This window comes from Amblyomma mixtum, chromosome 3, assembly GCF_055824585.1.
Source record: "Amblyomma mixtum isolate Tamu chromosome 3, ASM5582458v1, whole genome shotgun sequence".
Lineage (NCBI taxonomy): Eukaryota > Metazoa > Arthropoda > Arachnida > Ixodida > Ixodidae > Amblyomma > Amblyomma mixtum.
The window spans coordinates 277,962,404-278,106,582 of NC_143014.1; the positions used below are offsets into that span (position 1 = coordinate 277,962,404).

Sequence of the window (144,179 nt, forward strand, 5' to 3'; positions counted from 1 at the left end):
TAATCTGTGAAGAATGAGCGTGCGTGCGTGCGTGTGTGTGTGTGTGTGTGTGTGTGTGTGTGTGTGTGTGTGTGTGTGTGTGTGTGTGTGTGTGTGTGTGTGTGTGTGTGTGTGTGTGTGTGTGTGTGTGTGTGTGTGTGTGTGTGTGTGTGTGTGTGTGTGTGTGTGTGTGTGTGTGTGTGTGTGTGTGTGTGTGTGTGTGTGTGTGTGTGTGTGTGTGTGTGTGTGTGTGTGTGTGTGTGTGTGTGTGTGTGTGTGTGTGTGTGTGTGTGTGTGTGTGTGTGTGTGTGTGTGTGTGTGTGTGTGTGTGTGTGTGTGTGTGTGTGTGTGTGTGTGTGTGTGTGTGTGTGTGTGTGTGTGTGTGTGTGTGTGTGTGTGTGTGTGTGTGTGTGTGTGTGTGTGTGTGTGTGTGTGTGTGTGTGTGTGTGTGTGTGTGTGTGTGTGTGTGTGTGTGTGTGTGTGTGTGTGTGTGTGTGTGTGTGTGTGTGTGTGTGTGTGTGTGTGTGTGTGTGTGTGTGTGTGTGTGTGTGTGTGTGTGTGTGTGTGTGTGTGTGTGTGTGTGTGTGTGTGTGTGTGTGTGTGTGTGTGTGTGTGTGTGTGTGTGTGTGTGTGTGTGTGTGTGTGTGTGTGTGTGTGTGTGTGTGTGTGTGTGTGTGTGTGTGTGTGTGTGTGTGTGTGTGTGTGTGTGTGTGTGTGTGTGTGTGTGTGTGTGTGTGTGTGTGTGTGTGTGTGTGTGTGTGTGTGTGTGTGTGTGTGTGTGTGTGTGTGTGTGTGTGTGTGTGTGTGTGTGTGTGTGTGTGTGTGTGTGTGTGTGTGTGTGTGTGTGTGTGTGTGTGTGTGTGTGTGTGTGTGTGTGTGTGTGTGTGTGTGTGTGTGTGTGTGTGTGTGTGTGTGTGTGTGTGTGTGTGTGTGTGTGTGTGTGTGTGTGTGTGTGTGTGTGTGTGTGTGTGTGTGTGTGTGTGTGTGTGTGTGTGTGTGTGTGTGTGTGTGTGTGTGTGTGTGTGTGTGTGTGTGTGTGTGTGTGTGTGTGTGTGTGTGTGTGTGTGTGTGTGTGTGTGTGTGTGTGTGTGTGTGTGTGTGTGTGTGTGTGTGTGTGTGTGTGTGTGTGTGTGTGTGTGTGTGTGTGTGTGTGTGTGTGTGTGTGTGTGTGTGTGTGTGTGTGTGTGTGTGTGTGTGTGTGTGTGTGTGTGTGTGTGTGTGTGTGTGTGTGTGTGTGTGTGTGTGTGTGTGTGTGTGTGTGTGTGTGTGTGTGTGTGTGTGTGTGTGTGTGTGTGTGTGTGTGTGTGTGTGTGTGTGTGTGTGTGTGTGTGTGTGTGTGTGTGTGTGTGTGTGTGTGTGTGTGTGTGTGTGTGTGTGTGTGTGTGTGTGTGTGTGTGTGTGTGTGTGTGTGTGTGTGTGTGTGTGTGTGTGTGTGTGTGTGTGTGTGTGTGTGTGTGTGTGTGTGTGTGTGTGTGTGTGTGTGTGTGTGTGTGTGTGTGTGTGTGTGTGTGTGTGTGTGTGTGTGTGTGTGTGTGTGTGTGTGTGTGTGTGTGTGTGTGTGTGTGTGTGTGTGTGTGTGTGTGTGTGTGTGTGTGTGTGTGTGTGTGTGTGTGTGTGTGTGTGTGTGTGTGTGTGTGTGTGTGTGTGTGTGTGTGTGTGTGTGTGTGTGTGTGTGTGTGTGTGTGTGTGTGTGTGTGTGTGTGTGTGTGTGTGTGTGTGTGTGTGTGTGTGTGTGTGTGTGTGTGTGTGTGTGTGTGTGTGTGTGTGTGTGTGTGTGTGTGTGTGTGTGTGTGTGTGTGTGTGTGTGTGTGTGTGTGTGTGTGTGTGTGTGTGTTCAAGACGAAGAAAAACATTCTGGCATTGCCATCGCTGCGCGTGCTGTGCGCTCGCCCTCACTGACCCCGGACCGTTGCCGCCCCTACTCCTGAGGTCCCTGTGCCCTCAATAAACCACAATCTTACATTTAGTGGATTAGCCGGGTAACGATATCGGCTCTGGAGCTGACATTTGTGCCGGCTTAACTCGCCAGCGGGACCCGACTATCTTCAGCTGAACAGATGACATGACGCAGAAGATTGGCTCGCATGTTACGGACAGGTGAACCTGCACAACAAATTGGATGTTGAGACAAAGCTGTACAATGACATTTTTTTATCTCACCGGTGTCGACAACTTATAGTACCGCAACCACGAAGGGGACGTTGGAACTTGGTTCGCCTTGAAGACGAAGATCTCCCAACTCTTTCGTCGCGCGACTGTCAGACAACTCCGCGCCGAACAGCGCTTGCGTGAACTGACGCAGCACGTCGGTGAAAGCTTTACTAGCTATATCGAAGCAGTCATCGCCCTCTGCAAACGAGTGAACGTCAGCATGCCGGAAGCTGACAAGATAAAACACACCTAGAAAGGTACTCACGCCGACGCCTTTCAAATGCTGCTAGTGCGGGATTTGCGCACCGTTTCGGAAGTCCAGAAGAGGGCAAATACGGGCCGGTTGGTACATGTTTTACGAATTGGAAAAAAAGCGCAATCAAAGACGAGACACAAGAGAGCGCTGGTGTTTTGTCCCTCTCTTGTGTCTCGTCTTTGATTGCGCTGTTTTTCCAATTCGTTTCGGAAGTCATCACGCTGTGCTACAATCTCGAGGAGCTGCGCAAGGAGAGGGTTCTGACTCGTCAGCACCCAGCTCAGGCAGAGTCACTTGCCATACTGACACCTGCAGCTGATTACTCCTCTCTGCTGCAGCAAATTAAAGACTTTGTACGAGAGGAGGTGGCGTGTTAGTTTTCGCTTTTGCCTGGCCCTCAAGGGTCGCCACATTATTTGGCTTCGGCCCTTCGACATGCTATTCGAGAGCACGTTCGTCACCACGTTGTTCTGGCGCTTCCGTCCGCCCATTCACCATCACCTGTCGCCAATCCACTGAATTATGCCGACATCGTCCCAAGACCTGTAGCCAGTCCACTGACTTACGCCGAACTCGTCGCACGAACTCGGCCGCCTACGTACCTTACAATGTCAGTGCCCGTACAAGCAACAGCACCTGATCTCCGACTCTCTTCAAGAGCCCGAGATCCGTGGCACACAACGGATAATCGGCCTATTTGCTACACTTGCGGATTGCCTGGTCACAGAGCCCGCCATTGTCGTCGCCGTCTCCCAGTGTTGGCGCCGTCTGTTGGGTACTGGCCTCTAGAGCGTCAGTACCCCGCGTCTGCTGAGCCTCGCACGTCGACTCGCCCTTTGACGCCTGACCATTTAAAGCTTTCCGACCATCGTCCCCTTCACCGCGACGCCGCTGTATTTCTCCAATGCATCGCTGCCCTGATTATTCTCGCGAGTAAAAGCAGATGCCGCAGTTCCTATGGCATGAACCGCGCCCCCGATGAACTACCAAAGAGAACAGCTCTCACCTACGTACCTTATTGAGGTTTCGATGGAGGGAATTTATGTCATGGCCCTTGTCTACACTGGTGCCGCAATTTCAATATTAGACGCAAAAGTTTGTCGCCGCTTGGAGAAAGTTAAGAAGCCAATTGTCGATATCTCGTTGCGCACGTCTAGCGGTCGGCACACCAAGCCGTCAGGAGCTTGCACCGCCCGTGTCGTGAATCAGGACGTCCTCTATACGATCGAATTCGTCGTCCTGCCGTTTTGTTCCCACGCTGTTATTTTAGCCTTAGTTATTTTAGTCTTATCATGCGGCTGTAATCGATTGCGCTCGTGCTGAAGTCGGGTTCTCTGCCCTGCCTCAACGCTATGTGTTAAACCCCTCGTCGCTGAAGACACCGACCCGCCCCCATGCTCTTCCGTCGTTGTGCGCCTCTCTTGTGACTTTCTCTCTGATGACACTGTCGTCTTTACGCCAGCCCATACTTTTCTCCGGGTCTTGTTACGCTTGGGTATCCCACCGCTGCCACCACTGTTAGGCTTGCAACCCACCGCTGCCACACTGTTGGGACTGAAACATCTCAGCCTGCTGGCGCTCTTGCGCAGAGCTGAGTGAAGAAACGGTCGAGGCGACGGTGAGTAAACGGACGTTTATGTACAGTATGCACAGTCGCGAGTAAAAAAGATTAGCACACATCACGGAACACCGAAGCGCCGGAATGACAACGCGTAGCGCTGCGGGTGACGAAGAGGCTGATAACGAGAGTGCCGGGCCGTTCCCATTCTACAGTATTAGGGAGGTTCAGCAGACTGTTACGGACCGGCAGAGCTACTGGCTAAAAGCAGCGCTATCATCTATTGTTCCCGCGAGTTCCTTTTGACAAACCATCGTGGACATAAAAAAAAACAGTAATAAAAAGAAGCCATCAATAAAAAGAAGCCGAGCCAAAACAAATGCCGCATGTACAGTCACGTAGGGTCGGCACTTTAACGCTCGGGCGGTGTACGCTTGATAAAGCTTACTTCCTGCCGTACCCCCCTCCCCTAGGCTGCAAACAAGCATACGGCCCGATAGGCAGGGCTGCGAACTGCAGCGCCGCGTGGTGAGATATCCCAATTCTTATCGCCAGTGTTCTGTGCTAATATTTTTTGCTCGCGACTGTACAAAGGCTTTACATAATGGGCAGAAGGGCCGAGAGCACAACGGGCTAGCACAAAGGAGTAGGGCGATGCCCCGGGAGAGCGTCTCTCTGGCGTGATGTCTTGTCTGCTACCCGTCTGCGGCTCCGGCTCAGCGCGGCTCTGTTTTTATAGCCTCCGGTGACGGTTGCAGCAGCTAGCCGTTCGAACCCTCTAATCAGGTCACACCACTTGCCACCGTTCAAATTGGTCGAACGGACGAGAGGTGTTCGGCCGTTGAAAGTTTGCAGCCTGGAAAGGGCTGCCGACGAAGCGTCGGTTGAGTCTCGAGTCGACGCTAGTGAGTAGAGGGGGAAGGGACTGCGCCGGGCGAGCTAGGATGAATCATCCTGCAAGCGGTTACACGTCGGAGAGCCCGTGCTTCCTTAGCGCAATGGCGGCCGCACGGCGCTGGTTTCCACGGATACCAGCGGAATGTGTGCTCGCGAGCACAAGTCTGTAATCCGTTTTCCTGCCCTAGTGCTTTCCGCCATGGCAAATGTGTCGGCCGTGTCCAACCCATCGCGTCTACTCTAACCCGTGAGGAGGCTGCCGAAGCATCGCACATCAATCTGACTGCGCTCAGTCCACAATCTTCTGCGCCCACTCCTTCCTGTAGAGACCTGTTTCTCCGCTCCATCGACGCAGATCATCCGCCGCAGCACACGCCGCTTCTCCACTTGCTCCACCAGTTACGCGCTTCCTTCGACTGTCATCGCATGCCACTTAGCCAAACAACCAGCAGTCACACATCGCATCGACACAGGTACCGACGCTCCACTACGGCAGCGCCCCTATATTGTGTTGGCAAACGAGCGCCAAGTTACTGAAGATCAAGTCGACCAAATATTCAAAAACAGCATCATTTAGTCCTCAAGCAGTCCTTGGGCCTCCCCGGTTGCACTCATCAAAAAGAAAGACGGCTCCATCCGTTTTTGTGTAGACTACTACCGGTTAAACAAGATTACGCGCAAGGCCACCTATCCCATGCCACGCGTCGATGACGCGCTTAACTGCTTGCAAGGTGCCCAACTATTTCTTCTTTAGATTTACGTTCGGGGTACTGGCAGGTACCCATGGAAAATGTCAATCGCCCCAAAACCGCATTTGTAACCCCTGAAGAGCTATACGGATTTACTGTGATTCCTTTCCGCCTTTGTAATGCATGCTCCTGCCACCTTCTAGAGGATGATGGATACCATTCCGTGGTCTAAAGTGGAAGAGCTGCGTCGGTTACCTCGACGACATCCTTTTTTTTTGCCTGACCTTAACTCTCCCCTCTACCCCCTGAAGCACGTTTTGACCTGCTTTTTGACGCCGGCATACAGCTCATCTTAAAGTAGTCTCATTTTGCCGCACGCCATCTTACCATTTTAGGCCACATTGTCTCAGAGGACGGTGTCCGTCCGATCCCGCCCAAACTTTTTCCTATGGCTGCGTTTCCTCGACCTACTTCTATCGAGGAACTGAGCAGCTTCCTAGGTCAGTGCTCCTACTTCCGTAGGTTTATACGCAATTTTGCCTCAATTGCTGCGCCTTTGACACAACTTCTGTCGGGCCGTTCCGATCTTTCGCACTGGTCCCGAGTGTGTAAAGACGCCTTCGATTCCTTGCGCCGTATCCTCACCGCCCCGCCGATACTGCGCCATTTCGACCCGATCGCACCTACCGAGGCCCTACTGCAGCCAGTTGGGTAGGCCTCCGCGCCTACTCGCCCAAAGCAAATCGAGCTTCGTTGAATACGTTGTTGCCTATGCCAGTTGCACGATCACAAAGGCTTAATCTAATTACTCTGTCCCTGAAAACAGTTTCTGGCGATAGTTTGGGCCCTTACCAATTTCCGCCTTACCTCTACGGCCACCCGTTTAAAGTCGTAACCAACCACCATGCAATAAGCTGGCTTGCCTCTCAGAAACACCCCTCCGGCCGCTTGCAAGGTGGTACGTTCGCTTACAGGAATATGATATCCACGTCGTGTATCCCACTGGCCGCACACATCAAGACGCCGATGCTGTAACCCGCTGCCCACTTCTAGCCATTATTTCTTGCCTTTCCACCTCTGACGCCTCCTCGCCGGCGCTTCACATCAGCGACAAGCCTTTGGCGTAGCGTGCCGACCCAAGGATCTCTTGTATCGCTGCAATTACAGCTCAGATGGCGGCAAGTGGTAGCTAATTTTTCCCAGTCACCTTCATTCGGAAGTCTGCGACCATTTTCACGCTGCCCCGGAGTTCAGTACAGTTCAGTTTATTTCCTTAAAGACCCCTATTCAGGGGTATTACATAAGGGGTGGGGCTACAGATATAACATGAGGTTTGGTTTAATCTAACATCAGCTGCGTTAACTCTTGGTGGAATCTTGATGGACAGGTAATGGATGCGACTTGATGGGAAAGGCCGTTCCAGTCGGTTGTTGCTCGGGCAAAAAACGAGGCCGATGTTGCTCGGGCAAAAAACGGATGTTGCTCGGGCAAAAAACGAGGTCATGTTCTAGTGTTCAAGGCATAGGTTCGCAGCTTGCTGCAATATTATTGGCATGGCATGTACAGCCGCCCACAGACCTAACACGAATTACGGAACGCGTGCCCTGGACTGTCGTCGGCGCCGCGAAGCTATAGTCATCGGGTGTGAGATTAAGCTCTCGGAATGTTTACGGTGGCTGACGATAGCTGGTGCGAACCGCGGCAGCTTAGCGCGCAGGTTTTGGTTGCCTGGACCAGAGAGAGAGAGAGAAAAGGACGGAAAGGCAGCTGCATAGAGCGTTGCGGGAGCCGTGGAGGCCGCATCGGCGAGAAAAAAGCGCAGAAACGCCCCCGTGACGAGCGCGCCGTTCACGCCGCGATCAGGCATCAGCGGAAAAGCAGTGAAAGCGAGCTGCGCAAGAGCTGTCGTCAGCCACCGTAAACATACCGAGAGCATTATCTTCCATTCTTCCATCCTAATCAACATGGATTCCTTAAAGGCCGCTCATGTGAGACACAGCTTGCCCTTTTCCTACACAATTTACACTCGTACCTAGACCGTAATATTCATTGTGACGCTGTGTTCCTTGATTTCGAAAAGGCGTTCGATAAAGTTTCTCATGGTCGCTTAATACACAAACTCTCCCGTCTGAATCTGCACCCCTTCATCGTTATTTGGATTCGTGCCTTTTTAACTGACCGTCATCAGTTCGTCTATGCTAATAGTCACTCATCATCTCTTTCACTTGTGAAGTCTGGCGTCCCACAGGGAAGTGTACTATTTCCCCTTCTTATATATTAATGATCTTCCACTTAGTCTTTCTTCCAACGTCCGACTGTTTGCTGATGATTGTGTCATATATCGCCCCATAACAAATTCTTCAGATATCGTCGCTCTTCAAGAAGACCTTTCACAAGTGCAACATTGGTGTAACACGTGGCTCATGTCTCTTAATATTTCAAAGACCTCACTGATTTCTTTTCACTGTCGCCCCAACTTCATCGCGCCAGTGTACACTATTAATAACTGCCCAATTTCTTCGGTCAATCATTACAAATACTTAGGCGTCCATATCTCTCGTGATCTAACTTGGACTCTCCATATCACCAACATAACTAACTCCGCAAACAGTGTCCTTGGGTATCTTCGGCGCAACCTTGCTTTAGCACCAAGTTCTCCCAAATCGCTCGCTTACAAGACTTTCGTCAGACCTAAACTTGAATATGCTAACTCTGTCTGGGATCCCCATCAGACTAACCTAATTAATACCATTGAGTCTGTTCAGAATCGTGCCGCGAGGTTAATCTCATCTGACTACTCCTATCATACCAGCATCTCAGGTCTGAAATCACGATTGCAATTGCCTACGCTAGTCACCCGTCGGAACACAGCACGTCTCTGCTTATTTCACAAATTCTTCCACAACTTTACAGAAGCCAACCAATTAATTCCACGTGTCCATCGCATTTCCCGCCATAACCACCCGAACGCTGTTTACCCTGAACGTGCCCATACCACCACATTCCAGCAATCATTTTTTTTAAAGACTGCCCGTGACTGGAATAACCTCCCTGCTGAAGTGGCCACCATCATGATTCACCGACTTTTCAAGACCACCATCGAGGAAGCCCATTCATCAATGTAATTTTTGTCCATTTTCTTATTAATGTATATTTTTTTTGCCGTGTTATCCCCACCCCTCATGTAATGTCCCGAAAGGGACCTTTGAGGAATAATAAATAAATAAATAAATCACTATCGTTTCGTGGCGCTGAGAGCAGTACAGGCCACACGTTCCTTCATTCGTGTTAAGTCTGTGGGAGGCTGTGCAACTTCATCCTCCAATACGTGTGTTCATACCTTGCCTGTAACCGCCTCAAGACACCTCCTCATTGTTCTGCTGGGGAATTGCAGCCGCTACCTTGCCCGCCACGCTCATTTGCTCGCGTCGGCATTGATTTATACGGCCCCCTTCCGTACACTTCAGCTGGAAACGATTGGGCTATCGTCGCGGTTAACCATTTGACAAGGTATGCAGAAACCGCCGCCCTTCCGGCTGGCACAGCCTCGGAAGTTGCCTTGTTTATTTCGAACAGATTTATCCTTCGTCACGGCGCCCCTCGCGAATTGATGAGCGACAGAAGCCGTGCCTTCTTGTCAGATGTTGTGTAAGCACTGCTCACCCAGCGCAATATAATTCATCGCACCACCTGCGCATAACGTCCACAAACCAACGGCATCGCCGAGCGTTTTAACCGTACCCTCGGAGACATGTTGTCTATGTACCACTCTAACTGGGATCTTGTCCTTCCGTATTTAACTTATGCGTACAATACCACAGCGTAGTCCACTACTGGCTTCTCTCCTTTCTTTCTCATTTATGGCCGTCATCCTTCTGCTACCATCGATCCCATTCTGCCGTACTAACCAGATATTCCGAGTATACACCACTTTTTGAATCCGCACAGCACGCCGAAGACTGTCGCCGCCTCGCCAGCGCTCTCACGATTGACACCCAGTCGAGAGAAATCTCGCGACGACCTCAGTCAAACGACGCAACACTTCCCAATGGCACCCTTGTGCGGCTCTGGATTCCGACAAACACTACGGGCGTGTCCTCAAAATTTCTTGGAAAATACCATTGCCCCTTGCGTCTCCTAGAGCGCACATGACCTGTTAATTAAACAGCCGAACCTCTCGTCCCGTTTGCGATGTCTGCCGACGTGGACGCGAGTTTGTTGACGCCTAGCGCCTCAAGCCCTTCTACGGCCGTGCCACCCTGCCTGCGCCCTAAGCCACCAGGGCGACTCCTCTTCTCTTCTCCGTGGGGGGCGCTAAGGCAAAGACGAGCATTCTGTTTAGCGGCGGCATTGCCATCGATCCGCGTGCTGCTCGCCTTGATTGACCAAGGACTGTTGCCGTCCCTGCTCGTGAGGTCCCAGTGCCTTCAGTAAACCCCTGTCATATATATATATATATATATAAGAGAAGAAGGGAAGGGGAAGGAGGGGCTCGTTATAAATATGAGAGAAGCCAACAGCTACAGAAACCAAGGGACACAGGGGATTTTTAATTAATTTATTTATTTTGTGCTGTTGTTCGATTTAGAATATGACTGAATATGTGATCGCTTAAAGCTATTTTATTAGAAAAGCAGAAGAAAAAACAACCACATGCCGCCGGTGTGATCCGAACCTACGACCTCCGAATTACGCGTCCGGTGCTCTACCGCTAAGCTATGGCGACGGCTGTCAAATCTGCTTTCGGGGGCATTTATCTTATATATATATATATATATATATATATATATATGCCTTTATCACCTGACTGGTAGTGTGAATAAGGTCTAATGGCGATTAGCCTTTAACAAATCCTGCCTGATCATTTGGTTGCGCTGTTTCTATTCGCGATTACCTTAAGAAATAAATACCTGGCATGCCACGGAACGTAAGGAAGTACTGTTCAAGCAAGGCAAGGAGAAACAGTCATTACCAGGACTGATGTACAGTATTGTGCGTTTTTATCGCGAATATTTTCAAAAATTTTCCCGTCTCAACTGCTAGCGCGTTTGCAATGAAACTACACACAGCTTGCGTATTATTTTAACTTTGGATCGTAGCAACTTTTACAACAGTACTTAGTTGAGCCGTGAATGATGGGAAAACGTAATCGTCTGCGTAGAGATCGGTGAACGAAAGCGCGCAAGCGCAGTATTTTGGATGATGGGCGACAGTGGCGCCATCTGTTTTCTGCAGTGGAAAGCGTGACGACAAGGCGCCGAGGCGAGCGTTGCAAGATGCGCGGACCCTTTGAATATGCCGTTGAGACATTTGCGTCCGTTTCAACTGCAGCGCTTCCAACATTTTCGGCTAACTGAGCAGAAAAAAAATCATAACTGGTTTAACGAGTCTTTACCATTCAAAGGATATTGTTTGCAACGCTCACCTCGGCGCCTTGTCGTGACGCTTTCCACTGCAGAAAACACATGGCTACACTGTTGCCCTTTAGCGAAAAGTGCGTTTGCGGGTTTTGGTTCACCGATCTCTACGCAGACGATTACGTTTTCGCATCATGCACGGCTCAACTAAGTAAGTGCTGTTGTAAAACTTGCTACGATACAAAAGTTACCATAATACGCAAGCTCTGTGTGCAGTTTCACAGCAAACGAGCGAGCGGTTGAGGCGGGAAAAGTTTTGAAAATATTCATGATAAAAACGCACCATACTGTACATAGATGATATGTTGCTAATGGCTGATAACAAGGAATATTAGCAGGGATTAATAGAAGGATGGTTTGGTTGCGTTTCGTTAACCTGCACTAACATCGTACAGTACACGCGCCTCTAAAATTTCGCCTTCATCGAATTCGACCGCCGCGGCCGGGATCGCACCCGGTTTTTTCGGGTCAGCAACCGAGGGCCATAAGCACTCAGCCACTGCGGCGGTGGACGGGCGGATGGATGGATGGATAGATGGAAAGAAAGGAAAGAGAGGAAGGAAGAAAGAAAGAAACAAAGAAAGGAAGAAAGGAAGGAAGGAAGGAAGAAAGAAAGAAAGAAAGGGAGGAAGAAAGGAAGAAAGGAAGGAAAGAAAGAAAGAAAGAAAGGAAAGAAGAAAGAAAGAAAGGAAGGAAGGAAGAAACAAAGAAAGAAAGAAAGAAAGAAAGAAAGAGAGAAAGAAAGGAAGAAAGAAAGAAAGAAATAAAGAAAGACGGAAGGAAGGAAGGAAGGAAGGAAGGAAGGAAGGAAGGAAGGAAGGAAGGAAGGAAGGAAGGAAGGAAGGAAGGAAGGAAGGAAGGAAGGAAGGAAGGAAGGAAGGAAGGAAGGAAGGAAGGAAGGAAGGAAGGAAGGAAGGAAGGAAGGAAGGAAGGAAGGAAGGAAGGAAGGAAGGAAGGAAGGAAGGAAGGAAGGAAGGAAGGAAGGAAGGAAGGAAGGAAGGAAGGAAGGAAGGAAGGAAGGAAGGAAGGAAGGAAGGAAGGAAGGAAGGAAGGAAGGAAGGAAGGAAGGAAGGAAGGAAGGAAGGAAGGAAGGAAGGAAGGAAGGAAGGAAGGAAGGAAGGAAGGAAGGAAGGAAGGAAGGAAGGAAGGAAGGAAGGAAGGAAGGAAGGAAGGAAGGAAGGAAGGAAGGAAGGAAGGAAGGAAGGAAGGAAGGAAGGAAGGAAGGAAGGAAGGAAGGAAGGAAGGAAGGAAGGAAGGAAGGAAGGAAGGAAGGAAGGAAGGAAGGAAGGAAGGAAGGAAGGAAGGAAGGAAGGAAGGAAGGAAGGAAGGAAGGAAGGAAGGAAGGAAGGAAGGAAGGAAGGAAGGAAGGAAGGAAGGAAGGAAGGAAGGAAGGAAGGAAGGAAGGAAGGAAGGAAGGAAGGAAGGAAGGAAGGAAGGAAGGAAGGAAGGAAGGAAGGAAGGAAGGAAGGAAGGAAGGAAGGAAGGAAGGAAGGAAGGAAGGAAGGAAGGAAGGAAGGAAGGAAGGAAGGAAGGAAGGAAGGAAGGAAGGAAGGAAGGAAGGAAGGAAGGAAGGAAGGAAGGAAGGAAGGAAGGTTTCCAGAATCAATCAAAGGCTGGTTTATTTCCTCACCCACAAAATGACCTGCAACAAAAAGCAAAAACGTTCCACTGAAGGTGTCCAACCAGAAAAAACACTTCACAAAAGCCCTTGGAAAACATTTCTGAAATATACTTCAAACACACTTTCAAACGACGCTTGGAACAAAGCTGTCGTTCGGTGCCGCGGCACTTCTCGCTTCCTGCTCGTCTCTCCTGCTTTTGTGTTGCCCCCTGCTGGCATGCTAGGCATTGTACTTGTGCACCTGACACATAGACGGCACTGGTCAAGCACGTTCCGATGCCGAGTTTGAACTGTTCGTCAAGAGAGCACGGTTATGGCAGCGGGTGGCCCTGCAACGTATAGTGTATCTTTCCTCTCGAATAGGTTAGGAATACTTTCGGTAAAAACCGAATCCAATAATCGTACCACTATTCGCTACTTTGGGCGAGCGAACACATCAATGCGATAGCAGTGACGTATCAATCTGGTGTTATAATCCATGGAGTCACGGTATAGCTTTGGAAAGATGCTACACTGATCTCTATTAGGGAGACGCAACAGTAAATTTATTTTCGGGTATGGACTAGCATTTTATCTCGACAGCTGAGAAGGGCGCGTGCTATGAGCCATGGGTGTCCGAGACTAGGAATCGCGGCAGGGATTGCAAAAAATGACTAAACACTGCCGCGTCGTGCAGTCTTGGCGACCACGTAAGAATATTATGAACACTGCCACATGAGTGACCAAGTCGTAGCGCTGAACCATCTTTCCCGTGTAGACCAACGTTTGCAACATAATGTGCAGCTTCGGAGAGCGGTCTCTTTTCGAATGGTGTAAAAACAAATAGACTTTGGTGTTATTCTGCGCCAATTATTCTCAGACTGTTCGATAACGCCAGAACATATTCGATTAATTTCGAGAAATTTTGAACATCCACTATTTGAACTCTTCACCGTATCGTATAGGCGGAAGTCTTTTCGATATTCAAAAATTTCGGTAGATTATTTGGCGCTGAATGGTCACATTTAGGCAAAAGACTGAAACGGCTTTGCAGCTGTATGAAGAGAAATGGCGCGGGGGAGATGCTGTTGGCCACCCATTACGAGTCAGAGGTAATTAATGTCGCTATGGTTAATTACATTCAGATGCAGGCTACGACATAGCCCACTGTATATAAACTTCGTCTTCGCCGCAACCAGAGTGGCTGCTGAGGTATCTACGTTTGATTTGCAAGCTGGAAGGGAAATGCAATAAAAAAAATTAGCCCTATGCTTCTAGGTAATGCAGTTTTTACCGCAGCTGCTGCGGTACTCGAACTGTAGGCGACCGCATACGGAACACGCAGTGCCGAACAGAAGCGGCTCTAGGTTTCCACTTGGGCAGCGCGTACTACATCGTTATGCAGTTGATGAGCCTCGACTCGGGCGAATGACCCAGCGTGCTCTTCTTCTTTACTCTTCGTGCTGCAGCCAGTCCCTCATTCTCCTCCTTCCTGCTCGCGCTCTGTTCCATTACAAAAATGAATTTTGAGCTTCAGTTGACGCCTTGTTGAGTTCTTGTTGAATCAACTGGAAACCAACGTGAACCCAATGTACGCAGATCCTACTCAACATCTGCTGAACAAAAATTTTTTTAACGTAGTCAACACATTAATTGTTGAGTGATTTCGGTTGACATCGAGTCTCGAGGCGGCCGTTTCTAAGCCTAACTAAAGGAAATCAGTTCCACATGCGACGTGTAAACAGAACCTTATCACATTATAGATTTTAAGAACGCATGCAGCACTTTTTTGCAGTGGTGCAATATACTCTTTCAGGCATACCTACTTCGGAGGATTCGTATGTGCGCTCATTAAAAGAGGTGCTTTATTAGTGCTTTATTTCTGTTGTTTATGAATGAATCAAGGTCTTCGACTACCAGAACGTTGCATTTGAACTTCATTACTCTGCTGCACATAAAATAACTAAATAGTAATAATTATAACTGGCACAACATTGCTGATCCGCAAGCCACTACCTGCGCAGATCTGGACACCCATGTGTAGGGGTATATAATGGTGAAGCTGAGATTGCGCTTAAGAGGGAATAGTATGAACTATTAAAGAGGTCATGTTGTAGCCTCATGTGCAATTTTGTCCCATGTTCTTTATCTTATGGTTGCATAGGCGATGGTGTGTGTATTTATATATATATATATATATATATATATATATATTCCCGAAAGACGCGGGTTCGATCCCGGCCGCGGCGGTTGAATTTCTTTGGAGGAGAAATTCGAGGCCCGTGTACTGTGCGATGTCAGTGCACGTAAAAGAACCCCAGGTGGTCGAAATTTCCGGAGCCCTCCACTACGGCGTCTTTAAAGCCTTAGTCGCTTTGGGACGTTAAACCCCATAAAACCATAAAACCAATATATATATATATATATATATATATATATATATATATATATATATATATATATATTTATGTTTATGTTCACACATGTGTGTTTGTGCGTATGTGTGGAGCACTACACGGCTGGGGATGTCAGCGTGAATTTAACGAGCAATTGTAGCAGTAAATGTGAATATACTGCCGTAAATTGTATCGCTGCATCTGACGTAATATAAATGTATTCCAAGGAATTTTTTTTTTGCCACAACAGAGATTCATAATGATGTGTTCAATCACCCCAGTAATTTCAACATGAATTCAACATAAAAGCAATGCAGAAATTCTGTTGAGACTGCTCAACTCTATCACAGTGGCCACTTTTCCGTAGACTTTCAACTCATTAAGCGTAGAAAGCTGGGCTAGTTGGTTGCTAGTACAATTGTGAGGCATTCCATCATCATCATCATCAGCCTGACTACACCCACTGCAGGGCAAAGGCCTCTCCCATGTCTCTCCAATTAACCCGGTCCTTTGTCAGTTGCCGCCACTGTATTCCCGCAAACTTCTTAATCTCATCCGCCCACCTAACTTTCTGCCGTCCCCTGCTACGTTTGCTTTCTCTTGGAATCCACTCCGTCACCCTTAAGGACCAGCGGTTCTCTTGCCTTCGCATTACATGCCCTGCCCAAGCCCATTTCTTGGGCAGGGCCTATTCCAGCGGCTAAAAAAGACACGGACGAAGGTAGAGGAGACAGGACGAACGCCGGACTTCAACTGAGGTTTATTTTCAACTCAACTTCCGACTTTAAACTCCGCCTCAGTAATTCACCAAGGCGAGGCCATCCTGGTCCCAACACAAATTCTACATGGCACGTTCAGTCTGCTCATGAGAAGTCCAACACTGTCTCAAGAAGCATTTTTTTAAGGGTTCGCTATCGCCGTATTTCGTCCTCCGCTGCACTATGCTTTCGCTCTCTTATCCTCTCATGCGCTAGTTGGCTCGGTTACGCCGAGACCGACGCCGAGAGACACCGCTCAACGAAGGAACGGGGGCCTAAGAGCTAGCAGTACCAACTAGCAGCAATTTAGGCCCACAGTAGCAGTGCGAAATAATATTTTTGAACCCCACGCACTCAACGCGTGTTGTTGCACGCCACCACGCAGGCACTCCGAGCACCCTGGAAGTGAGCCTGGACGTTGCGGCGCTGGTAACGCGAGCACAGGTCCACCGGGCGTTGTTTCAGAGATTGTCCACGTACTTTGGGTACCTCGCCCTCATCGCGGGAGTGCAGGCGGACAGAGCGCTCCTCCGGGAGGCGCTTGAACTGCAAACCAACATGCAGAAAGCAGCGGCCGCCGCCGTCGACGCGGCGCAGCGCAACACCGGCACGGTGGGACATGGAACAAACGGGTCGCTCTATACGTCACGCAGGCGCGCGCGAATGCTGAACAGCCAGAGCTGCAGGAGAAAGCACTGGTTTCTTTGTTCTTCCAGCAGGTTGCGTATACCAGGTTTTTATACTGCATGTTGCGTTGTCCTATTTGCTGGCGCTGTGGGAAATGTCCTGGCCTAAAATTGTACTCCGTTATTGGAGCATTTAACGCGAATGTTGCGTCATGATTTGGACCTTCACCAGCGATCCCCCCTTCTTTCGTTCGGTAATATCAAAAGGTTTACATTTTTCGCTGCGTTTAATGCTACGACCTCAGCTAGGAGGTACGCCGTGGTGGAGGCCTCCCAATTAGCTTCCAGCCCCCAGCGTCTTTCAACGCCTACGTAAGTCCTGGCATATCAAGCACAAGCATGGGAAGTCTAACCGCACTCTCGGAACACTCGCACCGGCTTACCTCATTGGTTGATATTAGTAGTGACACTGTCTCTAGAATGCTGCCGCGCACGCAGACACATCAATAATAAAAACTGGAGCTTATGTCCCCTCGTGAGATGCCGACATACCCAACAATTCTGGACAAAAGCATTTTGGCACTGGAAATACTTTATGAACCCAATTTTTTCATAGATTGTTAGATTTCTCTATGTCAATCAATATATCCGCATATCTCCCGCCGGCAGGCTTGCATTTTTTTGCTATTAACGTTTTCGCTATCCTCAAGAACGTTCCCCATTGGTTTTCTATGGCAGCCTTAACTGCTCGATGCGAGCAATGGAGCCGCTACGGAAAAAAAAATTTGCTACACATCATAGGAATGGGCCATTGCTATAAAAATTTCTGTATCACCACCTTACAGTTTTTCAATATTTAAATTTTTGTCCAAAACTGTTGGCCATGACTCGGTTGGCGTTTCATCTGTTTCATTAGATTCACAGTTCAAATTGATTCGAGGCGAAAACAAAGGAACAGGGACACGCATCAATGCATAATGAAATCATTGGCCATGCTCATTTTTCGGATGTAGTATTCGTAACATACCTTTTCTTTCTCATGGGTTCATGTTACCATGTCTTGCCTGATAATCCCGTGGTGTATGTGTAAAACCGGTGTGTTTCACCGGCGCCCGTCGTGTCCTGTTCGTTCATTTCTTTTTTCTCGTGCCCTTTAGTGCCGTTTTAACTTTAATCATGAACAAAGTGACCTTCCCAAGATTGATTGACTGAAAACATCTTAATTTAGAGAATATTCGTAGAACATAAGGGAGTAATTACTCAATGACGTCCACCCGAGCGCAGCCATACGGCCACGAAGGAAAGCTATACAGCTTTCACAGAAACTTCGTAGTTAAAGAAAAATTCGTCCTGGTCCGGGGTTCGAACCCGGGACCACCGCTACACCGGAGCAGTCGCTCTACCAATTGAGCTAACCGGGACGGCAAGCTTATGGTAGGGCGAGAGCGAATTGATCAATAACTCGAAGTGGGAACAGTGTTGACCAAATATTTAGGGGAATCCCCCAAGGTGGAGTAGATTTGTAATAAGGGAGTAATTACTCAATGACGTCCACCCGAGCGCAGCCATACGGCCACGAAGGAAAGCTATACAGCTTTCACAGAAACTTCGTAGTTAAAAAAAAATTCGTCCTGGTCCGGGGTTCGAACCCGGGACCACCGCTACACCGGAGCAGTCGCTCTACCAATTGAGCTAACCGGGACGGCAAGCTTATGGTAGGGCGAGAGCGAATTGATCAATAACTCGAAGTGGGAACAGTGTTGACCAAATATTTAGGGGAATCCCCCAAGGTGGAGTAGATTTGTAATAAGGGAGTAATTACTCAATGACGTCCACCCGAGCGCAGCCATACGGCCACGAAGGAAAGCTATACAGCTTTCACAGAAACTTCGTAGTTAAAGAAAAATTCGTCCTGGTCCGGGGTTCGAACCCGGGACCACCGCTACACCGGAGCAGTCGCTCTACCAATTGAGCTAACCGGGACGGCAAGCTTATGGTAGGGCGAGAGCGAATTGATCAATAACTCGAAGTGGGAACAGTGTTGACCAAATATTTAGGGGAATCCCCCAAGGTGGAGTAGATTTGTAATAAGGGAGTAATTACTCAATGACGTCCACCCGAGCGCAGCCATACGGCCACGAAGGAAAGCTATACAGCTTTCACAGAAACTTCGTAGTTAAAGAAAAATTCGTCCTGGTCCGGGGTTCGAACCCGGGACCACCGCTACACCGGAGCAGTCGCTCTACCAATTGAGCTAACCGGGACGGCAAGCTTATGGTAGGGCGAGAGCGAATTGATCAATAACTCGAAGTGGGAACAGTGTTGACCAAATATTTAGGGGAATCCCCCAAGGTGGAGTAGATTTGTAATAAGGGAGTAATTACTCAATGACGTCCACCCGAGCGCAGCCATACGGCCACGAAGGAAAGCTATACAGCTTTCACAGAAACTTCGTAGTTAAAGAAAAATTCGTCCTGGTCCGGGGTTCGAACCCGGGACCACCGCTACACCGGAGCAGTCGCTCTACCAATTGAGCTAACCGGGACGGCAAGCTTATGGTAGGGCGAGAGCGAATTGATCAATAACTCGAAGTGGGAACAGTGTTGACCAAATATTTAGGGGAATCCCCCAAGGTGGAGTAGATTTGTAATAAGGGAGTAATTACTCAATGACGTCCACCCGAGCGCAGCCATACGGCCACGAAGGAAAGCTATACAGCTTTCACAGAAACTTCGTAGTTAAAGAAAAATTCGTCCTGGTCCGGGGTTCGAACCCGGGACCACCGCTACACCGGAGCAGTCGCTCTACCAATTGAGCTAACCGGGACGGCAAGCTTATGGTAGGGCGAGAGCGAATTGATCAATAACTCGAAGTGGGAACAGTGTTGACCAAATATTTAGGGGAATCCCCCAAGGTGGAGTAGATTTGTAATAAGGGAGTAATTACTCAATGACGTCCACCCGAGCGCAGCCATACGGCCACGAAGGAAAGCTATACAGCTTTCACAGAAACTTCGTAGTTAAAGAAAAATTCGTCCTGGTCCGGGGTTCGAACCCGGGACCACCGCTACACCGGAGCAGTCGCTCTACCAATTGAGCTAACCGGGACGGCAAGCTTATGGTAGGGCGAGAGCGAATTGATCAATAACTCGAAGTGGGAACAGTGTTGACCAAATATTTAGGGGAATCCCCCAAGGCGCAGAGCGCCCGCCTCGGCTTCGGGAGGTGATGGGTTCGACTCCCGCCACCGGCCGGGTACCCACCGGTTTTCTCCAAATGGGTACAAGCTATGGCCCGGCCTGGTGCTCGGCTTACTAGGGCTACATTGCTTGGGAAAGGAGCCTGCGCCTTCAAATCCCGTCACTGTGGGCAGAGAGTCGTGTAGACAAAGCGAAAAAGGGCCACAAATTGGGCTTATGCCGCACGAGGCGGACTTATGGTTGCTTGGCGGGGGAACTTATCACTCATCCGTCAAGGCAACTGTTTGGTCTAAGACCCTTTTCCCAAGCATCTCGCCCTAGAAGAGCCGAGCACCAGGCCAGGGGAAATCTTGTACCCATTAAAGAAACCGGTGGGTACCCGGCGGCACTGGGGATCGAACCCAGCACCTCCCGAATGCGAGGCGGACGCTCTACCACAAGGCCACGCTTCGGTTTTTAAAGAAGTTTTCGGCCTGCCAAAATAGCTTCCCCCGGCCATACACAGACTAGGCCAGGGCCAGGCCACTTCCCAAGTGCAAGTCTCTTGCACAAAGTGCTTGGTGCGCCCCCTCACCAGAGACTGCTCTTGTACCAATTTAGGTTTGGTCTTCCTCGGGCTCGAAAGCCCTCCCATCGAGCGTGGCGGACTGGCGTACTACTGCCACCCCGATGGTCGTGTGTGGGTCCAACCCACGAGCTTCGGACAGGCGGGGTCGCTACTCCCCGTGGTGCACCTCTGTGATGTGCACCCCTGCCAGACGCCGAAGGGCCACGACTTCGGGTAATCCCTTCGCGCCGCACTGCAAGCGGGAGCCCGATTCTACCAACTTTTATTAAGCGTCTTGGATTTGACGCCGGCCCTGCAAGCAGGACCTACCGCCTACGTACCCGCAGTGCGAGTGTGGGCTTCATCCCACACCCGTCCGGTCTCACGACGGTACTACTCACAGACTCTCAAGGGACGCAAGCGCCAGTTCTGCTTTCGCTTTGCCCTCGCTCTCTTAGCCTACTGAGACGCCCGAAGGCCTCAGCGTTTCCCAGAGATGGCCCTGGTTTCCCGGAGGGGGAACGAGGGCAGACCCCAGCAGCGCTCCCGAGTGGTCTTCGGACACGGGTTACACAGGGATGCCCCTACCCCTGATGACTTTAGTCAGCGGGGATTTCCCTGCAGCGAATCTGCTGGAGACTTAGCCACAGCAGCCTATCCCTAGACTGCCGCAGCGTATGAACTCTCTCGCTTTAGTACTGGGATAGGATCACCACAGACCCTTCCCAGGATCAAGGTCCTGGGATGCATTAGCATCGCCTCCTATTTCACTGGATTACAGGAGTACGCAACCACTCCCAGCGTTTCGCCTCAGGACCTTCATCGCCAGTGCCATCACACCCCGCTAGCTAACAGGAGGACGCTATCCCTCCCAGTGTTAGCCGGCCTGGGAGCAACCCTAGTACACCACAGCCCCAGTCACAGCTTTTCAACTGCAGCCAGGTAGCCAACCCTCCGGTTGGCAGCCGACAGCAGGCGGTGGTGTTGTGATAGACACAACACCCCAGTCAATCCAGCCCTGACACGAGGCTGCTAACGTTTTGGGTGGGGCTGCGGCTCACCACACACCGAGCACCGCCAGCCCCGAGGCGCCGTACACCCTTTAGGGAGCACAGATTAGCCCTATTTTAATAGGGCCGCCTCGGGTGAGAGTTCACCCATGCGCTTAGGAACCCAACCTCAGCCAGCCTTTGGCTTGCTTTACAGGCTCACGCCAACCGAGCCCGGCTGAAGAGACAGAGATCTTATGCAGCACAATACTCCATCTCCGAAGGAAGGGTGCCTTATCCTCACGTTTGGGGAAAGGTCGTTGCGCTTGAAGCACACTGCGAGGGCGTTCGAAACTGGGTTTGGCCCGCAAGGGGCACAGCGGGGTTTTACGGAGCTTCTTCCAAACGTACACCCCTAAAGGAGCCGAGCGCCAGGCTGGGGGACGTTTGTACCCATTTTACCGGTGGGTGTCCGGCGGTGGGTTTCGAACCAACCATTGAGTAATTACTCCCTTATTACAAATCTACTCCACCTTGGGGGATTCCCCTAAATATTTGGTCAACACTGTTCCCACTTCGAGTTATTGATCAATTCGCTCTCGCCCTACCATAAGCTTGCCGTCCCGGTTAGCTCAATTGGTAGAGCGACTGCTCCGGTGTAGCGGTGGTCCCGGGTTCGAACCCCGGACCAGGACGAATTTTTCTTTAACTACGAAGTTTCTGTGAAAGCTGTATAGCTTTCCTTCGTGGCCGTATGGCTGCGCTCGGGTGGACGTCATTGAGTAATTACTCCCTTATTACAAATCTACTCCACCTTGGGGGATTCCCCTAAATATTTGGTCAACACTGTTCCCACTTCGAGTTATTGATCAATTCGCTCTCGCCCTACCATAAGCTTGCCGTCCCGGTTAGCTCAATTGGTAGAGCGACTGCTCCGGTGTAGCGGTGGTCCCGGGTTCGAACCCCGGACCAGGACGAATTTTTCTTTAACTACGAAGTTTCTGTGAAAGCTGTATAGCTTTCCTTCGTGGCCGTATGGCTGCGCTCGGGTGGACGTCATTGAGTAATTACTCCCTTATTACAAATCTACTCCACCTTGGGGGATTCCCCTAAATATTTGGTCAACACTGTTCCCACTTCGAGTTATTGATCAATTCGCTCTCGCCCTACCATAAGCTTGCCGTCCCGGTTAGCTCAATTGGTAGAGCGACTGCTCCGGTGTAGCGGTGGTCCCGGGTTCGAACCCCGGACCAGGACGAATTTTTCTTTAACTACGAAGTTTCTGTGAAAGCTGTATAGCTTTCCTTCGTGGCCGTATGGCTGCGCTCGGGTGGACGTCATTGAGTAATTACTCCCTTATTACAAATCTACTCCACCTTGGGGGATTCCCCTAAATATTTGGTCAACACTGTTCCCACTTCGAGTTATTGATCAATTCGCTCTCGCCCTACCATAAGCTTGCCGTCCCGGTTAGCTCAATTGGTAGAGCGACTGCTCCGGTGTAGCGGTGGTCCCGGGTTCGAACCCCGGACCAGGACGAATTTTTCTTTAACTACGAAGTTTCTGTGAAAGCTGTATAGCTTTCCTTCGTGGCCGTATGGCTGCGCTCGGGTGGACGTCATTGAGTAATTACTCCCTTATTACAAATCTACTCCACCTTGGGGGATTCCCCTAAATATTTGGTCAACACTGTTCCCACTTCGAGTTATTGATCAATTCGCTCTCGCCCTACCATAAGCTTGCCGTCCCGGTTAGCTCAATTGGTAGAGCGACTGCTCCGGTGTAGCGGTGGTCCCGGGTTCGAACCCCGGACCAGGACGAATTTTTCTTTAACTACGAAGTTTCTGTGAAAGCTGTATAGCTTTCCTTCGTGGCCGTATGGCTGCGCTCGGGTGGACGTCATTGAGTAATTACTCCCTTATTACAAATCTACTCCACCTTGGGGGATTCCCCTAAATATTTGGTCAACACTGTTCCCACTTCGAGTTATTGATCAATTCGCTCTCGCCCTACCATAAGCTTGCCGTCCCGGTTAGCTCAATTGGTAGAGCGACTGCTCCGGTGTAGCGGTGGTCCCGGGTTCGAACCCCGGACCAGGACGAATTTTTCTTTAACTACGAAGTTTCTGTGAAAGCTGTATAGCTTTCCTTCGTGGCCGTATGGCTGCGCTCGGGTGGACGTCATTGAGTAATTACTCCCTTATTACAAATCTACTCCACCTTGGGGGATTCCCCTAAATATTTGGTCAACACTGTTCCCACTTCGAGTTATTGATCAATTCGCTCTCGCCCTACCATAAGCTTGCCGTCCCGGTTAGCTCAATTGGTAGAGCGACTGCTCCGGTGTAGCGGTGGTCCCGGGTTCGAACCCCGGACCAGGACGAATTTTTCTTTAACTACGAAGTTTCTGTGAAAGCTGTATAGCTTTCCTTCGTGGCCGTATGGCTGCGCTCGGGTGGACGTCATTGAGTAATTACTCCCTTATTACAAATCTACTCCACCTTGGGGGATTCCCCTAAATATTTGGTCAACACTGTTCCCACTTCGAGTTATTGATCAATTCGCTCTCGCCCTACCATAAGCTTGCCGTCCCGGTTAGCTCAATTGGTAGAGCGACTGCTCCGGTGTAGCGGTGGTCCCGGGTTCGAACCCCGGACCAGGACGAATTTTTCTTTAACTACGAAGTTTCTGTGAAAGCTGTATAGCTTTCCTTCGTGGCCGTATGGCTGCGCTCGGGTGGACGTCATTGAGTAATTACTCCCTTATTACAAATCTACTCCACCTTGGGGGATTCCCCTAAATATTTGGTCATTCGTAGAACATGTGGGTGGGCCGCCTAATCCGGTAGTCCACTGGTTATTGCTGCTGCGCTGGCTCTCCTCACCGCCATTGCTGACGGTCAGGATCATCGCTGAGCAGAATAGCCTCCCACTGCTCCTCTGAGGGGTTTGGAATGGGGTCAACTATGGGATTAAATTGGCATGCTCACACTATGTGGTAGAGGTTAGCTACCTCTCCACAGTGTGGGCACTGCGGAGAGTATAGTGTAGGGTACCACTGGTTCCCAAGCAACTTCTACAGGGTCGCAGTCGCGGCCATAGAAATACGGAGCACACTTTCGTAAACCAATCAATCCCTCTAAAGGCTTTCCTTCCCAAAGTTAGGGTGGTACTTAATACATAATGCAGCAAACACCCCTGATGCGCTTAAGCATAACCCCAAGAGACCATAATATTTTCTCTACGGAACGCGCGAGCAAAGTCCCAACGCAGAAGCCTGCTATCTATTATTTTAACTTCATGCGCAGAACCCGCAGGACTAATTAGTGTGGTTATTGAATAGAAAATTGCTCGCCCCGCCCCTCCACCCCCTCTTAGATCCAACCATGCACACACTCTTACGAGCCTTCCACAGTGTGGAACTACAACAACCGCACACTTGTATTGTCTTGAAATGTGTATGTGCGCATTAAAGTTACCTTTTTATTGAGTACACCGTTAATCAAAACACTAAGAAAAGCAAGGATCTGAAAATAATACCTTCAGCAGCGTGGTGTCCGTAAATCTCCAAATTGTTAAAATTATGCTCGTGGCCTCGAGCTTTAGTCGAAGTATAGATGTCTGTTGACGATGTCTTAATTCATACTGGGATGTTGAAGTGGATTTTGCATGCAGTGCTATGAACAGATATTTTGGTTTCACTTCGAATGACTCAGTGAATATCAAGGTTGCATCAGTCAGCTGTCATTTGAATGGATTGCCATCGAAAACAGCCGTGTAACATGGTAAAAGAAGAATGCAGCCGAGAGTGGCAGAGACTCAAGTGGAGTGATAAGCGTAGTTTGCTAGAATTGACAGGCCATGACGGCCACGAGAGTGTTTTGATGAGATATTGGTTAAAAAGTGTGAACACTTTGTCAAACATGCTTCCTCGTGAGATGGCGCAGCTCAAAATCGTACGGAAATTCAGACAACACCCACGAAAGCGCTTCATCTGTGTCGCCTTCATGTCTATGTCGTTTTCAGTTGAGCCATCTGTCGTTGGAGACATGCATAGTCCGGGAACTTGTCTTCTACAGAAGTTATCCTAGCTGGTTATGATTTCCTGATGGGGATGGAACTACCGAACCTTACTCATAGGCACGTAACCGTTGGTTTCTTTATCCTGGTAGCAACCTATCGTGGTGGATACTACGGCGGACCGGGTGACCATCACAGGGCTGCCCGCGCAAGCGTTCGCCGACGCCGTGGAGTTCGCCACTCCGTATGAGCGTTCAGCTGCCGTCGACATGCACCCGCTAGTGCCGCCGGTGCTCGCAGCCGTCTGGAACGCTCTGAGCGCTGGCGACAACCTCTACGTGTGGACCAGCTGGAGCGTTCTTGAAGAGCTGGCGCGTTACGTTGACAAGACTGTGGCCAATACTTTGAAGCAGGACATTTTCGTCGGGGGATGCTTCAACCGGGTGAAACATAGCATGGCTGTGCCGCTCGCCGCTCTCACTGTGATGCCCGCGTAAGCATCACGTCGTAGACTGTCATCGCACAGCGCTTGCGCGCTTGCTAGCTGATACCGATGCCGAAAGCGAACCCAATGGCCTCTTACTAGCAAAGGCACCTCGGCTGTTTCTAGTGTCCGGATTTCGACCACACGGTATCAACATTAGGTGCTATTTCACGGCTCAGGGGCTGGCGACGGGCGACTGAAGTGCCGCACCAGAATGAGCAAGCTGATTTGCGAATGTTCCGGGCGTATTTCGAGCAATTGAGTCATTATCTACCCCAGAGAAGAAACTGCGAATCGGAGTTTAAGATAGGAATCAGAGACAGTCTTTAATATATATTAAACAAAGCTTGAGGAGACACTTTAGCGTGGGATTATCACGCGATAGCGTTAACGGGTCCCTTCAGCAGCATGCCATCACCTTAGCGTATCACTTCGCAGGCACGCTACACCTGCATATACTCCTTTTTTGTCGCCTTGCTTCTGCTTACATGCCCAGATAAGAGGAGTTGGTCCTCCTCTACTTAGCATTCATAGATCGCGGAGAGTCCTCATACCACTCCTAGCGCAGTGGTACAGCGGTTAAGCGATGCGCCACTGGCCCGGCAGCTGGCTGTTTGAAATACAGCCACCAGAGCGGCTTGTGTGACCAAGGTTGCTCTGCCCGAGCAACCTATGGCGACGGATCATTATTTTAACGGCACCTGCCACGGTGGGCAGTTTGCTCGGCGGTCAGGTTGGCAGGCAGATTGCAAAGACGTCACTCCGTAACGTGACCTAGGTGGCAGGTGGGCCATCTGCTTTTTCGCTCATGACGGCGCATTTTCTGCAGAATGGGAGCTTCAACTCTATCGCATGAAAACAGAACTAATGAATAGAGCACAGGACAAAAATATGTAACGCAAAAAAACCTAAATACATGCGGTCAAAACACTCGCATCTACAGCGCGTTGCTGACGAGAAACTATATCTATTTGCAAGACAAAACTACAATTGTGTTGCTAATGCAGGCGGTGCTATTAGTGGGCTGCGAATATTCGAAATTTTCCAATTGCGAATAGAATATCTTCTTATTAGATTAGATGAACGAATAAAATAGTGCATTTTCAAAAATATGCTAAACGACACGAATATGCTCTCAAGTTTTCGAATAGCTTTAGAAGAGTTGGCAAGAATTTAGAATGAGGCATGCCATAGTTTTTTTGGGAGGCGGTGGTACAAAAAAAAGGCGCAAGCCGACGCCGAGCAGCATGCTGCCGCAATCGGTCTGACCAGGACGGGGGGGATTCCGCGCCGCGACACAGTCCATTCATGCGGCAGCGTTCGTAATGCTCATACACAGCCTTTAAGACTGCCACAAGCTGCAAGCAACCGTGTTTTGATGCCCGGTCTCACAGGCCATGGCTCATACGCATCTCTCGCCTCTCTCATCGAATAATATGTGGCCCAGTTAATTCGCTCTGTCTGATAAGCGGCAAACGAAAGGCATAAATATCATCTATTAAAATACTGACGTGGTGTTTCGTATCCCCTAGTGGAAATAAGTGTTGTGTATTTCGACAGCTATAGCTATACCCACACAGTACAGCACCACGCCACAGCGTCCTTGCTAGCGTTTCATTGTTTCGTACGATGAATTGCTTTGCACAATTATTCGCAGAAGTAGCGAAGATTCGCAGATATATTCGATTCGTATTCGATTCGTTGTTTAGCGACAATATTCGTATTCTATTTAATTTTGTAAAAATAATGACTCCCCCAGACGCTATGATTCCGAATGTCGAAAGCAGGAATTATTAAACAGGTGAGCTCTTTTTGTGAGCAAAAAGAACGATTGTGTTTGGAGCTATGTTGGAGAAGGGGTCGATTGCGTGGGTCCTGTCGCGTTCTCTAAGCTGAGTTTTTTCGCATCTTCCAGCTTAGCTGTAATACATCACGTCACATGTGTATGGAATCTTGCAGGCCGTGCCTGGAGCACACAGAATGAGTAGGGAACGTGTTGCACCTCGAAGCCGACCTTTTCCCACCATCGTGCGCTTTAAAATTATAGCAGCTCTCAGTACCTATATATACCAGACTCACCGATAAAAGTGTTGTTCTTGACTGCGTTGAACGCGTCACTATTCTATTGAAAGGTCACTTACACTAATGCGGGACGTACACCCCTTCAGCGTATATCTTAATCAAATCGCTCCGACAGCCATATCGTTACAGACAGGGTTGCTGCCATGAGTGGGCGCATATTGTCCACAGGACGTCGAGGAGATGCTCTCGCAGCATCCAAGAGCAGCACGCCTGCTCAACTCACTCATTCCGAATAACCGACGCGCTTCGCGTGATATTTGACGGCGTTCTTGTTGTCTTGAATGGCTTCGATCTGTTTTGTTTTAAAACATGTTCCACAAGAAAACATCGCTGTCCTCCCAGCGAGTCTCTTCGCTACGCCTTTTGCCATTCGTTTGCGGAGCGAGCACCGGGCCATTCAGACGCCCTTCACAACTGATAACGCGTAGCGGTGGGTCCATTGAGACACAATATTACAGAATAAATATTAACTTTGGGCTGTATTGTAAGCAAATCAAGTACTCCATGCTTTACAAAGTATTTTTTGCAGTTTTACCGCTCTGTAGCGAGCAACCCTTTAATTCTCCTCGCTTCACAAGCATCATGCAGTGCTGTGGAAGTTACGAGGGCGCGGGTCTAGCAGCTATAGGGAAGTGGTTGTGCAGCCCTAGCGAAACTGATCTTAAACTGAATTCGAAAACGCGAATGAACCTATGCTTGTGTCCTCCGCTACTGTTGAGTATAAGGCCCAACAGCTCCTCTCTTTCAAAGCTCATTCCCAGTGAGCTGAAACTACGCCGACAAGTCGACGCCTTCTGGAGCTCTACGGGTGGTTTGTTTAAGAGCAACACAACTGTGGAAGTCGTCGTACGGAACACAGACAGAGTCGCAAAGAGAGACATATAATGGATTCGACGTTGTGCTTGTGTGCAATGTGGCAGGTATAACCTGAGCATGCTGTACACCCTGCTGCTTCTGTCATGAGCCTCAGATCATTACCACGGCGCTTGGGGAAAGAAAGCAACCAGTGGACAAACCTTTGCGCGATGGTAGAGGATCTGCATGCGCAACACATTCCCATGCATCTAAAGCAACGGTGTCTGCTTTTAGATTTACTGTATATGTTCCCAGAGTTGCGCATTTTGCTGTCCCAAACTTCCAAGTTATAAGAAAGAGCCACAGCTTTTACATGCAGAAGGCAAAATTTTGTGCAGCGATTAGAACGAGCGCAGGTGTAATGTGCCTTTTTTTTCGCTGTTTACATTGCTTAAGCCTAAATGCCGTAGCAGTAAATGGTAAAGCTTGCAAGTAATTCGTCAGCTCTACCAAGACTTACTCAGTTACGAACGAAATACAAGCCATGTGGATGGGTGGCGCCATCTGCTGTAAATGCCACAAGTCTACAGTTAAAGAAAAAGGTCGGATATGGCCGGTTGGTCTGATCATACGCTCGTCCGGCGACACGTTGCCGGTTGGGGCAGCAACTCCAAACTTCTTGACCACAAAACTGATTTATTGAAGACGGGACCGAATACAAGAACTTGGAGAAAAAGGCGGGCTAAAAAAAGGCTGTTAAAAAAAAGGCTGCAGAAAAGCGGCCGAGACTGGGACTCGGCGCGCTCGTCCCGCTCTTTGTTTGCAGCGGTTTTTATCCCCTCGATAATTGGGCGGAGCTTTAATAAACCGGATCTCGCCCAATTCCAACCAATACTGCTGCAGTGGCACTGCCCATACAAGTAGGCGGAGCCCAGTGCTCGCCAGAGCCCGACTCTAGAGGCGCCACTGCTTAGCTAGACAGTCGGGGGTTTAAGGAGTCGCCGACCTTATTGTCCCCCACCCCCACTTCTATGTTTGTCAAGGGATCCTTTCAAGGGGTCGTCGGCCCCTTGGTCCCCGTTTCCCGCAGCCTTGAACAGCGTCCGAAGCGCGCGACCCGCTGTCGCCATTCCTAACCCCTCCAGACAGACACGGTAGGGGGAAATTAGCTACTGGCGCCATAGGCCTCTACCTTAACACCTCCCCACCAATAATGTTGGGTGAACGCTCGCCGTACACCCAACATACAAAAGCGCGCACAGGTACAAAAGACCCGGCCGTGAACAAAAAAAAAGCGCCACAGCACAAGGGACAGGACCGTCAACCGAACGCTGCACCAAAAACATAAAAAAAGGAGCGCTTCTGCGTCCTGCTAACAATTCCAAGAGAAAACCTGCTCAGGACGCTGTCTGCATGCAGATGCAAACCCAATGCTCAATTAACACATTTCAATTCCAAGCAGAGAAGCACAAATAGAACCCTCTGGTAAACTCCTGACAAAAATCATACATGGAACAACATGTCAATAAACACAAGATGAAGAAAACATAATGCTACAGAGTTTTCATTAAGTTGCATATACACCGCAACATGATCCCGACGAGGGCAAGACAGATAACACGGCACCCTTCAGGATTAATGTCATCAAAAGAGAAAACAGTCTACACAAGACAAAACAGCATGGCCTTGTCCAATTTTCAGTCTCCTGGCTGTAAACTGTTCATGTTTCCCCACTCTCACCCACTACCCATTGTGTGCTCGAGCCATACTTTACTCTTGTTGCAACGAACCTGACAGTGGCAGAGTGGATTAATGCTAGGGACATTAGGCGTTCGTCGCTAGCCACCAGGATCAAACACCTGATCTGGTCTAGTGAACATTACGTGCTGCAGCTTGCACCACCCTCTCGTTAGAGCTGCTTTCCGCCTGTGTCGCTCCGCTTCTGCCGCGGTGGAGCCGCCACGTGTGCGCGCGTATGGGGCGCAAGCCTCGACGGACGGCCCTAAGTGCTCGTACCTAGAGGGCCTCCTAGAATGTGGCATGGCCAGCGCAACCAATTCCTCACCAGCCACCTCTAGGTTTGCGATTAGCCTGTTGGGCAGACCCGCAAGGAGATCGCAGCGTAGGTCGCTGGTCGCCCCTTTCAGTGGCAGTGTAACTTCGCTCCTCACAGGGGATCGAGCGAATTCGCCGTCGCCACTGCTGAGATTCCGCTCGCCTACCGCCAAACTTATCGAGGCGACACACGGGCCTGATTTTTCTAGCTCGGAACAGCCTCGGCTACCCAGCTCTGCTGCTGGCTGCTCTGACACCGCTGTGAGCGCTGCGCATGGCGTTTGAACGCACATGCCGCTTTCACCAAACCCTGTCGGGCATACCGACGCTTCACTTGGCAACAAAAAATCGCACTGGGCAACCTGCTCGGCTGAGCAATTCCTGTCGCGCTCATTAGTGCCATTAGCCTCGCTACTAACGGGCTCGGCTGCCTCGCAGCGCTCGACCTGCCCCTTCTCATCACTGGTCGAATGTTTATCAGGCACGTCCGTGGAGCTCACCTCCACCCTGGCAATACAAAACTGCCTGTCGGTTTCGACAATACTGGCTGCCTCCCCAACTTCAGGCTACTCGACGCTAACGATACCTGCACTGTCTGTAGGAACTCGGGGTTCCTCCTGACCGTTCTCGAAAGGAACCGACTGAATGCCGCTGTCCCCATCGTCTTTATTCATTGCCTCTATCAGCGTTTCACCAGCGTCCCATACTATACGGTACGACGGCAACTCTGCCGTTTCCCGCAATACACTCACCGCTCTCCGTGAGCGTTCCTCCTCTTCAATCCATTTCCTCTCCTGCCGTAGCTTCTCTTCGGCTACCGCTAGCTGACGCTTCAGGGCTTCAATATAGGCGTCACTTCTTTCCTTTTCTCTGGCTCTCTCGGCCTCGGACATTTGTGCTCGCTCATGGCCATCCCAATACCAAGAGCCATATCCACTCCGCCAGCTAACTGCAGCCATTGTGCCTTGGCTACTTCTAACACTGCGGCTCAAGCACTCCCGAGGCAAGTAGAGTGAGAATGGGGAAACTCACTGTGTTGACGGGCACCGATCATGGCACTTGATCCGTGGCGGCAGCACATCGCGTCCTGGGGTTCAGAACTGTGTCCGGGATCCAGACCTCGCAGCAGGCCCAGCACTTCCTCCCGGCAGACGAAGTCGGCAACCACAGGTGCCGCGCCGAAGTCGCGGCGCTTCGCCCCGTCGGTCTCGCTTCGCTCGCTCCTTGGCGCTGTCGTGGAGTCTTGGCTCCGGGCCCCTCGCAAGGGTATCGGCTCACTTGGACCTTGGTCCCCGGGACTCTTCACCAAGGTATTTCCCCGTTAGGCTTCCGGAAGGTAGTGCCTCCAACCGCTCGCAGAAAGCCGCTCGGACTATCCTGGTCACGGCACCAGTTAAAAGGAAAAAAAGGTCGGATATGGCCGGTTGGTCTGATCGTACGCTCGTCCGGCGACACGTTGCCGGTTGGGGCAGCAACTCCAAACTTCTTGGCCACAAAACTGATTTATTGAAGACGGGACCGAATACAAGAACTTGGAGAAAAAGGCGGGCTAAAAAAAGGCTGTTAAAAAAAAGGCTGCAGAAAAGCGGCCGAGACTGGGACTCGGCGCGCTCGTCCCGCTCTTTGTTTGCAGCGGTTTTTATCCCCTCGATAATTGGGCGGAGCTTTAATAAACCGGATCTCGCCCAATTCCAACCAATACTGCTGCAGTGGCACTGCCCATACAAGTAGGCGGAGCCCAGTGCTCGCCAGAGCCCGACTCTAGAGGCGCCACTGCTTAGCTAGACAGTCGGGGGTTTAAGGAGTCGCCGACCTTATTGTCCCCCACCCCCACTTCTATGTTTGTCAAGGGATCCTTTCAAGGGGTCGTCGGCCCCTTGGTCCCCGTTTCCCGCAGCCTTGGACAGCGTCCGAAGCGTCCGAAGCGCGCGACCCGCTTTCGCCATTCCTAACCCCTCCAGACAGACACGGTAGGGGGAAATTAGCTACTGGCGCCATAGGCCTCTACCTTAACATCTACTATTGTTTTTTATTAACAACTGGCGATAACTTGTCACTAAATTGCCTGTTTTTGATAAAAAAACATTGTTTTCAATGAGCATATGTACAAGGACAAAATGAAATGCCGCAAAGCGTATGTCTACCACTAAACTGTCAGCGGCAGTCTAGTGCTAACAATACGGAGGAGTCGGCTTCTCCGCAATGCATGGATACTTTTTCAACCATGTGATCTTGCTTGGCCAATGGAGGCGTGAGCGGCGCTGGGAAGGCAAACGCGAAACTCTGGAAACCTATACAGTAACTCCTTACGAAATTTACTGCGGCGGCTCCAGTGATTCCGCCATGAGCACATCATGCTCCTGGTCTCGCTCGACTACCTACAAAGACCTGTAACTTTCTCTTCCTTTATTCAACCTCTTGCCTCCCATGCTGCTTCCAGCGCCCACAGGCTTCCCCATTTCTCTTCTTTTTCTCTCGTTTAATCTCGGTCCAGCGAAGGCTACCGCGGAGCGCTGAACAATGTGAAGGCGTTGGTCCGTGACGTCCGCGCCTGCCTAGCCAGGAATGCTTCGCGATGGCTGCGTACGGCGTCTGTGGAAGCCTCTGACGTGGTCGTCGGCTTTCCGCCCGACGAAGATAGCGTGGACAAGCTGAACGCACGCTACAGCCATTACCCAGAGGTGCAAGGTGCGCATACGCTGCCTCATGTCGTCCTTGGCATCTGCAAGGTGGTGCAGTTTCGTTGCTTCTGCTGTCGACATTGACAGCATGCTGGTATGCACAGAGGCGGTCCAGTGAGGCACGGGAGATGCCCACAATAGTCGGGAAATAAGAGATTGATGTGCCGTTCAGATTTATCTTTCTTTTTTTTTTTGCATACGCTCTTAAAAGCACAGTGGCCTTTCTGCATGTACCGGGAAACTGGGCAGTGATGACATTTCATTTATAGTGTTAGTTCAAAGGTTTAGAGTCATCTTTGAAAATGGCGTGAAATTCAAAGAAAAGTATATTTTAAATTGCGCTCCCCTCATGGGCGGACGTACTGGCGCACAGAAAAGCTATACAGCTTTCTTAAACTTTCGTACCTTCAAATAAGGCTCTTCCAGGCCCGAATCTCGACCAGCGGCGGACACAGGCAATGGCTCTATATAAACTAAGCCAACCAGAGCAACTGGCGGACGGCAGTGCGAGGCAGGGTGACGTAACAGGCGTAGTAGAACCTCCAGTGGCTCAGTTCAGCCCAGAAACGATGACAAGCATTTCCAAAAAAGCTAAGAATCGTCCCATCAAGGATGGATCCGCATACAGTCTACTCTGAAGGCCAACTTGCGTGCTGTGCCAAAAACAAGCCAGTAGCAAGTAATCCTCCAAGAGTGCTCACTCATGCAAGTCATTGTGAGAACACCGTGAAATCCATAGTTGCATGGTCCTACACCGAGGACTGGCAGATGAGGCTCACTCCAACACCAAGGCCCGAATCATCCTTTGCTTAAGGTGATTTCAGACTAGCGAACCACCTACCACGTGACTAAAACGTCACTGCTCTGAGTGACCTTAAGCGGGCTGCGCTCATCGTCACTCAGAGTAGTGACATTTGCGTCACGTGGTAGTAAGTCCGATCCGCTCGGTCCACTCATCTGAACCCCCCTTTTAGTTACCTATGCTCAGGGGGTTTCCTTGCAATGCAAAACCGTTACTAGGCACAGCTGTCCACGGTGCCCGTCGGACAACAATTTTGCGCTCAACGCGCACTGTCACTATCACGCGTAATGTTATTTCCCGCTCTTCGTGCTCAGGTGTGTTCCTGAGCGATTGGTTGCAGGCTGTGGAAGCGAGAAACAGTACCGCCAGCTCGTCCGACCTGCATTTCGACCCGGTCAACGTGGACGTTGTGGTGTCTCGGGACGGGCTGGTGGTCGTGCCAGCGGCTGTGCTGGCCACTATACTTTACGGGCACGACAGCATTCCCGCCATGAATCTGGCTGGCCTCGGCCATTTGGTCGCCAGGCGCCTTGTACAGAGGTATGCAACGGCTTTTCTTACAGGCGGCCTAGAGAGCAACATGCTACGCAATGGCAGGGAAATCTGGCCTGAATCGAATTCTCAATGCACTCACAGCAACAAAAGATCCGCATGTTATATTCTCTTCGGGCCGGATTCGGGCCACAAATGTACAGCTTCTTAAAATATTAATGAGCCCAGGAAACAAAGCATATTCTGAGGTCGTATGCTCCACAGCATGCACTGAACTAATCGTTTGCAAGGATACCGCCATCTTGGTCTTGTGATTTGGTCAACGTTCATTGTGTTAGGTTGGGCCGTGGCATCTCTCTACTGCCGCGGCATGCACGGCTGTAATACTGTTGCGCGGTCGCGAAGAATTTCATTGGAGGAATCAGGCGGCAGGTTGCTCACGACTGTCATCCAAAGCAATCGAGGAATTGTATGCCCTAGATTGCCTCTGCATGTATTGTCGCCAATGTCGCTCCACTTGTTTGGAGCCTCAAACCTTGGTTAAAGTGGGCGTTACAGCGTCTTTTTGATAAACTTCTGTGCTCATGTGTCCTCTCTTAGTGCGCAGTCCCTCGTTCTCCTGACGAACTGTTAGCTGCTTCAGAATAGGTCGGCTTTTATAAAACCCCCGACAAGGCCAACTAAATGCATTATTTTGTCTTTGTGCCCAGTTACTTTTGTTGTTGTCCATTAGAACAACACAACCATTTTGCTCGCCTCTTTAATATCTTTTGGTATGTGTGCGCGCGCGTGCTTGCCTTTGTTTGTGTGCCTGTGCGTTTGTTTGTATAACACTTTTTGCGCACTAAATGCTCAGGATTTTCAAAAATAATACCTGCCGTAACCATTTCCTGAAAGAAAGGGTCTTAAACTGGATATTCTTTTTTATGCGAATAAAAGTGGGGTGGAAGTTCTGCCTTCGTTCAAATATGCGGAAAGGTGCAAATCGGAGGCTACCAGCATCACGAGCCACGGCGGCCTCTGCAGAGACGGGCATGGCAAAGAAAGCATTAAAACTGTGTTCATGGGTAAACTTGAGTAGGAAGAAAGCACCTGTTTCTCAATTGAACCACTTTCTAGGGTACGGAGCTTTAATTACATTGGTTGTTGCTGTTGTCCTACAACCTCTAAAATTTCTTTAATCTTCCTTTTTGGACATATTATTACTTATGTTTCTTTTTCTGCTGCATGGTTCAGCGCAGCCCATTCCAAAGAGAATAAGGACGCTGCTTCTTAAATTATTTGATTATAATTCTTCTTTTTCTTTACCATTGGCCTCTCAGAATAATTAGTTCAGATTATATGAAGAAAATCACTACTCCGTCAAAGTCGTCATTTATTCTCTTCATAAAATAAGGCGGAAGCGAGCTTCACAAGCCAGCAAGAAGGCATCACTAATCATGCGCCTCGTCTTCGTCTCAGCTCGCGTTTTTTGACGCATCACAATTTGACTACTTTGTGTGCCGAAAGATGGTCGTCGTCCTCTGATAATTTCTCTGAGGTATTCTCTGCTCGCCAGATAGCGGACCATTTATTTGCTACGAGCTGGGGACGGTGGTTGAAAACGAACGTTTTTAAATATACTTAAAAACATGGTGGCTCTTCACGCGCGAGGCGCTCTATATCTAGCACAGCCCCATCGATAGTCTCACAATTACAGCAACCTCGCGGTGTATTCAGGTACATACAGAAACCAGCGTCAAACCCTGCGCTACTTCAATTGTTTGCTTAACTTGGAGATGACCATGCTTTCGCTTCCGCTTTCTGCCCCTTGCTGGCTGCAGGCTGCTGCTGCCCGGGGCACGGCCCGAGCCGCAGTGCCAGAGCACATCATCGGCGGCCGGCTCTGGGGCGGCAGACGTCTTCGAGAACCTTCTCGCATTGGAGTGCGCTCGGCACGTTCTGAACGTGGCGACCCAGAACAACGCCAGCTCCGCGCAGTGGTTGCCCATGCATGTGGACCTCACACCGGTCAGACAGCTCTTCACTGCCGTATGCTTCAAGGTGACGTCGCGCGACCGCAACGTGCTGATGAGCGTGAAGAAATGAGATCAGGCGATGGTCACTGCTAGGCATGCTGAGTAAAAGGGGCAACACACTTTGAGCATTCGGATTCTTTATTTAAAAGCTGTAGCTCTCGTCAATGTTCACGATTAGCTTCAGGGATGCAGACAGAATCAATATGAAGGTGATCCTATCAGTTGATATTTCAAGAAAGCAGAACAAAGTGCATGAGCATAGCTGGCGCTTTGGTCCCTCTGACCAAGAAAAAATTATCTAGCTCGGCCTAAACGAAACCGATCACCTCAGCGATTTCAACGGCACTTCAGCATTTTACCTGCCTTACTTGGTCACGCGGACGTTAGGCAGAGGAATAATTGTCAAAAGAACCTTTTTTTCAGCTCAAAAACATTCATATCCCTCTGAAATGCTTGCTGCAAGAGCGGTATTTTTATTCTGGAGAATCGCTGGCAGCGCGTGCCTAGGACTTACCTATTTTGCGCTCCTCTTGTGCGATTCTTTGCGAACCCAAGCTACCAGATAATAATTGTCTCAGCTGCCATCTCAATCCGAGTTTAAAATCGCACGGACCCTTTCAATGAGTCTTCTATCTTCGATAGCGTTCCAGACCGGTCGCGCTGGTTTGTTATGCCACCATACTCAAACCACTCAATGCAGAATTTTCCAGAATGAATGGATACTTTGGAACAAGAGATTCGGAGAAAAATTCTGCAAATCAAATTTGTCTCACAAATTAAGATTTGCGTAAAGTTTGTGGCAAAAATACTTGCCCTGATTCCAAGACGTGGGCAACATCAATAAACTTTAGTTAATTATTTACTTCGAGACTGCAGTCATTAGCGCACAAGGTGGCGCCTACAAAAAGAACGTTCGCGTGTAGCTCTTTAAAATTCGAAGGTAATTCTGAAAGCTCATTCAGTATTCTGAATGCTCATCATACGGAAGGGTATGAAAGGGAGCCTGCACAGCATGAAAATTGTTATAAACTTTCGGCGGATTTTTTTTCAACAATGTCGGGTGTGACCCTGGCAAGCGTTGTTGACCGCGTCACAGCGAATTGTGTACACGGTATTCAAACCGTATTTCACGAGCATTTCGTATGCAATTCTCGTAACGCAACGGTAACACGTACAATTTCGAATAAATATCCCCGCTTAAGGTTTATAACTGTTCTCTTGCTTCCCAGGACTGCCGTGTGCGGGGCAGCGGGATGGAGGGCAGCTGCGACGGGGGCGCTCTTCGCCGACTGCGCGCATTCGCCGATGCCTTCGGATGTCAGCACGTGCAGCCAACGTGTGAGCTGCCCTAGCCGCGCACCGATGGATGCGCCGGACAAAAGGAATCGTACCTGAGATTCTGCGCAATAGGCTGCTCTGGAACGCGGCTTGAACCCTTTCGTCATCGCCCTTTCAAAGGGTTCACGAATGTTGCTCGCCCAATGTTTGCTGTTTGCACGAATTTGCTTGTCGATACTGTTACGTTTATTGCGTCAAGTTCCTCACTTCGCCACTTAAGTGCGCTTGCTGACTTTCCACCTGACAATATAATGCGTCTAGAGAACAGCACCGCTCACGTTTTCGTCACTCTTCGCTGTTTGCAGCAGGTAAGGCACTTTAATTTTACTTAAATTTCGACGATGTCTCCAATAAAAGTCGTCTCTTCTGCAGCGAAGAACTCAAAGTGAATTTTACTGCTTTCCGAAGCTTTGTGAAAAAGTGTTTTTTAAACTGAATTCAATGGCCTTTGCGGCTTGCACTCATCGCGGTCGCTTAGTAGCAGTGGCTTTGACAGCCGAGACCAATGTCAGCGAAATGCAAAAACGCATGTGGGCGGTGCGATATCAGCGCGCGATAAAGAATATCAAGTGCTCGAAATTAATTCTAATCTCTTCATGACGGCGTCTCTCATAGCCTACTTACTTTGCTTATCTTACTTAGCTTTGGGAACTAACCCCCCATATCATACCATTTTTTTAAAGAAATAACTGCTCAGAAATACATGTACACTCACGAAAAGGTCGGTAAAGACAATGACACGCGCTCCTTGTCTTTCTCGGCCGTTTCGTAGGTGTGTCTATCTGTTATTTCTTATTCCTTTCCAAAAAAGTTATGCACCATCTAGTACATCTACAAGTTTTGCTAAAATATTACCATATATCGTGCCATATCGTACGATACTATACCTTCGCGACCTGCGCATTATCTTGTAAACGTTTAAAGAACAGACAACTTACTTATGCTTCGCCACCGTCCAAAGGTGGAAGTCGAAGGTACTCAGCTTTGCAAGAGACCGGATGAAGAGGCTTTACTATAATGCGACGGCCGGAAAAACGACGTGGTTTCTAATTGCGGAGAGTGCACCGCCGTATTACAGCAGTAAACTGAAGACCACCGCAGCTAAGGGATGTAATTAACAAATCTGTTCGTATCACATCTAATTTGGTATTGGCTGTTGCCTGGTGGGCCTTCAGGATTCATCCGCGCAGTTTCGCGCGGTATTTCATGCCCCGATGTCTGCACATCGAGCCACGTGGAGACTTTGTAAACACTGCCTTTAAGGCTTCTGTCGCACCTAATACTGCGTTCATAGGTGTCACAACAGTGTAAAGAAATCAGCTGATAGCGGTCTTGCCACTGGGGAAGAAATCACTGCGCAAAGTATGACTTGAGCAGGAAACTTAGCATTAGTAGTGCTTTTGACATCCCTGACTTTCTCCTCTAGAGCAAGTGAACTTTTTGACTGCACAGATTTCTCTTTCGTCTCCGGGTCGTACCCTCAACCCTTGACGCTGCGGGATCAGGGGCGGAAGATGTTCAGCGGAATTTGTTAATAATGGTAGTTAAAAGCATTTCATGCTGAAAAAATAACGCCTCGCTCGGCACCCGGCGGCCGCTCGTGCTAAAGGCCGTTCGTGCTGTTTCGCCCAGCTTCGTCTTTCCCAGTAGAGCACACAGCTTTCGCCATCATGCTCTGGGGGGCTTCTTTGCTGGCTGCGTATTGTTTCCTCCCTCAGGATGCGATAACAGACCTTGATGATGCATGAGCGCAACGAAGTGCTTCAGAACAGTAAAAAATCTAGCGAGCCTGTTGAGACCCCGTACTTGGTGCAGCCGAAACAAGGCGAATACGCGTCGGCGTGTTGACCGCGCAGTGCGTGCCATCGAAGCCTGTGCCATCCAAGCACAGGTGAGGTGGCTTCATCGTCACAGCCATGCAGCGCGCTCCGCATAAGCACAAAGAAGGAGGCGGCGGAAGCAAGCGAAAGCCGAAGGGGCCACGAAGGCGTTTCACAAGTAATTGCTTCGGTTAGAGTTATTATGTGTTACTCACCAAAGGACGACCTAAGGAAGGCCAAAGGACGAACAACTTTGGCCAAAGAATGCATAAAGAAACATAAAATTCCGTTTGTAGAATGCAAGGTAGGCGTGGTGTACCAGATACCGCTCATGTGTACGACAGCATGTCGGTCATACTGGTCGCTGCCTGAATGACCGCCTCCGTGAGCATAATCGCAATGTAAGTAACAAGAACAAAATGATGGAGAACTTATGAAACATTGCAACGCATGTGTAAAGTGCAACCCGTTACAAGAAGAGTGTTTTTTAGTTGGGAAAAGTAAGGACAAGCGCACTCGTGAAATTATCGAAGCAGAAAAGATAGCCAGATTGGGAAGTGCCTGTGTAAGCACTCCTTCTGTCAGACTCTCAAAAAAAAGAAACAGCTTACCTACGCTCGCATTGAATTCGCGCATGCTTTGGGATGACACGGCAAAAATGCATTTATAAATTCCTGTGCTTTTGTTTCTAATAAATTTGTTGGAAGTTAGCGCTCTGTGTGTCTACTCGTTCTTGGTCCCTTGTCCTGTTTGCGCTATTGCTCCGAAGCATACCCAACTAGTGCGATAAAGTGCTCATACAACTAAATAATAATGAATGTAAAATCATGGATATACCACGCCGCGCTAACATTAATGGAAGCACGCGCACTTGAATTCTTCGCGACATTCCACTTCAATTCGTAAATTTGTATAAACACCTCGGTATTCATATTTCGCGCAACTTATCATAGCATATGCATGTTCAGCACATCACTAATAACAATAAACGGGTTCTTTGGATAGTTGCGCCCAAACATTTCTGCTGCGCCTCTTCCGATAAAGCTGTAACCTTGTAAAAAAAATTGGTGCGGCCCTGCAAGCTTGATTACGAATTCACTATCAGGGATCCCTGTCAAATCACATTGATCTCCACACTCAAATTTATTCAAAACCGTGCAGACCGTTTTATTCCATCTAACTATTCACGGTACGCCAGCATTACTTCCGTGCAAAACAGCTTCGTGCTGCAGAACCTTTCTTTGCGCAGTAAATGTTTTCCGCTGTGTCTTTTCCCCAGAATTTATCACCATAATCCTCTTCTAGGTGATCATATTTTTGCTGGCTCTTCCTACATTTCATCCCATTCTGAACACATTTTTTAAAGTTGGTGTACCATCTTCGGAACTAAAGTGTATCACTATTTTTTTTATTCCGAGAATCAGCCGTATGTAGAACTACCTTTCTTCCTCCATCGCTCCCATCTTCGATGTTACAAACTTCGTCTGTATGATGTGCCGGTTTGTAAGCTTTTTTTGGTACAATCTTTATTTTTGTGATTTACCACTATTTACACTAATGCCTCCGGGCCTGGAAAGTATGTGAAATAAAATGAAAATAATATAAAGGTGAAAACTTAGGAGCGTAATAAACTTAACAATACTGCTGCAGATACCAGAAAGCGGGATACTACACTCCTAACAAGAAAACATGCGCGTCGGCCTCGCTCTCCAATGCCGGCTTCTTGCTTTAGTACTACGCGATAGGAATTAAGCTATTTTTCCAGCAACTGCACTGACGACGACGACATCCTCCAATTATGCCTGTGTAAACGTCCCGTCACTTTTTTTTTAATACGATAGCATATTTCACCTGAGGGAGCACGAGTACGGCAAAGGACGCGACAGGAGGTTGGAAAGGAATGAAGAAATGACGCTACGGGGGTAATAGTTTCATTTTTTCGTCTTTCTTCGGTGCATTTTTCCTTCCCTTGACATAAGCCAACTAGGCAAAAGAACGTGTTATAGAAATTTGTAACATCTTTTCCAGGCTTCATGTCCGTCTGTCGGCGCCGGCTCGACTGACAGGAACAGACTGATATTTTTATTTATTTATACTAAGAAGATAGCACCGCGAACGTAATGCACAAACAGCCGTACTTCAAATTACACCTTACCAATTATATCCCTGCTCAGCACGCGCTCTTTAAGATTCCGTGTGTCGTGAATTCGATATTTAGGGGGTGCGTTTCAAGTCTAGTTGTAATACTAACGAAGGGTAACTATGCATCCTACAAAGAAACCACCGAAAAAAAAAGAACCCGAAGCAGTGAATTGCGGCCGAAATACCGAGCTATTTACGCATGAAACCTGGGCCCGCATTCTAACTTCAGGTAGTTTTCGGCGACGCGGTATGTGCTGAAACGGCGAAGTCAATCCGTTGCACTCGCCGCAGCAAAAGGACATGCGGCCCTTTTGTCCTTTGCCTTCAAATGAAACGCCACCAAACACTTCAGCCAACTTGAAAAATTTAGCGCGACACACAAGGACAGAAAGAAGTAGACGACACGAGCGCTGTCCTACTTCTTTCTGTCCTTGTGTGTCGCGCTAAATTTTTCAAGATGTATGTTAACCAACTCGCCCAATCTGCAGTATTGTTAAATTACTTCAGCCAAACCTTTACTTGCGTATCCGAGGCCACAGTAAAGAGCCAATACGAAGCTGTTTGTTCGCTAAGTGGACCTGAACAAATACAAACAATATTTGAGATACTCTTTTTTTTTGTACATCTAAGTCCTGAAAAAAAAAGTAATTTGCGCAACTACCTACCGCCTTACAGTGACAAATGGCGAGCGCTAAGGCGCCGATCGCTGATGGCAAATTATAAGCCGCTGCTGATCGCCGATGGTAAATTATAAGCTACAGCGAGAGAAGAAACGGGTTGCAGTCATACCTTACCTCCACAAGATGTCCCAGAACGCAAGAAAGGTAGCAGGGCGGTACAACGTCCAGGTCGTCTCTTCCGCACTGTGCAAGCTTTCTAAGATACGTGTCTTAAACAACAGAGCAAGAGAGGCGGCCTGCACCACGAGTCATGGGGAACGGTACACACCTTGCCGGACGGGGGTTGTCTATCAGATAACCCTTACGTGCGGTAGTGTGTATATGGGCCAGACGGGAAGATGCTTTAATAAGGGCCAGGGAGGGCTTCCTCAGCGTAGATAGAGGGTCTGGAGGTAGGAGGTAATCTCGCAGACCCCTGGAACCAGCCTCGAGACAAGTGTAAACCTTTATTACAGAAGAAGGATGGATAGCTGGGCGAGTTTGTAATAACTCATCGTGGGGGGTACAGCGCGAACAAGACGAAGGACGAAGCAAGAAGACTACACAGACGAGCGCTGACTCGAAACTGTATTAGTGAATACAAGGTCAATAGCAACGTCAAAAAACAAAACAGCAAGGGAGGTCATTGAGGCCTAGTTTATTGCTAAGGCAGGAGACATTTACGCAAGCACGCCCTCAATTTCACTGCACGAAAAAGAAATGCGCTTCCTTCACCGTGCCTAAGAATTCCTGTTTTTGCATGCTCGCCTGCCACTTCTCGTCTACTCGTGAAGTTTTCTTATGTTTGCCGGTGCGCGTACTTCTCCTCAGGCCTTTGACGCGGCTTATAAGCTGTAATCGTCGAAAATGTGTTTTACGTGTGGACTGTAAGTTTTCTGTCATTGTTTACCTCTTTGCCTTCCTGGCATTGAGAATTTTTTTGCTCCTTCTTTATGTTGTGTTCGTTGGTTTTTAGCCACTTTTTGTGGCTTTTGTAGGATTGTATGATGTTTTATCTTTTTTAGTTTCCGATTCTGCTTTTGCATCGCTTCCTTGGGCCCTTTTAGGCTCGCTAGTTGTTTCTGTTCCTTGTGTTTTTTATGCTGGTTAAGCCGGATCCGCATGCAGCGTTTTTCGCGAGCGAAAAACGTGATGCGCGGCGGACGGCCGCGTTGCCGTCAATGCGCGAGCACCCGCACGAGAAAAATGGAGCGGCGCCGGCGCGCCGCGTCTGCCGAGAAAGCAACAAAGTTCCGCGAAATAGACTCCGCCGAGATGCGCGGACAGCAGAGCCATCTGTTGGCAATCCAAAAAACCAAAATGACACGTGACTGCACACTGATTGGTGGATGCCGGCCGTGAGGTCAGTGGACGCGCCGCGAGATGCCTTTTTTCTACTTCGCGTAGAACCACGCGGCGGCGCTATTTCCTGATGAATTACGCTGGGTACGCGTCAGCATGACGCGCCCTACGCGCCCGTCCCACCATCCGCGCGGCAATCGCACGCGAAATCGCGCCATGCGGTACCAGCTTTATAGTGCTTTTTGAAGTAATCATTTCGTAAAGTCTCCCCTCCCCCTCTATTTCATATTTGGTTTTTTTCCGGTTCATGCTCGTGTCGGCCGCCCTTTGACTGTGCTTTAAGCTGCAACCGCATGGAGCGTTATTCGCGAGCGAAAAAATGGCTGAGGCTTAACTTGGTTCAGCCTGGAGAATGCGAAGCATCATCGTGTCGCGTAATTTGGAGGCGCACAACCACAGAGACGGCGCGAGGTGGGCCCCCGTTTCTCCACTGTCGTGACGTCATCGTGTCACGTGGTGTGACGTCATGTATCACGTGATTTGGAGGCGCACAACCACAGCGACGGCGGGAGGTGGGCCCCCGTTTCTCCACTGTCGTGACGTCATCGCGTCACGTGGTGTGACGTCATGTATCACGTGATTTGGAGGCGCATAACCACAGCGAGGGCGCGAAGTGGGCCCCCGTTTCTCCACTGTCGTGACGTCATCGTGTCACGTGGTGTGACGTCATGTATCACGTGATTTGGAGGCGCATAACCACGGTGAAGGGCTGAAGTGGTAGCTAAAGTAGTATGCTTCGCATAAAACGCGACGCGCGGCGAACGGCCCCGTTGCCGCCGACGCGCGAGGACCCGCACGAGAAAAATGGAGCGTTTTTCTGGTTGCGAGACCACATAACTACCAACGTGATGAATTATCTCTGTTACCGCATGTATAATATGCCCTTTAAATCACAGGACACTACAATAAAAGCAATCTTCATATAATTATACCTCGTTAAAGGTTGTCTTGTACATTTTGGACGAACAATACGCGCGAACGAACACGATGCGGGAATGCACGGGCTCCTTGGACACGCGCAGCAGTAAAGCTGGAACCGCATGGCGCGATTTCGGGCGGGATTGCCGCGCGGATGGTCGTACGCGCGCGTCATTCTGACGCGTGCCCAGCATATGGATCAACAAAATCGCGCCGCCGCGTGGTCCTACGCTTGTAGAAAAAAAAATTGCTGAGGCTCAGCTTGGCTAAGCCTGGGGAATGCGAAGCATATTAGTGGCTAGGCTTGGCAATACATGGCTTTCCTTGGTTGAATACTTGGCCATTTTAATACAACCACTAGAAGCCTTCGTCGTGGGGGAAGACAACGGCATGGCTACAGCGGAACGCCGACTAACCCCGGGACGCGCGTTGGGAGAGCGCCTGGATTGCCACGGAAGCCGCGTCTGCCTGCCCGGTGGAGCGAGCGTTTCACCTACACCGTGTGTGAACGCGCGTTCGAAATGCGCGGGTGTGACGGCTAGGGGTCCCACGGCGACGGCGCGAGGTGGAGGCCGGCTCTCTCATCCGATGTCACGTGGTGTGACGTCACGGTGTCACGTGGCGTGACGGCTAGGGGTCCCACGGCGACGGCGCGAGGTGGAGGCCGGCTCTCTCATCCAATGTCACGTGGTTTGACGTCACGGTGTCACGTGAGTGGTAGCTCTAGCAATATGCTTCGCATAAAACGCCTCGCCCTGCGCGTCCACTGACGTCACGGCTGGCGTCCACCAATCAGCATGCAGTCACGTGTCATTTTGGTTTCTTGGTTTGCCAACAGATGCCTCTGCTCTCCGCGCATCTCGGCGGAACCTTTTGGGCAGAACTTTGTGGTTTCCTCGGAGTAGCTGGTTTACTCGTGCGCAGGCCCAAGGAGCCACGTAGTGTTCGACCAAAATGGACAAGGCCTCCTTTAACGAGGCCTTAATCAGCGAAGTTGAAAAGCGTCGCGTCTTGTGGGACTTACGCGACGCAAACTACAAAAACAACGTGACCACGCTTGGAGAACCATTGCAGATAGCCTCAACGCCGACGGTATGTACCAAATTTGTGCATGCGTGGTGTGGTTATCTTATTTCCCTCTTTGGTCAATGTATGTACAGTCTTTTTCAAAAGTAACCAGGCTGCATGGTTTGCTTCTAGCTCGTACAGTGGAGCCCTTAGAGCTTGCCTGAAGCTGAAAGGGTTGTTAAAGGTAAGGACTGGGCGTTTTTTTACCTTCCAACACCTTTTGTTCTTTAGGAAAGCCACAAGGGCTCCACTATACAAGCAAGAAATAAACCATGCAGCCTGGTTACTTTTGACAAAGACGGTACGTACTATCGGGGACAAAAGTGGTATACTCCACGCGATCGGAGCCGGAGCAACGGAAAACTGCGTTGCAACGCCATCTGCAGGCGGCATCTCGGACGCAGACAGTCAATCTGTGACCTTTATTATCAGCAGGCATGTAGCTTGGCTCATTTCAATGTTTCGTTCTTTTGGTCGCCAAAATGCCCAGCAACGCCGCAGCAGCAGCACTCTGGCAGCCCTTTTTTCATTTTGTGTCTTTTTTTCAACGCGCGTTCGAGATATGGCTTGAGAGCCGGCGCTCACACCGTCATGATGCGATCAAATGCCCGCGCGCGCGTGGCTAACTTGTCGTGGAAGCAGCGAATTTTTGAAACATTGAAACGAGCCAAGCGACATGCCTGCTGATAATAAAGGGCGCAGATTTGTTATCTGGGTCTGAGATTGCGCCTGTAGATAGCGTTGCAACGCAGTTTTCAGTTGCTCGGGCTCCCGCCGCGTGGACTGTACCACTTTTGTCCCCGATAGTACCTACATTCGCTTCGACTAGCGTGTGAGCGTGGCATGTTGACGCGCTGTTTTCCTACATTTCGTTTTCGTGCGCTGGCTGGCACAGAGCGTGCTGCCGCGCTTTTTTCGTTTATTTGCGATGGAAGAAATTTCATCATTGCAAGCTGTGTTTCGTGGACTCTGATTGACATGGATTTGCCCGTAAGAAAATACCAACAACAAAAAGCTAGCGCGGACTAATGCAGACTTCCCGAGTTTCTTTTTTTCTTTTCCGCGGAAAATAAATTTGCGCAGTACATTTCAGTAGTTGCATTACCTTCCTGCGTGCGCATCTGTGTAATTGCATCCAGTAACACTTTACTCCTTTGTAGTGACACAAGTGATGAAGTGGTGGAAGTCTCTGCGAGACACCTTCATAAAAAAACGGAAAGAAGCGACAGCTTCGAAAAGTGACGCCGGTGCGGACACTGCCGTCACCGTGCGGTGGCCACATTAATATAATCAACTGCATTTTCTGTTCGACACGCTGGAATACCCCGAGTATGCACTTCTTTCGAATCATGCACATTAAACAGTCATATATGCGAAAAAGTACTTTTGAAGTGTACTGTGTACAGTGAAATTAATCCTGCTTTTAATAGTGTCGAAGTGTTGGCAGTAGCTCGCGGTTCATTTCTCTGCATGTTTCATTTTTATTCATAATAATCAGGTTCAAGCAAGTTGCGAGATTTCCGCACTACAAGTTGTGTTGCTGTTACAAAAATTTTGAAATATTGTGTTTTTGCAATTTTTATCATTCATGCAGAACGAACGGGAACCTCGTATGTAACCAAGGTGTGGACCTGTTCACCGAAACGAGCACTGCGTGTCTCCAGAGTAAAAGGCCCGGTACTCGTGACACTGAAGCCGATCTGTGTGCTTCCGACTTTTCTACCACCCCTACACAGGAGAATGGGAGTGGATGTTCTAGCCCCACACCATCACCAGCCAGCAGCACATCATGTCTGCCACAAAAAAAGAGAAGGGGCCAAGAAAAGGCTTTTGAAAAAGAAATAGGAATATAAGGAGAATTGGCTTCGAAACGAGCCGACGCTTCTGAGTTGTACGGGCTTTTTATAGAGGACAAGCACAGACGGTGCCCACAGCGTCTTCGAGGACAGTTCGAGATGGAACTTCTCCAAGTCGCAGCTCACTATATGGACAACGAATAATGCCGAGTTGTCAGTTCATTTCGAAGAAGAAATTAAATAATCCTATATTACAATTTTTCTTCTGATGCCTTGCATCTTTTTCCAAGAATTAGTTCCACAAAATTGAGGCACTATTCTTGCACTTCCTCACAAGTGGGTTCGTCAATGCCAGGGAACTTTTCCTTCGTTCACGAAGTATGGAGCATACTGTTTGCACACCTGCACTGCTGGTTGAGCACTCTTCCTTGCATGCGTTGCCTGCAGGCCAAATGTGGCCGAATATGTATCAAGTGATGCTCTCCACGCACCGTCAATCATATTGCCATATACATCTTCGTGGTCGCCAAATCCAACTGGGCTGTATGAAGAGCGTCCACTGGACTCCATACACAAGAAATTGCGCAACACGCATGCCGCCTTCACAGCCCGTTTGGCATTTTCAGGACTAAGGTTGATGGGGCCACGAAAGATTCTGAATCGTGCCCGCAGGATGCCAAAGCATTCTCTACGCATTTCCTGCAAAAACTAAAAAAGGAAAATGCATTCACAACAAGGCGATTCCTTCAAACGACAAAAATCGGGCTTTCATGTGGCAATCATTTTTTAGTTGTGGCAAGTTAATGACTAGGGAAATAATTTTGGAGTTTTGCAGCAGGGGTAGAAAACTTGAGCTCAGATTTAGAGTAGAAATTTATGGCGGCAATAACAAATCGGAAAATCGTGTCTTAAACCGCTCATTAGAGACAAAGGGAAATACGGTAATTCGTTGTACCGAGGACATGAGTGGTACAGTGTAATGTAGAAACCACAGCTTTTTAACTTTTTCTGTATCAGCTTTTGCTGAAGTACTTGCTGCAAGGCTTCTCAACCGCTTGGCTATTCGGTGTTCTCATACTGAATAAAAATGGGAAAGGAGGGGGAGCAACGCACAGAAAAAGAACAGACAGCCCAAACATTCCATCTGTGTGGTCTGTTCTCCTGTAGATGTTTCGGCCCCCTGCTCCCCTCTTATTTAGTGCGTATGAACACGCAACTAGCCCAGTTATGTACCAAAGTTTTCAATTCGTTACACTCATACCAAGGAACCTGCTGTGCATGAGAGCATAATTATGACGTCAAAATAAACACTAGCTGAAAACGATGTACTTTCCCTTTCAAGAGGAAATGGGAAATACAGACACACCGTGCACGGCTCAGACGGTAGTTGAATATTCGTTCAGCTGGGTCTTCCCTAGATCCAGGGAATGGTTTCATAAAGCCTTCTCTCAAGTGGAAGGCGTCGTCCCCGATAAAGGCATACGGGAGTGTTTTGTTGGAGCCAGGCAGCTGTGAATGTGAAGGCAGCTGCAGCAGACCAGCATGCAGTTGTCGGCCAATCGGAGAGCGCTTGAAGACGCCTCCATCACTTATGGGGCCAGGAGCCCCAACGTCGATGAGGCGAAACAGATATCTACTGCCTCATACAGCCACAAGCACGATCGAAAATGTGCCCTGTAACAAATAAGCACGAAAAGGTACTTTTGGTCAATAGACATGGCCACAAGAAATGTAAAAAAGAAATTGGATATGAGGCAGCACTAAGCCGTACAAAATATCAATGCCTAAAAACAGTATATATTCAAGCAAGTGAATCTGTCAGTGCTTGAGCACGGGCAATCATGCGCTTATATGTACAGGGTGAAACATCGCAATTTTTCCGTCTACATCAAACCATGGGAACGTTCATTACTACTGTGCCATTTCCCTTATGATTGTAGTAGATACTGCCAGAGTTTGCTGGTGCCACAATCTGAACGTGCTTGCCATCCACAGATCCGAGGCAGTTGGGGAACTGCCACCGCTTCCAGAAGCCATCAGCAATGCTGCACCACATCTGCTCGTTTGGAGGCTGCAAGGGTGCAAACCACAGAAGTAATGCCAATTGCATGAAATAGTTAAAACACAGTTTTGGCAACAGTTGTGCCTCAGGAAAAAGCCACCACAGGATTTAAGCAAGTGTAAATAACATCACAGACTCTTAAAAAAGATAGCCTGGGTCTTGGAAGAGGCAGACTGTCATTGCACAACAGCATGCATTCATTATAAATGACGCACCTTCATGTACTGAGGAGCGAGATCATCCCACAGCACTTGGAGAGTCAAGTGGATCGCTTCTTGTGCAGTCTCCAGACTGACGCGGAAGTCCTTGGCAACGTCAACAATGGCATTACCTGAACATAGATACCTGTCGTGTGCCCAAAATTGCAGAAAGTATCAATAAACGTCCATATATTGCAGAGGTGTCTTTTCAGAAGAGTAAATACGCCCAAGGCCAAGCACCACAAGTTTATAGGTCATTCAATCATTATTATTAACGCAATTCTTAAGCCGTGCTTTTAACCAGGTTCTTTACCTGCAGAATGGCGTTATTTCATTCAAGAACGAAAGACCATACGCATCAATATCACACCAATGTGTTGCGTATATCTGATTTATACCTGTATATTACATGCATATGCATTTGGCTGGGCAACCTCGCTGTACGAAATGTGCGGGCTCCAAAAAATCAAGCACACATACAAAGTCCACAGTACACTCGTCCATATATATATTCATGCAATTAAGTTACCTTAATGTCATAGCCAGACGCTCGCCGGATGAGATGGGCTCCTGAACGACGTGCATCTTTGTGATCTTTCCCGCACATGGCCATGAATTAAGTCAAAGAGTTCGGGGGTCATTCGATAATATTTGAAGAACAGCTCCGGATCCTGTTCCCTCATAACCTGAAACTGCACATAACAAACACATAAGTTTCAGGGCTTCATTTCTCATCGCTAATGCTGGCAAGACAATTTGAAATAATATTACCAGTGTGTGGTACCCGCTCTCTTGTTTTTTACTCAGCCACGCAGGTCGCTCCCACATCAACCTCCTGATCCGCTTTTTTTCTTGCTTCAGTATCAGCCTTCCCCTTAATAGCAGCAATCGCCTCCGCTGCTCGATATAAAGCGGCCAAACTCCATTTTCTACGTGCACTGGTAAACAAGCAGCGGCCGCTCAGCATGCGGAAGGTACATATACGCAGTTTCGCACGTAATCTTGCTGTTCTAAATAAAGCCAACAGCCACAGAAGCCAAGGGGCACAGGGGATTTTTTTTTAAGTTATTTATTTTGTGGTGTTGATCAATTTAGAATATTACTGAATATGTTATCGTTTTAAAGATAACTGATTAGAAAAGCAGAAGAAAAAACAACCACCTGCCGCCGGTGGGATCCGAACCCACGACCTCCGAATTACGCGTCCGGTGCTCTACCTCTGAGCTACGGCGACGGCTGTCAATTCTTCTGCTTTCGGGGGTATTTATGTTTACAAGTAACCTAACCTTGAGAGTGTTCATCAGCGCCACCCACGTTCATAAGCGGCGGACGTAGAACGTCCTGAGTTACCGCAGGTGTGACGTAGAACGTCATCGAACGGAGAGGGTGGAAGCTGCGTGAGAACCCTCTTATGCTTCCTAAGGCGTCAAAGCTGCCAGAATCGAGGCCCTCGCTAAGCAATTAAGCAAACAAGGGAAGGGGATGAGGGGCTCGTTATAAATATGACAGAAGCCAACAGCCACAGAAACCAAGGGGCACAGGGGATTTTTTTTAAGTTATTTATTTTGTGGTGTTGATCAATTTAGAATATTACTGAATATGTTATCGTTTTAAAGATAACTGATTAGAAAAGCAGAAGAATAAACAACCACCTGCCGCCGGTGGGAACGTGGGTGGCGCTGATGAACACTCTCAAGGTTAGGTTACTTGTAAACATAAATACCCCCGAAAGCAGAAGAATTGACAGCCGTCGCCGTAACTCAGAGGTAGAGCACCGGACGCGTAATTCGGAGGTCGTGGGTTCGGATCCCACCGGCGGCAGGTGGTTGTTTTTTCTTCTGCTTTTCTAATCAGTTATCTTTAAAACGATAACATATTCAGTAATATTCTAAATTGATCAACACCACAAAATAAATAACTTAAAAAAAAATCCCCTGTGCCCCTTGGTTTCTGTGGCTGTTGGCTTTTGTCATATTTATAACGAGCCCCTCATCCCCTTCCCTTGTTCTAAATAAAGTTTGATAAATACACTTTGGAGCAAATGTCGCTGTATAATTACATGCAGATTGTTTTTATTGTAGTGTCCTGTAATTTAAAAGGCATATTATATATGCGGTAACAGAGATAATTTGTCGCATTGGGAGTTGTGTGGTCTGGCAACCTGGAAAACGCGGCGCCACAGCGCCGCTTCATTTTTCTCGTGCGGGTGCTCGCGCGTCGGCGGCAACGCGCTCGTTCGCCGCGCGTGGCGTTTTTCGCTCCCGAAAAACGCTCCATGCGGTTCCGGCTTTGCCTATGAAAAAACCAAGTTCGGCCAAAAAGTTTCAACCGAGATGAGCGGAGAGCAGAGCCATCTGTTGGCAAACCAAAATGACACGTGACTGCACGCTGATTGGAGGACGCTGGCCTCCAATCAGCGCGGCGCGTCATCGCGCGGCGCGTCAGTGGACTTTTTTTCTACTTCGCGCAGAACCACGCCGCAGCACGATTTCGTGATGGATTATGCTGGGCACGCGTGAAGCTGGAACCGCATGGCGCGATTTCGTGCGCGAATGCCGCGCGGATGGTGGGACGCGTGCCCAGCATAATCCGTCACGAAATCGCGCCGCCGCGTGGTTCTACGCGGAGTAGAAAACGCCTCGCGCGGCGCGTCCACCGACGTCACGGTCGGCGTCCACCAATCAGCGTGCAGCACGTCTCATTTTGTTTTTTGGTTTGCCAACAGATGGCTCTGCTCTCGGCGGAACCTTTTTGGCGGAACTTTGTGGTTTCCTCGACAAAGCAGGCTGTACTGGTGAGCGCGTACAAGGAGTCACGTGCATTCAAGCATCGTGTTCGTTCGCGCGTAGTGTTCGGCCAGTATGGACAAGACAACCTTTAACGAGGCCCTAATCACCGAAGTGGGAAAAACGTATTGTCTTGTGTGACGTACACGACCAGAACTATAAAAACAACATAAAACGTGACCACGCTTGGAGAACGATAGCAGATCGGAAAACGCGGCGCGACGGCGCCGCTCCATTTTTCTCTGTAGAAGAATTGCAGATTGGGCTAGTTGATGTAGATCCGTAATGGTGGTTCAACAGCGCAAACACACACAGACCAAGACGGAGACAAGCCGCACACACAGCGCTGAACTTACAACTGATTTTTTATTAAGAAGAAGCACGTCATGATATACACACGAAAAAACAGTGCACATGCGCAATGTCAACAATCTCCTAGAACTGATAAAAGGTAAAAGCGCTATAAAAGCACGTGTGCATACGCAGAACCGCTGTCCACTATGTAGCATATTCATTTCTCGGAGAGATAATGTTACAGATGGCGTTCTCACGCACCCTTTATGTTTCCGGATAATATGAAAGGCTTTAGCAATTTATCTAGTGCGCTGGTCAGAATGAAAAAAACAACACATCAGTGTCACCAAAAAACGGCGTGCATTTGCATGTGGAACAATGCTTCGCTAGGTTAGTTTCTTCTTTAAAGAATTAGCGTGCTGCATGAGCCGCACGTTAATACGGCTCATTTTTCTCGTGCTGGTGCTCACGCGTCGGCGGCAACGCGGCCGTCCGGCGCTCGTCACGTTTTTCGATCGCGAAAAACGCTCCATGTGGTTCCGGCTTCAGAATGACGCGCCCGTCCCATGATCGGCGCGGCAATCGCGTCCGAAATCGCGCTCGAAATCGCGCCATGCGGTTCAAGCTTTAGGTTGTAATCTTTGGCCCCCTCACTGTCACTTGGTTTTTGGCATATATTGTGCTAGGTTTTCCTCGAAAATAAACAGTTGTTAGTCAGCGCCCGTCCTGTCGTCAGTGTTTCTCCTCTTGCCTCCCTCTGTTTCTTGCGCTGGTCATTTCGAATCATGTCCCACCAACTTGCCCAATTGGCAATTTTGATAAGCTGCTAGGTTGTTGACAGAGAATGGCGCATTATATTTAGATCCAGGGGAAAAAGTAACGGAGAGGAATCTTCTTGGCGTGCACTCGCACGCTACATAAGGGATGCACGCGCCCTCCCGCGCTGAACCTGAAAGACGCTGTGACGACCTCCATACAGCAGGAACCTATAGGCACCCTGTGCACGTAACCCCGCCGCGACGTGCGCGCCACTGGCGGCGGCATGCGTTTCCTGTCAGGAAGACGGGAGCAGTCCGACCGCTCCGGTAGCGTGTTGAACGTCGTGACAAAGTTGCTGTACTCCTTCTTCTTGGGCATCTATCGCGCACAGAAATAGCTGGACGCATTACTCTGTTAAGGGTTGCAACCATACCTTCTTAAATTCGCCAAGAAGCATAAGTTTTTGCGGCCAACTAACGCGAGCAACTAGGAGAATTCACACGCGAGTGCTGGGCTCTGCTCAGTCGTCCTCAGAAACAATTTTGCGCTCTAGTTTATCCATCATACAATTTTAACGAAGTAGATGCCTGCTAGACCTATAAGATTGCAATAAGCTAGCCCCCTGGATAACATTTTGTGGAGGGGGGAGGAGGAAGGGTTAAGAGCGCGCACCGTCAGTTTTCAACTGTGTGCAGACAGCTCACGCTCGATCCATTTATCAATGCTAACATAGATCCCGTAGGGCAGCATGAACCCTTTTCTAAATTCCAAAAGACGGCCTTCTGCGCATAGTGAAAAAGCCGCTTGGTACAGTTGGCTATCTGTCCGGCTTAGCGACTGCCATGCGCGGCTTGCCCCCGTATTCACTTAGCTTTCGTCTCCACCTACTTTAAAGCGCATTAAGCAGTTTCATAAACTGTACTTAACAAATCTATCCTTTCCTTACGCTATAGCATAACCCCTCTAATAGACAATACACGTCACGAATGTGCAGAGAATATATCAATAAATATTGCGACTCCAGAAGGCTTAAGCAGTTGAGCCGTAATTTTCTCCTCCAAAACAGGCGGAGTCGCCACAGGGAAGGATTTTTTGATCTTTACAGGAAACGCGAAAAAAACTTGCTAGCACAGTTTGAGAGCGCTATAATTTTGAGCTTCGAAGCACTGGAAGACACGAGAATAATGGTGCGACTTGAGAACCGAGCCAAATTTGCCTCTGGGCCTGAGACAAATTAGTTTTATCATTTCCTCACGGGATGTATTTGCTCTTGGGAACGCCGAATAAATTAGACTGTGTTTCATCATACAAGTTCTTGCATTCGAGAGAAAGGTAACCATATGCGACGCAACACGCGAGGTATAAACACAAATCAGGTACACACTCCTCAAACCCGAGGGCTTGTGCCGCTTGCAGTAATTTCGGTGCACAGCAAGAACTTGAGCGTTGGAGCATATCTCTAGAAACTGTGCGGGCTTGTGCGCGGCTGGTTTGGGAAAGCAAGTCACTGTCTTCCAAGTTGGAAACAGAGGTTATGTACTGGCGCAACGCGATACCCGTATTTCCGTTGCTCTTGGTACAATTAAAATGCCTGCAGAGGAGTAGCTGCAGTGACAAAATATAAATATAAGATATGAGCGAACAAACGCTGGCTTTGAGATGTTTTTAGTTCCGTCAACTCAGTCTTTGACGGTACACTGTTGCGTGTTTTCGCAGCACATCAGTTCCAATCGCTCAATATATACCCTCTTTCAACTCGCGAATGTGGTTCAAATAAAAAGCATTCAGCCTCTGGTAATGCTTCACCACCCTGGGAAACCTTGGACATTATTTATGGACTTATACCTTCCGGCCATGAGCAACCGAACGCCAGTGATTGATGCCTTCCCTTCCTGCTCACAAGCGCAGCGGTGGGGGAGCTTTCCTGACGGGGACGCGGAACTGGTCGCGCGGTAATGCTTGCCGCAAAGTCGGCGGTGGAGCTGCCTAGCTGGTGCAGTATGCTTATACTTGCCGTCTGCAACATCGTTCAAAGTAAGTTCCTGCACTGATAGGACCTCTTTGCCGACAGTAATCTCTTTTGCATGCATTTTATGCACGCACTGCAAGGGCCGACAGATACCGTTGTTACGCACTTCTTTTTTCCGAAATCAATATATAAAATGGATGATATGTAAAAGTTCTTGCTGTTTCCCGTCACGTATGCGTTAGCAGACTCTGCAGACCAAGTTTTGAGAGGTTTACCACTGCGCGAAGCGCACGAGCTGCCATTGATGCCTGAAATCTAACTCGCGAGCGAACTGACTAGCTCAACGCAGTGCCACTGCACAAAGATTTTCGACAGCCATAAGCCACGCCGAAAAACATCCTTTGGCATGTCAAACGTGCCGGTGTAATAAAGCTTCGCTAACGACTGGCCATCGACATGATGAACACGTTCATGCTGCTATACACTGCACACGTTCATATATGCGATAAACGGAGAGTTGAGCTAGTTGGTACATTGTTTCACTCCATTCACAGCACCGCGTCAAGAGATAAAGAAGGAAGGACAAGTGATGCGAGACGCTCCGAGAGAAAATAGACACCTAAAATTGCATCTGCACGTTCTTGTTAACTGAACAAGCATTTTGCTGGACGTTACGCTATTTGTCACATCGCCACTTTTTCGTTCTACGTACGCAGACTTAAGTCATAGGAGCGTTATCTCGTTTTCAAACAGTCAACCATCTGTGTCACAAAATCGATAATTCCAGTTAGGCCTAGGGTTTGCCTAGCAGTCGAACGACTTAAAAGTAGGAAAGATTTCTAGCCCATCGTTTGGTTACAAGCAAGATGAGGCGAAACGAAAGCCCTGCGCTCGATTTTGCAGCCAGCTGAGGAGCTGAAAAACGTAGTAACATTGGACACCTTTAGCATACCATGTACCGTGCTACCGTTACCGTGACTGGAGTAGCGGGAGCCCGCGCCCACCACCAGTGCGCACGCGATGATTGGTCCCGATGCGGCAGCACAGCTGCCGGGTACCTAGCGTCACCAGGCGCCCTCAAGGTGGTCTGCGCATGCGCACTGACGGCGCTTGAGTTCTCGGTACTCTGGTAACGGTAGCAGGGTACACCATATGCTAAAAGTGTATACAAACACATTCCGAAGAGGGAAGCTCCGCTTCGGAGCACACCGTCGAGTTCGGTGTTTTTCTTCAGGCCCCTGAGCATCCGCTATAAGATAGTACGCGATCTGCGAGACGCAACCGCCCAGTTATTTGACACTTCTCACTGTTTCCGAACCGCTTCATCCAATTTCGTTGTTTCGGTCGATCAGACGTCTCCGAAAATGGCGCTTTCAGAAACAACCGAAAGTTATAATACGGGCCCTGATATCGTTTCCGAGCGTTAGTAGCAAGTGTGAGTGAAAGTTTGAAGGAAAACTCCCCGAATGCCGCAAAGTAAACACTAGAGAGTTTTAGTATTGCGGGCTTTGCGTAATTGCGTGCATAGCGGAATAGCGGGTCCAGAGTGCGCATGCGCAGAACGGTAACGGGGATATAGCGTTAGCGTACGCACGCAATTTTCAGAATTTAGCGTTGCGGCAGTTGCGGCTTTTGCGCCTTTAGCGTGGAAACATGGCGGCGTCCTTTCAAGCGACAGCCGCCCGCTTCAGCCGATTCAGCAGCTCTTGCGATTCCGGTCGGCACGTTTACCGGCAACTACTGGTGTTTTTGCTTTTCGTTATGACTTACCTTGCTTCGACGATAAAGTCTAAGCTGCAATTCAGCCCAGTTTTTGAGATACGCTCTCGATTCTGGAGCGCGCAAGCCTAATGGAACCTCAAGCTGCACTACTACCGTCTGCAACGGCCCGAAACGCAGCAGAAACCTAGCAAAAACGTCTGGAACGAGACAAAAATATATTTGGAGGTTTTTCGTGGTGTTTTATGGACTTAAATTATGTAAAGAAAGTTTATATTAAATTTACACAAGTTTTTTGAACATTAGACGTCATGTGATGGCAAATATTCTTGCTCCAACGGCTTGTAGTTAACATTGCCTTTACTAGATGGCGCCACTGTTTTACGTTTTTATTTCATTTTATTTCAATTTCGAGGCCATTTTGCAAACGAAAATGAACGCTGCACTAATAATGCGTTTAAAAAACTCGGAAATATTACACTCTGGCAAGTTAGCGGCAATGTCGACCATTTTAAAAGGACCGTTGGCATCCATGTCAAGCAGATGGCGGTTAGCGTTCAAAACGCTACACTAAAACTGTCTGTGGGGATAAGTTGCTTGCGGCACGCTAACGTAATTTCCCTTAGGTCCGCTATCACGCTAACGCTATACTAAAACTCTCTAATGTTAAAAAGCGAGGAAGAAATCCTCAAGGGCACCTATCGATAAATATGATACGTCAAGTCACCGAGAAAATGACCAGTAATTTTGGTGACATTTTTACAAGCACAGCATTTTCCGACATATTTTTCCATGCCAAGCCGTCGTACTTACTCCACATGGATACTGAAGGTATGGTGAAAAACTGCCTGCTTTCAATACCATCTCTCGAAGCGCATCTAGATTCAGTTTCGACGACCATGCCTGCAAATGAAGCAGCAATAAAGTGACAGCAGTTTCGTATTAATTTTTAATGGATTTCAGTGCAGTTTAGACATCCTAAAACATTCAGAAATCGAAACTAATTCACTCTTTTTTCACGTCACTGCGCTCCTAAACGATGGGGACGAGGCAGCAGCGTTGGCTTGATCTGGCGCTGTGGCCGGGATCTCTCGCTGAGTACGCTTGTACCGCGTAGTGAGCAGCTGGGAGCGATACTCTGCGTGAATGCACAGCCCTGATGTCAGGGTAGATCATAAGGTGTTGCCGCTGCTGCGATGCCGTCACACCGGGGGTCACAGCCGAACCAAAGGACTGGGGCCGATTGTTTGCCGTCAGTCTGCAAATGCACACAAAATGGAGGCTTTCCCTCATATTTCGCGGCGGGTGCAAATTTATGCTCGGAACATTGCCCAAAGCAAATGCGCCGGAACTGCTTTGGTTGCAGTTGCTCACCTGTCAAGTACTAGCTGATGTAATTAAATATAGTGAGCGCCGCCGGGGTGGCTCAGTAGTTGTGGTGCCCGGCTGCTGACCCGAAAGACGCGGGTTCGATCCCGGCCGCGGCGGTCGAATTTCTTTGGAGGCGAAATTCTAGAGGCCCGTGTACTGTGCGATGTCAGTGCACGTTAAAGAACCCCAGGTGGTCGAAATTTACGGAGCCCTTCACTACGGCGTCCCCCGTAGCCTGAGTCGCTTTGGGACGTTAAACTCCTCCAAAACCAAACCAGACCGAAATCTATTGAGACCGACGAGTGGACACAAGGACCTCAGCATCAGTAGACTTCATTAATTGTGCAAACCTCCACCTGTTAATACAATCAGTACGATTTTATTGCTTCAGCCAATTACAGTAGTAAGCAACTTTATATAGGGCATTCAGTAACAAGGTTTTGAAAAATGCCCGTCTTTCTGTTAGAGTCATGCATTCTATTAAATAAAATTCAGGATTTCTGATATCTTTCGGTCGGAATAGTAGCTATAAGCTCGTTTCAGAGGCTTTTGTGCCGTATATTCCTGGAAGTCCCAAGACAGCATTCCCTGGGCGATCGGAACGTGCAACAGCTTCTTGATATCGTGGATGGAGGTGTCATTCTTCGGTGCTAGCCAGGGCCGGATTAACAAAAATGGGGGCCCATGGCTAATCCGCATGTAGGCACCTCTCCTTTTACTGATCACCCCCCCCCCCCCCCCGCCCCCTGCTGCACTAGTGGAATATATGCCATGTTTCGTTTCAATTGCACTAAATTTAAAAGAGCGCAGTGCGGTCAATGAGATTCATGCAGCATAACGCATCAGCAGTAGTTTTACAGCGCTCAAAACACAACGCGACTCTTGGAACGCGCCACACGTGTCCGTCCGTGGCCGAGTCCCGAACGCCAGGAGAGCCTCGTGGGCCGACCGTCAACTTGCGGGGCTGCATGGTAGCTCGCGCCGCCTCCTCTCCTCTTTCAGGGCCGCCGTACACAAGCCGACCGATGGGTTTTCGTTCGCAGCACTGTTTTAATGCTTTTCTTTAATGCTAACGAATTAAAGAAAAGCAGGCTGAGCTAGCTTCCTACAGTTGAGCTGAGTACTCCGGCAGCGACTACGAAATAGAATCACACGTTAGTATATTACGTTAGAATATTAAAAGTTATTAAAATTACTTTAATTACACGATCAACTTTCACTACTGCCCTCGTGAGGCGCATTTGAATAGCAGAATTTATGCCCTGGCTCAGTGGTTAGCGTGCTCGGCTGCTGAGCAGAGTACCCGGGTTCAAACGCAGTCACACGGCGGCCGCGTTTTGGTGGCGGCGAAATGTAAAAAAGCGCCCGTGTGCTGTGCAATGTCAAAGCTCGTTAAAGATCCCAGGCGATCGAAATTATTCCCGAGCCCTCCACAACATCGCCTCTTTCCTCTTTTCATTCACACCTTCCTCCCTACCCTCAAGACGCGGTTGAGTTTTACACCTGCAAGGGAGGCAGTTACTGAACCTTGTATTTCCTCAAAACATAAAATTTTTCACTTGTCTCTACGAAACCAATCCCAAGAAAAAAGACCCAACAAAATAAATTGACCCAGCCGCGGCGGTCGCATTTCGCCGGCGGCGAAATGCTAGAGGCCCGTGTACTATGCGATATGAGGCGTGGTTCGGGTATCCACCGAGATATCTGACACAATTACAGCGCCATTTCAATTAAAATTAATTAAAGAACTCGAGGTGGTCGAAATTATCCAGAGCCTTCCACTACGGCGTCCCGCATAGCCGGGCTTGATATGCGACGTTTAAGCCTATAAACCTAAACATAAACCCACAAACGAGTGTTTCGCTTTCTTAGTAGCCGCCGGAGCGCTAAGTGAAACTGTGGGATTTCCAAGAAGCTAGCACAGCCTGACTTGTTTTAGAGCGCAGCTCTTTGGCACCCGTTTCTGCGTTTCGCGGCGTCACCGTCGCCATTGTCCCTCGTGACGAGCAGTACACACACTAGTCGTGCTTTAAGCTGCGAAACCAATGTAGCGGGAGCTTGGAAAGCAGAGGGAAGGCGCATAACAGCCCTCTTGGAGCAGTGCACACCTCAATCGGGCTTTAAGCTGCGTTGCGGTAGTGACAGGTGTGCGCTGCACGCGTTGGCACTGACAACGTTGTGCCAGAAACGCGGCGCTGAAGCCTCAGGCCGTCGGTGTTCATTGTGTTCATTAGCGTTGGCGTCGAGGTTTTACACTCCGATCACCTTAAAAAAAAGGAAGTAAATAAGATAGTTTTTGAGGAAAGGAAATGGCGCAGTATCTGTCTCACATATCTCGGTGGACACCTGAACTGCGCCGTATGAGAAAGGAGGAAGGAGGAAGTGTGCATAGCTGCCTCCCTGGGTCAGTGGACGCCTGAATCCCGCTTATGGGCACGTGGGGTGATGATAAAGATATGTGGGCTGCATGCGTTAGCACTGACAACGGTGAGCGAACTCTTGCGATCAACCATTAATTGCCACCTGCCAGGGTGGCGGGAAGGATGGGGACTTTAATGTAGATATAAAGACAAACAGGAAATTTTACCACTTATGCAGGGGAACATCCCGTTGCTCTCGCTCGTAACGCCTCCCACGGCTGTGACAAAATCACGAAATACTTGCATAGACCTCGTCTTTGAGAGCCAGGCATTGGTGCAGTAAGTCTAGCATATATCCATCTATTTCTCCGACCACAAAGCTTCCTTCACAACAATCAAGAACTGTTAGTGGAGTGTTTCTTGAAGAAGGAATATGTGTGAAAAAAAAGCAAGTTCACTGTAATTGTAGATACATGTCTTGCTCGAATTCCTTGCCTAAATCTATCGAAAAGCTAAAACAGCTAATGAGCTGCGCTCAAATTTTGCTGTAGGAAGTATCGTAATTGTCGGCATTTTTTCAACTGGGCAAAGCTAAAGAAAAGAAAACCGATAAAACAGTTATGACAACCAAATGCCATATCTGCGCGAAATTAGAACTCGAATAATCCACCCGTGTAGCTGAGAGAAGGATTCTATACAGCGCACGTTTATTTCAACTGTCTGTATACGATACTCGCACAAGTAGACGCCGCTTCAAACGCCGCTGCGCATTATAATGTCGTTTTGCCTACCCTGCTGTGACGCTAAAGCTTTGACTATCATTACATGTGTACGCCATGCAAAGGGCGCAATGCAAGTATTTTTCGCATCGAGCACCGCATTGTAGTTTTGGTTTTTGTGGTTTTAAGCATTACATGATTTTGAGCGGATAAAAAAAGCAGCTCCAGCGGAATGCTTGGCGCTGAGGCGGGAGTCCTGCCTAGCCGCTCTGTAAAAGCGGGTGCTATGCCGACGTCAGGATTCTAAAACACACTATATCTTCCGACACCACTGGACGGGGGGATTGATAGGAAACCACGAAAACCCTTCCGCAATCCGCAAGCAAACGCACATCGCTTTGTAAGGAAGGGGACCCGCTGGGGTGGCGGAGGATTCCTGTTTTTGCAGCTCGACAAGCTCTCCACAACTGATTCGGCTAAACGACGATATATTATATGGGGGCCCGTCTCCTCGTTATAGTTTTCTCTCTTCATACGTGTCGCTCGAAGCTCTATTGCTCGTGGTTCCATATACCAAGCAGGTTAGAATAATTGGCCCCCCTTCTCCTGCTATTGCAGGTGAGGCCCTGGGCTGCTGCCACCTTAGCCCCCCCCCCCCCCCCCCCCCCTTAATTCATTGCTGGTGATAGCGGACTTTGCAGCGCTTTCGCTCCAAGACTGCCAAGTTATACCCTGACGCAAGGTGTGACAATGAAGCACCCCCCCCCCCCCCCGCCCCCCAAGGACCTAAAGGTCTCGAAAGATCAGAAAAATGGTTCTTACCTCATAAAAGATTTAGCCTTTAAGGGGCGCCAGAAGTCCTCCACTACACGGATAAAAAACAAACTCCCGCTTCCTGGCTAGTTGGCAAAGACGGTACGTGTAAGTGTTCTTTCGATAACGGTGTGTGATATTCAAAAGGGATTGAATGGCTACGGTATGAGTTGAGCTATCGATTTGTTGTGTCCTTTCCTTCACGTGTGTGTAGTGTTGCTCTGCAAGGTCCATTCAGATACACGACATTTTGAAGTATTGGAAATATTGTGGCTCAGCCAGACAGAAGGTCCTGTTTAAACTAACAGCAGGTAAGCTGCGTCTTTTTTTTACGAAAACCAATACTGCCCTCTCTCTCTCTATCTCTCAGGAAGGCAAGCAATTAGTCTACCTCCCTCCCTTCGACCTCACCTTGGCGGTGCTGTCCCACCAGGAGCCTCGGGTGACGATGTGGGCAATGCTTCTGGGGACGGGGTCCAAGCGCCGCACACGACACCATTCAAGGCGGTGGCCCCTCAGTGCGAGATTGGGTGCCACGTCCTCCGGGAATCCTTCCTCGAGATGTAACGGGTCACTGCAGAGCGTGAGCGCAGTATATCAAGCCGTGATATTGGGAAACAGCGATGTTAGAATGGCACCGCGATTATTTCGTTCAACTGGCATGGATCTTAGTTTTGAAGGAGATGAGAAGGCAGCCGCGGCGACGGAAGGCCTGCGAATGCCATTTTTGAGCGCTTGTTAAGTTCGCGTGGTCTACGCAGCCATGTTGTTTGACGCAGTTCAGAAGGCCACGTGCTGCTGCGATCTTATTTCGTTGTAACACTTGACATCCCGTTCAAATAATTCATCAAAACGATAGAAGAAAATTAGGCACTGCGATATAGAAGCTCCATAGCTCGCGCCGCGGCATTTCACGGGGGAGAGTTTTAAAAACCGTACAAACAAAACATCGCTTCTGTCTTCCTGTAGAGTGGGTATAACTGAGCCGCTGACAGCGTGACAGTTTTTAGCGCTGCCACACTGATTATAGCGATGTTGTGTTCTCGCTGTAAAAAGGAAGAACGACGGTGTCTATAATAAATACCACGGTATAAATAACAAATACTGTTCGAAGCAAATATTTGGGGCAAATAGCATCAATCTGCTGAACGGTAAAGGGTGAAAGTACCCCCCAATGAAACTATCTGTTGAGCCCTTTCGGATAGATTTTATACTACGCCCGTTGAGTCACTTCGCTGACCTTAAAGGTAAAAAAAAACAACGCTGTTATATATTTGTAGGTTCGAGACTTCAGTCTCAGCCAATTTTAAGACCTGAAAAGGTTTATCTAGTTTGCACAGCACTTCTCTCAAAAGAACTTTAGCAAAGCTGTTGCCGAAACCTTCCAAAGAAACACTTGTAGAAGGGTTGAAATGCGTGTCACTTCGTACATTGTAAATTGAAAAAAAAAACAGTCACAAAAGACAAGGGACAAGAGAAGGAGATCGTTGTGGCGTGAACACTTCTTCTCTTGTCCCTTGAATTTTGTTTGGTTTTAGGTTTTATGGGGTTTAACGTCCCAAAGCGACTAAAGCTATGAGAGACGCCGTAGTGGAGGGCTGCGGAAATTTCGACCACCTGGGGTTCTTTAACGTGCACTGACATCGCACAGTACACGGGCCTCTAGAATTTCTCCTCCAAAGAAATTCTAGCCGTCGCGGCCGGGATCGAACCCGCGTCTTTCGGGTCAGCAGCCGAGCACCATAACCGCTGAGCCACCGCGGCGGCCCTTGACTTTTGTGACTGTTTCTTTAAGACACTTTTAGCCAGTGAGACAGGCCGGGAGTAGCTGCAGCTGATTGTGATTCCGATGTGTAAAAATTGTTTTAGCATTAGTGGATGCAGTTAACTGTATTATAAACCCTAAAAACAGATTTTAGACTACTTCAAACCAAACTATACACAGCGTGTGGGGCAACCAAGTGTGCGCAGAAGGGATGGCACTCTAAGGACGTGTCAAGTCTGGGGTTCGACACGAGAAAAATAGAGGGGCGCGCCGACGAGGAGCAGTGACCCCTTACATCGATTTCAACTGTAGCCACCATTAGAAAAGAAACCTATAGCCTGACATCGTAAGTACTTCGCCAAATTAGAACGCATGACTCACCTCCTTCAAAAGTTTCCTCATTAAAGTGAAGTTGCCCACGGCACTGAGTAAATGCAACCACCGACGTGACGTCTGTTTGTCAGCTACACCTCCAACAAAAAAATACATGGTCATCATAGTTTACTTCCCGAAGGAGTGCGATTCGGGACGAGCCCAGGAGCTAAGGACTTGTAGGTCAAGAGAAAGGAAAAGGATCCCTGTAGTGCTTCCAAGTTTTTGGGAACTCGTAGAAAAGAGAGCAATTTCCTGCGCATAGTGAACCGTGGTATATTCGTATCCGGTGTACTGTAGGTGATTATGAGCCTGACCATTCCTCTCGCTGCCAGTAAAAGTAAATGTAATCAGTGGTTTTTCTGAACAGTTCCGAAAGAAACGTGCTCCAAATCGTAGCTGTGACGCCGACTGGCCTGGTGCCCCTCTCAGTGCGCGTCTACATGTTGCGCACTCACTCCACTCGCAGGGTTCTGCCGGCGCCGATGTAGAGCCTGGGAGCGTCGAGTGCTGCTTGTGGGTCGAGTCCCCGTTCGGCCATTGCCAGGAATATTTGCAGGTCCACCTGGGGTTGCGTATAACCGCCCATTGTGCCTAGGGCGGCCAACCAGTCGCCGCTCGCAGCGTCCGTAACCAGCACGGGCATAAGAGTGTGGTATGGCTTCTTGCAAGGGCCCGCGCAGTTTGGATGGCCTTCAAGGGCGTTGAAGCCTCGGCCGCGGCACTGCGGTACACCATGGAAAACATAACTCGGCAGTTCCGGGAAGAAAGCTGCATGTTATGGCCCTCCAGATGACCAGGAAGCAGCGTGCTACCGTTCTGTTCACACGGAAATGCAAGCCGCACAGCCTGGCGCTTGCGAGAGGGCGAGAAAAGCACCAATATATTCACAGGCGTTACACTGCTCTCTGAATATTCTCAAAGAAGCTTGTCGACCAGCATGACACTCGGTGCTTCTAAAAGGGCCGCTCGAAAAAGAAGATTTCAAGTTCACGAGGATACTGTAAACCGATGCGCGTAATTTTCAGTGCACAACATAGGAAAAAAATTACCGACGATTACGTTACTTCCTAATGCGAAATTTGAGCGCAGCAAATAAGCTGTTTCACCTTTTCGATAGATTAAGGCAAAGAAATCGAGCAACACATGTATGCGCTATCACAGAAGTTTTTTTTTAGCAGACGGAGGACTTCCATCGGTCGTCTCGCTCATGGCTCAGAAAGAACTAGCAGATAATTTCGCAGTGGCGAACGGCAGCGGCAATTTCGGCTCGGGCGGTGCACATATACAGATCCGCCGCCAGCGATCTGGCTCTCTGATTGCCACCGCACAGGGCGAACGGCAGCGGCAATTTCGGCTCGGGCGGTGCACATATACAGATCCGCCGCCACCGATCTGGCTCTCTGGTTGCCACCGCACAGGGGTTGCATTGGAGGAGGAGCGAAGAAAGGAATTAAGTTCGAGCCGGCACTTTGACAACCGGAGACTCGCAGGAAGAGGGGGGAGGGGGGCGGCGTGTACACCCAGCGGCAAACGATGGGGGCAGCAGCGCGCGCAGCAAGCGGACAACACGATAAAGGGAGGAGGGAAGAGATAGCAGCGACTGACTGATGCCGCTGACGCCGATAGTGAGTCAACCCCAGCTGCGGATGGAAGGGGGGCGGAGCTGGTTACGAGGCCGACGCCGACGAGAACGCCGACGACGACGCGAAACCCAGGAACGGACGCCAAAGAGCTGCGCTCTAAAAGAGATCCTCTAATTACCATCGTCACTCTGCTGTATAAGATATAGTGATTATTCAAATAATCGATCAAACCTAGCTGCTGCGGTGGGTCAGCGAAGGCGTTCTCCTACAAACATGAGTTCGCGTGGCCTCGATTACCGTGGCCACGCCACAACAGGAGATGAAAGGAAGAAAGACCCGTGTACGGAGTGCACAATTAGTAAAGCCAGCTGGACGAAAAAATCCAAAACACTGATCTCTGGCATGCCAACATCGGTGTGACGTGACCCATAAAACTCTTAATTTTCTTACCGTCACAAAACGCACGCGATAAAACAGCACACAGCAGAAGAGCAAGACGACTGCTGCAGCATAAAAGTAGCATGACGTCAAAACAGCAAACGAAGAAAACGCCATATATTGCAAAATGCAAAAGAATTGCTGGAACCAAATACATTAAATAGTTCTGGGTTTATGGTTAACAAAGGGTACAAGCACAAACGCAGCAGGCGTGGAAATGAAAGAATACAATACACAACTGATTCATAACAGATGTAACTTAAGCAACAGAATGAGTATACAGTTGCAATTTTCTTTTATACATCAAAAAGTACTTTTTTTATAGCTGAGCTAAAGTTAAGGACTAGCTTTTATGAACTGGCAAATAATTCCAAACAAGTGCTCCGTTAAATTTCATGAGCCTTTTCCCATGGAGATTATGAGACGAAGGTAGGTTAAAATTATAGTTAATTGCAGCTCTTGTATTTCATGACGGAAACTGAAAAAAGTAATTGGTAGTGGTTCATTCCTCACCCTGATTCTATGATTTATCTGAGCTATCTTCAATTCATAAAATGCATTTATTAGCAGCACATGGACAGAGCTAAACAGATATCTACTGGAATGAGTGCTCGCTGAAAATACGTAATGCACGCTTTTGCAGTCAGATTAGAGCTTCCAGATAAGTCATAAAAGTGTTCCCCCAATACAGTAAGAGAGGTGACTCTGCATAAAAGAAAAGTAAAGAATGTGTAAAATGGGACTTTATTGTCGCAACGGAGTGCCCACCTCACTTTGCAAACAACGGGACTAAAAAGCAGACGTATACAGTAGGGATGTGTCTTCTCCATCTCCTCCATTCCATCAGCTCTGCACTGTAAAACACGTTTCTAATAGCGCAACGCGAATTACTATAGACCATGAAGGACGGAACCGGTAGCATCACCATTTGTTCTTTTACTGCGAATGTCAGTTGCAGGGACTTGACTAGGAGCGGACAGGTCCGTTGTTGCCCGAAGCCGGCACGGGCACGCGTACGCGGCACTGTCTCTTGCTCTGCGCAAGTAAATTATCAGCGCAAGACTGTACCCGAAAATATTATAATTTTCTGCACGTGTAGCAGGAAGTCAGCATACATGACACCTCTGGTGAAGCATGTCCACTCACTGGACAATGGACTCAAGTTTAGCTGCAAGCGGTCCAGAGCACGAACGCTGCCGTCCGTCGTCGCACACGAAAAGATTGTTACGTTAGCCATGCAGGATGCGCTCTCATTGAGCGTCATGTCAGGCACTAACGATCACTTCTGTTCTCAATCTGTTGGAATGTTAGAAACGAGAATAATAACCAGCTATCTCCACATTGTTTGTTTGATGCAGAAGAATACTAGTGTCCCTATCTCTCCGGTATCGGATGACGCCACCAGTTGTAGTTTTCTGAATCGGTACACCGACAGAATCCGCTCGTCACCTGATCTGATTCTTCAGCGGTGATACATTTCGCTGGCAAGAATGAGGCCGCAGGTTTGATCCCGGCTGCGGCGGCACCATTTAGAACGGTGCAAATGCTTACCGACTTGGTTTTTTATGCATGCTAAAGAACCTCAAGCGGCCAAAATTAACCCGCGTTAGCTAAACGCGAGTGCAGCAGCACAGGAGCAAAGTCGCTTCCAGGAAAACGATGGTGGGGTAAGGGGGGGGGGGGGGGGGGAGGGGGTGCATGTACGACTTACGTGGATTGCAAATCCATGATTTTCGACAACAGCGCATCCAAAGCCAAAAAAGTTGCTGTTAATAAAGGCGCAAGCGTTGCCGCTGCCGTCGGCTGTCACCAGAAAAACCGTATGGGACTGCTCCGGAGCTGTCGGTAGCCGCATTCCTCTGACGTCCCGGGCTCTGTGTGTAATGACAAGAAGCGCGTGTCATGAAAACCCTTAAATAAAACATGTTTAAACCCAGCGCTTTTGAAATTTTAGTGTGCGATGCTTGCCTCTCATAAAATTCGCTAGATTTGTGTACTCCCATTTCGCGAACAGCAATTGTAGCTGCGGAATGGAAAAGGTTCCCACCCACCGCATAGATAGTAGGACTGCGGCTACGAAAGCCAACCACAAGACGGCGGAAAGCTTTGACAAACAGGTTTTGAAGCTGCAGTTGATCGGCTTTTCTCCCATTCTAGGGGCTGATGCCTAGGCTTCTCTGAACACTGTGAACAGCAAAAAAATCAGCGCGCGCGGTGAAAACGCAGAAATGAAGTGATACCGGAGGCTATGCCTTACATGCGCGAAGTAGTACACATACGTAAATTTAATACTGTAGCTGTGACCAACATGGTTCCTACAGTTTTTTGGAGACTTTGGAAATTCGTATCGCTATCTCACAAATATGACTCTTTAATCCAAATTGATCAGATGAAGAAGGCAAACCCGCTTGTGAAACGTGTGGGGTGGGGTGGTATATGTAGTTTCGTTAACGTGCGGAAAGGCATAAATTTTCCAAACCATCCTGTCTATCAGTGAACGGCTTCGTAAACATGAAGTCTCGCTGCGAAAAAATGAAACAGGTTCACACCCACTAGTTCCCTGCTACGACAGCGGCTATGAAACAAATGTTCCGGATAGATGTATCTTGTGGAGAAGCAATAAAATTATCCTGGGTTTAACTCCGCCTGAGCCGACGTGTGACGTGCAGTGACGTAAACGGTGACTACTCAAGCGACATCATAGTAACGTGATGGCGCAAATCTCGAACTGTGGAGGTCGCCTTCGTGTCACGCACGGTCAGTTATGGTTGGACATCGAATCCGGTCCGAATCAGCCGAGGTGAAATTTCGGAGTGGCCCGGGAAAAATTCTTGCCTCTTGGTGTCACATTTGGTATGGCAAAGAGCAATGCACAAGCAAGAAGCACAGCCAAGATGCAAGAGCTACAGGCAAGATGAAAGACGCACAGGAAGGATATTTGCTCGGCTCTGACGATCGTATGAGTGCTTCCGCACCAAAAATATCCGCGCGGTAATGAATAGGGCGCTTTCATTTCGGTAATGACGGGTCTGCTGGGTGTGTGAAAGTCCGCCGTCGATGAAATTGCTATACAAGCATCGTTCTTTTCGAACAATAGACAGCTGCAATTGGCAAGTTCAACTTTCCTGGACATTACATTTAATTGCTCAAATGTTTAGGGGAATCCCCCAAGGTGAAGTAGATTTGTAATAAGGGAATAATTACTCATTGGCATCCACCCGAGCGCAGCCATACGGCTACAAAGGAAAGCTATACAGCTTTCTCAGAAACTTCGTAGTTAAAGAAAAATTCGTCCTGGTCCGGGGTTCGAACCCGGGACCACCGCTTCACCGGAGCAGTCGCTCTACCAATTGAGCTAACCAGGACGGCAAGCTTATGGTAAGGCGAGAGCGAATTGATCAATAACTCGAAGTGGGAACTGTGTTGGTCAAATGTTTAGGGGAATCCCCCAAGGCGGAGTAGATTTGTAATAAGGGAATAATTACTCATTGGCATCCACCCGAGCGCAGCCATACGGCTACAAAGGAAAGCTATACAGCTTTCTCAGAAACTTCGTAGTTAAAGAAAAATTCGTCCTGGTCCGGGGTTCGAACCCAGGACCACCGCTTCACCAGAGCAGTCGCTCTACCAATTGAGCTAACCAGGACGGCAAGCTTATGGTAGGGCGAGAGCGAAATGATCAATAACTCGAAGTGGGAATTGTGTTGGTCAAATGTTTAGGGGAATCCCCCAAGGTGGAGTGGAGGACCCGCATCCGTATGGCTGCGCTCGGGTGGATGCCAATGAGTAATTATTCCCTTAATACTTTTAATTGTGAACCAAGTGTGGATTATTGTAAGAGACTATTATGAACATTCGAGGTGTTCCAGAGAAGAGTAAGTAATTTTCAGAAATAGGCTTCTTGGGTTCAAAATACTGCTTCCGCGGCATAGTATTACCATTGTTGCTAACCCCGGAAAGCCGGGGAATTATCTTTAGTGAGCTCGTTAACTAAATTCCGATAATTAACTATTTATCTATCGCAGCTTGGCAACTGGTTGCAATTAGAGATTTGTATCCCGTCGTTAGTTATAGCCAAAATAGTTTTTAGAATTTCGAAAACTCGATCATCCTCGGCGCTGTGGCTCAAAAAAATTTCGCTACATTGTGCCAAAATACATGGAGTTTCGAAAGGCACGCAATCAAAGCAACCTTTCCAGTACACGTAACTAGTCAAAAAAGGCAAAATTTCACACAACTATACGCACTCATTAAGGCCACTCCAAACAACACCCCCACCTCTCATTGGACCTCATCTCATCTCCCCTTTTTTAACCTTTCGAAAGACTATCGTTTGGCTCTGTTCTTTTGGCAGGCATGAAGCGCATCCCTAAACTTACACCGCATCGTACAGAAACCTAGTACTTGAGAGCTCTCAGTAATTAATTTACCATTCACTGAACAACAAGACGTAATCGCACACTTTACAACCTTGTTCGCGATTAATTACCGTTCAGTAGAAAGCGAAGGATGTGCATCAGTGGGTGTGCAGCAACTTATGAGTGTCCACATGTTCTATCGGCACAAAGGCTGAAACAAAAACACTGCGGGAATTGCCGATGAAGCAGGTTTCGTGAACTTGCATATCCTCACCGCACGGGATCCACGATCCTGGTCCTCGCATGTTCTTTGGAGGTCATCCTGCCGTCCTGGGCGGGTCCCCCGTGGGCCACCCACCCGAGGCCGTCCTCGAGCGCCAGCCGCAGTGCTTCCACGATCAGGTGCTCATAGTCAGCCCTGTCCAATTGGCGCAGCTCGAAACGCTCGAGGATGTTGAGTGCTTCTAGGAGCACGCTGCCGTGACTGGGCAGCGGCGTGGTGTGCACTCGAGTACCCCGGTACGTGGTGCTGACCGGCTCCACCAACCCATCGCCGCTCGTTGCCAGGTGCAGGCGAAGGTCGTCAGAGGTGAGCACACCGCCAGCGCGCTGCACGGCTGTCGCCACTGCCTCAGCCACGGGTCCCTCGTAGAAGGCGCCCGCGCCGTCACGGCCCAGGCGCTGCGTCATTCGAAGTTAAATAGATCACTCGCCCTAGATGCTCGCGACTGAAGTATTTACACATCTCAGTGACAGCGTACATTCTAGCACTCGACATTTCCAGTAGCCCCGTCAGGGCTTCTTGTAAGCCTGTGCTTGTAACCGTAAGCTCTAGTCAACCCATTACAAACTCTGGTCTTCAGACTATGGTACAACCTTAGGCGACTTCCTAAGGTTGTGCAGCGCTGAAGAACGGTAAGCTGCCCACCGCAGGCATACCAGGTGCTTACGCAATGTGTGTTGGCAGAACTACTCATGCGTTACGTCAAAACGGTGTTAATCTCGGTTCCAAGATATTTCCTGGGTACGATTCCTGATTTATAAAGGGCTAGCTACCAACAGTGGTCGAGCGAGTGTCGGAGTGAACAAAAATCAGTAATATTGTCATGACATTCTTCTGCTGGTTTTCATCATATGAACCAAGCTTGTCATTTGTCAGTTTTATGCCATTCCATGTGTGATTCGGAGTGCGGCGACGCATAGATCAGGACCCATTTCTGGTACACGGAAGAGCAATTCTGTTCTCGATCCGTTTCTGTGGAGTGAAACCGAGTCACCACTCTTTCCAGCCTTAGCCTGTAATTGCCGCTTCTTTTCCAGGCTCCTGGTATGCTGCATAGGTTGCATGGCCCACGATGAACGAGCAGTGTGGGGAACGCTTGTGCGTATGCAACTTGCAATGGCTAGGCGGTGCCACTCGAGCGCAGCGTTCAGCGCCACCAACACTGACGCCAACTTCTGGCGGCCGGCGTGACAGGGTTGCTTTTCGAAGCAGCCGTCTGCCAGTCTAGCAAGGCGCCTCATATGGTCGCGGTACCTTTTTCTTTTTTTTAAACGGCTTTAAGGGCATTGAAGGTCCTTTAGACTGTTTTCGGCCATCTATATTGCCTCCAGGACGCCGCCTGTTGCTTCTTATTGTGTCCTTCGCTGCAGCATACACAGTTCCTTCATAATTTCGTCCTTTAACTTCACATCCTACCTCATATTCGAGTTCATTGCTCGCACCTTGCGACAACGCCGCGAAGGTAAGGGGCAGGGTAGTACAGCTGCCGACACGACTGCTTTGATGGTTGTAATTAGTTGTTCGCAATGTCGGGCTTTAAGTCTGAGCGGATGCCTTGGACCAGCATGAAGAAAACGTGGGGAAAGCCGGCGGGTAAGCAAGCCTCTAACGATGAAGGGTTCATCAAAGAGCTCTTTTAAGACATTATGCTCATGTTTTAACAATCGAAAGCGTAACCGCCCACAGCGATATGCTCTAGAATATCACCTGGCGTGATGCCGCCGCCGTGCGCAGCTTCTCTGTGCTGCATTTTGTTTTTGTGCCACGTCGCCTGTTTATGCCGTGCTTATGATTCGCCTGTTATGGCTTTTACCACTTTCTACACATCTGACTCCCTCAGGAGACTTGTTTCCGAAACCATATCAAATTAAAATTTACTATATATACGTGGATACAGGCAGCTCTCTCTTTTTAGTCGGCGTTAAGGCAAGAAAGCTGCACATAGCATATCGCAATACAACTGCGCACTAGAGCAGGCATAAGGGAGAAAGCCAGAGAAAAAAACAAGTGAACGAGCGGAACAAGTGAATCACAGACGATCGAACGACTAAGTGAACGAACGAAATAATAGTTTTAGCTGAGCGCTTTTACGCCCAGCGTGGCGGAGCAGGCGAGCGGATATACCAGCGGAGAGGCGCGCGAGAAAAGAGATTTAGCCGGGCGGATCACCCGTCTTCTCGAGCGGAGTAGAGTCGCTTAGAGTCGCTTCCCTGCTGCTCCACCTATAGGTCACAATTCGAGTTAGAATGAAAAGAATATCAATTAAGCCTGCTAATAATGCGCTGAAACTACTGAGTAAAGGTAGATTCTGTGAGTAAGTGTCGCGTTTTAGATGTACAAAAGAGGCTGCCATCTTGAATACCCATACACGCCCGCACGCTCGCGCGCTGCCTATCGCTCCGCTGGAGAGGGCTTCCCAGCGGGCGTAAGCTTCGCTCCGTAAAAACGCTGGACGGCCCAGCGACGTGCGCATGCACAATGAATGGCGGCTGCGCTCGTCCGCTCCTCTCCGCTGGCCGTAAAAACGCTCAGCTAAAACTGTCTAATAAGCGAATGAAGGAAAGTACTAACGAGCGGGGAACACGACAGCAGGAAGAAATTCTGGAATGCCCTGAGTAGTTAGCTAGCAAGCAAAGAGCAACGGGCACAGAGCAGGCGAACGAGCTATGTTGCGAACGAGATATTTCAATGTTGACAGATGCTGGTCAATTAGTCCGCTGATTATCACTTAGAACCCGCTTTGTATCTTCCGCCACGCCCACAGGCATGTATGCCCACGGTCAATTTTACCTTGAAGAGCGTACGTTTTAAATTTACTTCGTCTATCCTAAAACACCCTCTGTATCACGTAATGCACCTTCTTCTTCACCAATTCCGCACTTGGATCATGCGAAAGCTTGCCGAGTAACAGACTTCTTAGCACAATGTCCATTGAGCTCGTGTCCAACATGGCTTGTGCAGCGTCTGCTCATTGGCTCTACTCCGGCAGCGACGAGGAACCGGCTTTGCATAGACATGATCCTCCTTGGAAAGAAAGTGCACACTGGCATCGGCTGTGCTTACTTGGGATTGTATTTCACGAATAATCAACAAATGGCACGTGTCGTTGAATAGGCACACCCTATATCACCCGCATTCTGCAAGGCAATAAAGCACTCACATTCGTCGTGAGAAATTAGTTCATAGCCTTATATCCAAAATATACCCAACAGCAGTCTAGTTGTCTCCTTCATTATTGTCCATATAGAGGTAGGAATTCCCTATTTTTTCTGTAGCTCTCAGGGTGCGAAGAACAGCAAGATTTATTATTTCTAGTTTAGGCTCTGGAGGTATGGTCACCGGACCAACGCCACCCGTGTGTCAATCTTGTGTTCCGAAGAAATGAAGAAATTGGGACTTTGATCTGCACTTTTTGCAGCCAGATTCACCTCTTCACGGTTAAAAAATTCTGGTATTTTGCCGAAGCGCAATTACCAGTCCACAGTCCCCTGAACGTCTGTTTAACATGGCAGAATTTCCCGCCATGGGTTTATGTCACTCGCATCAGAAAGCAGGTTATGCACGGGGTCCTTGTTTCTTTGATGGTTGTGGTGCCTGGCGTTGTACTAAATGCCATGTGTTCTGCCGAACTATCAAATCTTAATGAAAAACTATGCCCTAAAAAGGGACACCAAAGAGAAATAGAAGTAGGCCTACGTGGCTAATATATCTCGTACCAATGAAAACGGAGCTATAGGCTAAGAAAGGCCAAACAATGAAAGAGGTATCGCTGCAACCGGCTTCTTCTTAGAGTAACTATGGTGACGTCACTGCTTTCATTTCTGTTGCGAACCTCCGAGCCTAGCCACATTACCATTAACTTCAAAGCGGTAATCAAGAAGTAATCTGCAATGATCACGACACGAGTTCGATTCGAATGACTGAGAAAAAAGTTGTTTTAATACAGAATTTTCCCGGCAGTAAGTGTCTCTTTTGCTGCCCATGAAACATCAGCATGGCGACAAGAATCGAAACAATCAATCTGTACTACCAATAAATATTGGGCGGAGTTTTACAAGGCGTCCCATCAACCGCAGCCGACAGACAATGAAAAACTGTTTTAAGAGGAAGGACCGTACTTTATGTTGATAACTCACAAAAAACTGCTGCCTTCAGGTTTAGATCTGAAAAATCTGACGATCTTTCGCGGTTCCGTAATCATTACGACCAGACAATGTGGCAGCCTCACGCATGCATACCCAAAACCACACCTCAAGAAGGTCGGCGAGTGGCGCGTTGTGCAGCACCTGCCCCGCCCGGGGCACGGGCAAGAAGAAGCGGCCTCCCACGAGGCCGCGCAGCTTGGCTTCGTACGTGGACCAGGTGGACGCGTTCGCAACGCCCACCGGGAAGCCTTCGCGCGCTAGGCGCACCGCTGGTGCGAGCACTTCCTGCATTGTCACCTGCGTGCACGAGAGGCGTCTTCTGAAACAAATTCTCAGCTTGCAGTGGCATATTACAGCTGTAGCGCGAAGAGGCTCATGCAGCACGAAAGGATCGCGCAGAGGAGGATACCGACCACCACATGACCGGCAGTGCTCCGGTACTCGCCGTTGAAATGGCTCGCACCGATTCTCGTAGACAGATGCGCTATGATCCCGTAAATGCACAATTCTTGTTGTTGATAAGAGGTGTTCCAGACAAAAGTATTTTTTTTAAATATATGTTTTATCAAGTTTCATTTGACAATCCACAACTTTCTGATTAAAGGTTTCTTACTTGGTTTCAGCGGGTTATAGTAACTTTTAACTGATTTGTTAGCAGAGTCTGAAGCGGAACATACGGCTCTTTTCTACAAGCGATGGTGCACACAGGTTTTTAAGTTCGATTCCAACAATGTGTATCCCAGCTTTTTAAGCCCTAGGATGCCGCCAGTTTGGGTACCTAGCCTGTGCCCAGCGCGGAGCGCGAAGATCCAGAATTATGGCACATAAAAGGATAGTTCAATTATGGTGACCGCAGCGGTGGCCTATAGACAAAAAGGGGAAAAAAGCATCGATGACCTAGTCGTTTGAGAATCCGCCTCGCATGCGGAAGGGGCGGGGCTAGATCCCCGGTGCCGCCGGGTACCCACCGGTGATACAATGGGTACAAGCTTTTACCTGCCTTATGCTCGGCTGCTTTAGGGTGAAATGCTTGGGAAATGGGTCAAAGACCCATATCCCAAGTATCCCTGTTAAATTCTTACTTTTCAGTTATCACTCATCTTTGCGATGTTTGTGTCAGTTCGTGGCAATATAGTCACCAGATATTTTACGCGAAACATTCACGATGCCTCCTCTTTAGTTGAGTTGAGTTTATCGGCGCATAAGCGACTAAGGCTATCATGCGCCAAGCTCCGGGTATAGAAAATTCTAGATAGATGTTATAAAAAAGTCTAAATGAACGGCGGTGTAAAGGGCCTAAAAAGTTAATTCGTGCAACTTAGTAAAAATATGACAAAATTTTAGAAGAGACTTATGGTAAATGCTTTAAAAAGGGTTGGCAACCTCAGCAGCCATCCTTGGCTGTGCAAGGATCTCGAGGTCCCCAACCGATGTAATAGTGACCTCAGCCGTCTTCTCGCGACGGGAGGGTGGCTGAGGTGCGTCAATAAATTGTAAAGCACAGTGTAGAAATTGAGTTTTTCTAGTACATTGGCTTCTTTTAAAAAATTAAAAACAGTTGACTTATCAATAAGAGCTTCTTCACCTAAAATCAATGACGGATGAAAAGGGATGTGTTGGTTGTAAAACGGGGTAAAAAACTTGTTTCTGAGTGTTTCAAGTTCTATGCATGAGATTAAAATATGAGTTACTATGAGTTCACCTCCGCATTTTTCACAGGTAGGTTTGTCTTGTTTTGTTAGTAGAAAGTTGTGGGTAAGGTGCGTGTGTCCAATACGTAAACGACATAAAATAACTTCAAAAAAGCGTTCCTGATGTGTACATGATTTCAATTCTCCTAATATTGGTTTTATTAAGTGTAGCTTGTTATTTATTTGACTATTCCATGTGCTCTGCCATTTGTTCCTCAGTCTGCTCTGAACTAGCTTCATGCAATCATTATGTGGCATGCTTATTTTCTGTATTTCCTTGTTGTGGGCTTGAGCAGCGCATGCGTCCGCTCTCTCATTCCCATCAATTCCAACATGGCTTGGAACCCAACATAATTTTATGTTATGCCCTTGTGTTACGATCCTTGTTATGTTATGTAAGACCTTACCTATTGATGGCATGACTGCATTTCTGGACTGTAGTGCTTTCAGTACACTGAGGGAGTCTGTGTAGATAATACTGTTTTCGATGCTGTTGCTTATTATTTTCTCCGTAACAAGAAACACAGCATAACACTCGGCTGTAAAAACTGATGCACACTGAGGAAGCCTTACTATTTTTTCCCAGTTCCCTTTCACTACTGCACTTCCAACATAACCTGTAGTTTTCGATCCGTCTGTGTAGAACGCGGTGTAGCTATCATGTTTTTCCTTTAATGTAAGGAACTCTTGTATGATGTGTTCTGGTGGAGTTTGTCTCTTGTTGAACTGTGTAAGACTTATATCACAGACCGATGGAAAACTGTACCAAGGGGGAAATGCGTCGCAACGTTCTGCAACATTTGGTAATGTTTCTGATAAGTCAATTTCTCGGCAGATCTCCTCAAACCGCATTATCAAAGGCCTGGTTGCTTGGGGCTTATTTGTAAATATTATTCGAGAAGGACATGTTGTAACGATTGAATAACACACGTGTTTTGTTCGCGACCTAATTCTAAGAATGTATGAGCATGTAAGTGCTTTTCTTCTATCTTCTAGTGACGGCTCATTTGCTTCAACATGAAGGCTCATTACCGGAGACGTTCTGTATGCTCCACAAGAAAGGCGGATGCCTAGATTATGAACTGGATCTAATCTTTTTAGGTATGAAGGCCTTGCCGAACCGTACACTATACTACCATAATCTAGACATGAGCGCACTAGAGAACGGTAGATATGAAGGAGGCATGCTCTGTCAGATCCCCAGCGTTTCCTTGAGAGTACTTTAAGGATATTCATTGCACGGGAGGCCTTTACTTTCAAGTTGTTTATGTGCGGCAGAAATGTAAGTTTTTTATCAAATGTTATTCCTAAAAATTTATGTTCTTGTTTTACCGGTAGTGTGGCTCCATTTAGGTGTAAGTTCGGATTGATCTGCAAGCCTCTTTTAAGCGAGAAAGCAACAGCTACTGTTTTCTGTGGAGAGAACTTGAACCCATTTTTGTGGGCCCAGATTGCTAGCTTGTTTAATGTGAGTTGTACCTGCCTCTCACACGTTGACAGGCTGGAGGACGTGCAAGCAATCTGAAGGTCGTCGACATACACGGAATACATAATGGAGCTGGGAATTATTTTCGCTATAGGATTCATTTTCACGACGAAAAGAGTAGTACTTAGGATACAGCCCTGCGGTACCCCATTCTCCTGGACAAAGCTCTTCGAAAGGGTTGCACCCAAGCGCACCTGAAAAGACCGGTCTGACAGGAAATCCTTCAGGCAGTTCAACATCCTACCCCGGATGCCAAGATCTGCTAAGTCGCGTAGAATCCCATATCTCCATGTGGTATCGTACGCCTTCTCCATGTCAAAGAAGACTGCCAGACAGTGTTGCTGGTGTATGAACGCCTCTCGGACTGTGTTTTCTAAGCGTACAAGATGGTCAGTTGTCGAACATCCTTTTTTAAATCCGCAACTGGTGGATGTCAAGGAGTTCACGTGATTCAAGAATGAACATTAGCCTAACGTTGAGCACACTTTCAAATGATTTTGCTATACAACTTGTAAGAGCTATGGGCCTGTAACTATTAGGGGAGGTGGGCGGCTTTCCAGGTTTTAAGAACGGTACGATAACTGCTTTTTTCCAAGCCTCCGGCATCTTTCCGGACACCCACATCTTATTGAAAAATTGCAGAAGTGCCCCTACAGCAGCTTCGGACAGGTGGGCAAGCATTTCATAATGTACATCATCCGGGCCAGGTGCTGTCTGTTTACCGGAGGACAGTACGTTTTGAATCTCCTGAATTGTAAATAATGTATTGTATGTTTCGTTTGTACTGCCAGTCGTTGAAATTTTCTGCTTTTCAGTTGTGTTTTTGTGTTTTAAGAATGACTGTGTGTAGTGTGAAGAGCTTGAAACGTCAGAGAAATGTTGTCCTAGTATGTTAGCCTCTTCATCTATACTTGTTTGTGTTCCAGGGGCTGTTAGAAATGGTACTGTGAAGGGAGAGAATTTGCCGTCTAATTTATGCACCTGTTCCCACATCTTTTTTGATGTAATTGAACTATTGATAGATGATACATAGTTTTTCCAGGAGGTCTTCTCGGCATCACGGCGGATGCGGCGCGCATTGGCTTTCGCCTTTTTGAAATTTACGAGATGCTGTTGCATTGGGTATCTCCGAAAAGTCCCCCAGGCTCTGTTTTGTTTCTTTTTGCCTCCTTACATTCTTGTGTGTACCAGAATTTAAGTTTATGTTGTACGACTCCTGAGGATTGGGGAATACATTGGTGCGCAGCAGTAATAATACAGGTTGTGAACCTTTCATTCAGTTCATCGACACTAAGGTCATCCGAAAAGATGTCCTCGAGAGTGACCATGTCTTTAAACAGCGCCCAATCCGCTAAGTGTAGCTTCCAGCGACGTAGTTTGCTCAGGATGACTTTTGGTGACGATGATAGACTAATTAATACAGGAAGGTGATCGCTTCCGTAAGGGTTATCGAGGACGTCCCATTTAAAATCAGTAAAAAAAGATGGAGAGGTAAAAGATAAATCTAGGCAGCTCATTTTTCCTGAGCTCGGAGAGCAGTATGTTGGTTTCCCTGTGTTGAGCAGGCAGACGTTATTGCACAAAATAAAATCTTCTAAAATACGCCCTCGGCTGTCTGTTTGATCAATCCCCCAAAAAGAGGAATGTGCATTAAAATCTCCTACTAGCAGATATGGCTCTGGTAGCTGTTTAAAAAGTGCCTCTAAATCATGAAGTGTTACAGTGAGATGTGGTGGAAGGTATACAGAGCATATTGTTATTGTTTTGTAATCAAGAACAGTGACTGCAACTTCTTCATATTTTGTTTGCAGTCCAATTTCATATGTTGCAACACCACTGTTGACAATAATAGCAACTCCTCCAGAGAACCTGCTCGCCTGCTCTCGGTCTTTTCTGAGTACTTTGTACTTCTTTAAAACATGTTTTTGCAGAGGCCCCAAGTTTGTCTCCTGCAGGCACAATGCCACAGGCGACAGTGAATTTAAAAGATCTGTTACATCGCTATAGTTGGTTAGTAGTCCACGACAGTTCCAGTGGATTAGGAACGCCATGATGGTTTGTGGGATGAGCTAAAAACTTAGGTCCCTGCTTGTTTGGGACCTGTGATGAGAGATTTTTCTTTTTTTCGTTCTAGAGAGCTTCGCCGCCGCTGCAGCAGAGGCGAGCTCGGGAGTGTGTTCATCGTCTCAGTAGAGGCGCTGGAGTTCCGCGGAGAACCCGCAGGAAGAGGGTTGGGCTTCTCCCGAACGGGGGAAGCCTGGCGAGCTGCCGACTTCGTAGCCGGCGGGCTCTTTTTCGGGGGTGGCATAGCAGTTTTCACTGCTTCTGCCAGAGGCGCGGATGGCCCTGCCCCAGACTCACTGTGTGTGAGCTGGGCAAGTGCCGTCGGCCGGTGTGGTGTGCCGCGCCCACGCACCACATCGGAGAAGTTCATTTTTGCGCTGAAGGAGAAAGTGCCCTGCGTCTGTGCGTATCGTTTTCGTGCTTCTCCAAAGCTGATGTTTTCCTTTGTTTTTATAGTTATGATTTCTTTCTCCTTCTTCCAGGATGGGCACGACCTTGAGTAGGCAGCGTGCTCTCCTTCACAGTTTACACAGTGTAGCGCAGTGTCGTCGCAATTCTCTGAAACATGGTCCTTCGATGCGCATTTTGCGCACGTTTTGCGGCCGCGGCAGCTCTGTGAGCCGTGGCCAAACCTCTGGCAATTGAAGCATCTTCGGGGGTTTGGAATGTAGTGCCTGACATTAACTTTAAAATATCCGACTTCGATGGTTTCAGGTAATGTACTTGTGTTGAAGGTGAGAACCAGGTGCTTTTTATCTATTTCCTTATTGTCTTTCCGGATTTTTATTCTGTGCACATCTGTGAAATTTTGGTCGATGAGACCTTCCAGCATCTCTTTTTCTGTTAGATACATGAAATCATTTTCAGAGATGACGCCGCGGACGTTGTTCAGGGATCTATGTGCTGTTATGGAGACTGGGATTTCTCCAATGGATGCAATGTTTGCGATTTTCGAGTTCTGGACATTGTCACGCAGTTCTAGTAATAAGTCTCCACTGGCCATTTTCGATACCTTATAGCTAGGGCCCAAGGCATCTGTTAAGCTTTTTGACACAAGGAACGGGGATAGAATTCTAGCTTGTTTTTCAGCTATTTCGCTGTGGATCACATAAAATTTGGTGAATGCTGTTTTCTTTTTTGAAAAAAGTCTGCTGCTTCGTTCCGCCCCCTCTTGAGAGAGCGATCAGGTTTGGAAAAAGGGGGAGCCATAAAACATTTAGTTTTTTCGGTCATGGTGCCAGCCACCCACCATGGAGTCCAACAAGGGGACGCGACAGGAACTTGAAAGCAAGTCCTGCCTACGCAACTCAGGGCAGTTGGCCACACAAGGTTAACCCTAGCCGCCTTTGAAAAGTGAAAAAACTGGGGAAATAGGAGGAGACAGGAGAGTTGTAAGAAAGAGATAGGAAAGTGAAAGATGGAGAGGAGAACACGAAAAGGCGACTGCCGATTTCCCCCGGTCGGATCAGGCCAGAGGTGCCGTCTACAGGAAGCTGGGGCCAAAGTGGTGTTTTGCCTGAGCCGAGGGGCCTTAAGGGTCCAAACGCTCGGCACTGGCTCGACCACCAGGATCCCCTTTTCCCCGGACACGGCGATGCCACGCATGGCTAAGCGCGGGTGCTCGGGTCCGTGGTGGCACACTGCTCACCATCATCCCCCTGCGGGGATGTCCCTGCGGATGCTCAGGTACCCGTGGTGTCGCAACTCACCATCGTCTGCATGAATCAGACGCCCCTGCGGGGTCCCTCTTTAGTACATGGCTGCTTGAATCTCCGCAGATAAAGCGCCACCGCTGCGGAGCGTGCCATAGAAATGCCGGGGGTTGTGGGTGGTTCAGCTTTTCCACTCGGCAGAACCCAAAGGTAATAAAAAATTGGAGGCTTATCAAGGTTAAGCCCAGTGGATGCGAAGCATGTCCTTAGCGTTTGGAGGCATCTTGACCGCATACACGCCCGGCGCAAAGACGCTGGCGCGGTTGCGGGCACAGAGACTGACGCGACGGCGGGCGCGCGCCGCCTCATCCCTGGCGTGACGTCACATATCACGTGATGCAGCGATGGTGGCGCCGCCGCCGCGTCGCGCGCGACGGCGCGTACCGAAGCGTGGAGTCCTCCGCCGGGCGACGTCCGACGGCGCGATATGAGGCCCCATCTGCAGCCTGTGTGACGTCATCACGTGACGTCACATCGTGTGATCTCACTTCAAGGTCAATGGTGGCCACCGCCGGGAGGCGACCGACGGCGCGATATGAGGCCCCATCTGCAGTCGGTGTGACGTCATCACGTGACGTCATGTCACGTGACCTACTTGAAGGTCACTTGAAGGTCAATGGTGGCCACCGCCGGGCGTCGCGCGAAGGCCCGAAACCTACGTTAATATGCTTCGCATAAAAAGGGTAGTAAGAAAGGGTACTTACTCGCCCGTCACATTTGTTTAGATAGGCCATATCGATACACTTGAACACTGGCGTACCGGAAAGGCAGAGGTAGTCTACTATGAAGAAGGGGGGGAAATCCGGACTGCGGTCCATATTTTGCCTTTCCTTGGCATTGTTCACCTTTTCATTTTGTGACTGTTTTCCAGCTGAGAAACTATGGAATTGTTATCAGAGCCTGGGCTTACTGTATGCGCTTGCAATGAGCAATGATGCTCCAAGCACTATGATTATTCGACTACAGGTAGAAGAGCTTAATTCTCATTCGGTTTGGTGTGAAATACTAAAATACATGGGATCTAAAAGCTGCACATCACTGGAACGACCTTTCTTCCTCCGTCACTATCAATTCGGACGTAACAGACGTCAAGACTTGTATTTCCTGTCGTTTTGTAAACTGGTTATTATTATTATTACTTAGCACAGTGTTTTTGTGACTTACCATTAATTTCAGCACTTCCTCCAGGCCTAGAAAGTATGCAAAATAAACCTGTGAGCTTCGACAGCCGCCATATTGGAAAGCTTCGGATTATTTTCAACCACCTTGGGTTTTACCGGGCGACTGACATCGCACAGTAGAAGTTTTTGCATTTCGTCTTCATCGAAATGCGGCCGCCACGGCCATGACTCACCACCCAGCATCCTAGGGCTCAGCAGCGGAACGCCTTAGCCACTAGGCTGATGTGGCGGGTTATCTGATCCTCGTTTGAGAAAAATGTACTCTTTGCACACTCGCAGCAGCCGTTGATAGAAGTAATCGATCACCTGCGATATCGGCGGTGTTACGCAGCTGCTTTGGAGTTTGCACGCTGCTTCGACCTTCTTATCTCGAGCGTGTGTTGTTGTCGCCTCAAAGAGCTACATTTCTCCCACCGACATAAGTAAAGCACCGCGAATGAAGGTGGGACGAAGATGGGACAGGAAAGAGCGCTGAGCCAAACCCATCTTGAGGCAGAGCGTGATTTGCCTGGCGTGGCAAGTTGACCTTGGGATGTTGACGAGGGTATCTATTTGTGCCGTAGGAGAAGAAACACAAAACGAAGGGCCGACTGTTTAAGAAAAGTGCGCAAGTAGAACTTTCTGCTGTGCTAGTTGGTCCATTCTGATATAAGTAAAGCAGCGAGAATGAAGATTCCCGAAGGCGAAACGGGGCACATTCATTCGTGCTGCTTTGTTTATGTCAGAATGAACCAACTAGCCCGCAAAAACTTCTACTTCTCCCACCGCTTTCCTTAACTGATAGCTCTTCCAATGCATCTTGCAAAAAGACTTGCTTTTGGAAAATTCTGCATTTGTCGCCGAGGACCGACGATGTCTTCTCTTATTTTTCCTATTTTTCGTGAAATTTATGTTCGACGAGTGCGGCTGTGTTTCGTTTATCAGCTACTGAAACAATAAATAATTTAGAGGAACTATTTCTTATTAGTCGTCAGTAAGCAGCCACGACTTCAGTTTGATAACCTCCATTACTTCGTCTCAGTTATAAAAGCAAAAGCGCAATCAACTGAACTCTATTAACGCATGTGGTCATTGTTAGCGTAAGATGCATCTCCGCTCATGCATTACACTCATTATACGCTGAAATCGACGAGACCCGTACACACGCCTCCCAAATGTAACAACGCCGTAGCCCTCATCCCTAATGTTTAGAGCGCCGCGTAGTGATCACCACATGCGTTAAGGCCATTGAGAAGCATGTGCTAAGAAAGCAGGATCTTGCTCATTAACATCGCGTACTTCCACAAAGTGAGGTATCGTGCTCCATAGAACTATTCACTATGCACGGGGCAGGTAAACTTTGGGCAACGAAGAGAGTGAGCGCGAGGTCCGTGCCTCAACTCTCTCCTATTCTAAGAACAGGTACGGACAAGTATCTCCCGCAGTCCGATGTCGATTATGGCTGTATCCTTCGACCTCTTTGTGAAAGGGTGCAAAACCACTTCATTCCGGGCCCTCAGGTCTCGTTACTAGTAATAGTGAGGTACAGTCTTTGTCAAAAGTTGCCAGGCTCCATGGTTTGCTTCTCATTCGTATAACAGAGCCCAAACGGCTGCCCTAAAGATCAAAAAGTTCTCTTAAGGTGAGAACAGGGCTTCTTCTTACCATACAGAGGTTTAGACTTTGAGGGCTGGAGTAATAGCTTTAATATACGACTGAGAAGGATAAAAGTGCAGCCTGGTTACTTTTGACAAAGACTGTACATTCGTCAAAGCTTGTCTCTCGGAGAACCATGTGGTTTAGATTAAGCTGGTATCCTCAGTAGCCAGGGTAGCTTTTAAAACTAACAGCATGCACTCCGTAATTGTTGTACTCAAAGTTATTGTTGCCCCGTCGTTTAAGCTATATTTGGGAAATTTTTCCGCCGCTGTTTCTTTTCCCACATTCATACGCTTTCGCGTACAAGCATGAAAAGAGTAAATACCGGCTGATCATCCGCCTATAAAATGTCTAACACTAAAATTTGAAGCACTGATGCACGGGCAGCACCCGAGCGTCTTCTCATCCGAAGTCTGTTTTGTTTCAACAACACGAGGCGACAAGTTGTCTTCGGCTTTACGCAGTGCTCAGCCCAGGGCAGATCGAGAGAAAGGGCCTTCGGCATGATATGAAAAGCCTTCTTGTGCAACAAGTGTCATAGTGAGTAAGGCTATTTATTACCCGTCCGCTGCCGCAGTGGCGCAGAGTGTCGAACCAACCCTTGACGGCACCAGGTACGGTGGCCTCCATGCCGCTATCTGCACCGGCAGCGAACAGCTCTCTGGTCAGCGAGGCCGGGCTGGGGCCGCTGCACACATGATGAAAATTTCCGGTTGGTGAGAGTTTCTTTTACATGCAAATCTATGATCCATGCTCCTAAGCAGCGTTTCCGGCTCCAGCGAGTCGGGCTGACGTGGATTCGCTCATCTGTTGAGGAAGTGCTCAAGAGACGGCAGGCGGCGTCACTTGTCTTATCGCTTCCACTCAGAGGTGCCAGCTACAGCCTCATTACCAATGCTCTCCTGCCTATTAGCAATAAACATTGAAATTACCTCCGCGGCAGGGCCAACACATGGGTGAAACGCCCCTAATGTTCCTCTGATATGGCCGCCTCCAAGCACATATCTAGCTTTGGAAGTGCTTATGGCTAGATTGGCATTGATAACCTCCATTGCATGCATCTCTTCTGTCACAGGGTTCCTGGACTTAGCGTATCCGCTTACGGCGTTGAACAGTCAGGGTTCCGCTCAGTCACGAGACGTCTTCCACTACCGCAGAGCCTAACATAGAGCGCTCGCCTCACGCCGCAACTTGAAACAACCAGATCATGTTTATTGGGGTCCCGAAGCAACTCAGGCTATGAGGGACGCCGTAGTGAAGGGCTCCGGAAATTTTGACCACCTGGGGATCTTTAACGTGCACCGACATCGCACAATACACTGGCCTCTAGAATTTCGCCTTCATCGAAATTCAGCCGCTGCGGCCGGGATCGAACCCGCGTCTTTCGGGTCAGCAGACGAGTGCCTTAACCACTGAGCCACCGCGGCGGGGCAACCAGATCATGTGTGGACGCCTCCATTGCGAATCGGATGCGACTGCGCTGTTGGCGCACGCAAAAGACGCTACGCAGGAATCTGACTGACTTCACGCTCCTGTTAGCACGAGGCTACTCTAATTGGTTTTTGTCTTTTCGGAACTAACGGTGACGTAAGCCTCCGAAGAAGCAGTTTGATCATCGAAAAGGAGTCTTACTTAGGGATGAGGCAGCCTTGTGCAGATTTCAAGCACTAAATGCGCTCGCAAATGTGTTTATGCTAAATGTGTTGCGGTCCCTGCTCTGCTGCTCTGCTGCCCTGTGAGTCACAGACTTCGATAGCGGGTTTGCTGCTTATGAAATTGTGGCCTTTTTAAATTGGAGTGTGCGATAGTAAGCAATGAGTGAAAAAAACGCGATCAAGTTTTTTTTTTTTTTTACGAACAAGAACACCATCATCGGCCGGGCGGAGGTCCAGACTGCTGCTATAAGAAAGGTTTAGTGCACTGGCATCGGAGCGATCGGCAGCTGCGATTGTGGCGATATGTACTAACAGCAACGAATGAAACACGAACAAGAAAATTCAGGTGTCAACACAAAAACACCAACATATTAGCTCCTGGTTTTGGAATACAAAGAAGATTGAATAACACTTCTAAAGAAGCGCCTTAGCACCTCCGAAATTAAAATTGTGGGAGCTAGTATTCAGCTTCGCCTGGTTAAGAGCTGCGTATTTTCCCGTCCGTGGTTCAGTTGTCATGTTCGCGTTTCATTTATTGGTGATAGTCGTCATCATCATCATCGGTCTCCCAGGTCGCGCAGATGTGGAACCTCCTGTGATATCGTAGGCTTCTTCCAGATCAAACAACGCAAGACACTCTTGTCCCTGCATGTTTCATGCAACTTAAATATCTCCGAAAGTTGGAAGGTGGGACAACCGCTGCTACAGCTCAGTCAGTAGAGCACCGTACATGACATTCGTCGGTCGTGGGTTCGATCCCACTGGCGGCATGTAGTTTTTTTATACTTTCTAATCAATTCTCTTTCTGGCACAAAAATGATGACACTAAAATTTCTCATTGATCAATACCAAACAAAAAAAGCCTCATGCAGAATCCGGGCTGTTAGGCGTTGAAGTTGCAGGAACCTCGGACCAGGCCATGATGTCCGGGTCGTAGCCACGTCGTAGCTCTTGGGAAGCCATGTTGCCGCGGGTGGGCGACTCACTCACGGCCGGGCGGTGTTCCGGTCCAAATTCTGTGGCTCCAGCCAAAATTCTTGGGGGGGGGGGGGGGGGGGTGACACAGTACTCTTACTTAAGTGCGATGAGGCGAAGGCCACTACCGCCTGTGTTGCTGCCCCTGTTACTGTGACGTCATAGGTGACGTCACGCGCATGCGCTGGCAGCAGCCAAGGTGGAGTCGGAGCGGCGGTCGAAGCTCCATATATAAACTGATGACGACGTCATAGGTGACGTCACGCGTATGCGCAGTACATTTCTGGTTACGACATACTACGCTCTGGATGACGTACTTAATTTTTGTTAATTCTTATTTTCAGTGTGTGCGAAATTTATCTGTTTTAATAATTTAATTTTACATTTTTATTTGTTTAGTTATTTTCTTATTTTTAGTCTCCTTTATTTTAATTCTATTATATTTTATTTTTAATTTATATTATCTGATGCTAATTTATTTATTTTAGTTTTAATATGTATTAATTACTTTTACGTTATTGTTATTATTTTTATTTCAAGATGATTTCAGTGATTTTTGCTTATGGCATATTACACCACTGATGACGTCATCAGGATGATTGACAGATATAGTGTGACACTTATCGCGGACGGACGGGCAACGATGAGCGATTAAAGGCTTTCGCCTTAGAATTCACCCTGTGCTTTCTTTGTTTCCGGTGACTGTTGACTTCTGCCAACTGCATATCGAAAGAGCAGGCATTTAGATATCGACGTGTGCCCGATTCAAAGCTTAGAGCTACTTCAGCAGTGGAGATTTTATCCGCTTATGGTTACGAATTCGAGCTTCGCAAAAAAAAATCGTCAGAGTGCTGCCGAAGGGCGTTGTGCCACTCTAATCCGCCTTGATGTGGGCTACGTTGAACCCATATCTCAGAAGGGCCCTGATGGCAGGGGGAGTGACACTCGGCATCGCCGCTGTTTCTTCTTGCCTGTCTCTGCACTCGTGTTTTCTGAGGCACAAAATATTTTCTAAATGAAAGGAAGCAGATAGTAGCCATGCAAGTGCACACCTTCCGTCGATGCACCGCACGGCGCGAGCCTCGGCGTCGTAGAAGAGGGCAAAGCAGTCGCCTCCAATTCCCGTCGCATATGGCTTCAGCACCTGGAGCGCTGCAGCCGCCGCGACCGCCGCGTCAGCCGCGTTGCCACCGTGATTCAGCAGCTCTGTGAAAAAAAGGGGCCCATGTGTTAGTTTCTATATAGCATTTGCACTGCCACCTGCTATTTTTGTATTATTGTAGCAACTGGCCGGGGTGAGCGAAACAACAGAGCGGCCTGAAGCAACGAGTCTCATATTGTTTGATTCGATTAAATAGGGAAATATCCCGTCATGGTGGCCACAAGTGTAGCGCAGCATACAGCCAATACCAAGGATACACGTGGCGGATTCTTTCAGCGCTTTTTATTCAACACAGCGGTCACCCCTGTGCATGTTCTTTCCGAGGATCATGTCTCTGCGAAGCCGGTTCCTCGCCGTGGCCAGAATATACAGCCAGAGAGCAGACACTGCCCAAACCCAAGCCACGTGGGCACGAACCCAAGGGACATTGTGCCCCGAAGTGTGCTAAGCGCAAAGTTTTAGAATGACACAAGCGAAAATTTGTGCGAAAAGAAGTGCTTTAAGTCTGATTTGATGTGTCACGTGACATATACACCGATGCAACCAGAGCATTCTCCCTGCCTCGCGTTTATTTGTCTGGGACAGTGCTTCCGCTGCGCCTTGGTTGAATTGTGTTTTATGACACATACACAACTAAGGAAGTCATGTGCCAAGCGATTCGTTGTATGTGTATTCTTTTTGACAAAACACCGAAGCTGAAATGTCTCAAATTCTTTAGAGGCTTCTTTTAAGAACGTAAGAAAGCTGTAAACATCAAGAAATGTATTTTCTCCTAGGATTAAGCTAGGCTAGAACGGAATATCCTCATCGTAAAATCACGTGAAATCTTTTTTACTTAGCTTCTCTAGTTTTGTGTTCGAAATTAAAAAGTGGTATGTGGGGACTTTTCCGCGTAGTTGGCATGTGGTTTTCTCTTATGCTGTGCGAATAAAGCGGCGGGTTATCTGTGCGTGTGTCCAATGCGAAAACTACAGAGAAAAACTTCCCCGAAAAGTCCCTGGTTTGTCCATGACTTCCATTGCACTAACGCGGACTTTGTCATGTGTAGCTTGCCGCACTGAGTAATAACTGCGACCGCTCAGAAAAACCTGTTCACATCCTCGTGCTCACCCTGGAAGAATTTATAAATTTTAATTCTTGACAAATCTGGCATCTCTGTAATATCGGCATAGTTCTTCACTACCAAAAAAAAAACAGGCTCGTTTTCAGAGTGTGCACAAAAAAACTAATTTACTTCTATTTTGGGCCCGTTCCTCGGTACCTTTCTTTCTCTACACGCTCAAGAGACCTGTGCCACCCTTGCAACGTAAAAGACGCCGACGTACCGGGGGTTACACCGATTGCCTTTCTAGAGGCGCTAGGGGCCTGCGGAGAAGCCGCAGGTGCACGAGTTTCTAGCCTCCGTCGACGTGAAGGAGCCTTGTGGGCCGCTGACTTGAGAGCAGACAGGCCCTCTTTCGGAGACGGCAGGGCGACGTTCGCAACGTCTGCTTAGGAGTGTATGGCCCTACTGAAGGCTCAGTAATCTTAGCCTGGACAACCGCCGAAGATCGGAGGGCTTCATTACCCGGTCGCACCACTTTGAGAAATTTATGTTTGAATTTGATTTGACGGAGTTTAACATCTCATAGTTACTCAGGCTATGAGGAACGCCGCAGTACAGGGATGCAGATAATTTCGAGCACCTGGGATTCTATAACGTGCACTGATATCGTACAGTACACGGGCCTCTAGCATTTCGCCTCCATCGAAATGTGAACGCCGGGGACGTAATGGAATCCGCGTCTTTCGGGTCAGCAGTCAATTTATGTTTGAAGTTAGTGAAATTGTGTCATTGGTGAGTGTAAGGGTGCTCCCTCAGAGCATCAGCAAATTTCCTATATAGACTGGAATGAGGCGGATGCACCCGCGGAACATTACTGAGCTTTGTGCTCAGCGAAGCTTACTGCACAGCGTCAGACGCGGCGGCACGCACGAAAGCCAATGAGTATCGGCGTGTCGCCGCTGCTGAAACGATGACACCATGACTGACGCCTTCATCATCATCATCAGCCTGACTACGCCCACTGCACGACAAAGGCATCTCCCATGTCTCACCAATTAACCCTATTCTTTGCCAGCGGCGGCCACCGTACCCCCGGAAACTTCTTAACCTCATCCACCCACCTAACTTTCTGCCGTCCCCTGCTACGCTTGCCTTCTTTTGGAATTCACCCTAACCTTAAGGACCCGCGGTTAACTTACCTTCGCATTACATTAAAATTCACTTTATTTCTGGTAGAAAGCAAGTATACATGATGCGCAAGAGAGTTTAAAAGATGAATATTCTACCAAGGAAGACGAGGCAAAAGACGTTTCATCTACGTCTGACATTGCCTTACGAAAGCGTTCCAAGTGCGGCCTTCTTAAGCTAAATCCACCGAAAATTTGCAGGCTCACCTCCCAGCTGCGTAGAGTGTCCAAGAGTTATTTACAAGTTTTGGGTGGCGTCTTTCAACCGTGTGCACCATACAATGGCTCCAAAAGTTACTCGTAGCGTGATATTGAGGGTTCTGTTGTGTTCTGCTCTGCTTTATGCTGCATAAGCAGCTAAACCTGTCATGTGCTAAACACGAAGTTAAAACTACCTGTTTGTTGCGGTTGTTTTATGGTTTATGGGGTTTAATGTCCCAAAGCGAATCAAGCTATGAGGGACGCCGTACTGATGGGCTACGGAAATTTCGACCACCTGTTGTTCTTTAGCGTGCACTGCATCGCACAGTACACAGTCCTCTAGAACTTCGCCTCCATCGAAATTCGACTGCCGCTGCCGGGATCGAACCCGCGTCTTTCGTGTCAGCAGCCGAGCGCCATAACCACTGAGCCACCACGGCGGCTTACCTGTTTGTTGTGTTTAATAGACTATACTTTATGAAATTAGTTTCTTTGAGGCATGTGCTTCCTTAAGAAATCTAAAAATGCAAGAAAGATCAACAATTGTATTTTGATCTAAGAACAACTTTGGGTGAAGGGCAATATCTTCGTTTCAAATGCGCAAAAAATATTTTCGTTAATTTGTTTTTTCATTATTTTCTGCATGACAATAAAACGACGTTTACTGTAAGCTCGTTTCAACATTTTTCACATAGAGGAGGAAGTTATGTGTAAGTAAGCAGCTGCATGTCCATTGCAAGCATGGCACACATTTACTCCTATAAAAGGTTCCTGATGCCTGAATGTCTTGTATTCTCCCAAGATGGGCATGACGTTCATTTTCCCAAGTTTCTTGCCATTGATCCTTTAATTTACTGTGTATTAACTTCATGAAGTTAGTCGGCTGTCTGATATCCGCTTACCCAGCGTAACTCGGAAGCCAGCAGAACCTTATAAAGTCGAGCCCACTTATAATGAACATGACGACTGCGCCGTTTGTGTCCGCCATAACCGAAGTTCGTAGCAAGTGGAGTTCCTATATTGCAGTCAAAATTGCAAAGTTAAACAAAATTTGTGTTTAATATGTTCGTTATGCACGTAAGCAGCAGATGTCATGGCACTTCCCAAGCTCTCCTGCGCGGTTAGATGTTCCTCACCGAGACCCTTGCAGGCGACGACTAGCTTCAAGGACGCAACATTACCTATCACGATTGAAGCGTCCACGGCAAACGGTAGACCAGCTTCTTCGTCTCCGATGTTCGAAGACGTTCGAAGGATGCAGCGGCGAAGCAAGCTTAGGCATATGGGCGCAGAACGTAATATGCCGGGAAATTTAGCTACTATATTTTCGTCGGCGGTGGTTCGAATGCCGCTCGGGAATGACAATTTTTTCTTCTGGATACCGTTGTCATGACAAGAATACTTCCAGTTGCTAAGGCTCTCAAATGGGCTACTTGATTGCCGGAATCAAACAGGTTAACTAGCGTGCGCATATACACAGACGCGGGGAGAGAGAGAGCGTGTGTCCTGTTCCCTCTCGGTCCATGTCTGTGTATATTATATGGGGTAGATAACATGTGTGATTACTACCAGTTGGCCTAACTCCGCCCCATACAGGAGGAATCGGCGCTGACGTCTGGATTGGCTGGACATTAGAGAGTGTTAGCAGAGCGGGTTATGTCACTAATATGTAACCTGTTTATTTATTTGCACGCCGCGGTGGCTCAGTGGTTACGGCGCTTGGCTGCTGACCCGAAAGACGCGGGTTCGATCCCAACTGCGACGGCTGAATTTCGATGAAGGCGAAATTCTAGAGGCCCGTGTACTGTGCGATGTCAGTGCGCGTTAAAGAACCCCAGTTGGTCGAAATTTCCGGAGCCCTTCACTACGGCGTCTCTCATAGCCTGAGTCGCTTTGGGACATTAAGCCCCAATAAACTAAACTAAACTGTAACCTATTTAACTTTGTGTAATTTTTGCTTGTCCGTTAATTTCACTTTAGCGCTTCAGTTCCACAGCCCTAACTGATGTAGCAGGCGCTTGGTTCTAGACCACATTCAAACTCCCACTTGTATAAATTGGCCTTGGCAACGCTTTCAATGTGTGGCCACCGTCTTGCGGCCACCAGGTTTCAACTATCTACGCGCTTCGCCCAGCCGGCACACACCTACGCATTCATTGACGTTGTAGTCTGTCGGCGCGCGCCTGATAAGCGGTTAACAGCGGTTTCAATGCCGCCTTTTTTACTGCTTTTTTGGAGTCGTGGCATTTCTTTAGGGGAGGACGTGTCACGAAGACAGGGAGGCACTTTTCTGTCTTCGCAAGCTCGAATAAACATACACGGCTATAATAATCAACAGTATTGAATTTCTTTGCGAATACCTGAGGCACTTCCTGACTGTATCGTGACGTCATAATAAGCAAGGACGAGTGAAAGGAAAGAAGGTTACTTTGGTCAAACATAATTGCGCTTTTGAAAAGCCGGGACAAAACAGGGACGACACAAACTCTCGTGCGCAACAATTATGTTTGACCATGTTAACTACCAACTAGCCCAATTTGAAACCCTCTTAAAGTTACTTTACTCAACTGCTCAGTTTGTTTAGTAACACCACGCGAGTGCCTACCGAAAGCCGGTACAGCGCCCAAACATAGAGCGCAGCTGCGAAGCTGGTGGGAGCATATACAGGCGCAAAAAGCTCAAGCTGTTTGTATGCGTTGTCACCTGAGCTGTTGTGATTACGCTGCGGAGTCCCTGGTCCTTATCTGCGCGGTGAGCAGGCACGCGGAAGGCTCGCATGTCACCTCTTATCCGCAGTACTGCCTGCGGCCTCCCGACACTACGGGATACGGAAACAACGCGCCCATCCCAACCCTTCTGCTGTTTTGCAAATGAAGCTTGCTGCCGCTGTGCACGAGCGCACGCAAGGTGTAAACATATAAACTCCAATAGGAAATTCATCGTATTCCTGGGAAATCCTGCTGTCGTCTCAATTGGCGGGGTGGAGATTCAGAAGGCCAATATTGCGAAGGTTGGCCCCAGACATTTTCGATTATATTATGTTTGTTTCGTTTAGTTTATTGGGCTTTAACGTCCGAAAGCAACTCAGGCTATGAGGGACGCCGTAGTGAAGGGCTCCGGAAATTTCGACCACCTGGGGTTCTTTAACGTGCACTGAGATTATATTATGATATATTAGAAACCTTAAGCCTTGGGGCCATGGATTGGCCGCTCAGTGGTCCAAATATAGTCAGGTGAGCTTTGACCAAGTGCTTGCACTGGAGATAAGTCTTTCTGAAGCAAAATATGATGTCCTTAAACAGGCCGTCTAACAAATTAGAAATGAGGTATTTGGTCTATGATTTATGTGAATAGACCCCACAGCAGCGATCACGTGTTCTTTCAACTAATCCGTACAAGACGTTAAGACAATGCAGACCTTCGCACGTTTCCTACCGCTAGACTTTCTACTTCATACTCAACACTGAATAAAAAAAAAACAACTAGCGAAAACATTATTAGGTGTTTGCCATCTTCCATACAAACACACGCATTCACAAGCACGAAAACACGCCAAATTGTCCTTCCCAAAAGAAAAACGATGTTAAAAATTGCTTTGGATTTTGAGATTAACGAAGAACATGAAGTGCAGATTGTATATCATCTTCTTGTGCTTTTAGGCATACTGGTGCACTGATCCGTCCAAAAGGCATTCTGCTAACGCCTTGTACTTTAGAGATAATAACTTCGCCGAAAGGAAAGAAGGGCGGGAATTGGGGGCTTTTTCGCAACAATTTTGTTCTTCATGCCTGTTTCCCAATGTTTATTAGCTTAGTTGGGCTTATGAAATAAATAGTTGGACGAAAACTCGTCTGGTAGGGGTGAATTATAAAACGTGACATTGCAGACGCCGACCACAACATAGAAAACAATACACAAAAGACGTTTCGGCTCGCATACGGCAACCTTGTTCAAAGCAAAAAAACGAGAAGCGGGTGCGCGAGCTCATGTATGCTTGAAAAGGGGTCGCAGGGAGCGTGCGTAAGCAGTTGTCAGATTTCCGCAGTTTCGGTTCAAGGTGTGACAGGTCGTTTGTATCGTCAAAGATTCCAGGTGAACTTTAGTTTGGCTTGTGGGTTTTACCTCCACAAAGCGACTCAAGCTATCGGGGACGCAGTAGTGGAAGGCTCCAGACAATTTCAACCACTGGGAGTCCTTTAACGGGCACTGACATCGCATAGTACACAAGTCTCTAACATTTTGCCTCCGTCGAAATGTGATCGGCGCGGTCGGGACCGAACCCGCATATTTCGGGTCAGCAGTTGAACGCCATAGACACTGAGCAACTATGGCGTGCATAATGTTTCTGTTATGCCAATTCACCATTGTTGTTCAGAGCGACGGCACCGCTCAAACTGGTGGCTGCCATTAAGTCATTGTTACAAGCGAATGTAACCAATCCTCTGCCGCCGCTGCGGTGGCTCAGTGGTTACTATGCACGGCTGCTGACCCGAAAGACGCGGGTTTGGTCCCGGCTACGGCGGTCGCATTTCGATGAAAGCGAAATGCTAGAAGCCTGTGCACTGTGCAATATCACTGCGCGTCAAAGAACACCAGGTGGTCGAAATTATCCGGAGACCTCTACTACGGCGTCCCTCATAGCCTTAGTTGCTTTGGGACGTTAAACACCATTGATCAAATTTATTTATTTATTTATTTAAATACCCTAAGGGCCCGGGCGGGCATTAAATAGGGGGGGGGGACAGCAAATAACACAACTACTCAATCTTCACTTCATGCATAATACAGATAGAGAACAAAAGAACTAGGTGTTAATTATCAAATTCTAATTTTTTTTATACATCGTGGGCATGGTGCACTGGGCAATAAACAAAAATAATATGTACACGCATACGGCAAAGCAGGGGTACAAGGCGACAAGTTCAAACAGACGACAATGCTGCGCCTGATTCAAGAAATGTTAGTAGCGCTGAACGCAAAGATGATGGTTCAGTGATAGCTACAATGCTAGCAGGTAAACCATTCCACTCCCTTATAGCCAAGACTAACGGGGAATTCTGATATTTCTTTGTGCGGGCGAAAATTGTTTGAATTTTATGCGCATGGTCGGTTCGAGATGATATGTGATGTGCTGCTGTGATGTGCCTCCGTGCAAAAGATGAATGGTTGTAGTAGAGGGAGTGGAACAACGATAGGCGAACGAATTTGCGTCGTATGTTGAGGTGCAGAAGATTTAGAGACTGTTTTATTGTAGTAACGCTCTGAAATCGAGAGTACGACCGTAAAATAAAGCGTGCTGCCTTATTTTGCACTGATTCTATAGAGCTAGATATGTTTTCTTGGTGGGGATGCCATACTACCGAACAATATTCCAATGATGCCCGAACTAGAGATGTGTAGGCCAGCAGTTTGGTGTCAGGGTTAGCTAGAGATAAACGACGTTTAAGCAGGCCTAATTTTTTCAAAGATTTGCTAGTGATATATTCTATGTGGCTATGCCGATTTAGGTCCGGGGAAAGAACAACGCCTAAATATTTGAAAGTTGATGAGCGCGCAATGACACTATTATTTATACTGTAATTGTTTACTGGTGTTTTAGAGAGTGCAGAGAAAGTCATATGTTTGGTTTTATCGGTGCTTATTTCCATCTGCCAAACACTGCACCAAGTACTTAACCTATCTAGATCTGTTTGCAAGACGACAACGTCGTTAGGATTAGCTATTTCCCTATAAATGATACAATCGTCAGCGAAAAGACGTATGGAGGAGCTAATGTCTGAAGCGATGTCATTAATATAAATTAAAAACAGAAGTGGACCTAAGACGGATCCTTGAGGTACACCTAATTTAACATTTTTAGTTTCAGATACGATGTTATTAGCAGATACGGATTGCTGCCTGTTAGTTAAAAATTCTTCAATCCACTTTGTAGTATCATGATCAAGCTGCAAGTTATGCACCTTTTTGATAAGGCGCTTGTGAGCTACCCGATCAAAGGCTTTTGAAAAATCAATACAAATTGCGTCAGTGTACAAGGCGCTATGAATTATAGAATGAAGATCCGTGACTAATTCAAATAATTGGGTTTGACATGAATGCCGGTACCGAAAACCATGCTGATTTTCAAGTAGCAGGTCATTTTCATTAAGGTGTTTCATGATGTGGGTAAATATTATATGTTCCAGTAACTTGCAGCACACTGAAGTAAGAGAAATTGGTCGGTAGTTGTTGGGATTTGTAATATCTCCAGACTTAATTAGTTTAGTTTATGGGGTTTAACGTCCCAAAGCGACTGAGGCTATGAGAGACGCCGTAGTGGAGGGCTCCGGAAATTTCGACCACCTGGGGTTCTTTAACGTGCACTGACATCGCACAGTACACGGGCCTCTAGAATTTCTCCTCCAAAGAAATTCCAGCCGCCGCGGCCGGGATCGAACCCGCGTCTTTCGGGTCAGCAGCCGAGCACCATAGCCACTGAGCCACCGCGGCGACCCTCCAGACTTAAATATTGGTATAATGAGTGCAGTTCGCCAATCGTCTGGAACACAGCTACTGTTCAAAGACTGCTGGAATAAAAGTGATAACAATAATGCCGACACATGAGAAGTTAGCTTTAGAAGTTTTGTGCCTATGCCATCAGGACCAGGGCTAAAATTTAATGGAAGCCTATCAATCGCCCGAAGAACCCCACCTGTTGTGATAGTGATAGGATTAGAATGATAAGCAATGCGTGGAACGGGAAGCTGAAAGTGCTCGGAAATAGGTGCCTCGTCTGTAAATACTTGGTTGAAATGACTGTTTAGATGTTCCGCACTTGCTTCTACGGGGTCCAAATTTCCATTTACTTCATTTAGAGTTATTAACTCGTTTGAATCTTTAGGATTGACAACATCTATCCGAACCTCTCACGATGCTGTTGACAGCATAGCTGCACCTGCTTCTCTGGTTGCATTCCACTGAGAGGCACCGCCAATTGACGCCCACATAATGCGTAGTCTTCTCCCGTAGGGCGGTCCGGAAGCACTTACGCTGATCCTATGACATCTGCTGAAAACAGTCTTCTAGCGTGCGCCTACGCAGTGAGAGGCTCCAGCGATGCTATTTCAGTCTTGCTATAATCATATCGTTTTTGGACAATTCATGGCCGAACTACACAGGCAACGCCGTCTATTAAAGGACCACCTTTGGTTACAGCTGCAAGCTTCAAAACCGCAAGCAACGTTTGCCTGCGCTGCTATTGTAGTGTTCTGTTTTTTATTATTATTTTGCGCACTCACGGCGGCCACATTCAGTGATTGCGAAGCGTGAGAGCCAAAACAAGCTGCACGGTTTCCGCACAGGCTTACTTTCTCTATGGCTTCCATATTGCAGAGCGTCGCGGCTCGGCCAGTGTAGCGCGTGAGCGGTTGCCCTGTCTCAGCGCGGCGAGCCAACAAGGCGTCGAGACTGCGCCATGTCTCCCAGCAGCCTTCTGCTGCCATCCGCGTGCGATCCGCGTGCACGCGCGTACTCCAGACAGTTTCGTCAATGCACGTTGTACAATATTACGGTTTATTTCATACCCTCCTTGGTTCTGCCTATACCCTCCATAGTACGGCGGAGAACTGGCACTCGGCCCACGCAAGCGTGATATTCATAAAGAAATTTGGAACGGCTCACGCCGCCAGGCGTGGATTAAAACAACGACGCATTAACAAGAGCGAAAAGCCGCATAGCTCCGGCTCGCGCAAAGGAAAGGGCCGCCGTGAGCGTGTCCCTGGCTATGATTAGCAGCCGCAGTCGCACCGAACAGCGCTGTCTGCTGATAAATCGAGGACTGAAATCACCAGGGAGAGCGGTCTGCCATCGCTCTTGACGCACAAGCGTACTACGTTAAGCGCAGCTGTTCCGGAGCTCAGCGTAATTCTTCCATATAGGCACAGTACTCACCGACAGCCGCGGCTGTGGCGAGGGGGTCGTCGCAACTGGCCCCACCGCCCAGAGACATCACAGGCGACCGACGAGAGGTGAACAACGCGTCCATTCCGATGCCCTGACCAGTTCTTGTGTGCCCGCGTGGTACGCGTTCGCCACCGAGGCGTCCAACTGATTTTTCCTGCCGCGCCGCCTCGCCTTGGAGGAAAGCGATAAGGGCTGCGTAAGGGAAAAACAAAGGCGAAACAAAAAAAGAGAACGAAAGCGCGATAAGACAAGAATTCTTTTGGCTTCTCTTTCTATAAATATTTGTCTATGGTATACGCAAGTGCGATAAAGGTGCTAGGCGTCACGCCGCGCGCAAAAGAAAGAGTGCACGTCGGTGCAGCTAGATGAAGCCGGGAAATTTGAATTGACGCATAATTGCTTGAAAGTACCACCTTGCCTACAAAGGCGCTGTTCAGTGTACCACCTCGCCTGCCTCTCACTAGCAGTCAGCGCATGCTTTCACAGTAGCCTTGATGACTGCCGGCGTACTTACGGTTGTCTCAGAAACCATCATAGCGGCAGAAGGTATGGTTCCTTACAGGAGTTTAGAGTGGACGATGATGATGAATTTTTACGGCGCAAGGGCCGCTGTTTCCAAGGAGTGCTGCTGCACAAGGTACCTTCATCTAAACAACGCGGGGTCAAAGACCCCTTTTCAAGGCAGTTCACCCTAGATAAGCCGATCACCAGGCCAGGGAAAAGCTTGCACTCCATTGTTTCACCGCTGGGCACTCGGCGGCTCTCGGGATCGAACTCTGCTCCTCCTGCATGCGAGGCGAATGCTCAAATAGCTCAGCCACTGCCGCAGTTAACTTTACAGTGGAAGAAGGGTGAAAGAATAGGCACCTACCGGCTTTACTGAAAATTCAGCTCTTGAAATGTGCAGTATTTTTGGGCGCAAAGTAAACAGAAACCATTTAGCACATTTTTGTACTTTTTTGCTTTTTTTTGCTTTGTAGGGCGGATAACATTTGAAGGCAGTATAGGGCTCTTGCATTGGACATACAGTAAATTTCGAGGTTCTTTTGGAGAATAAACTTGTAGAACTGCAGCGTGCAGGCCAGTCGGGACGGAAGTCGACTCTTCGGGCGTCAACCGGCAGCTTCAGGGCATGCACCGTCGATTTTTTTCACCCTACTTTTTCTGTCTGCTCGCTCTGTCGCATTACTCGCATGAAAGCTTTCCCTCTTTCATTTCTGTCATCCTGGGCCATGAGTGTGAAAGATTTGTATTTGCCTCGCTTTAAAGAAGCGTGTCATTAAATTACTCTTGCGAAAAAAAAGTTGCATCGGCATGTCGCCGAAAGGGCGTCGGAAAGAGGGGGCATAACCACCCACCCTCCCCGCATTAAGCTACCTACCCCTCCTTCACCAATCCACTACGGTGGTTGAGTGCTTATGGTGCTCGGCTGCTGACCCGAAAGACGGGGGTTCAATCCCGGCCGCGGCGGCTGAATTTCGATGGAGGCGAAATTCTAGAGGCCCGTGTACTGTGCGATGTGAGTGCACGTTAAAGAACCCCAGGTGGTCGAAATTTCCGGAGCCCTTCACTACGGCGTCCCTCACGGCCTGAGTTGTTTTGGGGCGTTAAATCTAAACCAAACCTCTTTCAGCCGGCATTCCCTCCCAAAAAACAATTATGTTCTCTGTGTCTCCGTCCGAAAGGAAATTTCGTGTTAGGCGCCTGACCATGCCCTATATTTAAGGAATAATTCATAATATTCTGCGTTAAAGCATCAATTTAGTTTGTTTTTGGACACAGAAAATTGCACATCAGATCAGGAGATGTTTTGCCGCGAGACCCCGGCACTCTCTTGTTCGCCTGACCGTATACAGATATAAATTACTTAATAGATGTTCAGTCCATATTAAATGCGCGAGCATCTTGAATTTTATAACGGTTCACGCCCTCTTCATTGTATACAGGGTGTCCGTGCTAACTTTAGCCGAGGTTTAAAAAATCAAATATTTGAGGTAGGCCAGGGAAACCACTTCCATACATCTACCAACCGGCTTGCGCATCATACGCAGTTTTTTGTTTTGCAATTAATTATTTAACAATTAAGATAATTCTTCTAAAGGCGTAAATACTGACTTTAGACAGCAAATGTGGATAGCAAAGTTGGAGAGCACCTTCAGAAACCCCCATTTCATTTATTTACGATAAAGAAAGCCTCACGTGTATTTTTCTTTCCGAGCTCCAAGGAAAGCCCGCGAAATAAAAAAAAAATCACGCGACTAGCGCATTCACGCGCCACGATGAGGCTGCTCTCAACCATGGCTTGAGTGAACGAAATCAGCTGCTGGCAAGGCGCGACGACCTCAATGCTCCGGCAGGCCGATATGGCAACGGTGGTTGCGGCGATCGCGCGAGCCAGTCTGCAAGCGTGACGGTGCAGGTTGCAGCGAAAGCGCCGGGCATTGTGAGCTATGAAATGGTCAAAGGTAACAAACACAAATGCGACGAGTTTTATTCGCCACATTTGAGAGCCACGGTTGAGAGCAGCACAATCGTGGCGCGCAAATGAGCTAATGACGTGATTTTTTTTTGTATTTCGCGGGCTTTCTATGGAGCTCGGAAAAAAAGATACACGTGAGGCTTTCTTTATCGCAAATAAATGAAATGGGGGTTTCTGAAGGTTCTCTCCAACCTTGCTATTCACATGTGCGGTCTGAAGTAAATATTTGCGCATTTACAAAAATTATCTTAATTGTTAATTAACTAATTGCGAAAAAAAATTGTGTATGATGCGCAAGCCGGTTGGTAGATATATGGAAGTGGTTTCCCTGGCCTACCTCAAATATTTGATTTTTTCACCCTTGGCTAAAGTTAGCGTGGACACAATGTATAATGGAAGTATATAAAGGAAATTTTTTTAATTGCCAAAGAAATTGAGGGCAGAGCCCACGGCTTCACCGTTCTATGTTAAAATTTCGCGGCTCTCCAGGTAGTCGTCTAGAGTTGATATGCTAAGCTTTATGAGCAGGACTGAGAGAAATACACAGCGTCTTCACTTTCATTTTCACAGGGAGAATGTTCAGAAGCCTTAAATCTAGTCATCGTTTCTTCCAAGATACAATCATGCTTTGAGTGAGTGAGTGAGTGAGTGAGTGAGCGAGTGAGTGAGTGAGTGAGTGAGTGAGTGAGTGAGTGAGTGAGTGAGTGAGTGAGTGAGTGAGTGAGAAAACGTTTATTGCATAGAGGAAATCGCAGTTAGTTGGGTGAGCCCTCATTCCAGGAGCCCGTTGGCTTTCGCCGCCGCGCTTGCCCGGTTCACCAGCGAAAGCTGGTCTTCTGAATGTGAGCTGCGCAGTGCGGCCTCCCAGTCCTCAGTTGCCCCGTTATTGATTCTTGGAATACCTGGATTGTTCTGGCGCGCATATACCATATGATATAAGTCAGCCACTTCACCGGAGAAGGCGCAATGTGGATCGTACGAAGTGGGAAACATGTAGCTGAATTTGACTGGGTTTATAAAAGTATTTGATTGCAGTTTCCGTAGGATGACCCCTTGCTGCCTATTTAGATTTTTTTGCGGGTCGACGATATTTCCCTTGGTAATCTCAAATGATGGAGTAATTCAATGTAGCTAATAATGGTTCTGAATATTTATGTTCCTGCGAATGTTGGGCCTGTGGTGGGACTCGGGGTAATAGCGCGTGGGCAGCGGCGTGAGCGCATTCGTTTCCAACACCCGCAGAGTGTCCGGGAGTCCATATGACTCTCGATTTAAAGTCTGTGTCTTCTTAGGTTTTAAGTATTCTGCTTGCGTGGTTACCAATAATTTTTCTGGTATGACTTCCACATGTAGTCTGGGAGTCCGTAATTGCACACGAAACCTTCTAGGAAACCATCGCCAAAGCAAACGCCTCCTCCTCCGCCTGAGAGATTCCCTGGCATCGAATTGATTCCCTATTAACTAATTTCCCTTGCGCATGCGTGCATGCTATATTTGATCTCCCGTTGACTGGTTCTGCCGCCTTCACGTTAATCGCCTCTTTCATCCAGCCCCATGTTCTCCCGATGGCGTTCGCCCTAAGCCATCCTTTTTTCCTTATGAAATTTCGGGTGGGTATTTCTCGAAATAGGCTGAACCTCGATCTTGCTTTTATGCTGGTCATCAAAGTCCTGTATGTCCTCCGTAGACCAAATGCACAGAAGCCCTTGTCTATCCAATACGTCTCTTCCTGTCCTACTTCCTGATAACCGTATTCTCACTGAAATGGAATGGCCTTTAATAATGTCGTCTAAAATATTGTGAATGTCCATGTGTAGTAGCCTTTCTGTTCCTGCGCTGACTGGGATACCAACTGCTCTTTTATATGCTTTGCGTATTATAACGTCCGACTTGTTATTCTTGCTTTCCTTCTATTTCAGATATGGTGCTGTGTAAGCGATCCTGCTCACAATAAAAGCCCGTATTAACGTTATGGTGTCTTTTTCTCTAAGTTCATGCTTGTGGTTTGATATTCTAATAATATTTAGCGCAACTTGCAACGTTGTTGCCTGTAATCGCCTAATCCCTTCCCCATTGTTGCCCCTTGCCATCTATTAACAAACCTAGGATTTTCGAAAGTGATACTTCTTGAATTTGCTCTTCCCCACAAACGCCATAACAGGGTCAAGGTGTCCTTTCTTCCTGTATATTGGAGTCCCCAAATATCAGCATATTCTTGCATGGTATCCGCTGCACATTGCAGTCTTTCTTGCATGCTCACAACTGACTCTTCGGAGGTCAAAATCGTAATGTCGTCAGCATACAGCGCGTGCTTGACACCTTATATGCTGTCCAGCCAACTCGTAAATCCTAATAAGGAAATGTTCAAGAGCAAAGCGGATATCACTGCCCCTTCGGTGTGCCCTTATACTTCCTAGTCTTGTGTACTCTGACCTGACTTCTCGGACATTGAGCCAAACTCTTCGTTTCGCAAGAAATTCTCAGATATAATTATACATCCTTACATCACAATTACACTCCTGTAAATTTGTGAGTATATGTTCGACATTAACAAAGGCACCTTTGAGGTCTAATGTTAAATTGAAATACTTGAAATTGAAAATGCTAATGCTAAAGCCTGAACTAGAACATCGTGTTTGGGAAGGGGCCACTGTTATCTAAATGTCTGCAAATTTTTTTTACAATAGAATTTTTTTCATCAACTTGCCGATGCACGGCGTTAGCGATAATGGCTTCAAGTTGTTGATATTGATCTCTTTACCGGCTTTCGGAATAAACAGTACTTCTGCCACCTTTCATTCCTCTGGAACTTTTCGTTCCAACCATCATTTGTTAAAGAAGTCCGTGATAGCCTCCAAAGACTTGTCGTCGAAGTTAGCTAGCATTTTGGTGATCACCCGATCTCCGCCAGGGAAGGTATTCCTCCTTATATCCACGAGTGCGGCACACACCTCCCAGGTTGTGATCTCCTTGTCCATTTCCTCATTCTGTGTGTCCATGTAGTCTTCCATTTCCAGACCGACACCCTCCGATTATACCTCCAATTGTATGAAGCTGATCCACTTCAGTTATTCACTGGTCCCTCTATGAAGAAAGGTATTTTGTCCCTGTTTTGAAGAAAGGTAGCCATAGCCCATTGAACAACCGCTTTCTTGACGTAGATGAGGTCAACGTAATCGCAAAATATGTATAACTAATCGCTATTCAATCAGAAGTTCATTGCTCAGTGCATAATATGGTCCCACCCTCCAGATTTTTCAGCAGTTGTCGTCCGCGTAAACAGCGGGAGGGCGTCGACTGCTAGTTCACAACAAATCGTGCCAGAAATGCACCGGGACGCAGACAAGCTTCCAATTCTGCTCGTCAATTGACTCGTTCTGGAGGCACTTTGGCGGACATAAATTGCATGTCGCCGCGGTGACGCTGTCGACTATCTTGTCTTTGAGTTAAAAAGAGGGCTTCAAATGCGGCCACACGAGCTAGTTTTTTTCCTAAAAAAAACTCACAACCAATTTTGTTAGATGTGAGTTCAAACTTCTTGTGAGTTCTGCGACGTGACAATATATATGAAGCAGTCTAGAGGGAAGTACTCGCTCAAGCACCCGAAGTGCGTCTGTGTGAATGCACCGTATGGCATGCCATGGTCGTGGAGCTCTCCTGGTGGCCCTTTGGCGCTTCTGTGTGTACTACTGCACGCAGTGCCGGATGATGTGCAGTAGTTCTGTAGACTCTTAAAATAGGCTGTGCTGATGCCCGCGCGCACCATGGTGTACTGGCTGGCTAGTGTTGGCTGTTGCTGGCCGCGTGACTTTCTCGCTTTGTAGACGCTCAACACTGCAAACGCGAGGCCAAAGCATGGCAGATGCAAGGAGAAGCATTGACTCATTATTCAACAAAATTAATTTTGCTAGCATTAAATTATTTTGGCTGTGAAATTACTGCTGCAGAGTAATTCACAACATTACGAAATTACCAGCCCTGAAAAGTAATGAATTACATTACAAATTGCCGGGAAAAGTATTTTAAATACTGTAATTTAATTCAGTTCAAGGCGATGATGACAGGCCCCTTTTAGTTGTAGACTAAGAGAGCAGGTTGCTGGGCGAGTCCATCATTCATTATCACAAAGCTAACTGCTCACGCACAAACAAGGATGTGAAGGAAACGCAACATCGCCGGTTGTACACGTCCCGAGATGGAATCGAGTGGTGGGAAAACTTTTAAAGGCAATTCTCCTAGCAATGAATGCCCCTTTATTCTGTAGGACAAATACGAATGCGCCATCTAATCGATTTTTAATAAGTACACAAAACTGCCTACTGTTTTCCTCAGCTTCCCTTTACTAATAAAGACGGCTCAAGGAAAGACATTTCAAACTATAGGCCCATAGCACTTCCATCCATTTCATGCATGTACATTAATATATTTTATGCACAGATGTAATAAGCCAAGTTATAATTAATAATTTGCATTTGACAGAAGAACATCGGTTTAAGAAGGGTCTATAATGCATTGTACAGCTTCAATTTTTTTCAGGAACTGAGGCCTCTTTTTGACAAAGGAGGTTAAGCGGACTCTTTATATTTAGATTTTTGAAAAGCTTTCGAAACCATGTCCCATTCACTACATTATGAACAGAAAGATTCGGACCTGGGTTTGACTCTAATAACAAGCTCGGAAAATTATTTCTTCCAATCTGCCCAGTTTGTAGTTCCAAGCTGATAAATTCTCAGCTTACTTGGATCTAACATCAGGATTCTCGCGAGGATCTATGCCGTGGTCGCTCATCGGGGATTTTTTAGTCGCAGTTCGTTTGCGCGTGGTTATTTTTTTAACTCAAAAAATAATATTTAAACTGATGGTGCCTGTATTTAAAGTTCACCCCTTTAATGCCCAGATTAGGAAGGAATCAAAGAGATATATAACTACCTCCAGAATGTGCTAACCAACGTACCGACAGTGAACAGCCAATATGAAGAAAATACAGCCCCGCTAATAGCTTATAAACCGCTAGGCCACTAATTCGAGACAATTAGCATTTGGTACAGTTTAAGCAGCTAGTGCGAGCTGTATGAAAGACCAAATTGGAGACCTTGAATCAGCTATAAGTCTTAGAGACAGTAAATAATTTTTGATTAAACATTGCTTTATATTTTCTGCAATAGTTAGCATCAGATGAGACGAGCAATTCTTGGACGCTCGTTGGAAGTAGCACATTCGCGCGTCCTTTTTCTTCGAACGGCTTGCTGATAATCCCCCCTTACATTCTGACCGGAAAGCGGTGGAAACTGAGAGCCCGTCGACATCAAGCCTTGTATAGCGCTCCGTGTAGCAGTGCGTACACAACAAGCAAAGATTATGTTGCGGTTTCGCAACACACTCCGAATTAAAGGGTTAAGCTCAGTTTGCCATAAATAAAAGATTAAAAATATGACATGTGGCCACAAATATCAGGGATCATTCTGTCGAAAGCTTGATCATGGTCAACATATATAGGCGGTGGGGTTTCGCAAGCTGGCAGAGCATTTGATAATAAGAATGAAGTGCTTTTAGCTCCCATGTTCGGCGGATTCAACCAGACATTGTGCGGGAACCACGGCTAACACGAAGCCGAACGTGACGCCAAACCTGAGGTGGAACTTTCCGTTCGAATGGCATATGAGTTCATTGCTGCTAATCTCTCTCCAGTTCACTCGGAAGTCGCGACAATGGGCGTGGCGGCACGAGGGTGAGAAAGCGTTTCCATCGTCAGAATTGAGTTTTTGAGCTCCCCAGCATGGGGCTAAAGGAATGAGAACCGCTCAGCCCAGATTAATATTCCGTGCCTTAAATCCGCCGCTGTATGTGCGGGAAGGAAAGCTACCGCACGACTCGCAGGTAAACATTACTTCCGCTCAACGCCCCACCCCCTTCCCCGCCTCCTCAGCGGTAAAACGCGTGCCACGCTGAAAGCCAGCATTTTCGGGAGGGATCTGTCTTAGATAACGCTACGCTATTCCTTACAGTGCCTTTCATGCTTCCACCTACTCTAGACGGCGGCATGGGCTATCATTCTTCACTCAAGTGGAGGAATGTCGACATGGTGTCAGTTGCCAGCGTTTTGGAGCCAAAATACTTGGCGTCATTGTGAGCAATTCGATTGAAGTAAAAGGATCTCAGGGTATGAGTAATCTCAGGGTATGAGTAATGACTGCTGCTTTCGTCCGGTCATCTTCTGTGATGTGACAAAACGTTAATGCACAAGAAATTTATACGAAGTATAATTATATTCAACGATTTTCAGTAGACCTACTGCCTGCCCGCCCCTCGGGCCCTCTCTGTTCAAACAATTCTGGGCAGTCTCGGAATATGAACAACAAAGGAACCGCGCATCTGACAACTACAAGCGGATAATGTAAAACGCTTAGACACTCTTCCTGTGGGTTGGCTAGTCAGATTGGACTGCAGTACCTCTCATAACGTAATGGCCTACATCCAACCGCCTTTTCTTCAAGGTACACCACAGTCAAAGTGACGTAGGCCTATATCGATAGATTATTGCTTTCTAATAAAAATGAACATACTTTATAAGCTATCAAAGCCAAAGAAACCAAATGCTGCCAAACGGTCATTTTTAGAAACAAGGAGTTATGACCTGTACGCATTTTTCGTACACGGATCATTTAGGTTAGCTTGCTGGTGCAAGCTTTTTTTTTATTTTGAACCATGACTTTTAATCAAGAGAAGGGGGGGGGGCATTATTAATGCGAAAGCCTTTAATGCCTCATACTGTCATTAGCAGCCGTGTCGGCAGCAGTGTCGACAGCCGTGTCGGCAGCCGTGTCGGCAGATGTGTCCGCGTTTTGACGGGTGTCCACCGAGATATGCGAGACAGTTACTGCGTAATTTCCTTTCCTCAGATACAATTTTCAGTTTCTTCATTACGGCCCCTCTTTCTCTTTCTTCTTTCACTCCCACTTCCTCCCTTCCTGTACGGTGCGGTTCGGGTGTCCACCGAGATGTCAGAGAATTACTGCGCCATTTCCTTTCCTCAAAAAGCGTTGCGTTCAAATGGTAAGGCGTCGTGCCGAACGAGTGGTGGCGTTCCTCCCTTCCTGTACGGTGCGGTTCGGGTGTCCACCGAGATGACAGAGAATTACTGCGTAATTTCCTTTCCTAAAAAAGCCTCGCGTTCAAAGGGCAAGGCATCGCACCGAACGGGTGGTGGCGTTCCGTGGGCTGCTTGACAGCTCTACAACACGCTGTCGCGTTCCACTCCTAAAGGCGAAGCTTAAGTGTAATTAATTAGCAGTTAATTAGAATTTAGTCATTAATCAGTAATTAGTCACTAATTATTATTTTGTCATTACTTCGTCATTAATTCTGTGGGACGTCATGCTGTGGTGACGTCACCAGGCACACATAGGCAAAATGGTGCGGAAAACGCTTTCGCGTCTACACACTTTAGACAGTCAAATTGCCCCTGAATTTTACTATTCTCAACTACAAAATTTCTCAGAAGTATCTTTTTCGCGGTTGAATCAGCGCACTCCTAGCCAGAAAAAAAAACGAAAGAATCAAATTTTCCTGAGAACAAAAATTCGATGAAAATATCCTTAATGCTACTTTAACTGATACACGAAGGGATACTCGTCAAAAGAATTTTCTTTTTACCAGAACAATGAAGCAACTGCTCAAGAGCCGGACGTGTGATGAACGGTGATGATGATGCTGTCCTCTTTGTCTCTCAGAAGTCACAAGAATTCTAAGTGGCCAGCAGATGAGCGCCGGTGTCCTTTTAGAGACGCTGCGGCACCAGCGCCGTTTATCGCACACAATGCCTTCTCTGCACATGACGCTCTAAACGATGCCCTACCTGTTTTACATAAGCGTAAAACATAACTAGTTTTAGCCATTTAAAGTAAATATTTTTGGACGTGAGCCTAAGTAAGGTCACGCTAAACAGATGCGATGAGCCTTGGTGGCGCATTAGCAATTTAAAGGAGTATACGCACGAAATTTTTACTTGCATGTTTTTGTTTTTCAAATGATCCCTTAACATAAGTATACGCGGATCACCCTATGATATTCCACTACGACCGCTGAACGATTTATAATTGAAGTTACTCTTGACGCTACTTCGCTTTCAACAACTTAACGGTGGGTATGACATGTGATGTGTGCTTAGGACACGTGAGATGTAAAAAAAGCTTCAATATTCTAATGTGGTGGTGACAACGCCGTAGGCAACAGACGAGCAGACTGGTGTGGCACTGAAATTAACTCTTCATCGGGCTGCCTTGCACCCAAAAAAGAATGGCTACGCCGGTAGCAACAAGCGCGCTTGTTGTCCGTCGAAGGATATAATCACGGCCGCTCTCGGCAGCGCTCAATTTAAAGGCGACGAACAAGTTCTGAGCTAAGGTACTGAAAGCATCTACGGTAATCTCGAGCAACCTCGACTCAGTTTCCCGGGGCTACGAAAATTCCAGAAAAATCTCGTTGCACCTTTCATCACAACCCCGCGTTTCGGTGGTTTTGAGCGTGAACAAACGAACATTACAGAGCTTCTGGAGCAATATAAACTGTGACACGCCGTTTATCGTACCAGCTCTTGAAGGAGGCTGGCTTAAAGCATTGCGATGAATGAAACGACGTATCGGTGATTGTACTGGAGCTTTTTTCATGCCTCACGTCACCTAAATGCACCTTTCACGTCACACCGATCGTTTGGTTCTCCAAACCCAAAACAACATGAAAGAAGTAATTCAGTTATAAATTATGTAGCTGTCGTGGTGAATACCACGGAGTGATTTATATATTCTGATGTCTCGCCTATAATTAAAGAGATGAAAAACAAGCAATTAAAATTACGTCCCTATACTCCTTTGAGCTATAATGTGCTGAAAAAGTGCGAATATCAGAGCGAGAAACCCGAAATGAAGGGTAAAATGCGAAACGGGTGACGAAAATTAAAAACCTAACTTTGGAATCCATCCAAATGAAATAAACGGATCGAACTACGGGTCTGTTCAATTTCAAAGGGAAAAACCAGTTTGCATAAAACAACTTTAATTTTTATGTCGCCAGTAAAACGGAAGGTTACTTTTGTATATGATACGTCAAGAGGAAAACTATACGTAAAACAGGAAAAAGTGTGCTTGTCATACATAATTATGGAGTAATATCATCGATTCAAGGCTTTTTTCTCCCTCAAATAGGAGCGGCCTGTACAGACATGCACAGCCAATCCGCCGTTGGGTGCTGCTATGCATCCATATATTGTTTCAGTATTTGCCAGGAGAGTCAACCGGGTGTTGAGGACGCACGCACCCGCCATATTTACAACACAAGAGCCATTCCGCATTTTTCGAATTTTTCGAGTAACCTGCGTGGCTTTCTGCCTTTCGACTGCCTCAAAATGTGGTTGCTGAACTCCGTTTCACTCCCACAGATGCACTGGTGGCCGAAGGAGAGCTACGATAGGACGGCTTCAATGCACACGTAGTACAATTCGGTGGTACTGAGGAAGAAGAAAACTCTAGTTTATAGTCATGTCTGCCCAGAAAGGTAACATCGAGGTTGTGGTGCCTGAAGATGCATGTCCGGCTGCGCCAGAAGAGCCACCTCCTGGCGAGGACGGGAAGAAGATGTCGTCTACAGCAGATCATGGCCAGACCACCACACTCTCTCCTCTGCAGCTGGGCCCTCTAGAGGGGTTGGTGGCCGTCCAGCAGTGCTACGCGGTATTGCCACTCAGCCGTCACCAGCTGCTCCCAGACGACGCTGCGCTGCCCACCGACCCGCTTCCCGTGTGGTCAGATGCCGTCAGCGCCCGAGGATTGCACATCTTCCCTTCGCGCTACATCATCGACGAGCTCGTCGGCATGCATACGAAAGCGGAGTAAGTCTCTATGCGCCCAAAACTAAATCCTGTAAGCAGCTGACATGGATTGTGCCAATTTTCGAAATGTTCGATTTGTGAATCAAATATCCTCCCAATAAATTTGTTGAACGGATCAAATGGCGCGTGTTAAAAATTACTCAAAACAAAATTAATATATCCTCAAGCTTTGGAATACTTTCCTAATAATTCGCACAAAGCTATCGACGTACTTTTTTCTATGAATTGAAAAAAAAAATTGCGGCCGATATACGATGTGATGCGACTAATCTGCGTTTGTAGTGTCGGTTGTACGTTTCGCCTTTACGTTTATCGCCTTCCCATTGCGTCTTTGAATACGATTTCGCTGCCGCTGATTCTTTCCTCTGCTTCCTGGGCTCCTGGTGGGGGGGGGGGGGGGGGGGAGGTTTCTCGACGCTGCATGTGGATGGTGGCTTCCGTTCACTCCTGCCCTGAAGCCTCGACTACGGCTTCACACGGTGCAAATCCGCCGCGGTGACTCAGTGGTTACAGCGCTCGGCTGCTGACCCGAAAAACGTGGGTTCGCACCCGGCCACGGCGGACGAATTTCGATGGAAGCGACATTCTAGAGGCCCTTGTACTGTGCGAGTTCAGTGGACGTTAGGGAACCCTAGGTGGTTGAAATTTCCGGAACCCTGCGCTACGATGTCTCGCATAGCCTGAGTCGCTTTGGAACATTAACCCCCATAAACCGTCACACGGTGCATGTCGTTGGATAGAAGGCAGTTGGAGGGAAGGCTTTTTGGAGGTTGAAAATGGGTGGGTGAGAGGGCGGTGGCGCGTCTGGATGGTGAAGGCTTCACACGCCGAAGTTTCCCATGATAGCGCCGTTTTGAGGAATATTGCTCTCACTGCTATCTCAGTAACACAGTGCCCGCCCCAAAGCCGTACAGCATGCTGCAGTCTTGTACGCGTTACAGAAAATAAGTAATCAATTACGATTACAATTATTATATCTGAAATGTAACTCATTGCAGGTTTCAGTTACCGCCACGAAAAGTAACTCAAGAATTACAGATCAGTAATCAATTACTATTGCGGTACTTTTCTTCGAAAATAATGTCATAATACAAACCCACTTAAACTAAAATAAACTATTTTATTTATTTTATTCATTTACATAGAGTGCAGCCTCGATGAGTCTATTGCAAGAGTCGGATGAAGGAAATAAAGAAAGAGAAGGACAACGTATGCAACAGTGAGCAGCATCCAAACACAGAACAATGATTAAACATAATAATTACAGATTTATAACAGTTTGATTCCACATCACAGGGTAAAGAGTTCCATCGTTAGATAACACATGAAAAAAAAAACTAAATTTGAACACGTTTGTGCGTGCGTGAATATATGGTACATTCACTGAGTGGTAGCTCCTTGCAAATTAAGGTTTTGGAAATTTCAAATACTCAGTCAATGAAAGAAAGCGGGATGAATGAACAATACTATGAAAATATTTTAAACAGTCATTGTTGTGGCGAGTACAAAGGAAGGAAAGACCTATGGCAGGAAGAGTGGATGATGGTGAAAAATTTCTGTCATCTCTTCGACAAATAAGCCGTATTGATTTCCTCTGGATGGATTCCACCTTACTGATATGGGTCAGTTTATGAGGATCCCAGATTATTGACCCATATTCCTAAAGTGGACGAATTATAGCTTTTAGGTTACCAATTTAGTTTCTTGGGCGGCAACGCAAAGTGTACGTTTCAGGTATCCGAGCCTTTTCATTGCATTATTACATACTGAGTTAATATGTTTTTACCAAGACAAGTGAGGAGAAAAGGGAGACCTAAATGCTTGTACTCGGACACTTGTTTCAAACAGTTATCTTTGAATGAGGTGGTGTAAGAAGATGACATTGTGTGATTACAAAATTGCATGCCATAATGCGGCTTGCCTGATACTTTTTGACCTGATGTTATACTTCAACCGGAGTTGTTTTTCAAAACTGTCGTCGTTGGCTTTTCAACGTTTCCTCGTGAAGACAACAGCCGCTACACTTCGTTCCTACCAGTTAATGGGTATACTTTAATTCTATTTAGAATCCACAGCGATCAGCTTCAGTTATCATTTTAATGTACAGAAGTCCAGAATATGTATAGATTCCTCAGTTGCTCCAGTGCTGTGCGAGATATACCTGTCAGCGATGGACCAAAGAATTCAAGAAAGCCTTATTGGCCTACATGTGAGGAAGGTGTACCGCTGCGTAGACGATTACTTTGCCTTTTATCAAGAGGTGCACCCTAACAGTATGGTGACTGCCACTATTGCAATCCTACGCATCTTCAGCACAGTGAGCTTTCTGTTGAAAACGCGATACAGTCTTTAGATGTCCTCGTAAAGTTGTTTGCGCCCCATGTGAACTGGGTGGGCTACCCTAGGTTCAAGAAAAGTGCACTACCTTTCGACAGCGCTCATTCTAAGCTGATAAAACGGGTTGTAGCTAGCACTAATCTTCAGGCAGCTACAATAATCTTGCCTGCACGTTTTGACATCGATGACAAAGTGGCTCGAATTGTCTGTGCTGGTTATCAAGTGCAGTTATTTCCAGCATTTGTTTAAGCCTGCTCTACAAAGCGACAGAGGCCGAAAAGCAAACCATGAATCGAGTAGCCAGGTTATAGTTAACGCATCTACGTGGTTTTCTATGCCCCGTGCAAACATGACAAGGCTGTACAATGCTTAGGGATCGCAGGCACGAATAATGCACTGAGAAACACGTCGCAAAGTACCGAAAATGCAAGATCAAACTTATAAGATCCTCCTCACCTGCAATAGTGTTTAAATTAGACAAATGGGAAGATGCTGTAACGGCACGGCTATAGAATACAACTTGAACCTAAAAAATAAATCCAGCGGTTTTTTGGCATACCATTGTAAGAACGTGGTTGTGAGCCGCTCTTGAATTACACCTAGTGTTCTTGCATACGCACAAGCATCCATGCGCACAAGACAAACAGGAGCGAGAGATTATCCAAGTTTTTCTTATTTCTAAAGTGGGAGGGAAGTGTCAGCACATCCTCGGTTGAACCGCTTGATAAAAAGTTGCGATTTCTGGACCGACCGGTTACGCGGTTTATTTTTTGTGGAAAGTGATTACTGCCGTCTTTCCTGCGATTTTCATGTCTTGATTACCCTTTTACGGGGATCGCCTTTATTGATTTTTGATACTGCTTTGCTACGAATGTTTTTAACTATCTACATTGGTTCCTTCTTTTCGCCTTTTCCCCTTTTCTCTTTTTACAAAGCCTGGCAGAGAGATATACAATTATTTCTTGATAAACACAAGTTATTGGTTGTTTATGCAAGGTTATAAGCCTGTTTTATATCGATTTTCTTGTTCTTTTTTTGCTCTTTAAAACTGTGGCGTGTGTGTTAATAAGCAATGTATCTACGGAAACACAAGGTTTATCGCTTGATCATGAGAAAGATGTTTTGCATCAGTAATGGTTGTACCTATAAATTATGTGCCTTTGAAGTTAAATAAACCATTTGGTAGTCAGCGCCCGTCTCCAGAAATTCAGAAATGCCAGCCATAGGGGTCTGTGTTCTTTTTCAGCAATCTATACACCGCTTCATTGAAAGCAGATCTTCCTCCAACCTCCTTTGTTTCCGGAACCCATTTTGTACCTCCCCTAGCACCCCCTCGTTCTCCACCCACGCATGTAGTCTGTCCTTTATAATCTGCATCACCACCCTGTAAACCACAGACGTCACTGTCATGTGACGGTAGTTGTTTATGCCAGCTTTGTGCTCCTTTCCCTGTATCATGTTCATTCTGCCTAAACCCCATTCATTGGGGCTTTCCCATCTGTTATTATTTTGCTCACTACGTCTCTTAATGTTTGCTTCCATTTTGGTCCTAGCATCTTTACTAACATAATCGGAATACCGTCTTGTCCTGTCGACGTACTACAAGGAACCTTACTCTCTGCCCTTTCCCACTCTCTTGTAGAATCCAAACAACTGCAGTGACCGGTCTATGCTCCTTTCATAAATTATATGCAACATTTCCTTGTTCTTAAATTTTTCGGTTATCCTTGTCCCTATATGTTCCACTGCTTCATCCACTTCTAACCAAATACCCTGAACTGCAACTATAAACCTTTGCTCTAGCCTAGTCTTAATACTGATGGAGTTGAGATGTTTCCAAAATTTCTGAGGTGCTTTTCTATTCTTCTTATTTACTTTTGACATCTATTGGGCCCCCTTTCTTATAATTTTTGCATTGATCAAATAGGATGCTTCCCTTATGCCCTTTATTTTTCTGGCTACTTCAGCTTCTGGTTCCCCCCATTTCTTGAAAAATCTTTGTTCTCTGGATGCTTCCTGACTTTTCTCTATCACCTTCTTGACCTCCTCATCCTACTAACTCTTGGGTTTGCGTCTAAAAGCAGAAGAAAAACAACCACATGCCACCGGTGGGATCCGAACCCACGACCTCCGAATTACGCGTCCGGTGCTCTACCTCTGAGCTACGGCAACGGCTGTCAAATCTGCTTTCGGGGGTATTTATGTTTACAAATAACCTAACCTTGAGAGTGTTCATCAGCGCCACCCACGTTCGTAAGCGGCGGACGTAGAACGTCCTGAGTTACCGCTGGTGTGACGTAGAACGCCATCGAACGGCGAGGGTGGAAGCTGTGTGTGAGAACCCTCTTATGCTTCCTTTGGCGTCAAGGCTGACAGAACCGAGGCCCTCGCTAAGCAATTAATCAATTACCATTAAGCGATAAAATATTCATTAATACTCTAAATTGATCAACACCACAAAATAAATAAATAAATAAATAAATAAATAAACATTCACCTGTGCCCCTTGGTTTCTGTGGCTGCTGGCTTCTCTCATATTTATAACGAGCCCCTCATTCCCCTTCCCTTATATATATATATGTGTATATATATATATATATATATATATATATATATATATATATGAAAGAAGCCAACAGCCACAGAAACCAAGGGGCAAAGGGGATTTTTAATTTATTTACTTTGTGGTGTTGATCAATTTTAGAATATTACTGAATATGTTATCGCTTAAAGCTAATTGATTAGAAAAGCAGAAGAAAAAACAACCACTGCCGCCGGTGGGATCCGAACCCACGACCTCCGAATTACGCGTCCGGTGCTCTACCTCTGAGCTACGGCGACGGCTGCCAAATCTTCTGCTTTCGGGGGTATTTATGTTTACAAGTAATCTAACCTTGAGAGTGTTCATCAGCGCCACCCACGTTCATAAGCGGCGGACGTAGAACGTCCTGTGTTACCGCAGGTGTGACGTAGAACGTCATCGAACGGAGAGGGCGGAAGCTGCGTGAGAACCCTCTTATGCTTCCCTATGGCGTCAAGGCTGCCAGAACCGAGACCCTCGCTAAGCAATTAAGCAAACAAGCGAAGGGGATTGAGGGGCTCGTTATAAATATGAAAGAAGCCAACAGCCACAGAAACCAAGGGGCAAAGGGGATTTTTAATTTATTTACTTTGTGGTGTTGATCAATTTTAGAATATTACTGAATATGTTATCGCTTAAAGCTAATTGATTAGAAAAGCAGAAGAAAAAACAACCACTGCCGCCGGTGGGATCCGAACCCACGACCTCCGAATTACGCGTCCGGTGCTCTACCTCTGAGCTACGGCGACGGCTGCCAAATCTTCTGCTTTCGGGGGTATTTATGTTTACAAGTAATCTAACCTTGAGAGTGTTCATCAGCGCCACCCACGTTCATAAGCGGCGGACGTAGAACGTCCTGTGTTACCGCAGGTGTGACGTAGAACGTCATCGAACGGAGAGGGCGGAAGCTGCGTGAGAACCCTCTTATATATATATATATATATATATATATATATATATCGTGTGCATACTTTGCGTACACGAGCTGCGCCAAGACTTCTCAGACCTTGGCAATGCTGATTTTTTCAGAATATTAGCAATAGACTGTATAGCAGGTATCTACTCGCAAAAATTCACTCCTGCTGTTCGACGTGTTCGACGGTGTTTTCGGGGAGTGATACCCTATCTTGAATATCCTGCGGGGGTCTTGGCTGTAATAATCTCGAGGAGCTTGCGCGGAAGGACAGGGCAGATATAAGTATATGCTTGGAAATGTAAAGTTTTTCATCCTGGCTCTCGCAGTCCTTCACTCACCTCTAAGGCTCTGGAGTAGCTGCGCAGGTTTGCGCTGGTTGAAGTTCCCCGCTTTCAGCTTGGTAAAAGCAGCAATAGTGCGCAGAATATCTATAAAGCGTTAGGAGGCAGCTTTCGGCTCTGGAGAGCACCACTGATTTACGGTATTTCGCAAAGATCAAGGCGGCATGCTTTAATGCAAAAAACGTTCTCCTTTTGCAATATAAGTAGGTGCTTTCTATCGCTCTAATTGCTGCTTACGAAGTTAAGGTTTTTGACGCAGAAACCCAGCAGACGTGATGCATTACTACAGGCTGAATCTGGGAAGGCGAGAAGAGTGTACTGGTTATCAACACAATGAAAGCCTCAGTAACTGTCTCACTCTCGGTGAACACATCAACCGTGCTGTGAGAGAAGTGGCAAAAGAGGGAGTGAAAGAACGAAGAGTGAACGAGGCACCGTAGTGCAAAGCAAAGAAATGGATTTCGTAATGCATCCTCATGCTCACCAGCCGAACGCCGTACAAGATGGTGTAACGGTGGCAGCGAGTTATGACAGAACATTGTAGCGCTCACTAAAACCCAACCACGGAAAATCTGTGGGAGTCAGGTAAGAACCCTCGCAATGTAGCCTGACTAAAGTCATCGAAACACCTAACTCCTCATAAGTTATTGTGTGTATTGTGCGGTGATATGCTTCGAATGGAGATGAAGGATGACTTTTGGCAGTCCGACTTTAGTGTTTGCGCAGCACAGCTTGCAGTGCCTCGGCTCTCGAAGCTGTTATTTTGAAGGATAGGCAAGAACCGGGCAGTTTTCGCACTCCAGTCTTGTTACTCACCAGCACCTAGCTATCCCCATTCATAGTGGACGCTCTGATTCTCCCGCATACTCGGGTTATCCGGCGGGTCATAAAATCTCGAACCGTTTTCCCAATGCTGGAAGAATAGGCAGTGAATAGATTGCCTATCTCTTCTTGCAGAGAATCGGCCCGCTTTAAGCGCCAGCTGGTGACGAAGGTGGGAGTGCTGTTTGCGCTCGGAACGTACCTGGTTTTCAGCTACCGGGCAAACGGGTTAGGCACGGACGGATGGTGCAGCGTGCGGAACCTTGTAGTAGGCGGAGCCATATTCGTCACCATGGTCCCCTTTGTGGGTCGCGTCGTGAGCGACACCCTCGACAACTGGCCGGACTTCAGGGAGAAAGTGGACGCCTTCATGGCAGATTTAGTGTAAGTACCGCCGGCTGCTGAAAACTGTAACCTTAGTGGCTTTCAGCAACTCTTTACTATTACGTTCCAATTTAAGTGTTGTAGTCACTGTTGCTTGCTCCTTATTCTAACGACTGCCAAAATAAGGCACAAAGCTTCAGTACCAAACTTTGTCTTCAAAGCCTGTATGGTGAAAGAACTCTTCAGGAGGGACAGAACCCGCCGCTACGACTGGCGCTAGCGTCATTCGAAGGAGAATGGGCGCCTCTTCCTACGGTGGCTGGCATCGTATTTGTGCCTTTTTCTTGCTCGTGCGGCGCTTCTCCTTCGTTGTTTTCGTCGTCTTCCCTGATTAGATGCAGCAATGGTGTCACTATCATTGTGCGTTAAAGTAAGGCGATTAGCTGCTTCTGATGAAACTAAAATGTTCGTGTTATGTAAACCGGCATTCCTTCATTTCAGCTGGCATTTCAGCTGGCTTCGATCAAAGCCCTATATCGGAGCTCGGGTGAGCGCCTGCGAGAAAATATTGGGCAAATTAAGACGTAACATAGTCATCAAGCACACGTGTTCAGTTCCCGAAAAATGGATACTGATCACTGCGAGGTGCTGTGCGGTGACCTTGAGCGGGTTGCTCCATTGATCGTTCGCAAGAACTGTTGACTTCTCCAGTTACAAAGCTTACTTGTTGCTAGCTTGACCGAGCGGTAGAAGCCATCCTTTCTGTTCGACAAACGCGTCTTTTGGGCATCCCAGTGAAAGGAATGATACGGTCAGGAATGAATTTTTCAGCTTGGTCTTCATTTTTCAATGAAAATATAGTCCAGTTTTACACAACAAGCTAGCAAAAATGTCTCAAGAATTGTGCGAATAAATATTGAAGCTCTTTATAAATTACACATAAGCCTGCTCCATGGTAGATGTGTGGAGTATTTGTTTCTTTCTCCCCAATTTATAACAGCTGGTATTTGATGAAATCACTTTAGCGAATGGACACTCAAAGTAGGTGGACAACTTATTGCTGTGGCACAGTCTGGCAGAGTGATTAAAATTAGGTCATGGGAGTTTAAAGCGTTGTTACAATCTGTGGAAGGTTCGGAAATCAGTTGAGGTAACGGGAAATCCAAGCACAATTTAAAAAAAATAGAGGGGACACTTAGGCTCCGTCTTAAGGATATGCCACGATAGCGTTAATGGTTTGGTTTGGTTTATGGGGTTTAACGTCCCAAAGCGACTAAGGCTATGAGAGACGCCGTAGTGGAGGGCTCCGGAAATTTCGACCACCTGGGGTTCTTTAACGTGCACTGACATCGCACAGTACACGGGCCTCCAGAATTTCTCCTCCAAAGAAATTCTAGCCGCCGCGACCGGGATCGAACCCGCGTCTTTCGGGTCAGCAGCCGAGCACCATAACCGCTCAGCCACCGCGGCGGCGATAGCGTTAATGATCTGATCCCCATATAAGCGGAATTGGCCATTATCTACTCATTCCGCAATGGTGTAGCGGTTAAGGGATGCGCCACTGCCCTGAGATGGCAGGCGCTGCCACCGGTGGGGCTAATTGCGCGACCCAAGTTGCGTGACCTCTCGCGATCAGTCAGTCATTTGACAGCCACCTGTCACTGTGGTGAGTTTGCTCGCAACTAGGTGGGCAGTTTGTGGCGACGCCACAAGGTCACGTGACGTAGGTGGCCACCTAAGTTGCTTCTCCGGTGGGTAGCCACGGCCCAACGCCACCCTATTTTGCGCTGACAATGCCGACGCCCGCAACGCCAGGTTTTCTGGTACATCGGGGCCCTTAACACCATCGCGTTAAAAATATTTTGCCTCCCTCAGAAATCAAGATGAAATAGAAAGCCTGGTAGTCAAGCCTAAGTTTCGAAAATTAAAACTGCAGAATCAAGAGAACGGTGATAACGAACACATGCGCAAGCAAAATTAGTTTCACCAAGAAGTCCAATAAGAAATGAGCACCATGGAGTAGGCGGACAGAAGCGCATGGCTTGCACCATTTTCTTGCAGTTAGTGCCCGCTAATTCCCGGATAATTGCATGAGCGCGGTTGGCGAGATGCGCGAGCGGGGAATGTTGTTTGATATGACCAAAAGAACACCGCCCCTATGTCTGTCAGCCACAACGGCATATTGAAAATTACGTGCATGGTGAACAATTTTACCGCAAATAACGCGTGTCTGAGCCAGGGGCTGTATACTATAACCTTTTTTTTTTCTTCTTTAGCTTTCGTATCATTGATGGCTGTTGCTTGCGACCTAAGGGTTGATAGTTAGAAAGAACAGTTAAACGCAGGCTCTGCTATCAAACACGATGCTAACTCGTGGCAAAAACGCAAAAGGATGGATAAGGATGGGTACGGTAACAAACTGCATCCCTGCAGGGATCATATTCTTTAGCGATTCATTTCGTTACGGTCGTCATGAAAGCAGCAAAAGGTGACAAGGCAATTCACGAATCACAGGCGTGAACTGTTGGTCGCGGCGCTGCCACTATCCATCCTACTGCCGCTGCATGCAGTGCGGCCGAGTCGCAGGGACCACGCAGCGGCAATTAGCCGCACAACCGCCTCACATTTTATTTCAAAAGATTAAATTAACGCCGATGAAGCTTGTTAGGCGTCTAAAACACGTCGTCGTGCTCCGTCATTCATCCGCGCCGGCACCAGTCCGCCAATGTGGCTTTGTCTTGGAGCACGTTATGCAAATAACAGGTATCATGAGCATGTTCTCACTCTGACTAGCGTGACGTCAACTTCAATGGCCTACGTCACTGGAAGCAGCGACCAGGGGCAAAGGAGCGAGTTAGACGATCACGAAATGAATCGTTAAAAAATGCACCAGGTTTCTGTGATTGCGCCGATGTCTGAACAACATGTGGTGTCAGTTGCCTGAGAAAGTGGTACATATATTTTTTTGACACTGGGAATGCTAGCAAAGACCAGAGACAGTCTGGAAGGTGATATGCGACCAGTGGCCATCTTGCATTCCTAGCACCGAAGGATGGATAATGGTTAACAGCATGTGTCTCGAGCATGTCAGTATGATCATCATCAGCGGTAACCTGACTACGCCCACTGCAGGCGAAAGGTCTCTCACATATCTCTTCTATTAAACCTGTCATAGCAGCGATGGCGTAGAGGTAGAGCGTCCGCCTCATGTACAACAGGACCGCGGTTCAGAATGCGATGACGCGCACTTTTTCGCCAGCAAAAAAAAAATCGCGCGTTGACGGAATTGCATAACCAGGCCAGGGGCACGCCTCATCTCGGTGACAAGCGACGACGACACATTTCCTCGCCAAAACAGGATTTGACCGCCCTGGTGTAGTACTTGGCCACAACCTCCTATAGGAATACACCCATTAAGACAGGGTGGAGCAAGTATAATATAACAATTCTAGCAGTATATAATTATAATATAGCGATATAGCTAGATGCTTTTGCATTTTCATCATCCTCCGCTCCCAATTGCCGATGGGGAATATACCATGTATGGGTATATTCCACGAGTTCCCAATTCAAATTTAACCCAAATGCCCCCCATTCACATTGCAGCGGAAGGCATTGTGAAAATAATTGATGGGCTTAAAAAGTAGAAAGCACCAGGCCCTGACGGAATTCCTGCAAAATTTCTTAAGAGCACTATATTCCTTCAAGTCATTTTCGAACAGTCATTGTCAACGGGTTTGCTTCCGAAAGATTGGAAAATAAGCAAAGTTGTGCCGGTGTTAAAAGCAGGTAACAGATCAGATCCCTCCAATTATCGCCCAATCTCTCTTGCATGCATTGAATGCAAGCTTCTAAGCATGTCATATATTCACATGTCGCATCACAACTAGATCAGAACAATTTCTTTTTTACTAAGCAGCATGGTTTTCGTTCCGGTTTCTCGTGTAAAACTCAGCTTTTTGAATTTAACACTGACCTCCACTTAAATATGGATTCTTCATTCCAAACTGACATTATCTTTTTGGATTTTTCTAAAGCTTTCGATCGCGTGCCCCATCTTCGCCTCATGTCTAAACTCTCTGGACTGTCCATCGATCATCTCGTTTTATCATGGATACATTGCTTTTTAACAGGTCGCTCCCAATACACAGTAATTGACAATCATCTTTCAGGCACTACTAACGTTATCTCTGGCGTTCTTAAGGTTCCGTTCTTGGCCCACTTCTTTTTCTAATCTTCATTAATGACCTTCCTTCCGGTGTTTCATTCACTATTCGGCTTTTTGCGGATGATTGCATCCTTTATCGTCGCATTGTCACAAACAGGGATCAACTATCGATTCAGAATGACTTGCACATAATAGAACGGTGGTGTTCCGACTGGCTTATGCAGCTGAATGTCTCAAAGTGTCAATCCATGCAAGTATCTCGAAAACGTTCTAACATCAGATCCGCATATTCACTCCTGTCAACCACGGTAACCCAAGTCCAATCATATCGGTACCTTGGAATCACTATCTCCAGCAAATTAACCTGATCGGAACACATCTTATATCTAGCATCTAGAGCATCAAAATCACTTGGCCTCATCCGAAGATCCCTGTACCTAGCCCCTCCTTCTGTTCGAGAATTAGCATACGAAACATTCACCCGTTCCATACTTGATTATGCAGCGACTATATGGAATCCTCACCAAGGATACTTAATTAACGAGCCCCTCATTCCCATTCCCTTGTTTGCTTAATTGCTTAGCGAGGGCCTCGGTTCTGGCAGCCTTGATGCCATAGGAAGCATAAGAGGGTTCTCACACAGCTTCCACCCTCGCCGTTCGATGGCGTTCTACGTCACACCAGCGGTAACTCAGGACGTTCTACGTCCGCCGCTTACCAACATGGGTGGCGCTGATGAACACTCTCAAGGTTAGGTGATTTGTAAACATAAATACCCCCGAAAGCAGCAGATTTGACAGCCGTCGCCGTAGCTCAGAGGTAGAGCACCGGACGCGTAATTCGGAGGTCGTGGGTTCGGATCCCACCGGCGGCATGCGGTTGTTTTTTCTTCTGCTTTTCTAATCAATTACCTTTAAGCGATAACATATTCATTAATGTTCTAAGTTGATCAACACCACAAAATAAATAAATTTAAAAAAAAAATCCCTTGTGCCCCTTGGTTTCTGTGGCTGTTGGCTTCTCTCATATTTATAACGAGCCCCTCATTCCCATTCCCTTGTTTGCTTAATTGCTTAGCGAGGGCCTCGGTTCTGGCAGCCTTGATGCCATAGGAAGCATAAGAGGGTTCTCACACAGCTTCCACCCTCGCCGTTCGATGGCGTTCTACGTCACACCAGCGGTAACTCAGGACGTTCTACGTCCGCCGCTTACGAACATGGGTGGCGCTGATGAACACTCTCAAGGTTAGGTGATTTGTAAACATAAATACCCCCGAAAGCAGCAGATTTGACAGCCGTCGCCGTAGCTCAGAGGTAGAGCACCGGACGCGTAATTCGGAGGTCGTGGTTTCGGATCCCACCGGCGGCATGCGGTTGTTTTTTCTTCTGCTTTTCTAATCAATTACCTTTAAGCGATAACATATTCATTAATGTTCTAAGTTGATCAACACCACAAAATAAATAAATTAAAAAAAAAATCCCCTGTGCCCCTTGGTTTCTGTGGCTGTTGGCTTCTCTCATAACACCTTAGAAGCCATTCAAAACCGAGCAGCCCGTTTTATATCCTGAAATTACAATAGACACAGCAGTATCACCAGGATTAAATCTGCACTTAACATCCAGCCACTAGAGCTCCGACGGAAAATCGCACGACTCTGCCTCTTTCATAAATTATATTACAATTTTCCTGATCTTCGTGACACATTATTACTGGCTCCCATCAGAACATCGCGCCGCCTGTTTAGCCTCCTCAGCATTCAACGTATACATGGATCGACCTTGGCATTTAATAAATCTTTTCTTCCAACTGCAATAGAAAATTGGAACCTGCTACCCGACTACATTGTTAACGAGCGCGACGGTACTAAATTTCGACAGGCATTAATTAATCACTGTACTGAATAAAAGATATTGCCCACTTGTCTCAAACTTCACCCAGTTACACTTATTCTTTTTCTTGTTGTTGTTGTTGCTGCCTAATTCAGCCTTTCGCCCTTCATTATTGACCAACGTTGTATTGTGATGTATCGTTTTCCACTTTATTGTATTGCATTATGTTTTGTTGTATTAACGTATTATTCCCAGTTGCATTTGCTTTGTCCCCCCCCCCCCCCCTTATGTAATGTCTCAACAGAGGCCTTTAAGGGTAAAATAAATGATGATGAATGATGGGACTACAACGGAGGCCTGAAACCGTTTGGGCCGAGGCTGAAGTGCTAAACTGAATTGAGTTTGAATAGGCAAACTATATTGTCCTAGCCCGTTGTGTGCTTCTCGTGAATAGAACCCTTGTATTCTAGCAGCGCTCGGATCATACAAAATGCATTCATTATTAACCTCAAACCATAGCTCAAACCATGACCTCATCCAAACCATAACCTCAAACATAACCCAATCAAACCATAGCTGAGTTGAGAGGGAGAGACTATGTGAATTGTTCTGAGTTACTGCAATGTTCCGGATTATTCTCTGGATGCGCAAAGCTGACTATGACTTTTTCAGTGACTTTGAAATGACTAAATATATCATCCAAAACCATGTGCTTGCTGTATTAAAAGCTGCCTAAACGTGTCACACGGAAGCGAATCGATGACTGAGTGTAACAGCCATTGGCTTCACTTTGTTGCCAGGTTTTCATTAGAGTCAGGTAACTGATAGAATATGGCATTGTTACTTGCATAAATCAATCCTCAAGGACATATTACATGCGTGCAGCACGGACACCGCGTGGCGGACCCTGGCGGCGATGTGCGTGGGCCACATCGTACGCGTAACCCGGGGCGAGATGCGGCGCATGCTGCCGCTCAGTGGGGCCGTGCTCTTATTCTGCGCTGCCACTCTCTCCTCGCGCGACCCGTCCAGTGTAAGTGGCGCGTCCTGCCGGCCCACTGCTGGAATTCAGCCCGTTCGCGTCACCTTTTACGGGCCAGTATTTCGTGTCAGGACTGTAGTGGAAGCGGGACATAACAATGCCTGTTTTTAACAATCGTGATTAGCTGCTCAATGCCGCAAAGAAACGGGGTTTCCGGCTGGCCTCAAACGAGAAATCCTGCGCTATAGCAAGGCAAGCCACCGGAAGACAGTTGCCCACCGTCCGCAGACAAATTATAATTAGAGGGATGAAACTTTCATCAAAGAGTGCAGACTACAGCCGGCCTCTAAAAGCTGCCGACGTTTAAGAGCCGAGCTTTGAAGTGTTATAATTAAACCTCAGAAATGCGGGAAAAAAAGTTAAATGAAGTGAAAAAAATTGTGTTCGCATACCAAACCGACAAACGCGGTGCGTAAACAAAACTTACAAAGACATGATGCGCATGCATGCTAACATAAAAGAAAAAAACACCTCGGACGCCACCCCAGTTCAGGTAGTCTTCACCTATAACACAGTGCTGCGGAAAATAGGGCAGGTAACAACAAAACCGCTCACGCACTGCAGAATAACTGTAACCATCCTCGTCGCAGTGCAACCAATCATCACTGCCGAAGCCGCCCTGAACACCGCTGGCAGCATTGAGTGTGAAGACGACACCACACAGTTTAGCCAGCATAAAACGCAAACAGCCCCGCGCGCCTAGATTTCAGTAAAATTGCTCGGGAGCCCATCCACGCCGGAGTGCGTCGTAGCGTAGTGGAGGTTTTTCTAGTGAAAGTTCGTTATTCTGAATAGGTCTTCTTGGACACAGAAATTTTGGGGTGAAACAAAGCGCTGGCTCATTGGAACGAGCAGGCTGTTTTATCACGTCCTCACACCAACAAGTCTGCATACTTTTATGAATGCCAACAATATTTTAGATATTGTATATTCAATGTGAAACAGTATGGACCGGTATGTCTGCAATAGTTCACCGGGTGCTTCATCGAACACTTTCAAAAACTTTCAAAAATAGGCTTTTTGAGGTAAAATTGTGGCTTTTGCGGCATAATATTACCAGTGTTGGCGGACACAAGAAAACCGGTGAATCGTCTTAAGTAGTAAGCTGATCAACAAGCATTAATAATTACTTTTTACCTGTTACAGTTAGGTGCCGAGTTGCAATTACAGGCTTGTAGGCGGTGGCTAGTAATAGCCATATAAGTTTTTAAAATATCAGAAACGCAATTTCCATTGGCTCTGCGGCTCGACAAAATTTGGCTTTTGTGACTAGTAACGTGCACTGGAGGGGTTGCTTTGCCTGCATGCTTTCGAAAACGCATGTATTTTAGCACGATACAGCCAAATTTTGAGGAACCACAGCGGCGAGAGTAATCGCGTTTTCGAAATTCTAAAAAATGAGATGGCTATTACTAACGACCGGCTACTAATCTCTATTTGCAGCACTTCACTACTGTGAGAGTTAAAAAGTTAGTTATCAGAAATTAGTTAACCAGCTCACTACTTAATACAAATCACCGTCTTTCCGGTGCCCGCCAACACTGGTAATACTATACTGCAAAAGCCATATTTTTAATATTTTTATCCCAAAAAGCCTATCTTTGAAAATTTTTGAAAGTGTTCACTTAACGGCCCAATATGTGCAACAGTATACGTGCAGCAGTGTGCTATAATTGCCATTTATAGCTTCATATAGCTTGGGCTCATATGCTACTATAACCGTTATGCGCCAGGCATACTTTTGATTGAAAACATTTCTCCTTCGGACGGCTAGAATCTACTTAATGATTCAGAAATTTAATAGTCTATTCAGAATTTTTTTTTTAATACCATTGGGTCCCTCCTGGAAGCAAGAGAACGAGAATGTTTTCGCAGTAAAAAGGTAAGGGATACCTCTTTTCTAAAATGAAGTTTTCTTTTCTAGAAAGGAAAGTTAGACTACTGCGAAAAGTTTCTCAGTTTTTTCCAAGAACCCCCGGAAAATTTTGCGAGAGGTCAGAAACCTTGCACACTGCAGTTCTCATACCGAAATTACCCCTGTTTCCTCACCACAGGGAAACCTTAATGACGATGAAGCTCCCGGTAAACTCGCTAAGCACTTCATACACAGAGAACAATATAGTCCTGTTTTCGCACCTGAAGAAGCGCTTGTCTTACCCGAACCTAATATCAGGCAATTAATTAGCAATGTTGCAATGTTGCCAACTATACTGCTTGAAGTTGAGAAATTGAGATCAAATCTTGATAACGAAATAGTGGCTGGATTCGCAGAAATGAAGTCAGTTCCAATAAAATATATTTCCAATCTAATCTCTGGGCGTTATAACCCATTATATTAATAGTATACATCAGATTACAATATTTCCTGATAAGCTCAAACTAACAAGAGTGTGCGCAATTCATAACAGTGGGAAGGATCACTCATCCAGGAATTTCCGTCAGTTATCTGAGGTCCCTGTCTTATCAAAAGTGTACGAAGGTGTCATAAGCTTTACACTAAAAGGTTTTATAACAGAAGATAACATGACCTATGAGGTTTAACAGGAATTAAAAAAAAACAACTGAACAGGCATATAGAAGGAAGACAGTATACCATGAGGATAATTTTGGATCTTCAAAACGCGTTTGATTCGGTGGACCATGAAATATTTTTATTAAAGGTAGGGCATACGAGGTACGTGGTACATTAGACCTAACGATGGGATATTTAACTGATCTATACCATTATGTTACAATAAATACTGCATCTTCGTAACTTTAAAATGTACTGTATGGTGTGCCGCAGGGCTCAATTCTTCGACCATTATTGTTCAATCTGTATGTCAGTGATACATGCAGTATACCAAGTTATCCAAAATTAATTATGTATGAAGACGATATCAAACTTTTCCTTTTGTGTGGATCCCTCCACTTCAGAATAGAGGTAATAATTATCTTTACTCGTTGCCGGCCATTGGCTGGCTATTAATAAGTTACAGTTAAACACTAACAAAGCTAAGTATATGTATAAGCATGGCACTAATAAATAGACCTCTATGTTGTAAAATAACTATACGGTTCCGCAATAATGAATTAGATTCAGCAAAGACGCAAAAATTTGTCTAGGTCTACGGTTTCAAAGTAACTTAGAATAGACATGTCTGCCTTCTATTAGTAGAGCTAAGCCGGCAGTGTCTCTATACGACTCAAAACCTTGTTCAGTTTCGGTTAAGAAAATGCATTAAATTCTGTTTTCCACTAGGCTATCCAGAAGTTCACAGCATTCTCTTTGCAGAGGAGTCAGAAGGACACCCGTTTTAGTAACGAACTATGGCCGGCAACATACAGACTACGATAAATATACCTCCTTTACTGAATCGCATTGACGCGTTCTTCAATTTTGACACACCACTTTCCAAAAAGTTTCTTAAAGTACTATTGCTGAAACATGACATTGGATTTGTACAACTTACATATTGTTCGTTCTGCTTTGTTGTGCCTGAGAATGTGTATTGGTTTACAATTGGTAACAGTGCCACCACGTTACAGATTTTTAAATCATCGCCTATAGTAGTATTTTCATTTTTTGAATATGATTCATTTTTGTCTGATGTTTGGTCATTGCAAAACAGTTAAATGTTATGTTAATCTCAGCTCACTACATTTATTGTTGCAGATTTTTTTTGCTGTTCTGTTCATGTGGTACCCACATTTCATCTCACCACATTTCTGTCTTCAGAATCTGTGTCTATATTTTAAAATGGTCTTGTCAAATGCTCTTCCAATATGTTCCTTTAAAAACTCGCTGAACGTCAACCGTAGCGAAAGCCTTTGTTAGGCATTGTGCCCTTTAGCTTTCGCTCCGCTTATTGTAATAGAATGTAACAAATAATGAGTAAGACAAAGACAAAAATGCGCGAGAAGTTCAAGAACAATGAGGTAAAAAGGAATAATTACAAAATGTACTCATATATTCAACGTCCTGTGGAATAAGCCTGCGGAACCATGCAGGGGAGGTGTCGGCTCCTACTCTACAGTTTCCGTAGTTGGTACCAGTCTATTTACCTTGCAACCTGTAAACAATAGATACACTCACAAGTTTTATTTCGAACATAACGCACATTTATTTATTTTACCCTCATGACCTCCCCATTAAAGATAAAGTGAATCACACGGTCAACACAAGGATAACACGAAGTTCAAGTGAAAGCTCTAGATATAAGAAAATTGTTCAGACTAGCTGAACACAAAATAAAACAATATAAATGAAAAGTACATGTTCATAACAAACAAAATATTATAAAAGAGAACCATCTTAATTGCTACGAAAGACGGGAAAAACAGCAGATAACGATTGTGATGTTATATGGGATTATGACAGTATGCAGTCTGTTCCCACTTAAGCTTTTGCATATTTCTTAGAATTAGGCGCCCAGTGGTACGTGAAATCCATCACTACACATAAGGTATACGGCCACGAGGACACAAAGCAAGATAATTCTTACCGTGAGACAACAAATTAACTAAAATATATTTATGAAGTTTTTAACAACTGCGGCTAGCGTTAATGTTTATACCAGATAGACCAACGCCGATATGTTACGTAAACAAGATACGATGGCGTTGCTGTCGCCGGCTGGAACGACTGGCGAAAAACTTGTGGGTGAACAGTAGGCTTAGCGCCCATAGGAATACATAGGAGCAACAGTTGTCAAACCAGTTTTCCGATTTCACATGCACCTGTGATGCCGTCCGTTCGTGAAGAAGAACCAAATCCATCCTATAACAAGTTTTTAAAGTACAAAGCGTCATTTCGAAGGAGATTCATTTAATAAACAGCGCGTTCTTTGCGCGTGGGAGTGATTGCCGGCTGGGGCTACGGAACGGGAACGCGGCCTATTGAAACACGTGTAAGCAATACTTCCCGAAATATTTGCTCGGTTCAGAGAGTACTCATGAAGGCGGCTGTTTGTTAGCAGTCGGCGGGTGCTTTGAATAAGAATGTGAGAAAGCATGGTCATTTCAAAGCTTCCTTTTTAAAACAAAACGCCACGATAAACATGCTTATGAAGCCAACCATGCCTACAAAAGGCGTTCTGTCGGCTGAGTGTTTCCTCGAATATACAAGCTTCTTGTGTAGTCTGACTTTACATCTGACATTCTTGCGTGTGCGCTACATTTGGTCACTAAAACATCGCTCAAGCTAGACAGTCTGGACAGCATCACCGGAAAAATCAGTTCTCAAACTCCATGGAAAGCCCACGAAGTAGAACCACGCACTGTAGCAGACGGCGCCGCAGACGATACCCCAGGCCGCCTCCGGTAAAGCCCTGCGGCATCCGCCAGCGCTACCTATATGTGTAATCAGATTGCTAGTCGTCTGCTGCAGTGCGCAGTTAGTTTATCGTGCTGTTTGAGGACCGTCTCCAATGTAAACCTTGGTATTGTTCGAAGGACAATATATGGAAGGGAATACAGCGTGCGCGGTAGAAACGTCCCACTACACGAGAAGCTTGCGCAGTTCAGAGAAACACCCAGCGGATAGACAGCCTCTTGGGGGTATGCCCGACTTCATAACGCGCATTTATTGTGGAATTTAGGAAAAAGGTTCGAAATGATCAAGCGTAGTTTGTCACACTTCGCTTCAAAGCACCCGCCAACTGTTAACCAAGAGGCGTGCCTCCATGGGTGCTCATTGAAACGATAAATATAATTTGGGAAGTTTTGCTCACATGTGTTTCTATGGGTCGCGCTTCCACTTCGTACCGCCAGCGGCGGGAGACTCCCATGCCCACGTTTCGCAGTGTTTTAAACATACGTCGCCTTCAAAATGACTCTTCGAACTTTAAAAGCGTGTTCTAGGATAATTTTCGTTGTTCTTCACGAAGTTCTTCATCACAGGTGCACTGTAAAAACAGAAAACTGGTTGTAAAGCTTTTGCTTCCATGTAAATTCTTACGAGTCCCAAGCATTCCTTCCACCCCAGTCGGATTCGCCTGCCGAAAACCCCCACTTTGTTTGTAAACATGGTGTTGGTCTATAGGTGGTAGAATTTGTAGGTTACTCTATTTGGTAGAGTTTCGAGATATTCGCCCCCAATGTTTTGGCAGATTTTGTGTAATTCCGCAAGTAAGGCAGTAGCAGTATAGCTAAACTCTTCACTAGTGTGACGCAGCTGTTGCGTCGGGCGCTTCTTACGTTTCGACTGTCGAAAATGAAAGGCAAACGTTTATCAGCTTCTCTGGCCACTTTACGCCCTTGGCAGGCGAAACACCAGGTCACGCCGGGGGAGTTTCGTGCCGAACGTCACTGCCTTGCATGCCAATTGCGCGAAACAAGCACAAAATTTCGTCGCGAGTATTTTGAAATACACGCGTGCTAGGAGTATTCGGCCAAATTTTAGGAATGCGATTTCCTTACAAGTTTCTATATAAACATTGCCAGTTACTGCAATCACTTAAAACTTCACTAATTGATTTTAGCCAATTATGCGAGTAGCAGTTTAGTTATCTCACTTTGTATCCATCCGGTTTGTTTGGTTTATGGGGTTTAACGTCCCAAAGCGACTAAGGCTATGAGAGACTCCGTAGTGGAGGGCTCCGGAAATTTCGACCACGTGGGGTTCTTTAACGTGCACTGACATCGCACAGTACACGGGCCTCTAGAATTTCTCCTCCAAAGAAATGCAAGCGCCGCGGCCGGGATGCATCTTTTTGTCCATCTGGCCTCATAAATAATGCGTAGAGGTGGATTTCATGCACCTTTTACCGCCTAATTTTTGAAAATATGTTAAGCATACTGCAAGCATAGAGCAGTCAAACATGAAGGCTAGAGATAATAAGCGTGACTCTAGCTGTCCGGTGACAGTTATCTGAGATGAAACGGACGCAGTGATTCTGTACAGCCTCTGGTTCTTTTACTAGGGTAAGGGCGATGGAGTCCCCAATGGAAGATGCGTACTCAAGTTGCGGACAATATATGTAGCGTATAGAAGTTTGTTATATGAAAGTAGAGATGAAGAAAAATTTCTTCTGATGTTTCAACGAGCGTACAATTAAGCTTCGAAGTGGTGCACCTAATGTAAAGACTTCAAGAAAGGTTGCAAAATATATTAAAGCCAAGGTACACGCAGGCTGACACATTATTGAGATGAAAATTATTAATAATATATAGTTCTGGCATGTCTGCGAGCTACGGCCCCACGCGTGCATTTAATTTTGGCATCTCTTTTAGGCGCCAATTAAACGTGAAAGATGAAAAGTTATGTAATTTGTAAATAATGATCACATTACCTATTAGAAGCAAAACGTAAAATATTACACAAATTTTCACATTTGAGCAAATTTTAATTGCGTGCACATATGTGGGCATCGCGCCTCAAAACTGCTGCATGCACAGCATTGTGCATATCTGTCGGGAAGACTTAAAATTTCCCGCCTCAACCACTGGCTCGTCTGCGGTCAAACTGCGCGCACAGCTTGACTATTGCGGTAAGATTTGTTTCCTACCAAATTTGACAACGGCGTAGTAAGTTTGCTAACGGTATTTGCCTAGTCCAGCCATGATGCAAATCCGTAGTCGTCCGCGCCAGAACTGTGGACACGAAAGCCGCCAACGCCGGATTTTCGCCGAAGTGCGGTGGTTGGGCAATCTGTTGTCTGCAGGGGAAAGCGCCACGATGCAAAAGGCGCCGAGACGAGTATTGCAATGTTCATGGGTCCTTGTATGGCGCCGTCGCCGCCCTTCTTGAGGCGGGAAATTTTTAACTATTCTTCACGGCGAAGATGCACTATACCGTACAAAACCACAGCAGCATGTTTTGCTCTTTGCTAAGTCAGTGATAGACCCTGATAAATGTCTCTTTATCAAAGGATTATTTTTTAGTGTGGCAGTTGTGAAAGGGATAAAAGGTGCTGTTTTTTTTATTAAATACCAGATAAGATTCCACATTTCTTGTTCCTCATATAGCTCTTTGACGTGAAGCCTTCGCGTCAGAGCCAGTGCGGGTTTGGCTGGCACACATGGTGGGGCCATTGCTTGTACCGAGCACAGCGCATTGGTTTGCCGGCAGTGGCTCCGTATTTCGATTCTTCTTCGGGACCATTGGTAATGTTTCATTGCTCGGTCGGCTGCACTCGGAGGAGCTTTCTTGCACACGAATACTCCATTAGCAGTGTGAATTTGAAAGGCAAGCAAGTCTAAAGCACTTATTTTTGAGTATTTTCTCTCCAAACTTCACAGGCTTTCAGGCCAAGCAATAAAGGAGTAATTACTCATTGGCAGCCAACCAAGCGTAGCCATACGGCCGCAAAGGAAAGCTATAAAGCTTTCACAGAAACTTCTTAGCTGAAGAAAAATTCGTCCTGATTGAGATCAAGTTTTGTAAAGTGCAAATGAAGTTAAAATCCGAGATGACCCGATGGAACCATTTCCTTGTCCTTGTGTGCAATGGATACAGAGACAAATAAAAACCTGGGTTGTCGACGCCCGCTATGAACGTGCATCGCTTTAAAGCTTTCAATGTCAAACGTGAGGATTTGCAGCTTCACTGCACCTTTTAACGGTTCCAGCTCTACCAAACCGCGACGGTTTAAACCATATTTGCATACCATTTCTTCTCAACAGGCAACGACAAGGTATCTATTTTCAGAAATCCTTTCGTGGGAGCTCCCTCCCTCCTCCTCCTCCTATATAAAGCTCTTTTTTATTTTCGTTAGTCAACAATGCAAGAGATTCGCCCTGACACCGCCACTCGCTAAATTCCCACCCGTTTCATCATCCGAAAACACGCCGTCAGAGACGCCTTCGTTAACGATTTACACGAGTACACCATTGCAAGGTTGTGTATAAAATACGGTGTCATGTAGCCGGGAATACGTCGGCCAGACGCGATGATGACTGAATGAAAGGCTCCGGGAGCATCGCAGGTCATACGGCTTGTTAAAGAATCCAGCAAACCTTGCGGCAAATTGCTCTAGGTGCAAGGGGCCTATACTACTGTTCGATAACACCACAGTCCTCCTTCGATACCAAGATAAGATACAAAGAGAGCTGTTTGCAGCTTTTTGCATGGTGTGCGGAAATGAAGGCACATGCGTCAGTGACCCGTCATTCACAGTGACGAAGCAAGTGGTCGACTTCTTGAGGAAGTGAAAAAAACCTTGACCCTCTGCACATGCTGAGCAGCCAAGAACGAAAATATGCAGACTCGAACACCCTGAAACTATCAATTTTTGCCGTGTTTTTCATTTTCTTGTTTTTAACAGCCCATGTAAAACGAATTGCCTTGCAGTAAAAATTAGTTGATAGTTCTCACTCTGTCTCTGTGTTTTTCTCCCCGTCTTGTTTAGCTCTTATGAAAACTCAACTTTGCCCATCAGCAACTCTACCAACATTCGGCAGTTCCTTCTGTATAAGACGTTGAGGTTGAGTGCATTGCGCAGAAAAAGAGCTAGTTGAAGGCTCAGCAAGCATCCACCACACGTGGGCGGTCTCACCCGGGATTAAAGAGAGCGCTCAATGAGAGCTGAAGTGTTTGTTACACATTTAGATGGGTTGAAAATTCTGCATTGGTTATACTCAGAGCTGAAAATAATGCTAAGCCATGCCTAATCACCAATAAATGGGGCCAGGAGAGCCAAGCCCGCAAACCGAAGAGTAAACGCGTGACGACAGGTCTAAGTGCGCTCGCACGTAGCGCGACATACATCGGTGTTCCGTGCGGCACAGTACGAAGAAGGTTTAAAGCCGGCAATGCTCGAACCACGCCTAGGCGACACACGTGGTACGTCGATGGCTCTTGACGCGGCACCACCGGCAATGGCAGGCGATGACGGAGAACCTTCAGCGCCAGCGCCCGCACAGGCAAACGACAGCAATCCGCTCATGCGATGACTGTTCTGCCACACGCTGAAACGCCGAGATGGGTTCCCCCGCAAAGACCACAATGCCTGGAGGAATTGCTACGGATTTAAAAGCTTTTCGGTTCAGTCGCCCTCTCCCTATCCGGTTTCCGCTCGCGACCTCGTTTCCAAACCACACCTCGGCTCGTAACTTGTATTCGTCTGATGAGAGCGTGAAGTTAGAATGGGAAGGGTGAATGGAAACGCAACTTACAGGGGTGTTTTGGAGAGCTTCTCCTCCGAGAAGAAGCGGCACGACAGCCCCATTCCGGTCAAGACCTCAGGGTTGTCCAAAATAAGCAAAACAGCTCCAGAGGCTGTGCACTCGGCATACGCTTGATTGTCTCTACAAGCGCAATCCAGACAAGGCTTATTTACGTCAGTCACGCGGAGATATCTCCTTCCCTTGTAAACGTAGAAGGTTTCCACTATTTCCTCGCAACTCTATCCTGTGTAGGCACGCCACTGCACGTACTTGGTGAAGGAATATTCGACTACATATTTGAATTTTGATTCCCGCAGCTGGTCGCTGGAATAGCGGGGCGAATAAAAAGAGCAGACAGATGCTAGTCCATGACAGGTTGCAAGATTTTTTTCCTCGTCATTTTCATTCTTTTACACGCAAGAATAAACCCAGCTGCACACATGGCAGTCAAAATGGCCAGTGTATTCTCGCATGTACTCCACGTTCTTTTACACTCTGCAAAAAAAATACAGTCCGTCGTTGGCTTTCCCACTATCCTCCACGTCCTCAATGCTGTTTCTGGCTTATTGAACGTCTCCTTTGGGGAATGCCCAAGCAGTCTGTGCCGTCGTTATGTCGCTGTCACCAAGACAGCAGGTGTTTTGCCTATTTTCAGGTCAAACACGCGTCCTGAGCCGACTAGACTCCTATTAGCTTGTAGGCGGTACACTTTATTGGTCAAAAGGAATACACACATTAACCAGTATATTTTAAGCACAGCTAACCAGCAGCCCTTGCCTCGTCCATATTGTCAGCACTGACGCTGAGGGGAAGACACTGGCGCTAAAATCGGCGCTGTTTATTGGTAGAAATCGCGGCTGCAAACAAACAACTCGAAGGCGATGATAGCAGCTGCCCGGTGCGAGCGCTGGACAAACTTTAATATAGAGATTTGCTATGTACCTGAAAGTTAGAAAATTCGCATCAATATCTTCAGAATTAGTATCTCACAATATCACAGCTGCCTCTGCGTTTAAAGTGATCTCCAAGGAGTCCGAACTTGGTAAGCGGCCGGGACCATTGTAAACCTTTTAACAACTTTTAGTCGTGGCTCATCATTTTCGAATTGAAAATAAAAATTAATGAAAGAATCAAACTTTTCAGGTACTGTGCAATAAAGACGCGCACGCGGTTGAAAATAGGGAATATGGCGCTTACGACAGAATGCACAGGCAAGAAGAGGGAAAAGGACGTTTACATTAACATAAAAAAAGATGGCAGCGAAACCGAGACTACTAACAGGAGGCGAAAAACGGACTCAGAAGAATCATTGAAAAAGCCAGAAAGAGAGAAATCAGGAAATAAAAGCTGGATCATAATTCAAGAGACAGCGTCTTCCTTTCAGAGGCCAGGTAATGTTGCCTTAGAACTAGGCAATATACTAGAAGTAAACATAGCAGGAAGACGGCGTTCGCGCAGCCTCCGGGAACAGCGCACAAAACAATGAACATGTTCTGATTGACTGTGAAGTTATACATGCAAGATATCAAGAAAGGCACGGTCAGCACTTCCTGAAGCTCTCCTTTTTAGGCAAAGTGGAAGGGAGGTTTGACACGAGCAAGAGAAGACTAAGGTAAAGGGGGGGGGGGGGGGGGGGGGGGGGGTGATGTCAGGAAGGGCAAGCTTGGCCACAAAAACAGTCCGCACCATCATGCTGACAACATTCTTGTTGTGGCCAGCATTCCTTTTTTATCTTTCTAAACGGTAGGGATTTACACTCTGGCTTTGCACAACATCGTGCAGAAAATAGGATCTGCAAGACTTACGGAGATTAAAAACTTCAAAGCATATTTATATGCTCAGGAGAGCTTATAAGTGTATTTTTACCTGGATTAAATCGGATTCCCAAGATGGTTTTGAGCAGAAAGCCTTAATGTTTACAGATTCGCATTTTATTCTCGTTTAAAGTGCCGCGTTCTGTTGTAGGTTATAAAACAATCGCCCATGATCATGAAGGTGCCAAATTTGCATCTTCACAAGTGTAATATCATAAATGACGACCAGTTCAGTTTAGCAACTATAAAGGAAGACCAAGCACGAACTGAGAAACCCAACGTAAAAGCAAACCTATTTTTCGGAACCGTCCTAATCAGCATCCTCACCTCACTTCCACCAGAAACTTCACCAGTTACGATGCGTAAGATACTGATTAATCCCGACGGTATCAGCAACCTCATTGATTCTCTTAAACTATCTTCCTCGCCTGGGTGTGACCACATCAACAGTAAGTTATTAAAAAACACATCATCAACCTCGTCCCAGATATTAGAATTAATCTTCACCCAGTCTTTGCAATCGGAGGAAGTCCCGGATGATTGGAAAGTTGCCCAAATCGTTCCAGTCTTTAAAGCAGGTGACCGCAAATCAGCCTCTAACTACCGTCCTATATCATTAACCAGTATCCAGTCCAAACTTCTCGAGCACATTATATCCACGAACCTAATGGAACATCTAGAATCTAACGACTTCTTTTATCCTCACCAGCACGGTTTTAGGAAACACTTTTCATGCGAAACACAGCTTGCCGAGTTCATACATGACTTACTCGAATCCATAGACAATAACCTTCAAGTAGATGCCATATTCCTCGATTACTCTAGAGCATTCGATCGCGTCCCCCATAACCACTTACTTCAAAAGCTTTCATTGCTAGGAATTCCCGCCAACCTAATCCATTGGATCGAAAATTTTCTTTCAGGACGCAAGCAGTTCACTTCCGCAAACGATAGCCACTCACCCTTCACCAGCGTAACATCAGGGGTCCCTCAGGGCGCCGGACTGTCACCGCTTATATTCCTCATTTACATTAATGATCTCCCTTCTAACATAAACTCTAATTTACGGCTTTTTGCAGATGATTGCGTCATATACAGAGTTATTGAGACGACCAATGATTCATCTTTACTACAAACCGATCTTAACACACTCGCCTCATGGTGTAATAAGTCCCTCCTTTCCTTAAATATTAGCAAGTGCAAATCTATGTCTTTCACGAGAAAACGCACTGTGAATCCGCATCAGTACAGCATTGGCGCACTTCTTGTCGACCCCACATTATCATTCAAATATCTCGGCCTCCACCTAACACCATCACTATCATGGGTAACCCACATTCAAAAGATTTGCGCAGAAGCCTCACGCACATTCGGCTACTTACGACGTAACTTGAAAGCCGCATCCCTTGAAATAAAGAAACTAGCATACATGACATTCATTCGCCCGAAATTAGAATATGCGTCATCCATTTGGCATCCATCTCAAGCTTATCTCGCCGCCGACCTCGAAGCCGTACAGAACCGCGCCATCCGCTTTATAACATCTTCCTATTCAAGAAAAACCAGCATCACTGCACTGAAACAGTCCGTCTCCATTCCATCGCTCGTGTCACGCCGCATTATATCTCGCCTCTGTCTTCTGCATCATTTCTATTATCATCCGCGCTCACGCCACGCAAAACTACAACCCCCCCCCCCATAGGACGTCTAGCCGCTTGAACCATAATCATAGTATCGCTCGCATCAACTGTCGCACGTTAGCACTCAGTTCTTCTTTTTTCCCGCACGCAATAGCTCTATGGAATGCCCTGCCAAACACCATTGTATCATGCACTAATCGCAAATCATTCCGTGAAATACTAAAGGACCATTTTTCGTGAGAGCAATCTTTTCAATTATATTCTGTGCTTGATACAGACAAGTGTCCTTGCTTTTTTCTTTCCTTAGCCTTTGTTTACTCATGTGTTAATTTTTTTTTTACTTGTTACATATTGTATAACCTTTTCGACGCCCCTTACTTGCTGTACATTTCTATTCCTTTTCACTGTTATTTTTTTTTCTTTCTTTGTAGTGTTCTTGTCATATTGGTACAAATCTTGAGTTTGCTCCCCCCTTATGTAATGCCCTTGGGCCTTTAAGGGAAAAAATAAATGAAATGAAATGAAATGAAATGAAATGGAGGCGGGACCTAACTGCACCAAGTAACACAGGTTGAACAGGGGATTACTGAAAAAGCGCGAAGTGATTCTTCCTGTACCAACTTGATTCGATGCATCAATCTGTTATTTCCGTTCCGAGCAGCCAGAACGTACACCTTTCAACCTACCCTTTAAACCTACACTGTCCCTAGAACATTCACTTCGTGGAAAATGTCAACGCATGTGTGTTACTGTATACAGACGAAGCTGACTGTATCGAAATTTGACAGTTGTCGACTTTTTCTCGCTTCGAAAACGAGTGTTTCGAAAACGTCAGTAGATTCTCCATAATAATGTGAAGCGTAGGAGTCCTACATACGTTTCTTTTTAGAGCGCAGCTCTTTGGCGCCCGTTTCTGCGCTTCACGGCGTCGCTGTCGCCGTCTCCGTTGCCGTCGCCGTTGTCCGTTGTAACCAGCAGTGGACACCTTAGTCGCGCTTTAAGCTACGAAACCGATGAAGAGCGGCAGCTTCGAAAAAAGGAAAGGCGCGTAACTGCCCTCTTGGAACAGTGGACACCTCAGTCGTGATTTAAGCTACGTGGCGGTAGTGACATGTGCGCTGCATACGTTGGCATTGAGAAAGTTGTGCCAGAAACGTGTCACTGAAGCCATAGGCCGCCGGCATTCATTGTGTTCACTGGCATTGGCGTTGATAACGTCTTACACTCCGATAATTTTAAGGAAAGGAAGTGCGCATAACTAGCTTCCTAGGTCAGTGAACGCCTGAATCCCGCTTATAGGTACGTGAGGTTATGAGAGAGAGAGAGATGTGGGCTGCAGGCATTGACAACGTTGTGACGTTGTGCCAGAAACGCGGCGCTGAAGCCATAGGCCGTCGGCGTTTAGTGAGTTCATTGGCGTTGACGTTGACGTTTTACACTCCAATCATTTTAATGAATGGAAGTAAATAAAATTGGTTTTTGAGGAAAAGAAATGGCGCAGTATGTCTCACATATGTCGGTGGACACCTGTACCGCGTCGTAAGGGAAGGGAGGAAGTGCGCATAACTGGCTCCCTGGGTCAATGGACGCCTGAATCGCGTTTATAGGTACGTGGGGCGATGAGAGAGAGATGTGGGCTGCATGCGTTAGCGCTAACAACCGTGAGCGAATTCACACTATCAACCATTAACTGCCACCTGGCAAGGTGGCAGGGTGGGTGGGGACTTTAATGCAGATATAAAGACAGGCAGAAATTTTTTACCACTTATGAAGGAGAACATCCCGTTCCTCTCGCTCGTAACGCTCCCACGGCTGCGAGAAACTCGCGAAATATTTGCACAGACCCCGTCTTTGAGAACCAGACTTTGGTGCAGCAAGTCGTGCATATATCCATCTATTTCTCCGACCACAAACCTTCATTCATGACAAGCTAGAACTGTTAGCGAAGGGTTTCTTTAAGGAGTAATATGTGCGAAAAATAGCACGTCGTCTGTAATTGTACATACCGCTGTTACAATAGGTACAAGTTTTCCCCTGCCTGTACCTCAGCTTCTTTGGTGTGAAATGCTTGTGAAATCGGTGTTGAGAAATCGGGCTTGAGAAAATCTGTGTGTTGAGAAATGGCGCTGTTTGGCCACAGATACCCTTGAGCCATGAAAATTCATCAGTGTCATCAGAAAGGAAGGAATGGAGGTAAAAGGATGTTAATAAATATATGCAGGGTGTTTCACCGAGCACTTTACAGCGTTTTTAAAAAGAGGCTTTTTGAGTTAGAACAACGCTTTTTGCGGCACAGCATCGTCAGCGGTGTAGTATATCAAAATACAGCTAACGTGTGCTAACTAGCTGTCTGGTGAACTAATATTGAATAATTAACTTTTCAACTATTACGGTTAGGCTCCTTAATTATTCAGAGGTCTGGTGCCCATCGTAAGTAATATCCATATCAGTTTTTAGAATTTCGAAAACGCGGTTAGCCCGGCTCTGTGGCCCAACAAATTTTCTTAGCATCGCGCCAAAATACGTGAGCTTTCAGAAGCTGGCAGGCGAAGCAGCTTCTACAGTGCATGCAACACGTTGAAATAGCCAAAACTTGTAGCAAAACGCCGAGGGCAACCGCGTTTTCAAACTTCTAAAAACTAATATGGATATTACTTAGGATGGGCTGCACGCCTCCAAACTATTGAGGAGTCTAACAGTAATAGTTCAAAAAATGTATATTTAATATTAATTAACCAGCCTTCTAGTTAGCACGTCTTATCTGTATTCTCATCTACTACACCTCTGGCAATGCTTATAACTTGTAAAGAAGAGCGCTTCTAACAAGCACAATTGTAGCTGAAAAGTCCGAACTTTAAAAACTGCGTAAAGTCTTAGGTAAAACACTCGGTATAGACCAGAATTTTGAGCCTCTCCTGGGCGCGGCCATTTTGCACCGACTGGCGCGCCGCGGTGCGGGCGTTTCTTTGGGGACTGCGGGGCTGCGGCAGTTCCGCGGCCGCGCCTGCTTATAACCGCGCTTCGGGCGCTAAAGAAACATTGTCGAGCATACTTCCGCTGCGTGGCTATGTTGCAGGAAGTATTTACGTTTTCAAAGCAATAACACTGACGCGTTTTAATGACATTTAGTTTGGAATTCAGGTTAATTGTGCCGGCGCTTAGAACGCGCTCGTGCTTATATCGAATTCCGTCTTGGTGCTCCACCGCAAAGAAACTTTTTGTTCAATATCAAGCATTAGGTGTGCGGCTAGCATGCAGTTCCAATTCCTATGCACTGTTATTCCTTCCTGCCTGTCGGCCATAAAGCCCCCCCCCCCTCCACAAACAGGGCTTTCTTGTCGCCGCGCCAGTTTATCAACAAATTACCGCTGTGAGCTCAACTGAGTCGCAGTGCCAACAGAAAACAAATTTTGTCATGGTTTATGCAACCTGGTGCATAAAAACGTACTTTCGCTTAATTTATCAAAGCTTGAATAGATATGAGCAGCTAATCGAGCTTTCACTAATTCTGAGGTCCGAAGTCGCGTTATTCTATTCAGGAGCTCTCGCCGCGTGTGACAGCGTTGCGCAGCCGTTTGGCTAAGTGTGGAAAATGTAATGAAATCGCGCATAGTTTTTTCCTATGAATAAGGTAGGTACCGCACCGCTGCGGTGGCTCAGTGGTTACGGCTCTCGGCTCTGGCCCAAAAGACGCGGGTTCAATCCCGGCCGCGGCGGCCGAATTTCGATGGAGGCGAAATTCTAGAGGCCCGTGTACTGTGCGTTGTCAGTGCACGTTAAAGAACCCCAGGTGGTCGAAATTTCCGGAGTCCTTTACTACGGCGTCCCTCATAGCCTGAGTCGCTTTGGGACGTAAAACCTTAATAAACCAAACCAAACTGAGGTAGATACCAACAGCAGAAAGATACTATAGATAAACATTTACCCCCCAGATCCCGCTGACATGCGTGCGGAAAAAGCAGCTGAAATTGGTAGCGGTTGTGCTTACAATCCTGTGCATGAAATGTGTTTAATGGGAACAAGAGCAAGCTCAGCGCAAGGATGCCGAACACGTACTGGTGATCGAAAACACGCGCTCCGTCGGGACAACCTTCAGTCTGCAGCTCGCCTATCCAGTTACTACTCCACTAAGTCAAATAAATAGATCTACATTGTGATGCATAAAATTATCATAGATGATATCGCACGTAAAAGGCGACAACAAACGACACGACAGCGCAGAAATCTGCTTAGAAGTGCCGGTTTCCAGTCCGTACACTACCTGGCCGACTACCCTCTGATGTCACGTTAACGAGTAACTGCGGGCAAGATAACCGCAGTACTGTCTGGTAGAGGGAAAATGTGAGCAGTGACGCACAGCACACACCCTCATAAGTTAGCTGATGGTG

General features: G+C 47.2%; 1 protein-coding gene, 2 non-coding genes and 1 pseudogene across 4 annotated transcripts; 1 reads left to right on the forward strand and 3 right to left on the reverse strand.

The window, feature by feature from the left end:
- Positions 1-45,682: 45,682 nt before the first annotated feature.
- Positions 45,683-47,641, forward strand: LOC149354984 (uncharacterized; annotated as a pseudogene).
- A 10,692-nt stretch (positions 47,642-58,333) lies between these two features.
- LOC149354985 (uncharacterized) lies at positions 58,334-99,662 on the reverse strand. Of its 2 annotated transcripts, XM_089577569.1 has the most exons (9): positions 99,518-99,662; positions 89,046-89,199; positions 85,925-86,051; positions 75,697-75,888; positions 71,438-71,844; positions 68,517-68,679; positions 65,240-65,505; positions 63,056-63,218; positions 58,334-58,639 (listed from the first exon to the last, which is right to left on the reverse strand). In XM_089577569.1, the coding sequence occupies exons 1-9, from the start codon at positions 99,609-99,611 to the stop codon at positions 58,544-58,546; spliced, it is 1,662 nt and encodes a 553-aa protein (XP_089433695.1). In that variant the 5' UTR covers positions 99,612-99,662; the 3' UTR covers positions 58,334-58,543. The 2 variants fall into 2 exon arrangements, with proteins under 2 accessions (XP_089433695.1, XP_089433696.1); XM_089577570.1 differs by lacking the exon at positions 75,697-75,888.
- TRNAT-GGU (transfer RNA threonine (anticodon GGU)) lies at positions 70,097-70,170 on the reverse strand. Its single transcript has one exon. It is a non-coding gene; the product is annotated as a tRNA-Thr (tRNA).
- TRNAT-GGU (transfer RNA threonine (anticodon GGU)) lies at positions 70,378-70,451 on the reverse strand. The gene has a single exon. It is a non-coding gene; the product is annotated as a tRNA-Thr (tRNA).
- Positions 99,663-144,179: the final 44,517 nt, after the last annotated feature.

Coding starts and splice junctions, on each gene's coding strand:
- LOC149354985 (XM_089577569.1), bottom strand. CDS start 99,611: ATGGACGCGTTGTTCACCTCTCGTCGGTCGCCTGTGATGTCTCTGGGC. Junction 75,889..85,924: donor GCCACTGCGGCAGCGGACGG/GTAATAAATAGC, acceptor TCGTGCACGCAG/GTGACAATGCAGGAAGTGCT. Junction 71,845..75,696: donor CACTCGCCGACCTTCTTGAG/GTGTGGTTTTGG, acceptor CGAATGACGCAG/CGCCTGGGCCGTGACGGCGC.